A 144,179-nucleotide genomic window follows, 5' to 3' on the forward strand; every position below is an offset into this window, starting at 1 on the left:
AGGTGGGGAGGGGTGAGGCATCATCCAGGAGGTTGAAATTAGCAAAGATACCATTCCAAATACCAAACTGATAATCAACAAGGCCTACACGGTAGCTAAAAGAACTGCACTCAGCACACTCAAGTCACCGGAAAAGAATATATACGACTGGTAAGAATCTGAAAAAGAATTTACTGATGTCTCTCTGTACGTGAATCAAGTGGATGTACAGCAGCAAGAAACAGAGCTTTGAAAATCAGCTGTAACCAATATAGTAACAAATTGAAAAAAATAAACGACAGAGAGACAGAGAAAACCTCTTACAACTTTTCCTCAGGGACGGTGATGCAACATGGATTGAACACATCTAGACCCACAGCAGGCTGAGACATAAGGCTGGAAACTGTTTGCACTAAGAGAAATGTGAGGTTGGGTGAGGAAATGCACACCCTTTAAAGTAATACTACCTGGTACCCATTCAATGGGTCCCAAATCTGCAGGTTCAAGGGATCTTCCTACAGCTAAAACATGCATGGAAAACCCAGAGGACTGTACACCATGTGATCGGGAGATGTGTCTAAAATGCAGCTCATTTATCCTCTCCTGGTGCTCCTGTTCACCATTCCAGCCACGTTACTTAGAATCTCCCCACTTGGAGAATCAGCACATTTCAACTTCTGTTTCACACATTTTGCAAATTGTGAGGAGGATGAACGGGAAGAGGGGGAACCAATGAGAGAATAGTTGTAGGGGTTTGGACGGGCACATATCACTCTAATTTCCCATTAAGAATAAGAATTGAAAAAAGGCTCAGCCCGCCTCGCCGGAGCCAAAATAGGGCCTGAAGCAATCCTGCGGGTTTGAGGCCAGCTCACAAAAGAGCAACTTAAAAAATGGAGCTCAGGGTCACTGCAATTCACAAACCTGCAGAGTTATAAATGAAAACTAACGTCCAAAACTATGTTGAGGTAAGGCAAAGAAGAGGATCTGAATGCAAGACAGAATTGCAAGAAACAGATTTCAAGAGATAGATTGGACTCGTCTTTAAAGCACATGAAAAGCGGCAGAATTTCGACAATGATGCAGTTGGCCCAAAAGGGTGTATGCGTTTTTCCTGATTATATCCAGGAAAAAACGCATACGCACTTTATGGGCAACGAAGCAAGCAAGCAATGCAAATGTGCACAACAAAGAAGTCTCATTTCCCACCGGTCAAAAGGGCCATCCTAAAAAATTGTAAAAACCAGAAATGCAGGACAGGCCATGGAGAACAGGGAACCTTTATACGCTGATGGGCAGTGTGTGAACTGCCGAGAGCCACTCTGGAGAAGTGTATGGTGGTTCCTAAATCATCTAAAAAACAGAGCTACAGAGCATAGGACACTTCCAATCATGGGAATATATCTAGGGAAGTCTAAAAATCAACAAGACACAAGCACACCACAGTTTAGGGCTACTCTGTTTACAAGAACCTCAACTTCAGTACACCTTAAATATCCCAGGAAAGAGAACAATGGATAAAGAAGATGTGGTACTTATGTACAATGGAATATCTCTTCACCATGAAATCAATGTAATAAGGCTAGTAGAAGGATAAAGAGTGGATTTAGGTCCGATAATACTACTTGAAATAAGTCAAACAGAAAAAGAAACATATCATAAGATATCACTTATAGAGGGAGGGTAAATATGGCTGCACAAGAAATGAATTACAGAACAGAACAGTGTCTCACATGTAGAACACACACTTATGTCAGCTTAAGGGGAAAGGAGAGGTGGGGTGATGCATAAAACCAGAGATTGAAATTAGCACAGATACCGTTCAATAAACCAAATAGATATTAGACAAGATCTACACCTTGCTCAATGAACTGGCCTCAACACACCTTATACACCGCAGAGAAATATATCTGAGTAATAAGAATCTTAAAACCCATGTATTGATATATCTCCATAAGGGAATCAAGTGTGTGCAGAGCGGCACAAACACAGCAGTGAAAATGAGCTAAACCCCATTATAGAAATAAATTTTAAAAACAAAACGCAGAAACAATGAAAGAGAGAAAAATTCTTACAAAATTTGCTCAGGGGCTGTGATGCAACCTGGATTGACCACATATAAACCCACAGCTGGATAAGACATAAAGCTGGACACTTGGGGCTGAGAGGATTGGTGAGTTTTGGTGAGCAACTGCCAAAAGTTTAATGCAATACTTCATGCTACTCATTCCAAGGGTCCCAACACTCCAGGTTGAAGGGAATCTTCCTACAGCTAAACCATGCTTGGGAAACCCAGCGACTGGTATACCATATGATCGGGAAAGGTTTCTAAAACGCACCTCATTTTTCCTCTCCTGGGGCTCCAGATCAACATTCCAGCCGCTTTACTAACAATATCCCCACATGGAGAGTCAATGCCTTTAAGTTCTGGTATCGCACAGTCTGCAGTTAGTGCGGAGGATGAATGGGAATAGGGGGAACCAGTGAGAAACTAGCTGTAGCGGTTTAATGGGCACATGTCACTCTAATTTCACATCAGTAAGAAGAATAAACCAAAGGCACAGCAAGATGCCCCAGAAGAAGAATAGGGCCTGAAGGAATCCTGTGGTTATGAGGCAAGATCACAAAAATAAGAGCTGAAAAATGGAGCTAAGGGCCACTGCAATTCAAAAACCTGCAGAGTTATAAAGGCCAACTATTTTCAAAAAATATATTGAGGTAAGGCTATGAAGAGGCATTGAAAGCAAGGCACAATTGCAGGAAACCAATTTCAGGAGGTAGACTGGAATTGCATTTAAAGCATAGGAAAAGAGGCAGAACGTCGACAATGATGCACTTGGCCAAAAAAAGCGTATGCCTTTTTTCCTGAATATATTCAGGAAAAAACGCATACGCCCTTTTTGGCCAACCAAGCAAGCTTGCAAAGGAAATCTGCACTACAATGAAGTCTGACTTCCCCCCGGTCCAAAGGGCCATCTGAAAAAAGTGTAAAATCCAGAAAGGCAGGACAGGCCATGGAGAACTGGGAGCCTTGTTATGCTGATGGGCGGGATGTAAATTGCCAAGAGGCACTGGGGAGAAGTGTATGGTATTTCCTGAAACATCTAAAAAACAAAGCAACAGAGCCTAGTGCACTTCACTTATGGTCCTATAGCTTAGGGAAATTAAAATCAAAAAGACACAGCCACCCCAAAGTTTGGGACGGCTCTGTTTATAAGAACCTCGTTTACGGTACAAGTTCAATATCGCAGAAAGTGAAAAATGGATAAAGAAGTTGTGGTACTTACGTACAATGCAATATCACTCAGCAATGACATCTATGTCATCAGGCCCATAGCAGCATAATGAGTGGATTCAGGTATGATGATTCTAACTGAAATAAGTCACACAGAAAAAGAAACATCATAAGATATCACTAATACATGGAATGTAAACTTGGCTACACAGGAACTGGATTACAAAACAGAACAGGGTCTCAAACTTACAAAACCAACTTATGCTTGCTTAAGGAGAAAGGTGAGTTGGGGTGCTGCATAAAACCAGAGATTGAAATCAGCACAGATAAAGTTCCTTAAGCCAAATATGGAATACACAAGAGCTACTCCTTGCTCAACGAAATGGACTCAACACCCCATATTAAACGCCTAAGAATGTACCTGACTAGTAAGTATCTTAAAACCTATGGATTGATATGTCTCCGAAAGATAATCAAGCATGTGTACAGGGGCATAAACGAAGCAGTGATAGGATTGGAGAGGTTCGGTGAGCAAATGAAGACCCTTTGAAGTCATATTGCATGGTACCCATTCCACGGGTCTCAACTCTCCAGGTTTAAGGGTTTATTCCTTCAGCTAAAACATGCATGTGGAACCCAGAGTATGATCAACCATGTGATTGGGAGACGTGTTCAAATATGTCTCCGTTCTCGTCCCCTGGTACTCGGGTGCAATATTCCAGACGCTTTACTAACACTCTCCCGACTTGGAGAGTCAGTGCCTTTAACCTCCTGTTTGGCCCAGTTTGCAATTTCTGCGGAAGATGAACAGGAATAGCGAGAACAAATGAGAGACTAGCTGGAGGTGTCTGGACGGGCAAATTTAACTCTCATTTCCCACCAGGAAGAGGAATTAACCAAAGGCTCAGCGTGCCGTGCCAGAACCAGATTAGGGCCTGAAGCAATCCTGCGGTGTTGCGGCCAGCTCACAAGAAAGCGAGTTAAAGAAAGGAGCTCAGGGGCACTGTAATTCACAAACCTGCAGAGTTATAAATGACAGCCATCGTCCAAAAATATACTGAAGTAAGGCTGCCAAGAGGACTTGAAAGCGGGGCAGAATTGCAAGAAACCGATTTCAGGAGGTAGACTGGAATTGCATTTAAAGCATAGGAAAAGAGGCAGAACGTCGACAATGATGCACTTGGCCAAAAAGGGCGTATGCGTTTTTTCCTGAATATATTCAGGAGAAAACGCATACGCCCTTTTTGGCCAACCAAGCAAGCTTGCAAAGGAAATCTGCACTACAATGAAGTCTCACTTCCCCCCGGTCAAAAGGGCCATCTGAAAAAAGTGTAAAATTCAGAAAGGCAGGACAGGCCATGGAGAACTGGGAGCCTTGTCATGCTGATGGGCAGGATGGAAATTTCCAACAGCCGCTCAGGAGAAGTGTATGGTGTTTCCTGAAACATCTAAAAAACAAAGCAACAGAGCCTAGGACACTTCCACTTATGGTCCTATAGCTTAGGGAAATTAAAATCAAAAAGACACAGCCACCCCAAAGTTTGGGACGGCTCTGTTTACAAGAACCTCGTTTACGGTACAAGTTCAGTATTGCAGAAAGTGAAAAATGGATAAAGAAGTTCTGCTACTTACGTACAATGCAATATCACTCAGCAATGAAATCTATGCCATCAGGCCCGTAGCAGCATAATGAGTGGATTCAGGTATGATGATTCTAACTGACATAAGTCACACAGAAAAAGAAACATCATAAGATATTACTAATACACGGAATGTAAACTTGGCTACACAGGAACTCAATTACAAAATAGAACAGGGTCTGAAATTTAGGAAACCAACTTATGCTTGCTTAAGGGGAAAGGTGAGTTGGGGTGCTGCATAAAACCAGAGATTGAAATGAGCACAGATAAAGTTCCTTAAGCCAAATATGGAATAGACAAGAGCTACTCCTTGCTCAACGAAATGGACTCAACACCCCATATTAAATGCCTAAGAATGTATCTGACTAGTAAGTATCTTAAAACCTATGGATTGCTATGTCTCCGAAAGAGAATCAAGCATGTGTACAGGGGCATAAACGCAGCAGTGATAGGATTGGAGAGGTTCGGTGAGCAAACAAAGACCCTTTGAAATCATATTGTATGGTACCCATTCCACGGGTCTCAAGTCTCCAGGTTTAAGGGATTCTTCCTTCAGCTAAAACATGCATGTGGAACCCAGAGTATGATCAACCGTGTGATCGGGAGACGTGTTCCAATATATCTCAGTTTTCATCCCCTGGTACTCGGGTGCAACATTCCAGATGCTTTACTAACACTCTCCCGACTTGGAGAGTCAGTGCCTTTAACCTCCTGTTTGGCCCAGATTGCAATTTCTGTGGAAGATGAACAGGAATAGGGAGAACTAATGAGAGACTAGCTGGAGGTGTCTGGACGGGCAAATTTAACTCTCATTTCCCACCAGGAAGAGGAATTAACCAAAGGCTCAGCCTGCCGTGCCGGAACCAGATTAGGGCCTGAAGCAATCCTGAGGTGTTGCGGCCAGCTCACAAGAACGCGAGTTGAAGAAAGGAGCTCAGGGGCACTGTAATTCACAAACCTGCAGAGTTATAAATGACAGCTATCGTCCAAAAATATACTGAAGTAAGACTGCCAAGAGGACTTGAAAGCGGGGCAGAATTACAGGAAACCGATTTCAGGAGGTAGACTCGAATTGCAATTAAAGCATAGGAAAAGAGGCAGAACATCGACAATGATGCACTTGGCCAAAAAGGGCGTATGAGTTTTTTCCGGAAAAAACGCATACATCCTTTTTGGCCAACCAAGCAAGCTTGCAAAGGAAATCTGCACTACAATGAAGTCTCACTTCCCCCCGGTCAAAAGGGCCATCTGAAAAAAGTGTAAAATCCAAAAAGGCAGGGTAGGCCATGGCGAACTGGGAGCCTTGTTATGCTGATGGGCGGGATGTATATTGCCAACAGCCACTCTGGAGAAGTGTATGGTGTTTCCTGAAACATCTAAAAAACAAAGCAACAGAGCCTAGGGCACATCCACTTATGGTCCTATAGCTTAGGGAAATTAAAATCAAAAAGACACAGCCACCCCAAAGTTTGGGACGGCTCTGTTTACAAGAAACTCTATTATGGGACAGGTTCAATATCGCAGAAAGTGAAAAATGGATAAAGAAGTTGTGGAACTTACGTACAATGCAGTATCACTCAGCAATGAAATCTATGTCATCAGGCCCGTAGCAGCATAATGAGTGGATTCAGGTATGATGATTCTAACTGAAATAAGTCACAAGAAAAAGAAACATCATAAGATATCACTAATACACGGAATGTAAACTTGGCTACACAGGAACTGGATTACAAATCAGAAGAGGGTCTCAAATTTAGAAAACCAAATTATGCTTGCTTAAGGGGAAAGGTGAGTTGGGGTGCTGCATAAAACCAGAGATTGAAATGAGCACAGATAAAGTTCCTTAAGCCAAATATGAAATAGACAAGAGCTACTCCTTGCTCAACGAAATGGACTCAACATCCATTAAACGCCTAAGAATGTACCTGACTAGTAAGTATCTTAAAACCTATGGATCACTATGTCTCCGATAGAGAATCAAGCGTGTGTACAGGGGCATAAATGCAGCAGTGATAGGATTGGAGAGGTTCGGTGAGCAAATGAAGACCCTTTGAAGTCATATTGCATGGTACCCATTCCACGTGTCTCAACTCTCCAGGTTTAAGGGATTCTTCCTTCAGCTGAAACATGCATGTGGAACCCAGAGTATGATCAACCGTGTGATCGGGAGTCATGTTCAAATATTTCTCAGTTCTCATACCCTGGTACTTGGGTGCAACATTCTAGACCCTTTACTAACACTCTCCCGACTTGGAGAGGCAGTGCCTTTAACCTCCTGTTTGACCCAGTTTGCAAATTCCGCGGAAGATTTACAGGAATAGTGAGAACCAATGAGAGACTAGCTGGAGGTGTCCTGGACGGGCAAATTTAACTCTCATTTCCCACCAGGAAGAGGAATTATCCAAAGGCTCAGCGTGCCATGCCAGAACCAGACTAGGGCCTGAAGCAATCCTGCGGTGTTGTGGCCAGCTCACAAGAAAGCGAGTTGAAGAAACGAGCTCAGGGGCACTGTAATTCACAAACCTGCAGAGTTATAAATGACAGCTATCGTCCAAAAATATACTGAAGTAAGGCTGCCAAGAGGACTTGAAAGCGGGCCAGAATTGCAGGAAACCGATTTCAGGAGGTAGACAGGAATTACATTTAAAGCATAGGAAAAGAGGCAGAACGTCAACAATGATGCACTTGGCCAAAAAGGGCGTATGCGTTTTTTCCTGAATATATTCAGGAAAAAACGCATACGCACTTTTTGACCAACCAAGCAAGCTTGCAAAGGATATCTGCACTACAATGAAGTCTCACTTCCCCCCGGTCAAAAGGGCCATCTGAAAAAAGTGTAAAATCCAGAAAGGCAGGACAGGCCATGGAGAACTGGGAGCCTTGTTAGGCTGATGGGCGAGATGTAAATTGCCAACAGCCACTCGGGAGAAGTGTATGGTGTTTCCTGAAACATCTAAGAAACAAAGCAACAGAGCCTAGGGCACTTCCACTTATGGTCCTATAGCTTAGGGAAATTAAAATCAAAAAGACACAGCCACCCCAAAGTTTGGGACGGCTCTGTTTACAAGAACCTTGTTTACGGTACAAGTACAATATCGCAGAAAGTGAAAAATGGATAAAGAAGTTGTGGTACTTACGTACAATGCAATATCACTCAGCAATGAAATCTATGTCATCAGGCCCATAGCAGCATAATGAGTGGATTCAGGTATGATGATTCTAACTGAAATAAGTCACACAGAAAAAGAAACATCATAAGATATCACTAATACACGGAATGTAAACTTGGCTACACAGGAACTGGATTACAAAACAGAACAGGGTCTCAAATTTAGAAAACCAACTTATGCTTGTTTAAGGGGAAAGATGAGTTGGGGTGCTGCATAAAACCAGAGATTGAAATGAGCACAGATAAAGTTCCTTAAGCCAAATATGTAATAGACAAGAGCTACTCCTTGCTCAACGAAATGGACTCAACACCCCATATTAAACGCCTAAGAATGTACCTGACTAGTAAGTATCTTAAAACCTATGGATCACTATGTCTCCGATAGAGAATCAAGCGTGTGTACAGGGGCATAAACGCAGCAGTGATAGGATTGGAGAGGTTCGGTGAGCAAATGAAGACCCTTTGAAGTCATATTGCATGGTACCCATTCCACGTGTCTCAACTCTCCAGGTTTAAGGGATTCTTCCTTCAGCTGAAAACATGCATGTGGAACCCAGAGTATGATCAACCGTGTGATCGGGAGTCATGTTCAAATATTTCTCAGTTCTCATACCCTGGTACTCGGGTGCAACATTCTAGACGCTTTACTAACACTCTCCCGACTTGGAGAGGCAGTGCCTTTAACCTCCTGTTTGACCCAGTTTGCAAATTCCGCGGAAGATGTACAGGAATAGTGAGAACCAATGAGAGACTAGCTGGAGGTGTCTGGACGGGCAAATTTAACTCTCATTTCCCACCAGGATGAGGAATTATCCAAAGGCTCAGCGTGCCATGCCAGAACCAGACTAGGGCCTGAAGCAATCCTGCGGTGTTGTGGCCAGCTCACAAGAAAGCGAGTTGAAGAAACGAGCTCAGGGGCACTGTAATTCACAAACCTGCAGAGTTATAAATGACAGCTATCGTCCAAAAATATACTGAAGTAAGGCTGCCAAGAGGACTTGAAAGCGGGCCAGAATTGCAGGAAACCGATTTCAGGAGGTAGACTGGAATTGCATTTAAAGCATAGGAAAAGAGGCAGAACGTCAACAATGATGCACTTGGCCAAAAAGGGCGTATGCGTTTTTTCCTGAATATATTCAGGAAAAAACGCATACGCACTTTTTGACCAACCAAGCAAGCTTGCAAAGGATATCTGCACTACAATGAAGTCTCACTTCCCCCCGGTCAAAAGGGCCATCTGAAAAAAGTGTAAAATCCAGAAAGGCAGGACAGGCCATGGAGAACTGGGAGCCTTGTTAGGCTGATGGGCGGGATGTAAATTGCCAACAGCCACTCTGGAGAAGTGTATGGTGTTTCCTGAAACATCTAAGAAACAAAGCAACAGAGCCTAGGGCACTTCCACTTATGGTCCTATAGCTTAGGGAAATTAAAATCAAGAAGACACAGCCACCCCAAAGTTTGGGACGGCTCTGTTTACAAGAACCTCGTTTACGGTACAAGTTCAATATCGCAGAAAGCGAAAAATGCATAAAGAAGTTGTGGTACTTATGTACAATGCAATATCACTCAGCAATGAAATCTATGTCATCAGGCCCGTAGCAGCATAATGAGTGGATTCAGGTATGATGATTCTAACTGAAATAAGTCACACAGAAAAAGAAACATCATAAGATATCACTAATACACGGAATGTAAACTTGGCTACACAGGAACTGGATTACAAAACAGAACAGGGTCTCAAATTAAGAAAACCAACTTATGCTTGCTTAAGGGGAAAGGTGAGTTGGGGTGCTGCATAAAACCAGAGAATGAAATGAGCACAGATAAAGTTCCTTAAGCCAAATATGTAATAGACAAGAGCTACTCCTTGCTCAACGAAATGGACTCAACACCCCATATTAAAAGCCTAAGAATGTACCTGACTAGTAAGTATCTTAAAACCTATGGATCGCTATGTCTCTGAAAGAGAATCAAGCGTGTGTACAGGGGCATAAACGCAGCAGTGATAGGATTGGAGAGGTTTGGTGAGCAAATGAAGACCCTTTGAAGTCATATTGCATGGTACCCATTCCACGGGTCTCAACTCTCCAGGTTTAAGGGATTCTTCCTTCAGCTAAATCATGCATGTGGAACCCAGAGTATGATCAACCATGTGATCGGGAGACGTGTTCCAATATGTCTCAGTTCTCATCCCCTGGTATTCGGGTGCAACATTCCAGATGCTTTACTAACACTCTCCTGACTTGGAGAGTCAGTGCCTTTAACCTCCTGTTTGGCCCAGTTTGCAATTTCTGCGGAAGATGAACAGGAATAGCGAGAAACAATGAGAGACTAGCTAGAGGTGTCTGGACGGGCAAATTTAACTCTCATTTCCCACCAGGAAGAGGAATTAAACAAAGGCTCAGTGTGCCGTGCCGGCACCAGATTAGGGCCTGAAGCAATCCTGCGGTGTTGCGGCCAGCTCCCATGAAAGCGAGTTGAAGAAAGGAGCTCAGGGACACTGTAATTCACAAACCTGCAGAGTTATAAATGACAGCTATCGTCCAAAAATATACTGAAGTAAGGCTGCCAAGAGGACTTGAAAGCGGGGCAGAATTGCAGGAAACCGATTTCAGGAGGTAGACTGGAATTGCATTTAAAGCATAGGAAAAGAGGCAGAACGTCGACAATGATGCATTTGGCCAAAATGTGCGTATGTGTTTTTTCCTGAATATATTCAGGAAAAAACGCATACGCCCTTTTTGGCCAACCAAGCAAGCTTGCAAAGGAAATCTGCACTACAATGAAGTCTCACTTCCCCCCGTTCAAAAGGGCCATCTGAAAAAAGTGTAAAATCTAGAAAGGCAGGACAGGCCATGGAGAACTGGGAGCCTTGTTATGCTGATGGGCGGGATGTAAATTGCCAACAGCCACTCGGGAGAAGTGTATGGTGTTTCCTGAAACATCTAAAAAACAAAGCAACAGAGCCTAGGACACTTCCACATATGGTCCTATAGCTTAGGGAAATTAAAATAAAAAAGACACAGCCACCCCTAAGTTTGGGAAGGCTCTGTTTACAAGAAACTCGTTTATGGGACAAGTTCAATATCACAGAAAGTGAAAAATGGATAAAGCAGTTGTGGTACTTACGTACAATGCAATATCACTCAGCAATGAAATCTATGTCATCAGGCCCATAGCAGCATAATGAGTGGATTCAGGTATGATGATTCTAACTGAAATAAGTCACACAGAAAAAGAAACATCATAAAATATCACTACTAAACGGAATGTATACTTGGCTACACAGAACTGAATTACAAAAGAGAACAGGGTCTCAAATTTAGAAAACCAACTTATGCTTGCTTAAGGGGAAAGGTGAGTTGGGGTGCTGCATAAAACCAGAGATTGAAATGAGCACAGATAAAGTTCCTTAAGCCAAATATGGAATAGACAAGAGCTACTCCTTGCTCAACGAAATGGACTCAAAACCCCATATTAAATGCCTAAGAATGTGCCTGACTAGTAAGTATCTTAAAACCTATGGATTGCTATGTCTCCGAAAGAGAATCAAGCATGTGTACAGGGGCATAAACGCAGCAGTGATAGGATTGGAGAGGTTCGGTGAGCAAATGAAGACCCTTTGAAGTCATATTGCATGGTACCCATTCCACGGGTCTCAACTCTCCAGGTTTAAGGGATTCTTCCTTCAGCTGAAACATGCAGGTGGAACCCAGAGTATGATCAACCGTGTGATCGGGAGACGTGTTCTAATATGTCTCAGTTTTCGTCCCCTGGTACTCGGGTGTAACATTCCAGACACTTTACTAACACTCTCCCGACTTGGAGAGTCAGTATCTTTAACCTCCTGTATGGCCCAGTTTGCAATTTCTGCAGAAGATGAACAGGGATAGGGAGGACCAATGAGAGACTAGCTGGAGGTGTCTGGACGGGCAAATTTAACTCTCATTTCCCACCAGGAAGAGGAATTAACCAAAGGCTCAGCGTGCCATGCCGGAACCAGATTAGGGCCTGAAGCAATCCTGCGGTGTTGCGGCCAGCTCACGAGAAAGCGAGTTGAAGAAAGGATCTCAGGTGCACTGTAATTCACAAACCTGCAGAGTTATAAATGACAGCTATCGTCCAAAAATATACTGAAGTAAGGCTGCCAAGAGGACTTGAAAGTGGGGCAGAATTGCACGAAACCGATTTCAAGAGGTAGACTGGAATTGCATTTAAAGCATAGGAAAATTGGCAGAACGTCCACAATGATGCACTTGGCCAAAAAGGGCGTATGCGTTTTTTCCTGAATATATTCAGGAAAAAACGCATACGCCCTTTTTGGCCAACCAAGCAAGCTTGCAAAGGAAATCTGCACTACAATGAAGTCTCACTTCCCCCCGGTCAAAAGGGCCATCTGAAAAAAGTGTAAAATCCAGAAAGGCAGGATAGGCCATGGAGAACTGGGAGCCTTGTTTTGCAGATGGGCGGGATGTATATTGCCAACAGCCACTCGGGAGAAGTGTATGGTGTTTCCTGAAATATCTAAAAAACAAAGCAGCAGAGCCTAGGGCACTTCCACTTATGGCCCTATAGCTTAGGGAAATTAAAATAAAAAAGACACAGACACCCCTAAATTTGGGACGGCTCTGTTCAGAAGAAACTCGTTTACGGGACTAGTTCAATATCGCAGAAAGTGAAAAATGGATAAAGAAGTTTTGGTACTTACGTACAATGCAATATCACTCAGCAATGAAATCTATGTCATCAGGCCCATAGCAGCATAATGAGTGGATTCAGGTATGATGATTCTAACTGAAATAAGTCACAAGAAAAAGAAACATCATAAGATATCATTAATACACGGAATGTAAACTTGGCTACACAGGAACTGGATTACAAAACAGAACAGGGTCTCAAATTTAGAAAACCAACTTATGCTTGCTTAAGGGGAAAGGTGATTTGGGGTGCTGCATAAAACCAGAGATTGAAATGAGCACAGATAAAGTTCCTTAAGCCAAATATGTAATAGACAAGAGCTACTCCTTGCTCAACGAAATGGACTCAACACCCCATATTAAACACCTAAGAATGTACCTGACTAGTAAGTATCTTAAAACCTATGGATCACTATGTCTCCGATAGAGAATCAAGCGTGTGTACAGGGGCATAAATGCAGCAGTGATAGGATTGGAGAGGTTCGGTGAGCAAATGAAGACCCTTTGAAGTCATATTGCATGGTACCCATTCCACGTGTCTCAACTCTCCAGGTTTAAGGGATTCTTCCTTCAGCTGAAACATGCATGTGGAACCCAGAGTATGATCAACCGTGTGATCGGGAGTCATGTTCAAATATTTCTCAGTTCTCATACCCTGGTACTTGGGTGCAACATTCTAGACGCTTTACTAACACTCTCCCGACTTGGAGAGGCAGTGCCTTTAACCTCCTGTTTGACCCAGTTTGCAAATTCCGCGGAAGATTTACAGGAATAGTGAGAACCAATGAGAGACTAGCTGGAGGTGTCTGGACGGGCAAATTTAACTCTCATTTCCCACCAGGAAGAGGAATTATCCAAAGGCTCAGCGTGCCATGCCAGAACCAGACTAGGGCCTGAAGCAATCCTGCGGTGTTGTGGCCAGCTCACAAGAAAGCGAGTTGAAGAAACGAGCTCAGGGGCACTGTAATTCACAAACCTGCAGAGTTATAAATGACAGCTATCGTCCAAATATATACTGAAGTAAGGCTGCCAAGAGGACTTGAAAGCGGGCCAGAATTGCAGGAAACCGATTTCAGGAGTTAGACAGGAATTACATTTAAAGCATAGGAAAAGAGGCAGAACGTCAACAATGATGCACTTGGCCAAAAAGGGCGTATGCGTTTTTTCCTGAATATATTCAGGAAGAAACGCATACGCACTTTTTGACCAACCAAGCAAGCTTGCAAAGGATATCTGCACTACAATGAAGTCTCACTTCCCCCCGGTCAAAAGGGCCATCTGAAAAAAGTGTAAAATCCAGAAAGGCAGGACAGGCCATGGAGAACTGGGAGCCTTGTTAGGCTGATGGGCGAGATGTAAATTGCCAACAGCCACTCGGGAGAAGTGTATGGTGTTTCCTGAAACATCTAAGAAACAAAGCAACAGAGCCTAGGGCACTTCCACTTATGGTCCTATAGCTTAGGGAAATTAAAATCAAAAAGACACAGCCACCCCAAAGTTTGGGACGGCTCTGTTTACAAGAACCTTGTTTACGGTACAAGTACAATATCGCAGAAAGTGAAAAATGGATAAAGAAGTTGTGGTACTTACGTACAATGCAATATCACTCAGCAATGAAATCTATGTCATCAGGCCCATAGCAGCATAATGAGTGGATTCAGGTATGATGATTCTAACTGAAATAAGTCACACAGAAAAAGAAACATCATAAGATATCACTAATACACGGAATGTAAACTTGGCTACACAGGAACTGGATTACAAAACAGAACAGGGTCTCAAATTTAGAAAACCAACTTATGCTTGTTTAAGGGGAAAGATGAGTTGGGGTGCTGCATAAAACCAGAGATTGAAATGAGCACAGATAAAATTCCTTAAGCCAAATATGTAATAGACAAGAGCTACTCCTTGCTCAATGAAATGGACTCAACACCCCATATTAAACGCCTAAGAATGTACCTGACTAGTAAGTATCTTAAAACCTATGGATCACTATGTCTCCGATAGAGAATCAAGCGTGTGTACAGGGGCATAAACACAGCAGTGATAGGATTGGAGAGGTTCGGTGAGCAAATGAAGACCCTTTGAAGTCATATTGCATGGTACCCATTCCACGTGTCTCAACTCTCCAGGTTTAAGGGATTCTTCCTTCAGCTGAAACATGCATGTGGAACCCAGAGTATGATCAACCGTGTGATCGGGAGTCATGTTCAAATATTTCTCAGTTCTCATACCCTGGTACTCGGGTGCAACATTCTAGACGCTTTACTATCACTCTCCCGACTTGGAGAGGCAGTGCCTTTAACCTCCTGTTTGACCCAGTTTGCAAATTCCGCGGAAGATGTACAGGAATAGTGAGAACCAATGAGAGACTAGCTGGAGGTGTCTGGACGGGCAAATTTAACTCTCATTTCCCACCAGGATGAGGAATTATCCAAAGGCTCAGCGTGCCATGCCAGAACCAGACTAGGGCCTGAAGCAATCCTGCGGTGTTGTGGCCAGCTCACAAGAAAGCGAGTTGAAGAAACGAGCTCAGGGGCACTGTAATTCACAAACCTGCAGAGTTATAAATGACAGCTATCATCCAAAAATATACTGAAGTAAGGCTGCCAAGAGGACTTGAAAGCTGGCCAGAATTGCAGGAAACCGATTTCAGGAGGTAGACTGGAATTGCATTTAAAGCATAGGAAAAGAGGCAGAACGTCGACAATGATGCACTTGGCCAAAAAGGGCGTATGCGTTTTTTCCTGAATATATTCAGGAAAAAACGCATACGCCCTTTTTGACCAACCAAGCAAGCTTGCAAAGGAAATCTGCACTACAATGAAGTCTCACTTCCCCCCGGTCAAAAGGGCCATCTGAAAAAAGTGTAAAATCCAGAAAGGCAGGACAGGCCATGGAGAACTGGGAGCCTTGTTATGCTGATGGGCGGGATGTAAATTGCCAACAGCCACTCTGGAGAAGTGTATGGTGTTTCCTGAAACATCTAAGAAACAAAGCAACAGAGCCTAGGGCACTTCCACTTATGGTCCTATAGCTTAGGGAAATTAAAATCAAGAAGACACAGCCACCCCAAAGTTTGGGACGGCTCTGTTTACAAGAACCTCGTTTACGGTACAAGTTCAATATCGCAGAAAGCGAAAAATGCATAAAGAAGTTGTGGTACTTACGTACAATGCAATATCACTCAGCAATGAAATCTATGTCATCAGGCCCATAGCAGCATAATGAGTGGATTCAGGTATGATGATTCTAACTGAAATAAGTCACACAGAAAAAGAAACATCATAAAATATCACTACTAAACGGAATGTATACTTGGCTACACAGAACTGAATTACAAAAGAGAACAGGGTCTCAAATTTAGAAAACCAACTTATGCTTGCTTAAGGGGAAAGGTGAGTTGGGGTGCTGCATAAAACCAGAGATTGAAATGAGCACAGATAAAGTTCCTTAAGCCAAATATGGAATAGACAAGAGCTACTCCTTGCTCAACGAAATGGACTCAAAACCCCATATTAAATGCCTAAGAATGTGCCTGACTAGTAAGTATCTTAAAACCTATGGATTGCGATGTCTCCGAAAGAGAATCAAGCGTGTGTACAGGGGCATAAACGCAGCAGTGATAGGATTGGAGAGGTTCGGTGAGCAAATGAAGACCCTTTGAAGTCATATTGCATGGTACCCATTCCACGGGTCTCAACTCTCCAGGTTTAAGGGATTCTTCCTTCAGCTGAAACATGCAGGTGGAACCCAGAGTATGATCAACCGTGTGATCGGGAGACGTGTTCCAATATGTCTCAGTTTTCGTCCCCTGGTACTCAGGTGCAACATTCCAGACACTTTACTAACACTCTCCCGACTTGGAGAGTCAGTACCTTTAACCTCCTGTATGGCCCAGTTTGCAATTTCTGCAGAAGATGAACAGGGATAGGGAGGACCAATGAGAGACTAGCTGGAGGTGTCTGGACGGGCAAATTTAACTCTCATTTCCCACCAGGAAGAGGAATTAACCAAAGGCTCAGCGTGCCATGCCGGAACCAGATTAGGGCCTGAAGCAATCCTGCGGTGTTGCGGCCAGCTCACAAGAAAGCGAGTTGAAGAAAGGAGCTCAGGTGCACTGTAATTCACAAACATGCAGAGTTATAAATGACAGCTATCGTCCAAAAATATACTGAAGTAAGGCTGCCAAGAGGACTTGAAAGTGGGGCAGAATTGCACGAAACCGATTTCAAGAGGTAGACTGGAATTGCATTTAAAGCATAGGAAAAGAGGCAGAACGTCCACAATGATGCACTTGGCCAAAAAGGGCGTATGCGTTTTTTCCTGAATATATTCAGGAAAAAACGCATACGCCCTTTTTGGCCAACCAGGCAAGCTTGCAAAGGAAATCTGCACTACAATGAAGTCTCACTTCCCCCCGGTCAAAAGGGCCATCTGAAAAAAGTGTAAAATCCAGAAAGGCAGGATAGGCCATGGAGAACTGGGAGCCTTGTTTTGCAGATGGGCGGGATGTATATTGCCAACAGCCACTCTGGAGAAGTGTATGGTGTTTCCTGAAACATCTAAAAAACAAAGCAGCAGAGCCTAGGGCACTTCCACTTATGGCCCTATAGCTTAGGGAAATTAAAATAAAAAAGACACAGACACCCCTAAATTTGGGACGGCTCTGTTCAGAAGAAACTCGTTTACGGGACTAGTTCAATATCGCAGAAAGTGAAAAATGGATAAAGAAGTTTTGGTACTTACGTACAATGCAATATCACTCAGCAATGAAATCTATGTCATCAGGCCCATAGCAGCATAATGAGTGGATTCAGGTATGATGATTCTAACTGAAATAAGTCACAAGAAAAAGAAACATCATAAGATATCATTAATACACGGAATGTAAACTTGGCTACACAGGAACTGGATTACAAAACAGAACAGGGTCTCAAATTTAGAAAACCAACTTATGCTTGCTTAAGGGGAAAGGTGATTTGGGGTGCTGCATAAAACCAGAGATTGAAATGAGCACAGATAAAATTCCTTATGCCAAATATGTAATACACAAAAGCTACTCCTTGCTCAACGAAATGGACTCAACACCCCATATTAAACGCCTAAGAATGTACCTGACTATTAAGTATCTTAAAACCTATGGATCGCTATGTCTCCGAAAGAGAATCAAGCGTGTGTACAGGGGCATAAACGCAGCAGTGATAGGATTTCAGAGGTTTGGTGAGCAAATGAAGACCCTTTGAAGTCATATTGCATGGTACCCATTCCACGGGTCTCAACTCTCCAGGTTTAAGTGATTCTTCCTTCAGCTAAAGCATGCATGTGGAACCCAGAGTATGATCAACCGTGTGGTCGGGAGGCGTGTTCCAATATGTCTCAGTTCTTGTCCCCTTGTACTCGGGTGCAACATTCCAGATGCTTTACTAACACTCTCCCGACTTGGAGAGTCAGTGCCTTTAACCTCCTGTTGGGCTAGTTTGCAATTTCTGCGGAAGATGAACAGGAATAGGGAGAACCAATGAGAGACTAGCTGGAGGTGTCTGGACGTGCAAATTTAACTCTCATTTCCCACCAGAAAGAGGAATTAACCAAAGGCTCAGCATGCCGTGCCGGAACCAGATTAGGGCCTGAAGCAATCCTGCGGTGTTGCGGCCAGCTCACAAGAAAGCGAGTTGAAGAAAGGAGCTAAGGGGCACTGTAATTCACAAACCTGCAGAGTTATAAATGACAGCTATCGTCCAAAAATATACTGAAATAAGGCTGCCAAGAGGACTTGAAAGCGGGGCAGAATTGCAGGAAACCGATTTCAGGAAGTAGACTGGAATTGCACTTAAAGCATAGGAAAAGAGTCAGAACGTCCACAATGATGCACTTGGCCAAAAAGGGCGTATACGTTTTTTCCTGAATATATTCAGGAAAAAACGCATACGCCCTTTTTGGCCAACCAAGCAAGCTTGCAAAGGAAATCTGCACTACAATGAAGTTTCACTTCCCCCAGGTCAAAAGGGCCATCTGAAAAAAGTGTAAAATCCAGAAAGGCAGGACAGGCCATGGAGAACTGGGAGCCTTGTTATGTTGATGGGCGGGATGTAAATTGCCAGCAGCCACTTGGGAGAAGTGTATGGTGTTTCCTGAAACGTCTAAGAAACAAAGCAACAGAGCCTAGGGCACTTCCACTTATGGTCCTATAGCTTAGGGAAATTAAAATCAAAAAGACACAGCCACCCCAAAGTTTGGGACGGCTCTGTTTACAAGAAACTCGTTTACGGGACAAGTTCAATATCGCAGAAAGTGAAAAATGGATAAAGAAATTGTGGAACTTACGTACAAGGCAATATCACTCAGCAATGAAATCTATGTCATCAGGCTCGTAGCAGAATAATGAGTGGATTCAGGTATGATGATTCTAACTGAAATAAGTCACACAGAAAAAGAAACATCATAAGATATCACTAATACACAGAATGTAAACTTGGCTACACAGGAACTGGATTACAAAACACAACAGGGTCTCAAATTTAGAAAACCAACTTATGCTTGCTTAAGGGGAAAGGTGAGTTGGGGTGCTGCATAAAACCAGAGATTGAAATGAGCACAGATAAAATTCCTTATGCCAAATATGTAATACACAAAAGCTACTCCTTGCTCAACGAAATGGACTCAACACCCCATATTAAACGCCTAAGAATGTACCTGACTAGTAAGTATCTTAAAACCTATGGATCGCTATGTCTCTGAAAGAGAATCAAGCGTGTGTACAGGGACATAAACGCAGCAGTGATAGCATTGGAGAGGTTCGGTGAGCAAATGAAGACCCTTTGAAGTCATATTGCATGGTACCCATTCCACGGGTCTCAACTCTCCAGGTTTAAGTGATTCTTCCTTCAGCTAAAGCATGCATGTGGAACCCAGAGTATGATCAACCGTGTGGTCGGGAGGCGTGTTCCAATATGTCTCAGTTCTTGTCCCCTGGTACTCGGGTGCAACATTCCAGACGCTTTACTAACACTCTCCCGACTTGGAGAGTCAGTGCCTTTAACCTCCTATTGGGCTAGTTTGCAATTTCTGCGGAAGATGAACAGGAATAGGGAGAACCAATGAGAGACTAGCTGGAGGTGTCTGGACGTGCAAATTTAACTCTCATTTCCCACCAGAAAGAGGAATTAACCAAAGGTCAGCGGGCCATGCCGGAAACAGATTAGGGCCTGAAGCAATCCTGCGGTGCTGCGGCCAGCTCACAAGAAAGCGAGTTGAAGAACGAGCTCAGGGGCACTGTAATTCACAAACCTGCAGAGTTATAAAAGACAGCTATCGTCCAAAAATATACTGAAGTAAGGCTGCCAAGAGGACTTCAATGTGGGGCAGAATTGCAGGAAACCGATTTCAGGAGGTAGACTGGAATTGCATTTAAAGCATAGGAAAAGAGGCAGAACGTCCAAAATGATGCACTTGGCCAAAAAGGGCGTATGCGTTTTTTCCTGAATATATTCAGGAAAAAACGCATACGCCCTTTTTGGCCAACCAAGCAAGCTTCAAAAGGAAATCTGCACTACAATGAAGTCTCACTTCCCCCCAGTCAAAAGGGCCATCTGAAAAAAGTGTAAAATCCAGAAAGGCAGGACAGGCCATGGAGAACTGGGAGCCTTGTTGTGCTGATGGGCGGGATGTAAATTGCCAACAGCCACTCAGGAGAAGGGTATGGTGTTTCCTGAAACATCTAAGAAACAAAGCAACAGAGCCTAGGGCACTTCCACTTATGGTCCTATAGCTTAGGGAAATTAAAATCAAAAAGACACAGCCACCCCAAAGTTTGGGACGGCTCTGTTTACAAGAACCTCGTTTTCGGGACAAGTTCAATATCGCAGAAAGTAAAAAATGGATAAAGAAGTTTTGGTACTTACGTACAATGCAATATCACTCAGCAATGAAATCTATGTCATCAGGCCCGTAGCAGCATAATGAGTGGATTCAGGTATGATGATTCTAACTGAAATAAGTCACACAGAAAAAGAAACATCATAAGATATCACTAATACACAGAATGTAAACTTGGCTACACAGGAACTGGATTACAAAACAGAACAGGGTCTCAAATTTAGACAACCAACTTATGCTTCCTTAAGGGGAAAGGTGAGTTGGGGTGCTGCATAAAACCAGAGATTGAAATGAGCACAGATAAAGTTCCTTAAGCCAAACATGTAATAGAAAAGAGCTACTCCTTGCTCAACGAAATGGACTCAACACCCCATATTAAACGCCTAAGAATGTACCTGACTAGTAAGTATCTTAAAACCTATGGATTGCTATGTCTCTGAAAGAGAATCAAGCGTGTGTACAGGGGCATAAACGCAGCAGTGAGAGGACTGGAAAAGTTTGGTGAGCAAATGAAGACCCTTTGAAGTCGTATTGCATGGTACCCATTCCATGGGTCTCAACTCTCCAGGTTGAAGGGATTCTTCCTTCAGCTAAAACATGCATGTGGAACCCAGAGTATGATCAACCGTGTGATTGGGAGATGTGTTCAAATATGTCTCAGTTTTCGTCCCCTGGTACTCGGGTGCAACATTCCAGATGCTTTACTAACACTCTCCCGACTTGGAGAGTCAGTGCCTTTAACCTCCTGTTTGGCCAAGTTTGCAATTTCTGCGGAAGATGAACAGGAATAGGGAGAACCAATGAGAGAATAGCTGGAGGTGTCTGGACGTGCAAATTTAACTCTCATTTCCCACCAGGAAGAGGAATTAACCAAAGGCTCAGCGTGCCGTGCCGGAACCAGATTAGGGCCTGAAGCAATCCTGCGGTGTTGTGGCCAGCTCACAAGAAAGCGAGTTGAAGAAAGGAGCTCAGGGGCACTGTAATTCACAAACCTGCAGAGTTATAAATGACAGCTATCGTCCAAAAATATACTGAAGTAAGGCTGCCAAGAGGACTTGAAAGCGGGGCAGAATTGCAGGAAACTGATTTCAGGAGGTACACTGGAATTGCATTTAAAGCATAGGAAAAGAGGCAGAACGTCGACAATGATGCACTTGGCCAAAAAGGGCGTATGCGTTCTTTCCTGAGTATATTCAGGAAAAAACGCATACGCCCTTTTTGGCCAACCAAGCAAGCTTGCAAAGGATATCTGCACTACAATGAAGTCTCACTTCCCCCCCGTTCATAAGGGCCATCTGAAAAAAGTGTAAAATCCAGAAAGGCAGGACAGGCCATGGAGAACTGGGAGCCTTGTTGTGCTGATGGGCGGGATGTATATTGCCAACACCCACTCGGGAGAAGTGTATGGTGTTTCCTGAAACATCTAAAAAACAAAGCAACAGAGCCTAGGGCACTGCCACTTATGGCCCTATAGCTTAGGGAAATTAAAATAAAAAAGACACAGCCACCCCAAAGTTTGCGACGGCTCGGTTTACAAGAAACTCGTTTACGGGACAAGTTCAATATCACAGAAAGTGAAAAATGGATAAAGAAGTTGTGGTACTTATGTACAATGCAATATCACTCAGCAATGAAATCTATGTCATCAGGCCCGTAGCAGCATAATGAGTGGATTCAGGTATGATGATTCTAACTGAAATAAGTCACACAGAAAAAGAAACATCATAAGATATCACTAATACACGGAATGTAAACTTGGCTACACCGGAACTGGATTACAAAAGAGAACAGGGTCTCAAATTTAGAAAACCAACTTATGCTTGCTTAAGGGGAAAGGTGAGTTGGGGTGCTGCATAAAACCAGAGATTGAAATGAGCACAGATAAATTTCCTTAAGCCAAATATGTAATAGACAAGAGCTACTCCTTGCTCAACGAAATGGACTCAACACCCCATATTAAACGCCTAAGAATGTACCTGACTAGTAAGTATCTTAAAACCTATGGATCGCTATGTCTCCGAAAGAGAATCAAGCGTGTGTACAGGGGCATAAACGCAGCAGTGATAGCATTGGAGAGGTTCGGTGAGCAAATGAAGACCCTTTGAAGTCATATTGCATGGTACCCATTCCACGGGTCTCAACTCTCCAGGTTTAAGGGATTCTTCCTTCAGCTAAATCATGCATGTGGAACCCAGAGTATGATCAACCGTGTGATCGGGAGACGTGTTCCAATATGTCTCAGTTCTCGTCCCCTGGTACTCGGGTGCAACATTCCAGACGCTTTACTAACACTCTCCCGACTTGGAGAGTCAGTGCCTTTAACCTCCTGTTTGGCCCAGTTTGCAATTTCTGCGGAAGATGAACAGGAATAGGAAGAAACAATGAGAGACTAGCTGGAGGTGTCTGGACGGGCAAATTTAACTCTCATTTCCCACCAGGAAGAGGAATTAACCAAAGGCTCATCGTGCCATGCCGGAAACAGATTAGGGCCTGAAGCAATCCTGCGGTGCTGCGGCCAGCTCACAAGAAAGCGAGTTGAAGAACGAGCTCAGGGGCACTGTAATTCACACACCTGCAGAGTTATAAAAGACAGCTATCGTCCAAAAATATACTGAAGTAAGGCTGCCAAGAGGACTTGAATGCGGGGCAGAATTGCAGGAAACCGATTTCAGGAGGTAGACTGGAATTGCATTTAAAGCATAGGAAAAGAGGCAGAACGTCCAAAATGATGCACTTGGCCAAAAAGGGCGTATGCATTTTTTCCTGAATATATTCAAGAAAAAACGCATACGCCCTTTTTGGCCAACCAAGCAAGCTTGCAAAGTAAATCTGCACTACAATGAAGTCTCACTTCCCCTGGGTCAAAAGGGCCATCTGTAAAAAGTGTAAAATCCAGAAAGGCAGGACAGGCCATGGAGAACTGGGAGCCTTGTTATGCTGATGGGCGGGATGTAAATTGCCAACAGCCACTGGGGAGAAGTGTATGGTGTTTCCTGAAACATCTAAAAAGCAAAGCAACAGAGCCTAGGGCACTTCCACTTATGGTCCTATAGCTTAGGGAAATTAAAATAAAAAAGACACAGCCACCCCTAAGTTTGGGAAGGCTCTGTTTACAAGAAACTCGTTTACGGGACAAGTTCAATATCACAGAAAGTGAAAAATGGATAAAGCAGTTGCGGTACTTATGTACAATGCAATATCACTCAGCAATGAAATCTATGTCATCAGGCCCGTAGCAGCATAATGAGTGGATTCAGGTATGATGATTCTATCTGAAATAAGTCACACAGAAAAAGAAACATCATGAGATATCACTAATACACGGAATGTAAACATGGCTACACAGGAACTGGATTACAAAAAGGAACAGGGTCTCAAATTTAGACAACCAACTTATGCTTGCTTAAGGGGAAAGGTGAGTTGGGGTGCTGCATAAAACTAGAGATTGAAATGAGCACAGATAAAGTTCCTTAAGCCAAATATGGAATAGACAAGAGCTACTCCTTGCTCAACGAAATGGACTCAACACCCCATATTAAACGCCTAAGAATGTAGCTGACTAGTAAGTATCTTAAAACCTATGGATTGCTATGTCTCCAAAAGAGAATCAAGCATGTGTACAGGGGCATAAACGCAACAGTGATAGGATTGGAGAGGTTCGGTGAGCAAATGAAGACCCTTTGAAGTCACATTGCATTGTACCCATTCCACGGTTCTCAACTCTCCAGGTTTAAGGGATTCTTCCTTCAGCTAAAGCATGCATGTGGAACCCAGAGTATGATCAACCGTGTGATCGGGAGACGTGTTCCAATATGTCTCAGTTCTCGTCCCCTGGTACTCGGGTGCAACATTCCAGACGCTTTACTAACACTCTCCCGACTTGGAGAGTCAGTGCCTTTAACCTCCTGTTGGGCTAGTTTGCAATTTCTGCGGAAGATGAACAGGAATAGGGAGAACCAATGAGAGACTAGCTGGAGGTGTCTGGACGGGCAAATTTAACTCTCATTTCCCACCAGGAAGAGGAATTAACCAAAGGCTCAGCCTGCCGTACCGGAACCAGATTAGGGCCTGAAGCAATCCTGCGGTGTTGCGGCCAGCTCACAAGAAAGCGAGTTGAAGAAAGGAGCTAAGGGGCACTGTAATTCACAAACCTGCAGAGTTATAAATGACAGCTATCGTCCAAAAATATACTGAAGTAAGGCTGCCAAGAGGACTTGAAAGCGGGGCAGAATTGCAGGAAACCGATTTCAGGAGGTAGACTGGAATTGCACTTAAAGCATAGGAAAAGAGTCACAACGTCGTCAATGATGCACTTGACCAGAAAGGGCGTATGCGTTTTTTCCTGAATATATTCAGGAAAAAACGCATACGCCCTTTTTGGCCAACTAAGCAAGCTTGAAAAGGAAATCTGCACTACAAAGAAGTCTCACTTCCCCCCAGTCAAAAGGGCCATCTGAAAAAAGTGTAAAATCCAGAAAGGCAGGACAGGCCATGGAGAACTGGGAGCCTTGTTGTGCTGATGGGCGGGATGTAAATTGCCAACAGCCACTCAGGAGAAGGGTATGGTGTTTCCTGAAACATCTAAGAAATAAAGCAACAGAGCCTAGGGCACTTCCACTTATGGTCCTATAGCTTAGGGAAATTAAAATCAAAAAGACACAGCCACCCCAAAGTTTGGGATGGCTCTGTTTACAAGAACCTCGTTTTCGGGACAAGTTCAATATTGCAGAAAGTGAAAAATGGATAAAGAAGTTGTGGTACTTACGTACAATGCAATATCACTCAGCAATGAAATCTATGTCATCAGGCCCGTAGCAGCATAATGAGTGGATTCAGGTATGATGATTCTAACTGAAATAAGTCACACAGAAAAAGAAACATCATAAGATATCACTAATACACAGAATGTAAACTTGGCTACACAGGAACTGGATTACAAAACAGAACAGGGTCTCAAATTTAGACAACCAACTTATGCTTGCTTAAGGGGAAAGGTGAGTTGGGGTGCTGCATAAAACCAGAGATTGAAATGAGCACAGATAAAGTTCCTTAAGCCAAATATGTAATAGACAAGAGCTACTCCTTGCTCAACGAAATGGACTCAACACCCCATATTAAACGCCTAAGAATGTACCTGACTAGTAAGTATCTTAAAACCTATGGATCGCTATGTCTCCGAAAGAGAATCAAGAGTGTGTACAGGGGCATAAACGCAGCAGTGATAGGATTGGAGATGTTCGGTGAGCAAATGAAGACCCTTTGAAGTCATATTGCATGGTACCCATTCCACGGGTCTCAACTCTCCAGGTTTAAGGGATTCTTCCTTCAGCTAAAGCATGCATGTGGAACCCAGAGTATGATCAACCGTGTGATCGGGAGACGTGTTCCAATATGTCTCAGTTCTCGTCCCCTGGTACTCGGGTGCAACATTCCAGACGCTTTACTAACACTCTCCCGACTTGGAGAGTCAGTGCCTTTAACCTCCTGTTTGGGCCAGTTTGCAATTTCTGCGGAAAATGAACAGGAATAGGGAGAACGAATGAGAGACTAGCTGGAGGTGTCTGGACGGGCAAATTTAACTCTCATTTCCCACCAGGAAGAGGAATTAAACAAAGGATCAGCATGCTGTGCCGGAACTAGATTAGGGCCTGAAGCAATCCTGTGGTGTTGCGGCCAGCTCACAAGAGGGCGAGTTGAAAAAAGGAGCTCAGGGTCACTGTAATTCACAAACCTGCAGAGTTATAAATGACAGCTATCGTCCAAAAATATACTGAAGTAAGGCTGCCAAGAGGACTTGAAAGCGGGGCAGAATTGCAAGAAACCGATTTCAGGAGGTACACTGGAATTGCATTTAAAGCATAGGAAAAGAGGAAAAACGTCGACAATGATGCACTTGGCCAAAAAGGGCGTATGCGTTTTTTCCTGAATATATTCAGGAAAAAACGCATACGCCCTTTTTGGCCAACCAAGCAAGCTTGCAAAGGAAATCTGCACTACAATGAAGTCTCACTTCCCCCCGGTCAAAAGGGCCATCTGAAAAAAGTGTAAAATCCAGAAAGGCAGGACAGGCCATGGAGAACTGGGAGCCTTGTTTTGCTGATGGGTGGGATGTATATTGCCAACAGCCACTCGGGAGAAGTGTATGGTGTTTCCTGAAACATCTAAAAAACAAAGCAACAGAGCCTAGGGCATTTCCACTTATGGTCCTATAGCTTAGGGAAATTAAAATCAAAAAGACACAGCCACCCCTAATTTTGGGACGGCTCTGTTTAGAAGAAACTCGTTTACGGGACTAGTTCAATATCGCAGAAAGTGAAAAATGGATAAACAAGTTGTGGTACTTACGTACAATGCAATATCACTCAGCAATGAAATCTATGTCATCAGGCCCATAGCAGCATAATGAGTGGATTCAGGTATGATGATTCTAACTGAAATAAGTCACACAGAGAAAGAAACATCATAAGATATCACTAATACACGGAATGTAAGCTTGGCTACACAGGAACTGGATTACAAACCAAAACAGGGTCTGAAATTTAGAAAACCAACTTATGCTTGCTTAAGGGGAAAGGTGAGTTGGGGTGCTGCATAAAACTAGAGATTGAAATGAGCACAGATAAAGTTCCTTAAGCCAAATATGGAATAGACAAGAGCTACTCCTTGCTCAACGAAATGGACTCAACACCCCATATTAAACGCCTAAGAATGTAGCTGACTAGTAAGTATCTTAAAACCTATGGATTGCTATGTCTCCAAAAGAGAATCAAGCGTGTGTACAGGGGCATAAACACAACAGTGATAGGATTGGAGAGGTTCGGTGAGCAAATGAAGACCCTTTGAAGTCACATTGCATGGTACCCATTCCACGGGTCTCAACTCTCCACGTTTAAGGGATTCTTCCTTCAGCTAAAGCATGCATGTGGAACCCAGAGTATGATCAACCGTGTGATCTGGAGACGTGTTCCAATATGTCTCACTTCTCGTCCCCTGGTACTCGGGTGCAACATTACAGACGCTTTACTAACACTCTCCCGACTTGGAGAGTCAGTGCCTTTAACCTCCTGTTGGGCTAGTTTGCAATTTCTGCGGAAGATGAACAGGAATAGGGAGAACCAATGAGAGACTAGCTGGAGGTGTCTGGACGGGCAAATTTAACTCTCATTTCCCACCAGGAAGAGGAATTAACCAAAGGCTCAGCCTGCCGTGCCGGAACCAGATTAGGGCCTGAAGCAATCCTGCGGTGTTGTGGCCAGCTCACAAGAAAGCGAGTTGAAGAAAGGAGCTAAGGGGCACTGTAATTCACAAACCTGCAGAGTTATAAATGACAGCTATCGTCCAAAAATATACTGAAGTAAGGCTGCCAAGAGGACTTGAAAGCGGGGCAGAATTGGAGGAAACCGATTTCAGGAGGTACACTGGAATTGCATTTAAAGCATAGGAAAAGAGGCAGAACGTCGACAATGATGCACTTGGCCAAAAAGGGCGTATGCGTTCTTTCCTGAGTATATTCAGGAAAAAACGCATACGCCCTTTTTGGCCAACCAAGCAAGCTTGCAAAGGATATCTGCACTACAATGAAGTCTCACTTCCCCCCCGTTCATAAGGGCCATCTGAAAAAAGTGTAAAATCCAGAAAGGCAGGACAGGCCATGGAGAACTGGGAGCCTTGTTGTGCTGATGGGCGGGATGTATATTGCCAACACCCACTCGGGAGAAGTGTATGGTGTTTCCTGAAACATCTAAAAAACAAAGCAACAGAGGCTAGGGCACTGCCACTTATGGCCCTATAGCTTAGGGAAATTAAAATAAAAAAGACACAGCCACCCCAAAGTTTGGGACGGCTCGGTTTACAAGAAACTCGTTTACGGGACAAGTTCAATATCACAGAAAGTGAAAAATGGATAAAGAAGTTGTGGTACTTACGTACAATGCAATATCACTCAGCAATGAAATCTATGTCATCAGGCCCATAGCAGCATAATGAGTGGATTCAGGTATGATGATTCTAACTGAAATAAGTCACACAGAAAAAGAAACATCATAAGATATCACTAATACACGGAATGTAAACTTGGCTACACAGGAACTGGATTACAAAAGAGAACAGGGTCTCAAATTTAGAAAACCAACTTATGCTTGCTTAAGGGGAAAGGTGAGTTGGGGTGCTGCATAAAACCAGAGATTGAAATGAGCACAGATAAATTTCCTTAAGCCAAATATGTAATAGACAAGAGCTACTCCTTGCTCAACGAAATGGACTCAACACCCCATATTAAACGCCTAAGAATGTACCTGACTAGTAAGTATCTTAAAACCTATGGATCGCTATGTCTCCGAAAGAGAATCAAGCGTGTGTACAGGGGCATAAACGCAGCAGTGATAGGATTGGAGAGGTTCGGTGAGCAAATGAAGACCCTTTGAAGTCATATTGCATGGTACCCATTCCACGGGTCTCAACTCTCCAGGTTTAAGGGATTCTTCCTTCAGCTAAATCATGCATGTGGAACCCAGAGTATGATCAACCGTGTGATCGGGAGACGTGTTCCAATATGTCTCAGTTCTCGTCCCCTGGTACTCAGGTGCAACATTCCAGACGCTTTACTAACACTCTCCCGACTTGGAGAGTCAGTGCCTTTAACCTCCTGTTTGGCCCAGTTTGCAATTTCTGCGGAAGATGAACAGGAATAGGAAGAAACAATGAGAGACTAGCTGGAGGTGTCTGGACGGGCAAATTTAACTCTCATTTCCCACCAGGAAGAGGAATTAACCAAAGGCTCAGCGTGCCATGCCGGAACCAGATTAGGGCCTGAAGCAATCCTGCGGGGCTGCGGCCAGCTCACAAGAAAGCGAGTTGAAGAACGAGCTCAGGGGCACTGTAACTCACAAACCTGCAGAGTTATAAAAGACAGCTATCGTCCAAAAATATACTGAAGTAAGGCTGCCAAGAGGACTTGAAAGCGGGGCAGAATTGCAGGAAACCGATTTCAGGAGGTAGACTGGAATTGCATTTAAAGCATAGGAAAAGAGGCAGAACGTCCAAAATGATGCACTTGGCCAAAAAGGGCGTATGCATTTTTTCCTGCATATATTCAGGAAAAAACGCATACGCCCTTTTTTGCCAACCAAGCAAGCTTGCAAAGTAAATCTGCACTACAATGAAGTCTCACTTCCCCTGGGTCAAAAGGGCCATCTGTAAAAAGTGTAAAATCCAGAAAGGCAGAACAGGCCATGGAGAACTGGGAGCCTTGTTATGCTGATGGGCGGGATGTAAATTGCCAACAGCCACTGGGGAGAAGTGTATGGTGTTTCCTGAAACATCTAAAAAACAAAGCAACAGAGCCTAGGGCACTTCCACTTATGGTCCTATAGCTTAGGGAAATTAAAATAAAAAAGTCACAGCCACCCCTAAGTTTGGGAAGGCTCTGTTTACAAGAAACTCGTTTACGGGACAAGTTCAATATCACAGAAAGTGAAAAATGGATAAAGCAGTAGCGGTACTTATGTACAATGCAATATCACTCAGCAATGAAATCTATGTCATCAGGCCCGTAGCAGCATAATGAGTGGATTCAGGTATGATGATTCTATCTGAAATAAGTCACACAGAAAAAGAAACATCATGAGATATCACTAATACACGGAATGTAAACTTGGCTACACAGGAACTGGATTACAAAAGAGAACAGGGTCTCAAATTTAGAAAACCAACTTATGCTTGCTTAAGGGGAAAGGTGAGTTGGGGTGCTGCATAAAACTAGAGATTGAAATGAGCACAGATAAATTTCCTTAAGCCAAATATGGAATAGACAAGAGCTACTCCTTGCTCAACGAAATGGACTCAACACCCCATATTAAACGCCTAAGAATGTAGCTGACTAGTAAGTATCTTAAAACCTATGGATCGCTATGTCTCTGAAAGAGAATCAAGCATGTGTACAGGGGCATAAACGCAACAGTGATAGGATTGGAGAGTTTCGGTGAGCAAATGAAGACCCTTTGAAGTCACATTGCATGGTACCCATTCCACGGTTCTCAACTCTCCAGGTTTAAGGGATTCTTCCTTCAGCTAAAGCATGCATGTGGAACCCAGAGTATGATCAACCGTGTGATCGGGAGACGTGTTCCAATATGTCTCAGTTCTCGTCCCCTGGTACTCGGGTGCAACATTCCAGACGCTTTACTAACACTCTCCCGACTTGGAGAGTCAGTGCCTTTAACCTCCTGTTGGGCTAGTTTGCAATTTCTGCGGAAGATGAACAGGAATAGGGAGAACCAATGAGAGACTACCTGGAGGTGTCTGGACGGGCAAATTTAACTCTCATTTCCCACCAGGAAGAGGAATTAAACAAAGGCTCAGTGTGCCGTGCCGGAACCAGATTAGGGCCTGAAGCAATCCTGCGGTGTTGCGGTCAGCTCACAAGAAAGCGAGTTGAAGAAAGCAGCTAAGGGGCACTGTAATTCACAAACCGGTAGAGTTATAAATGACAGCTATCGTCCAAAAATATACTGAAGTAAGGCTGCCAAGAGGACTTGAAAGCGGGGCAGAATTGCAGGAAACCGATTTCAGGAGGTACACTGGAATTGCATTTAAAGCATAGGAAAAGAGGAAAAACGTCGACAATGATGCACTTCGCCAAAAAGGGCGTATGCGTTTTTTCCTGAATATATTCAGGAAAAAACGCATACGCCCTTTTTGGCCAACCAAGCAAGCTTGCAAAGGAAATCTGCACTACAATGAAGTCTCACTTCCCCCCGGTCAAAAAGGCCATCTGAAAAAAGTGTAAAATCCAGAAAGGCAGGACAGGCCATGGAGAACTGGGAGCCTTGTTATGCTGATGGGCGGGATGTAAATTGCCAACAGCCACTCGGGAGAAGTGTATGGTGTTTCCTGAAACATCTAAAAAACAAAGCAACAGAGCCTAGGGCACTTCCACTTATGGTCCTATAGCTTAGGGAAATTAAAATCAAAAAGACACAGCCACCCCTAATTTTGGGACGGCTCTGTTTAGAAGAAACTCGTTTACGGGACTAGTTCAATATCGCAGAAAGTGAAAAATGGATAAAGAAGTTGTGGTACTTACGTACAATGCAATATCACTCAGCAATGAAATCTATGTCATCAGGCCCATAGCAGCATAATGAGTGGATTCAGGTATGATGATTCTAACTGAAATAAGTCACACAGAAAAAGAAACATCATAAGATATCACTAATACACGGAATGTAAACTTGGCTACACAGGAACTGGATTACAAACCAGAACAGGGTCTCAAATTTAGAAAACCAACTTATGCTTGCTTAAGGGGAAAGGTGAGTTGGGGTGCTGCATAAAACTAGAGATTGAAATGAGCACAGATAAAGTTCCTTAAGCCAAATATGGAATAGACAAGAGCTACTCCTTGCTCAACGAAATGGACTCACCACCCCATATTAAACGCCTAAGAATGTAGCTGACTAGTAAGTATCTTAAAACCTATGGATTGCTATGTCTCCAAAAGAGAATCAAGCATGTGTACAGGGGCATAAACGCAACAGTGATAGGATTGGAGACGTTCGGTGAGCAAATGAAGACCCTTTGAAGTCCTATTGCATGGTACCCTTTCCAAGGGTCTCAAATCTCCAGGTTTAAGGGATTCTTCCTTCAGCTAAAACATGCATGTGGAACCCAGAGTATGATCAACCGTGTGATTAGGAGACATGTTCGAATATATCTCAGTTTTCGACCCCTGGTACTCGGGTACAACATTCCAGACACTTTACTAACATTCTCCCGACTTGGAGAGTCAGTGCTTTTAACTTCCTGTTTGGCCCAGTTTTCAATTTCTGCGGAAGATGAACAGGAATAGGGAGGACCAATGAGAGACTAGCTGGAGGTATATGGACGGGCAAATTTAACTCTCATTTCCCACCAGGAAGAGGAATTAACCAAAGGCTCAGTGTGCCGTGCCGGAACCAGATTAGGGCCTGAAGCAATCTTGCGGTGTTGCGGCCATCTCACAAGAAAGCGAGTTGAAGAAAGGAGCTCAGGGGCACTGTAATTCACAAACCTGCAGAGTTATAAATGACAGCTATCGTCCAAAAATATACTGAAGTAAGGCTGCCAAGAGGACTGGAAAGCGGGACAGAATTGCAGGAAACCGATTTCAGGAGGTAGACTGGAATTGCATTTAAAGCATAGGAAAAGAGGCAGAACGTCAACAATGATGCACTTGGCCAAAAAGGGCGTATGCGTTTTTTCCTGAATATATTCAGGAAAAAACGCATACGCCCTTTTTGGCCAACCAAGCAAGCTTGCAAAGGATATCTGCACTACAATGAAGTCTCACTTCCCCCCCGGTGAAAAGGGCCATCTGAAAAAAGTGTAAAATCCAGAAAGGCAGGACAGGCCATGGAGAACTGGGAGCCTTGTTATGCTGATGGGCGGGATGTAAATTGCCAACAGCCACTCGGGAGAAGTGTATGGTGTTTCCTGAAATATCTAAAAAACAAAGCAACAGAGACTAGGGCACTTCCACTTATGGTCCTATAGCTTAGGGAAATTAAAATCAAAAAGACACAGCCACCCCAAAGTTTGGGACGGCTCTGTTTACAAGAACCTTGTTTACGGTACAAGTACAATATCGCAGAAAGTGAAAAATGGATAAAGAAGTTGTGGTACTTACCTACAATGCAATATCACTCAGCAATGAAATCTATGTCATCAGGCCCGTAGCAGCATAATGAGTGGATTCAGGTATGATGATTCTAACTGAAATAAGTCACACAGAAAAAGAAACATCATAAGATATCACTAATACACGGAATGTAAACTTGGCTACACAGGAACTGGATTACAAAACAGAACAGGGTCTCAAATTTAGAAAACCAACTTATGCTTGCTTAAGGGGAAAGGTGAGTTGGGGTGCTGCATAAAACCAGAGATTGAAATGAGCACAGATAAAGTTCCTTAAGCCAAATATGTAATAGACAATAGCTACTCCTTGCTCAACGAAATGGACTCAACACCCCATATTAAACACCTAAGAATGTACCTGACTAGTAAGTATCTTAAAAGCTATGGATTGCTATGTCTCCAAAAGAGAATCAAGCGTGTGTACAGGGGCATAAATGCAGCAATGATATGATTGGAGACATTCGGTGAGCAAATGAAGACACTTTGAAGTCATATTGCATGGTACCCATTCCAGGGGTCTCAACTCTCCAGGTTTAAGGGATTCTTCCTTCAGCTAAATCATGCATGTGGAACCCAGAGTATGATCAACCGTGTGATCGGGAGACGTGTTCCAATATGTCTCAGTTCTTGTCCCCTGGTACTCGGGTGCAACATTCCAGATGCTTTACTAACACTCTCCTGACTTGGAGAGTCACTGCCTTTAACTTCCTGTTTGGCCCAGTTTGCAATTTCTGCAGAAGATGAACAGGAATAGGGAGTACCAATGAGAGACTAGCTGGAGGTGTCTGGACGGGCAAATTTAACTCTCATTTCCCACCAGGAAGAGGAATTAACCAAAGGCTCAGCGTGCCGTGCCGGAACCATATTAGTGCCTGAAGCAAACCTGTGCTGTTGTGGCCAGCTCACAAGAAAGCGAGTTGAAGAAAGGAGCTCAGGGGCACTGTAATTCACAAACCTGCAGTTACAATTGACAGCTATCGTCAAAAAATATACTGAAGGAAGGCTGTCAAGAGGACTTGAAATCGGTGCAGAATTGCAGGAAACCGATTTCAGGAGGTAGACTGGAATTGCATTTAAAGCATAGGAAAAGAGGCAGAACGTCCACAATGATGCACTTGGCCAAAAAGGGCGTATGCGTTTTTTCCTGAATATATTCAGGAAAAAACGCATACGCCCTTTTTGGTCAACCAAGCAAGCTTGCAAAGGAAATCTGCACTACAATGAAGTCTCACTTCCCCCTCGTCAAAAGGGCGATCTGAAAAAAGTGTACAATCGAGAAAGGCAGGACAGGCCATGGAGAACTGGGAGCCTTGTTATGCTGATGGGCGGGATGTAAATTGCCAACAGCCACTCGGGAGAAGTGTATGGTGTTTCCTGAAACATATAAAAAACAAAGCAACAGAGCCTAGGGCACTTCCACTTATGGTCCTATAGCTTAGGGAAATTGAAATCAAAAAGACACAGCCACCCCAAAGTTTGGGACGGCTCTGTTTACAAGAACTTCATTTACGGTACAAGTTCAATATCGCAGAAAGTGAAAAATGGATAAAGAACTTGTGCTACTTACGTACAATGCAATATCACTCAGCCATGAAATCTATGTCATCCGGCCGGTAGCAGCATAATGAGTGGATTCAGGTATGATGATTCTAACTGAAATAAGTCACACAGAAAAAGAAACATCATAAGATATCACTAATACACGGAATGTAAACTTAGCTACACAGGAACTGAATTACAAAACAGAAAAGAGTCTCAAATTTAGAAAACCAACTTATGCTTGCTTAAGGGGAAAGGTGAGTTGGGGTGCTGCATAAAACCAGAGATTGAAATGAGCACAGATAAAGTTCCTTAAGCCAAATATGTAATAGATAAGAGCTACTCCTTGCTCAACGAAATGCGCTCAAAACCCCATGTTAAACGCCTAAGAATGTATCTGACTAGTAAGAAACTAAAACCTATGGATTGCTATGTCTGCGAAACAGAATCAAGCGTGTGTACAGGGGCATAAACGCAGCAGTGATAGGATTGGAGACGTTCGGTGAGCAAATGAAGACCCTTTGAAGTCCTATTGCATGGTACCCTTTCCAAGGGTCTCAAATCTCCAGGTTTAAGGGATTCTTCCTTCAGCTAAAACATGCATGTGGAACCCAGAGTATGATCAACCGTGTGATTAGGAGACATGTTCGAATATATCTCAGTTTTCGACCCCTGGTACTCGGGTACAACATTCCAGACACTTTACTAACATTCTCCCAACTTGGAGAGTCAGTACTTTTAACTTCCTGTTTGGCCCAGTTTTCAATTTCTGCGGAAGATGAACAGGAATAGGGAGGACCAATGAGAGACTAGCTGGAGGTATATGGACGGGCAAATTTAACTCTCATTTCCCACCAGGAAGAGGAATTAACCAAAGGCTCAGTGTGCCGTGCCGGAACCAGATTAGGGCCTGAAGCAATCTTGCGGTGTTGCGGCCATCTCACAAGAAAGCGAGTTGAAGAAAGGAGCTCAGGGGCACTGTAATTCACAAACCTGCAGAGTTATAAATGACAGCTATCGTCCAAAAATATACTGAAGTAAGGCTGCCAAGAGGACTGGAAAGCGGGACAGAATTGCAGGAAACCGATTTCAGGAGGTAGACTGGAATTGCATTTAAAGCATAGGAAAAGAGGCAGAACGTCAACAATGATGCACTTGGCCAAAAAGGGCGTATGCGTTTTTTCCTGAATATATTCAGGAAAAAACGCATACGCCCTTTTTGGCCAACCAAGCAAGCTTGCAAAGGATATCTGCACTACAATGAAGTCTCACTTCCCCCCCGGTGAAAAGGGCCATCTGAAAAAAGTGTAAAATCCAGAAAGGCAGGACAGGCCATGGAGAACTGGGAGCCTTGTTATGCTGATGGGCGGGATGTAAATTGCCAACAGCCACTGGGGAGAAGTGTATGGTGTTTCCTGAAATATCTAAAAAACAAAGCAACAGAGACTAGGGCACTTCCACTTATGGTCCTATAGCTTAGGGAAATTAAAATCAAAAAGACACAGCCACCCCAAAGTTTGGGACAGCTCTGTTTACAAGAACCTTGTTTACGGTACAAGTACAATATCGCAGAAAGTGAAAAATGGATAAAGAAGTTGTGGTACTTACCTACAATGCAATATCACTCAGCAATGAAATCTATGTCATCAGGCCCGTAGCAGCATAATGAGTGGATTCAGGTATGATGATTCTAACTGAAATAAGTCACACAGAAAAAGAAACATCATAAGATATCACTAATACACGGAATGTAAACTTGGCTACACAGGAACTGGATTACAAAACAGAACAGGGTCTCAAATTTAGAAAACCAACATATGCTTGCTTAAGGGGAAAGGTGAGTTGGGGTGCTGCATAAAACCAGAGATTGAAATGAGCACAGATAAAGTTCCTTAAGCCAAATATGTAATGGACAATAGCTACTCCTTGCTCAACGAAATGGACTCAACACCCCATATTAAACACCTAAGAATGTACCTGACTAGTAAGTATCTTAAAAGCTATGGATTGCTATGTCTCCAAAAGAGAATCAAGCGTGTGTACAGGGGCATAAATGCAGCAATGATATGATTGGAGACATTCGGTGAGCAAATGAAGACACTTTGAAGTCATATTGCATGGTACCCATTCCAGGGGTCTCAACTCTCCAGGTTTAAGGGATTCTTCCTTCAGCTAAATCATGCATGTGGAACCCAGAGTATGATCAACCGTGTGATCGGGAGACGTGTTCCAATATGTCTCAGTTCTTGTCCCCTGGTACTCGGGTGCAACATTCCAGATGCTTTACTAACACTCTCCTGACTTGGAGAGTCACTGCCTTTAACTTCCTGTTTGGCTCAGTTTGCAATTTCTGCGGAAGATGAACAGGAATAGGGAGAACCAATGAGAGACTAGCTGGAGGTGTCTGGATGGGCAAATTTAACTCTCATTTCCCACCAGGAAGAGGAATTAACCAAAGGCTCAGCGTGCCGTGCCGGAACCAGATTAGGGCCTGAAGCAATCCTGCGGTGTTGCGGCCAGCGCACAAGAAAGCGAGTTGAAGAAAGGAACTCAGGGACACTGTAATTCACAAACCTGCAGAGTTATAAATGACAGCTATCGTCCAAAAATATACTGAAGTAAGGCTGCCAAGAGGACTTAAAAGCGGGGCAGAATTGCAGGAAACCGATTTCAGGAGGTAGACTGGAATTGCATTTAAAGCATAGGAAAAGAGGCAGAACGTCGACAATGATGCACTTGGCCAAAAAGGGCGTATGCGTTTTTTCCTGAATATATTCAGGAAAAAACGCATACGCCCTTTTTGGCCAACCAAGCAAGCTTGCAAAGGAAATCTGCACTACAATGAAGTCTCACTTCCCCCCGGTGAAAAGGGCCATCTGAAAAAAGTGTAAAATCCAGAAAGGCAGGAGAGGCCATGGAGAAATGGGAGCCTTGTTATGCTGATGGGCGGGATGTAAATTGCCAACAGCCACTTGGGAGAAGTGTATGGTTTTTCCTGAAACATCTAAAAAACAAAGCAACAGAGCCTAGGGCACTTCCACTTATGGTCCTATAGCTTAGGGAAATTAAAATCAAAAAGACACAGCCACCCCAAAGTTTGGGACGGCTCTGTTTATAAGAACCTTGTTTACGGTACAAGTACAATATCGCAGAAAGTGAAAAATGGATAAAGAAGTTGTGGTACTTACGTACAATGCAATATCACTCAGCAATGAAATCTATGTCATCAGGCCCATAGCAGCATAATGAGTGGATTCAGGTATGATGATTCTAACTGAAATAAGTCACACAGAGAAAGAAACATCATAAGATATCACTAATACACGGAATGTAAACTTGGCTACACAGGAACTGGATTACAAACCAAAACAGGGTCTCAAATTTAGAAAACCAACTTATGCTTGCTTAAGGGGAAAGGTGAGTTGGGGTGCTGCATAAAACTAGAGATTGAAATGAGCACAGATAAAGTTCCTTAAGCCAAATATGGAATAGACAAGAGCTACTCCTTGCTCAACGAAATGGAGTCAACACCCCATATTAAACGCCTAAGAATGTAGCTGACTAGTAAGTATCTTAAAACCTATGGATTGCTATGTCTCCAAAAGAGAATCAAGCGTGTGTACAGGGGCATAAACACAACAGTGATAGGATTGGAGAGGTTCGGTGAGCAAATGAAGACCCTTTGAAGTCACATTGCATGGTACCCATTCCACGGGTCTCAACTCTCCACGTTTAAGGGATTCTTCCTTCAGCTAAAGCATGCATGTGGAACCCAGAGTATGATCAACCGTGTGATCTGGAGACGTGTTCCAATATGTCTCACTTCTCGTCCCCTGGTACTCGGGTGCAACATTACAGACGCTTTACTAACACTCTCCCGACTTGGAGAGTCAGTGCCTTAACCTCCTGTTGGGCTAGTTTGCAATTTCTGCGGAAGATGAACAGGAATAGGGAGAACCAATGAGAGACTAGCTGGAGGTGTCTGGACGGGCAAATTTAACTCTCATTTCCCACCAGGAAGAGGAATTAACCAAAGGCTCAGCCTGCCGTGCCGGAACCAGATTAGGGCCTGAAGCAATCCTGCGGTGTTGTGGCCAGCTCACAAGAAAGCGAGTTGAAGAAAGGAGCTAAGGGGCACTGTAATTCACAAACCTGCAGAGTTATAAATGACAGCTATCGTCCAAAAATATACTGAAGTAAGGCTGCCAAGAGGACTTGAAAGCGGGGCAGAATTGGAGGAAACCGATTTCAGGAGGTACACTGGAATTGCATTTAAAGCATAGGAAAAGAGGCAGAACGTCGACAATGATGCACTTGGCCAAAAAGGGCGTATGCGTTCTTTCCTGAGTATATTCAGGAAAAAACGCATACGCCCTTTTTGGCCAACCAAGCAAGCTTGCAAAGGATATCTGCACTACAATGAAGTCTCACTTCCCCCCCGTTCATAAGGGCCATCTGAAAAAAGTGTAAAATCCAGAAAGGCAGGACAGGCCATGGAGAACTGGGAGCCTTGTTGTGCTGATGGGCGGGATGTATATTGCCAACACCCACTCGGGAGAAGTGTATGGTGTTTCCTGAAACATCTAAAAAACAAAGCAACAGAGGCTAGGGCACTGCCACTTATGGCCCTATAGCTTAGGGAAATTAAAATCAAAAAGACACAGCCACCCCAAAGTTTTGGACGGCTCGGTTTACAAGAAACTCGTTTACGGGACAAGTTCAATATCACAGAAAGTGAAAAATGGATAAAGAAGTTGTGGTACTTACGTACAATGCAATATCACTCAGCAATGAAATCTATGTCATCAGGCCCGTAGCAGCATAACGAGTGGATTCAGGTATGATGATTCTAACTGAAATAAGTCACACAGAAAAAGAAACATCATAAGATATCACTAATACACGGAATGTAAACTTGGCTACACAGGAACTGGATTACAAAAGAGAACAGGGTCTCAAATTTAGAAAACCAACTTATGCTTGCTTACGGGGAAAGGTGAGTTGGGGTGCTGCATAAAACCAGAGATTGAAATGAGCACAGATAAATTTCCTTAAGCCAAATATGTAATAGACAAGAGCTACTCCTTGCTCAACGAAATGGACTCAACACCCCATATTAAACGCCTAAGAATGTACCTGACTAGTAAGTATCTTAAAACCTATGGATCGCTATGTCTCCGAAAGAGAATCAAGCGTGTGTACAGGGGCATAAACGCAGCAGTGATAGGATTGGAGAGGTTCGGTGAGCAAATGAAGACCCTTTGAAGTCATATTGCATGGTACCCATTCCACGGGTCTCAACTCTCCAGGTTTAAGGGATTCTTCCTTCAGCTAAATCATGCATGTGGAACCCAGAGTATGATCAACCGTGTGATCGGGAGACGTGTTCCAATATGTCTCAGTTCTCGTCCCCTGGTACTCAGGTGCAACATTCCAGACGCTTTACTAACACTCTCCCGACTTGGAGAGTCAGTGCCTTTAACCTCCTGTTTGGCCCAGTTTGCAATTTCTGCGGAAGATGAACAGGAATAGGAAGAAACAATGAGAGACTAGCTGGAGGTGTCTGGACGGGCAAATTTAACTCTCATTTCCCACCAGGAAGAGGAATTAACCAAAGGCTCAGCGTGCCATGCCGGAACCAGATTAGGGCCTGAAGCAATCCTGCGGTGCTGCGGCCAGCTCACAAGAAAGCGAGTTGAAGAACGAGCTCAGGGGCACTGTAATTCACAAACCTGCAGAGTTATAAAAGACAGCTATCGTCCAAAAATATACTGAAGTAAGGCTGCCAAGAGGACTTGAAAGCGGGGCAGAATTGCAGGAAACCGATTTCAGGAGGTAGACTGGAATTGCATTTAAAGCATAGGAAAAGAGGCAGAACGTCCAAAATGATGCACTTGGCCAAAAAGGGCGTATGCATTTTTTCCTGCATATATTCAGGAAAAAACGCATACGCACTTTTTTGCCAACCAAGCAAGCTTGCAAAGTAAATCTGCACTACAATGAAGTCTCACTTCCCCTGGGTCAAAAGGGCCATCTGTAAAAAGTGTAAAATCCAGAAAGGCAGAACAAGCCATGGAGAACTGGGAGCCTTGTTATGCTGATGGGCGGGATGTAAATTGCCAACAGCCACTGGGGAGAAGTGTATGGTGTTTCCTGAAACATCTAAAAAACAAAGCAACAGAGCCTAGGGCACTTCCACTTATGGTCCTATAGCTTAGGTAAATTAAAATAAAAAAGTCACAGCCACCCCTAAGTTTGGGAAGGCTCTGTTTACAAGAAACTCGTTTACGGGACAAGTTCAATATCACAGAAAGTGAAAAATGGATAAAGCAGTTGCGGTACTTATGTACAATGCAATATCACTCAGCAATGAAATCTATGTCATCAGGCCCGTAGCAGCATAATGAGTGGATTCAGGTATGATGATTCTATCTGAAATAAGTCACACAGAAAAAGAAACATCATGAGATATCACTAATACACGGAATGTAAACTTGGCTACACAGGAACTGGATTACAAAAGAGAACAGGGTCTCAAATTTAGAAAACCAACTTATGCTTGCTTAAGGGGAAAGGTGAGTTGGGGTGCTGCATAAAACTAGAGATTGAAATGAGCACAGATAAAGTTCCTTAAGCCAAATATGGAATAGACAAGAGCTACTCCTTGCTCAACGAAATGGACTCAACACCCCATATTAAACGCCTAAGAATGTAGCTGACTAGTAAGTATCTTAAAACCTATGGATCGCTATGTCTCTGAAAGAGAATCAAGCATGTGTACAGGGGCATAAACGCAACAGTGATAGGATTGGAGAGTTTCGGTGAGCAAATGAAGACCCTTTGAAGTCACATTGCATGGTACCCATTCCACGGTTCTCAACTCTCCAGGTTTAAGGGATTCTTCCTTCAGCTAAAGCATGCATGTGGAACCCAGAGTATGATCAACCGTGTGATCGGGAGACGTGTTCCAATATGTCTCAGTTCTCGTCCCCTGGTACTCGGGTGCAACATTCCAGACGCTTTACTAACACTCTCCCGACTTGGAGAGTCAGTGCCTTTAACCTCCTGTTGGGCTAGTTTGCAATTTCTGCGGAAGATGAACAGGAATAGGGAGAACCAATGAGAGACTACCTGGAGGTGTCTGGACGGGCAAATTTAACTCTCATTTCCCACCAGGAAGAGGAATTAACCAAAGGCTCAGTGTGCCGTGCCGGAACCAGATTAGGGCCTGAAGCAATCCTGCGGTGTTGCGGCCAGCTCACAAGAAAGCGAGTTGAAGAAAGGAGCTAAGGGGCACTGTAATTCACAAACCTGCAGAGTTATAAATGACAGCTATCGTCCAAAAATATACTGAAGTAAGGCTGCCAAGAGGACTTGAAAGCGGGGCAGAATTGCAGGAAACCGATTTCAGGAGGTACACTGGAATTGCATTTAAAGCATAGGAAAAGAGGAAAAACGTCGACAATGATGCACTTGGCCAAAAAGGGCGTATGCGTTTTTTCCTGAATATATTCAGGAAAAAACGCATACGCCCTTTTTGGCCAACCAAGCAAGCTTGCAAAGGAAATCTGCACTACAATGAAGTCTCACTTCCCCCCGGTCGAAAGGGCCATCTGAAAAAAGTGTAAAATCCAGAAAGGCAGGACAGGCCATGGAGAACTGGGAGCCTTGTTTTGCTGATGGGTGGGATGTATATTGCCAACAGCCACTCGGGAGAAGTGTATGGTGTTTCCTGAAACATCTAAAAAACAAAGCAACAGAGCCTAGGGCACTTCCACTTATGGTCCTATAGCTTAGGGAAATTAAAATCAAAAAGACACAGCCACCCCTAATTTTGGGACGGCTCTGTTTAGAAGAAACTCGTTTACGGGACTAGTTCAATATCGCAGAAAGTGAAAAATGGATAAAGAAGTTGTGGTACTTACGTACAATGCAATATCACTCAGCAATGAAATCTATGTCATCAGGCCCATAGCAGCATAATGAGTGGATTCAGGTATGATGATTCTAACTGAAATAAGTCACACAGAAAAAGAAACATCATAAGATATCACTAATACACGGAATGTAAACTTGGCTACACAGGAACTGGATTACAAACCAGAACAGGGTCTCAAATTTAGAAAACCAACTTATGCTTGCTTAAGGGGAAAGGTGAGTTGGGGTGCTGCATAAAACTAGAGACTGAAATGAGCACAGATAAAGTTCCTTAAGCCAAATATGTAATAGACAAGAGCTACTCCTTGCTCAACGAAATGGACTCAACACCCCATATTAAACGCCTAAGAATGTAGCTGACTAGTAAGTATCTTAAAACCTATGGATCGCTATGTCTCTGAAAGAGAATCAAGCATGTGTACAGGGGCATAAACGCAACAGTGATAGGATTGGAGAGTTTCGGTGAGCAAATGAAGACCCTTTGAAGTCACATTGCATGGTACCCATTCCACGGTTCTCAACTCTCCAGGTTTAAGGGATTCTTCCTTCAGCTAAAGCATGCATGTGGAACCCAGAGTATGATCAACCGTGTGATCGGGAGACGTGTTCCAATATGTCTCAGTTCTCGTCCCCTGGTACTCGGGTGCAACATTCCAGACGCTTTACTAACACTCTCCCGACTTGGAGAGTCAGTGCCTTTAACCTCCTGTTGGGCTAGTTTGCAATTTCTGCGGAAGATGAACAGGAATAGGGAGAACCAATGAGAGACTACCTGGAGATGTCTGGACGGGCAAATTTAACTCTCATTTCCCACCAGGAAGAGGAATTAACCAAAGGCTCAGTGTGCCGTGCCGGAACCAGATTAGGGCCTGAAGCAATCCTGCGGTGTTGCGGCCAGCTCACATGAAAGCGAGTTGAAGAAAGGAGCTAAGGGGCACTGTAATTCACAAACCTGCAGAGTTATAAATGACAGCTATCGTCCAAAAATATACTGAAGTAAGGCTGCCAAGAGGACTTGAAAGCGGGGCAGAATTGCAGGAAACCGATTTCAGGAGGTACACTGGAATTGCATTTAAAGCATAGGAAAAGAGGAAAAACGTCGACATTGATGCACTTGGCCAAAAAGGGCGTATGCGTTTTTTCCTGAATATATTCAGGAAAAAACGCATACGCCCTTTTTGGCCAACCAAGCAAGCTTGCAAAGGAAATCTGCACTACAATGAAGTCTCACTTCCCCCCGGTCAAAAAGGTCATCTGAAAAAAGTGTAAAATCCAGAAAGGCAGGACAGGCCATGGAGAACTGGGAGCCTTGTTTTGCTGATGGGCGGGATGTATATTGCCAACAGCCACTCGGGAGAAGTGTATGGTGTTTCCTGAAACATCTAAAAAACAAAGCAACAGAGCCTAGGGCACTTCCACTTATGGTCCTATAGCTTAGGGAAATTAAAATCAAAAAGACACAGCCACCCCTAATTTTGGGACGGCTCTGTTTAGAAGAAACTCGTTTACAGGACTAGTTCAATATCGTAGAAAGTGAAAAATGGATAAAGAAGTTGTGGTACTTACGTACAATGCAATATCACTCAGCAATGAAATCTATGTCATCAGGCCCATAGCAGCATAATGAGTGGATTCAGGTATGATGATTCTAACTGAAATAAGTCACACAGAAAAAGAAACATCATAAGATATCACTAATACACGGAATGTAAACTTGGCTACACAGGAACTGGATTACAAACCAGAACAGGGTCTCAAATTTAGAAAACCAACTTATGCTTGCTTAAGGGGAAAGGTGAGTTGGGGTGCTGCATAAAACTAGAGATTGAAATGAGCACAGATAAAGTTCCTTAAGCCAAATATGGAATAGACAAGAGCTACTCCTTGCTCAACGAAATGGACTCACCACCCCATATTAAACGCCTAAGAATGTAGCTGACTAGTAAGTATCTTAAAACCTATGGATTGCTATGTCTCCAAAAGAGAATCAAGCATGTGTACAGGGGCATAAACGCAACAGTGATAGAATTGGTGAGGTTCGGGGAGCAAATGAAGACCCTTTGAAGTCATATTGCATGGTACCCATTCCACGGGTCTCAACTCTCCAGGTTTAAGGGATTCTTCCTTCAGCTAAACATGCATGTGGAACCCAGAGTATGATCAACCGTCTGATCGGGAAACGTGCTCAAATATGTCTCAGTTCTCGTAACCTAGTACTAGGATGCAACATTCCAGACGCTTTACTAACACTCTCCCGACTTGGAGAGCCAGTGCCTCTAACCATCTGTTTGGCTCAGTTTGCAATTTCTGCAGAAGATGAACAGGAATAGGGAGTACCAATGAGAGACTAGCTGGAGGTGTCTGGACGGGCAAATTTAACTCTCATTTCCCACCAGGAAGAGGAATTAACCAAAGGCTCAGCGTGCCGTGCCGGAACCATATTAGTGCCTGAAGCAAACCTGTGCTGTTGTGGCCAGCTCACAAGAAAGCGAGTTGAAGAAAGGAGCTCAGGGGCACTGTAATTCACAAACCTGCAGTTACAATTGACAGCGATCGTCAAAAAATATACTGAAGGAAGGCTGTCAAGAGGACTTGAAATCGGTGCAGAATTGCAGGAAACCGATTTCAGGAGGTAGACTGGAATTGCATTTAAAGCATAGGAAAAGAGGCAGAACGTCCACAATGATGCACTTGGCCAAAAAGGGCGTATGCGTTTTTTCCTGAATATATTCAGGAAAAAACGCATACGCCCTTTTTGGTCAACCAAGCAAGCTTGCAAAGGAAATCTGCACTACAATGAAGTCTCACTTCCCCCTCGTCAAAAGGGCGATCTGAAAAAAGTGTACAATCGAGAAAGGCAGGACAGGCCATGGAGAACTGGGAGCCTTGTTATGCTGATGGGCGGGATGTAAATTGCCAACAGCCACTCGGGAGAAGTGTATGGTGTTTCCTGAAACATATAAAAAACAAAGCAACAGAGCATAGGGCACTTCCACTTATGGTCCTATAGCTTAGGGAAATTGAAATCAAAAAGACACAGCCACCCCAAAGTTTGGGACGGCTCTGTTTACAAGAACTTCATTTACGGTACAAGTTCAATATCGCAGAAAGTGAAAAATGGATAAAGAACTTGTGCTACTTACGTACAATGCAATATCACTCAGCAATGAAATCTATGTCATCCGGCCGGTAGCAGCATAATGAGTGGATTCAGGTATGATGATTCTAACTGAAATAAGTCACACAGAAAAAGAAACATCATAAGATATCACTAATACACGGAATGTAAACCTAGCTACACAGGAACTGAATTACAAAACAGAAAAGAGTCTCAAATTTAGAAAACCAACTTATGCTTGCTTAAGGGGAAAGGTGAGTTGGGGTGCTGCATAAAACCAGAGATTGAAATGAGCACAGATAAAGTTCCTTAAGCCAAATATGTAATAGATAAGAGCTACTCCTTGCTCAACGAAATGCGCTCAAAACCCCATGTTAAACGCCTAAGAATGTATCTGACTAGTAAGAAACTAAAACCTATGGATTGCTATGTCTGCGAAACAGAATCAAGCGTGTGTACAGGGGCATAAACGCAGCAGTGATAGGATTGGAGACGTTCGGTGAGCAAATGAAGACCCTTTGAAGTCCTATTGCATGGTACCCTTTCCAAGGGTCTCAAATCTCCAGGTTTAAGGGATTCTTCCTTCAGCTAAAACATGCATGTGGAACCCAGAGTATGATCAACCGTGTGATTAGGAGACATGTTCGAATATATCTCAGTTTTCGACCCCTGGTACTCGGGTACAACATTCCAGACACTTTACTAACATTCTCCCGACTTGGAGAGTCAGTGCTTTTAACTTCCTGTTTGGCCCAGTTTTCAATTTCTGCGGAAGATGAACAGGAATAGGGAGGACCAATGAGAGACTAGCTGGAGGTATATGGACGGGCAAATTTAACTCTCATTTCCCACCAGGAAGAGGAATTAACCAAAGGCTCAGTGTGCCGTGCCGGAACCAGATTAGGGCCTGAAGCAATCTTGCGGTGTTGCGGCCATCTCACAAGAAAGCGAGTTGAAGAAAGGAGCTCAGGGGCACTGTAATTCACAAACCTGCAGAGTTATAAATGACAGCTATCGTCCAAAAATATACTGAAGTAAGGCTGCCAAGAGGACTGGAAAGCGGGACAGAATTGCAGGAAACCGATTTCAGGAGGTAGACTGGAATTGCATTTAAAGCATAGGAAAAGAGGCAGAACGTCAACAATGATGCACTTGGCCAAAAAGGGCGTATGCGTTTTTTCCTGAATATATTCAGGAAAAAACGCATACGCCCTTTTTGGCCAACCAAGCAAGCTTGCAAAGGATATCTGCACTACAATGAAGTCTCACTTCCCCCCCGGTGAAAAGGGCCATCTGAAAAAAGTGTAAAATCCAGAAAGGCAGGACAGGCCATGGAGAACTGGGAGCCTTGTTATGCTGATGGGCGGGATGTAAATTGCCAACAGCCACTCGGGAGAAGTGTATGGTGTTTCCTGAAATATCTAAAAAACAAAGCAACAGAGACTAGGGCACTTCCACTTATGGTCCTATAGCTTAGGGAAATTAAAATCAAAAAGACACAGCCACCCCAAAGTTTGGGACGGCTCTGTTTACAAGAACCTTGTTTACGGTACAAGTACAATATCGCAGAAAGTGAAAAATGGATAAAGAAGTTGTGGTACTTACGTACAATGCAATATCACTCAGCAATGAAATCTATGTCATCAGGCCCGTAGCAGCATAATGAGTGGATTCAGGTATGATGATTCTAACTGAAATAAGTCACACAGAAAAAGAAACATCATAAGATATCACTAATACACGGAATGTAAACTTGGCTACACAGGAACTGGATTACAAAACAGAACAGGGTCTCAAATTTAGAAAACCAACTTATGCTTGCTTAAGGGGAAAGGTGAGTTGGGGTGCTGCATAAAACCAGAGATTGAAATGAGCACAGATAAAGTTCCTTAAGCCAAATATGTAATAGACAATAGCTACTCCTTGCTCAACGAAATGGACTCAACACCCCATATTAAACACCTAAGAATGTACCTGACTAGTAAGTATCTTAAAAGCTATGGATTGCTATGTCTCCAAAAGAGAATCAAGCGTGTGTACAGGGGCATAAATGCAGCAATGATATGATTGGAGACATTCGGTGAGCAAATGAAGACACTTTGAAGTCATATTGCATGGTACCCATTCCAGGGGTCTCAACTCTCCAGGTTTAAGGGATTCTTCCTTCAGCTAAATCATGCATGTGGAACCCAGAGTATGATCAACCGTGTGATCGGGAGACGTGTTCCAATATGTCTCAGTTCTTGTCCCCTGGTACTCGGGTGCAACATTCCAGATGCTTTACTAACACTCTCCTGACTTGGAGAGTCACTGCCTTTAACTTCCTGTTTGGCCCAGTTTGCAATTTCTGCGGAAGATGAACAGGAATAGGGAGAACCAATGAGAGACTAGCTGGAGGTGTCTGGATGGGCAAATTTAACTCTCATTTCCCACCAGGAAGAGGAATTAACCAAAGGCTCAGCGTGCCGTGCCGGAACCAGATTAGGGCCTGAAGCAATCCTGCGGTGTTGCGGCCAGCGCACAAGAAAGCGAGTTGAAGAAAGGAACTCAGGGACACTGTAATTCACAAACCTGCAGAGTTATAAATGACAGCTATCGTCCAAAAATATACTGAAGTAAGGCTGCCAAGAGGACTTGAAAGCGGGGCAGAATTGCAGGAAACCGATTTCAGGAGGTAGACTGGAATTGCATTTAAAGCATAGGAAAAGAGGCAGAACGTCGACAATGATGCACTTGGCCAAAAAGGGCGTATGCGTTTTTTCCTGAATATATTCAGGAAAAAACGCATACGCCCTTTTTGGCCAACCAAGCAAGCTTGCAAAGGAAATCTGCACTACAATGAAGTCTCACTTCCCCCCGGTGAAAAGGGCCATCTGAAAAAAGTGTAAAATCCAGAAAGGCAGGAGAGGCCATGGAGAAATGGGAGCCTTGTTATGCTGATGGGCGGGATGTAAATTGCCAACAGCCACTTGGGAGAAGTGTATGGTTTTTCCTGAAACATCTAAAAAACAAAGCAACAGAGCCTAGGGCACTTCCACTTATGGTCCTATAGCTTAGGGAAATTAAAATAAAAAAGACACAGCCACCCCAAAGTTTGGGACGGCTCTGTTTACAAGAACCTTGTTTACGGTACAAGTACAATATCGCAGAAAGTGAAAAATGGATAAAGAAGTTGTGGTACTTACGTACAATGCAATATCACTCAGCAATGAAATCTATGTCATCAGGCCCGTAGCAGCATAATGAGTGGATTCAGGTATGATGATTCTAACTGAAAAAAGTCACACAGAAAAAGAAACATCATAAGATATCACTAATACACGGAATGTAAACTTGGCTACACAGGAACTGGATTACAAAAGAGAACAGGGTCTCAAATTTAGAAAACCAACATATGCTTGCTTAACGGGAAAGGTGAGTTGGTGTGCTGCATAAAACCAGAGATTGAAATGAGCACAGATAAAGTTCCTTAAGCCAAATATGTAATAGACAAGAGCTACTCCTTGCTCAACGAAATGGACTCAACACCCCATATTAAACGCCTAAGAATGTACCTGACTAGTAAGTATCTTAAAAGCTATGGATTGCTATGTCTCCGAAAGAGAATCAAGCATGTGTACAGGGGCATAAACGCAGCAGTGACAGGATTGGAGAGGTTCGGTGAGCAAATGAAGACCCTTTGAAGTCATATTGCATGGTACCCATTCCACGGGTCTCAACTCTCCAGGTTTAAGGGATTCTTCCTTCAGCTAAAACATGCATGTGGAACCCAGAGTATGATCAACCGTGTGATCGGGAGACGTGTTCCAATATGTCTCAGTTCTCATCCCCTGGTACTCGGGTGCAACATTCCAGACGCTTTACTAACACTCTCCCGACTTGGAGAGTCAGTGCCTTTAACCTCCTGTTTGGCCCAGTTTGCAATTTCTGCGGAAGATGAACAGGAATAGGGAGAACCAATGAGAGACTAGCTGGAGGTGTCTGGACAGGCAAATTTAACTCTCACTTCCCACCAGGAAGAGGAATTAACCAAAGGCTCAGCGTGCCGTTCTGGAACCAGATTAGGGCCTGAAGCAATCTTGCAGTGTTGCGGCCAGCTCACAAGAAAGCGAGTTTAAGAAAGGAGCTCAGGGGCACTGTAATTCACAAACCTGCAGAGTTATAAATGACAGCTATCGTCCAAAAATATACTGAAGTAAGGCTGCCAAGAGGACTTGAAAGCGGGGCAGAATTGCAGGAAACCGATTTCAGGAGGTAGACTGGAATTGCATTTAAAGCATAGGAAAAGAGGCAGAACGTCCACAATGATGCACTTGGCCAAAAAGTGCGTATGCGTTTTTTCCTGAATATATTCAGGAAAAAACACATACGCCCTTTTTGGCCAACCAAGCAAGCTTGCAAAGGAAATCTGCACTACAATGAAGTCTCACTTCCCCCCCGGTCGAAAGGGCCATCTGAAAAAAGTGTAAAATCCAGAAAGGCAGGACAGGCCATGGAGAACTGGGAGCCTTGTTATGCTGATGGGCGGGATGTAAATTGCCAACAGCCACTTGGGAGAAGTGTATGGTGTTTCCTGAAACATCTAAACAACAAAGCAACAGAGCCTAGGGCACTTCCACTTATGGTCCTATAGCTTAGGGAAATGAAAATCAAAAAGACAGAGCCACCCAAAAGTTTGGGACGGCTGTGTTTACAAGAACCTCATTAACGGTACAAGTTCAATATCGCAGAAAGTGAAAAATGGATAAAGAACTTGTGCTACTTACGTACAATGCAATATCACTCAGCAATGAAATCTATGTCATCAGGCCCGTAGCAGCATAATGAGAGGATTCAGGTATGATGATTCTAACTGAAATAAGTCACACAGAAAAAGAAACATCATAAGATATCACTAGTACACGGAAAGTAAACTTGGCTACACAGGAACTGAATTACAAAACAGAACAGGGTCTCAAATTTAGAAAACCAACTTATGCTTGCTTAAGGGGAAAGGTGAGTTGGGGTGCTGCATAAAACCAGAGATTGAAATGAGCACAGATAAAGTTCCTTAAGGCAAATATGTAATAGACAAGAGCTACTCCTTGCTCAAAGAAATGGACTCAACACCCCATATTAAACGCCTAAGAATGTACCTGACTAGTAAGTATCTTAAAACCTATGGATTGCTATGTCTCCGAAAGAGAATCAAGCGTGTGTACAGGGGCATAAACGCAGCAGTGATAGGATTGGAGAGGTTCGGTGAGCAAATGAAGACCCTTTGAAGTCATATTGCATGGAACCCATTCCACGGGTCTCAACTCTCCAGGTTTCAGGGATTCTCCCTTCAGCTAAAACATGCATGTGGAACCCAGAGTATGATCAACCATGTGATCAGGAGACATGTTCGAATATGTCTCAGTTTTCGACCCCTGGTACTCGGGTGCAACATTCCAGACACTTTACTAACATTCTCCCGACTTGGAGAGTCAGTGCCTTTAACCTCCTGTGTGTCCCAGTTTTCAATTTCTGCGGAAGATGAACAGGAATAGGGAGGACCAATGAGAGAGTAGCTGGAGGTGTCTGGACGGGCAAATTTAACTCTCATTTCCCACCAGGAAGAGGAATTAACCAAAGGCTCAGCGTGCCGTGCCGGAACGAGATTAGGGCCTGAAGCAATCCTGCGGTGTTGCGGCCAGCTCACAAGAAAGCGAGTTGAAGAAAGGAGCTCAGGGGCACTGTAATTCACAAACCTGCAGAGTTATAAATGACAGCTATCGTCCAAAAATATACTGAAGTAAGGATGTCAAGAGGACTTGAAAGCGGGGCAGAATTGCAGGAAACCGATTTCAGGAGGTAGACTGGAATTGCATTTAAAGCATAGGAAAAGAGGCAGAACATCCACAATGATGCACTTGGCCAAAAAGGGCGTATGCGTTTTTTCCTGAATATATTCAGGAAAAAACGCATACGCCCTTTTTGGCCAACCAAACAACTTGCAAAGGAAATCTGCACTACAATGAAGTCTCACTTCCCCAGGTCAAAAGGGCCATCTGAAAAAAGTGTAAAATCCAGAAAGGCAGGACAGGCCAAGGAGAATTGGGAGCCTTGTTATGCTGATTGGCAGGATGTAAATTGCCAACAGCCACTGGGGCGAAGTGTATGGTGTTTCCTGAAACATATAAAAAACAAAGCAACAGAGCCTAGGGCACTTCCACTTATGGTCCTATAGCTTAGGGAAATTAAAATCAAAAAGACACAGTCACCCCAAAGTTTGGTATGGCTCTGTTTACAAAAACCTCATTTACGGTACAAATTCAATATCGCAGAAAGTGAAAAATCGATAAAGAAGTTTTGCTACTTACGAACAATGCAACATCACTCAGCAATGAAATCTATGTCATCAGGCCCGTAGCAGCATAATGAGTGGATTCAGGTATGATGATTCTAACTGAAATAAGTCACACAGAAAAAGAAACATCATAAGATATCACTAATACACGGAATGTAAACTTGGCTACACGGGAACTGAATTACAAAACAGAACAGGATCTCAAATTTAGAAAACCAACTTATGCTTGCTTAAGGGGAAAGGTGAGTTGGGGTGCTGCATAAAACCAGAGATTGAAATGAGCACAGATAAAGTTCCTTAAGCCAAATATGTAATAGACAAGAGCTACTCCTTGCTCAACGAAATGGTCTCAACACCCCATATTAAACGCCTAACAATGTACCTGACTAGTAAGTATCTTAAAACCTATGGATTGCTATGTCTCCGAAAGAGAATCAAGCATGTGTACAGGGACATGAATGCAGCAGTGATAGGATTGGCGAGGTTCGGGGAGCAAATGAAGACCCTTTGAAGTCATATTGCATGGTACCCATTCCACGGGTCTCAACTCTCCAGGTTTAAGGGATTCTTCCTTCAGCTAAACATGCATGTGGAACCCAGAGTATGATCAACCGTCTGATCCGGAGACGTGCTCAAATATGTCTCAGTTCTCGTAACCTAGTACTAGGATGCAACATTCCAGACGCTTTACTAACACTCTCCCGACTTGGAGAGTCAGTGCCTCTAACCTCCTGTTTGGCTCAGTTTGCAATTTCTGCAGAAGATGAACAGGAATAGGGAGTACCAATGAGAGACTAGCTGGAGGTGTCTGGACGGGCAAATTTAACTCTCATTTCCCACCAGGAAGAGGAATTAACCAAAGGCTCAGCGTGCCGTGCCGGAACCATATTAGGGCCTGAAGCAAACCTGTGCTGTTGTGGCCAGCTCACAAGAAAGCGAGTTGAAGAAAGGAGCTCAGGGGCACTGTAATTCACAAACCTGCAGTTACAATTGACAGCGATCGTCAAAAAATATACTGAAGGAAGGCTGTCAAGAGGACTTGAAATCGGTGCAGAATTGCAGGAAACCGATTTCAGGAGGTAGACTGGAATTGCATTTAAAGCATAGGAAAAGAGGCAGAACGTCGACAATGATGCACTTGGACAAAAAGGGCGTATGCGTTTTTTCCTGAATATATTCAGGAGAAAATGCATACGCCCTTTTTGGCCAACCAAGCAAGCTTGCAAAGGAAATCTGCACTACAATGAAGTCTCACTTCCCCCTGGTCAAAAGGGCGATCTGAAAAAAGTGTAAAATCGAGAAAGGCAGGACAGGCCATGGAGAACTGGGAGCCTTGTTATGCTGATGGGCGGGATGTAAATTGCCAAAAGCCACTTGGGAGAAGTGTATGGTGTTTCCTGAAACATATAAAAAACAAAGCAACAGAGCCTAGGGCACTTCCACTTATGGTCCTATAGCTTAGGGAAATTGAAATCAAAAAGACACAGCCACCCCAAAGTTTGGGACGGCTCTGTTTACAAGAACTTCATTTACGGTACAAGTTCAATATCGCAGAAAGTGAAAAATGGATAAAGAAGTTTTGGTACTTACCTACAATGCAATATCACTCAGCAATGAAATCTATGTCATCAGGCCCGTAGCAGCATAATGAGTGGATTCAGGTATGATGATTCTAACTGAAATAAGTCACACAGAAAAAGAAACATCATAAGATATCACTAATACATGGAATGTAAACTTGGCTACACAGGTACTGGATTACAAAACAGAACAGGGTCTCAAATTTAGAAAACCAACTTATGCTTGCTTAAGGGGAAAGGTGAGTTGGGGTGCTGCATAAAACCAGAGATTGAAATGAGCACAGATAAAGTTCCTGAAGCCAAATATGTAACAGACAAGAGCTACTCCTTGCTCAACGAAATGGACTCAACACCCCATATTAAACGCCTAAGAATGTAGCTGACTAGAAAGTATCTTAAAACCTATGGATTGCTATGTCTCCAAAAGAGAATCAAGCGTGTGTACAGGGGCATAAACGTAGCAGTGATAGGATTGGAGAGGTTCGGTGAGCAAATGAAGACCCTTTGAAGTCATATTGCATGGTACCCATTCCATGGGTCTCAACTCTCCACGTGTAAGGGATTCTTCCTTCAGCTAAAGCATGCATGTGGAACCCAGAGTATGATCAACCGTGTGATCGGGAGACGTGTTCCAATATGTGTCAGTTCTCGCCCCCTGGTACTCGGGTGCAACATTCCAGACGCTTTACTAACACTCTCCCGACTTGGAGAGTCAGTGCCTTTAACCTCCTGTTTGGCCCAGTTTGCAATTTCTGCGGAAGATGAACAGGAATAGAGAGAACCAATGAGAGACTAGCTGGAGGTGTCTGGATGGGCAAATTTAACTCTCATTTCCCACCAGGAAGAGGAATTAACCAAAGGCTCAGCGTGCTGTGCCGGAAACAGATTAGGGCCTGAAGCAATCCTGCGGTGTTGCGGCCAGCGCACAAGAAAGCGAGTTGAAGAAAGGAACTCAGGGACACTGTAATTCACAAACCTGCAGAGTTATAAATGACAGCTATCGTCCAAAAATATACTGAAGTAAGGCTGCCAAGAGGACTTGAAAGCGGGGCAGAATTGCAGGAAACCGATTTCAGGAGGTAGACTGGAATTGCATTTAAAGCATAGGAAAAGAGGCAGAACGTCGACAATGATGCACTTGGCCAAAAAGGGCGTATGCGTTTTTTCCTGAATATATTCAGGAAAAAACGCATACGCCCTTTTTGGCCAACCAAGCAAGCTTGCAAAGGAAATCTGCACTACAATGAAGTCGCACTTCCCCCCGGTGAAAAGGGCCATCTGAAAAAAGTGTAAAATCCAGAAAGGCAGGAGAGGCCATGGAGAAATGGGAGCCTTGTTATGCTGATGGGCGGGATGTAAATTGCCAACAGCCACTTGGGAGAAGTGTATGGTTTTTCCTGAAACATCTAAAAAACAAAGCAACAGAGCCTAGGGCACTTCCACTTATGGTCCTATAGCTTAGGGAAATTAAAATAAAAAAGACACAGCCACCCCAAAGTTTGGGACGGCTCTGTTTACAAGAACCTTGTTTACGGTACAAGTACAATATCGCAGAAAGTGAAAAATGGATAAAGAAGTTGTGGTACTTACGTACAATGCAATATCACTCAGCAATGAAATCTATGTCATCAGGCCCGTAGCAGCATAATGAGTGGATTCAGGTATGATGATTCTAACTGAAAAAAGTCACACAGAAAAAGAAACATCATAAGATATCACTAATACACGGAATGTAAACTTGGCTACACAGGAACTGGATTACAAAAGAGAACAGGGTCTCAAATTTAGAAAACCAACATATGCTTGCTTAACGGGAAAGGTGAGTTGGTGTGCTGCATAAAACCAGAGATTGAAATGAGCACAGATAAAGTTCCTTAAGCCAAATATGTAATAGACAAGAGCTACTCCTTGCTCAACGAAATGGACTCAACACCCCATATTAAACGCCTAAGAATGTACCTGACTAGTAAGTATCTTAAAAGCTATGGATCGCTATGTCTCCGAAAGAGAATCAAGCATGTGTACAGGGGCATAAACGCAGCAGTGACAGGATTGGAGAGGTTCGGTGAGCAAATGAAGACCCTTTGAAGTCATATTGCATGGTACCCATTCCACGGGTCTCAACTCTCCAGGTTTAAGGGATTCTTCCTTCAGCTAAAACATGCATGTGGAACCCAGAGTATGATCAACCGTGTGATCGGGAGACGTGTTCCAATATGTCTCAGTTCTCATCCCCTGGTACTCGGGTGCAACATTCCAGACGCTTTACTAACACTCTCCCGACTTGGAGAGTCAGTGCCTTTAACCTCCTGTTTGGCCCAGTTTGCAATTTCTGCGGAAGATGAACAGGAATAGGGAGAACCAATGAGAGACTAGCTGGAGGTGTCTGGACAGGCAAATTTAACTCTCACTTCCCACCAGGAAGAGGAATTAACCAAAGGCTCAGCGTGCCGTTCTGGAACCAGATTAGGGCCTGAAGCAATCTTGCAGTGTTGCGGCCAGCTCACAAGAAAGCGAGTTTAAGAAAGGAGCTCAGGGGCACTGTAATTCACAAACCTGCAGAGTTATAAATGACAGCTATCGTCCAAAAATATACTGAAGTAAGGCTGCCAAGAGGACTTGAAAGCGGGGCAGAATTGCAGGAAACCGATTTCAGGAGGTAGACTGGAATTGCATTTAAAGCATAGGAAAAGAGGCAGAACGTCCTCAATGATGCACTTGGCCAAAAAGTGCGTATGCGTTTTTTCCTGAATATATTCAGGAAAAAACACATACGCCCTTTTTGGCCAACCAAGCAAGCTTGCAAAGGAAATCTGCACTACAATGAAGTCTCACTTCCCCCCCGGTCGAAAGGGCCATCTGAAAAAAGTGTAAAATCCAGAAAGGCAGGACAGGCCATGGAGAACTGGGAGCCTTGTTATGCTGATGGGCGGGATGTAAATTGCCAACAGCCACTTGGGAGAAGTGTATGGTGTTTCCTGAAACATCTAAACAACAAAGCAACAGAGCCTAGGGCACTTCCACTTATGGTCCTATAGCTTAGGGAAATGAAAATCAAAAAGACAGAGCCACCCAAAAGTTTCGGACGGCTGTGTTTACAAGAACCTCATTAACGGTACAAGTTCAATATCGCAGAAAGTGAAAAATGGATAAAGAACTTGTGCTACTTACGTACAATGCAATATCACTCAGCAATGAAATCTATGTCATCAGGCCCGTAGCAGCATAATGAGAGGATTCAGGTATGATGATTCTAACTGAAATAAGTCACACAGAAAAAGAAACATCATAAGATATCACTAGTACACGGAAAGTAAACTTGGCTACACAGGAACTGAATTACAAAACAGAACAGGGTCTCAAATTTAGAAAACCAACTTATGCTTGCTTAAGGGGAAAGGTGAGTTGGGGTGCTGCATAAAACCAGAGATTGAAATGAGCACAGATAAAGTTCCTTAAGGCAAATATGTAATAGACAAGAGCTACTCCTTGCTCAAAGAAATGGACTCAACACCCCATATTAAACGCCTAAGAATGTACCTGACTAGTAAGTATCTTAAAACCTATGGATTGCTATGTCTCCGAAAGAGAATCAAGCGTGTGTACAGGGGCATAAACGCAGCAGTGATAGGATTGGAGAGGTTCGGTGAGCAAATGAAGACCCTTTGAAGTCATATTGCATGGAACCCATTCCACGGGTCTCAACTCTCCAGGTTTCAGGGATTCTCCCTTCAGCTAAAACATGCATGTGGAACCCAGAGTATGATCAACCATGTGATCAGGAGACATGTTCGAATATGTCTCAGTTTTCGACCCCTGGTACTCGGGTGCAACATTCCAGACACTTTACTAACATTCTCCCGACTTGGAGAGTCAGTGCCTTTAACCTCCTGTGTGTCCCAGTTTTCAATTTCTGCGGAAGATGAACAGGAATAGGGAGGACCAATGAGAGAGTAGCTGGAGGTGTCTGGACGGGCAAATTTAACTCTCATTTCCCACCAGGAAGAGGAATTAACCAAAGGCTCAGCGTGCCGTGCCGGAACCAGATTAGGGCCTGAAGCAATCCTGCGGTGTTGCGGCCAGCTCACAAGAAAGCGAGTTGAAGAAAGGAGCTCAGGGGCACTGTAATTCACAAACCTGCAGAGTTATAAATGACAGCTATCGTCCAAAAATATACTGAAGTAAGGATGTCAAGAGGACTTGAAAGCGGGGCAGAATTGCAGGAAACCGATTTCAGGAGGTAGACTGGAATTGCATTTAAAGCATAGGAAAAGAGGCAGAACATCCACAATGATGCACTTGGCCAAAAAGGGCGTATGCGTTTTTTCCTGAATATATTCAGGAAAAAACGCATACGCCCTTTTTGGCCAACCAAACAACTTGCAAAGGAAATCTGCACTACAATGAAGTCTCACTTCCCCAGGTCAAAAGGGCCATCTGAAAAAAGTGTAAAATCCAGAAAGGCAGGACAGGCCAAGGAGAATTGGGAGCCTTGTTATGCTGATTGGCAGGATGTAAATTGCCAACAGCCACTGGGGCGAAGTGTATGGTGTTTCCTGAAACATATAAAAAACAAAGCAACAGAGCCTAGGGCACTTCCACTTATGGTCCTATAGCTTAGGGAAATTAAAATCAAAAAGACACAGTCACCCCAAAGTTTGGTATGGCTCTGTTTACAAAAACCTCATTTACGGTACAAATTCAATATCGCAGAAAGTGAAAAATCGATAAAGAAGTTTTGCTACTTACGAACAATGCAACATCACTCAGCAATGAAATCTATGTCATCAGGCCCGTAGCAGCATAATGAGTGGATTCAGGTATGATGATTCTAACTGAAATAAGTCACACAGAAAAAGAAACATCATAAGATATCACTAATACACGGAATGTAAACTTGGCTACACGGGAACTGAATTACAAAACAGAACAGGATCTCAAATTTAGAAAACCAACTTATGCTTGCTTAAGGGGAAAGGTGAGTTGGGGTGCTGCATAAAACCAGAGATTGAAATGAGCACAGATAAAGTTCCTTAAGCCAAATATGTAATAGACAAGAGCTACTCCTTGCTCAACGAAATGGTCTCAACACCCCATATTAAACGCCTAACAATGTACCTGACTAGTAAGTATCTTAAAACCTATGGATTGCTATGTCTCCGAAAGAGAATCAAGCATGTGTACAGGGACATGAATGCAGCAGTGATAGGATTGGCGAGGTTCGGGGAGCAAATGAAGACCCTTTGAAGTCATATTGCATGGTACCCATTCCACGGGTCTCAACTCTCCAGGTTTAAGGGATTCTTCCTTCAGCTAAACATGCATGTGGAACCCAGAGTATGATCAACCGTCTGATCCGGAGACGTGCTCAAATATGTCTCAGTTCTCGTAACCTAGTACTAGGATGCAACATTCCAGACGCTTTACTAACACTCTCCCGACTTGGAGAGTCAGTGCCTCTAACCTCCTGTTTGGCTCAGTTTGCAATTTCTGCAGAAGATGAACAGGAATAGGGAGTACCAATGAGAGACTAGCTGGAGGTGTCTGGACGGGCAAATTTAACTCTCATTTCCCACCAGGAAGAGGAATTAACCAAAGGCTCAGCGTGCCGTGCCGGAACCATATTAGGGCCTGAAGCAAACCTGTGCTGTTGTGGCCAGCTCACAAGAAAGCGAGTTGAAGAAAGGAGCTCAGGGGCACTGTAATTCACAAACCTGCAGTTACAATTGACAGCGATCGTCAAAAAATATACTGAAGGAAGGCTGTCAAGAGGACTTGAAATCGGTGCAGAATTGCAGGAAACCGATTTCAGGAGGTAGACTGGAATTGCATTTAAAGCATAGGAAAAGAGGCAGAACGTCGACAATGATGCACTTGGACAAAAAGGGCGTATGCGTTTTTTCCTGAATATATTCAGGAGAAAATGCATACGCCCTTTTTGGCCAACCAAGCAAGCTTGCAAAGGAAATCTGCACTACAATGAAGTCTCACTTCCCCCTGGTCAAAAGGGCGATCTGAAAAAAGTGTAAAATCGAGAAAGGCAGGACAGGCCATGGAGAACTGGGAGCCTTGTTATGCTGATGGGCGGGATGTAAATTGCCAAAAGCCACTTGGGAGAAGTGTATGGTGTTTCCTGAAACATATAAAAAACAAAGCAACAGAGCCTAGGGCACTTCCACTTATGGTCCTATAGCTTAGGGAAATTGAAATCAAAAAGACACAGCCACCCCAAAGTTTGGGACGGCTCTGTTTACAAGAACTTCATTTACGGTACAAGTTCAATATCGCAGAAAGTGAAAAATGGATAAAGAAGTTTTGGTACTTACCTACAATGCAATATCACTCAGCAATGAAATCTATGTCATCAGGCCCGTAGCAGCATAATGAGTGGATTCAGGTATGATGATTCTAACTGAAATAAGTCACACAGAAAAAGAAACATCATAAGATATCACTAATACATGGAATGTAAACTTGGCTACACAGGTACTGGATTACAAAACAGAACAGGGTCTCAAATTTAGAAAACCAACTTATGCTTGCTTAAGGGGAAAGGTGAGTTGGGGTGCTGCATAAAACCAGAGATTGAAATGAGCACAGATAAAGTTCCTGAAGCCAAATATGTAACAGACAAGAGCTACTCCTTGCTCAACGAAATGGACTCAACACCCCATATTAAACGCCTAAGAATGTAGCTGACTAGAAAGTATCTTAAAACCTATGGATTGCTATGTCTCCAAAAGAGAATCAAGCGTGTGTACAGGGGCATAAACGTAGCAGTGATAGGATTGGAGAGGTTCGGTGAGCAAATGAAGACCCTTTGAAGTCATATTGCATGGTACCCATTCCATGGGTCTCAACTCTCCACGTGTAAGGGATTCTTCCTTCAGCTAAAGCATGCATGTGGAACCCAGAGTATGATCAACCGTGTGATCGGGAGACGTGTTCCAATATGTGTCAGTTCTCGCCCCCTGGTACTCGGGTGCAACATTCCAGACGCTTTACTAACACTCTCCCGACTTGGAGAGTCAGTGCCTTTAACCTCCTGTTTGGCCCAGTTTGCAATTTCTGCGGAAGATGAACAGGAATAGAGAGAACCAATGAGAGACTAGCTGGAGGTGTCTGGATGGGCAAATTTAACTCTCATTTCCCACCAGGAAGAGGAATTAACCAAAGGCTCAGCGTGCTGTGCCGGAAACAGATTAGGGCCTGAAGCAATCCTGCGGTGTTGCGGCCAGCGCACAAGAAAGCGAGTTGAAGAAAGGAACTCAGGGACACTGTAATTCACAAACCTGCAGAGTTATAAATGACAGCTATCGTCCAAAAATATACTGAAGTAAGGCTGCCAAGAGGACTTGAAAGCGGGGCAGAATTGCAGGAAACCGATTTCAGGAGGTAGACTGGAATTGCATTTAAAGCATAGGAAAAGAGGCAGAACGTCCAAAATGATGCACTTGGCCAAAAAGGGCGTATGCGTTTTTTCCTGAATATATTCAGGAAAAAACGCATACGCCCTTTTTGGCCAACCAAGCAAGCTTGCAAAGGAAATCTGCACTACAATGAAGTCGCACTTCCCCCCGGTGAAAAGGGCCATCTGAAAAAAGTGTAAAATCCAGAAAGGCAGGAGAGGCCATGGAGAACTGGGAGCCTTGTTATGCTGATGGGCGGGATGTAAATTGCCAACAGCCACTCGGGAGAAGTGTATGGTTTTTCCTGAAACATCTAAAAAACAAAGCAACAGAGCCTAGGGCACTTCCACTTATGGTCCTATAGCTTAGGAAAATTAAAATAAAAAAGACACAGCCACCCCAAAGTTTGGGACGGCTCTGTTTACAAGAACCTTGTTTACGGTACAAGTACAATATCGCAGAAAGTGAAAAATGGATAAAGAAGTTGTGGTACTTACGTACAATGCAATATCACTCAGCAATGAAATCTATGTCATCAGGCCCGTAGCAGCATAATGAGTGGATTCAGGTATGATGATTCTAACTGAAATAAGTCACACAGAAAAAGAAACATCATAAGATATCACTAATACACGGAATGTAAACTTGGCTACACAGGAACTGGATTACAAAAGAGAACAGGGTCTCAAATTTAGAAAACCAACTTATGCTTGCTTAAGGGGAAAGGTGAGTTGGGGTGCTGCATAAAACCAGAGATTGAAATGAGCACAGATAAAATTCCTTAAGCCAAGTATGGAATAGACAAGAGATACTCCTTGCTCAACGAAATGGACTCAACACCCCATATTAAACGCCTAAGAATGTACCTGACTAGTAAGTATCTTAAAAGCTATGGATCGCTATGTCTCCGAAAGAGAATCAAGCGTGTGTGCAGGGGCATAAACGCAGCAGTGATAGGATTGGAGAGGTACGGTGAGCAAATGAAGACCCTTTGAAGTCATATTGCATGGTACCCATTCCACGGGTCTCAACTCTCCAGGTTTAAGGGATTCTTCCTTCAGCTAAATCATGCATGTGGAACCCAGAGTATGATCAACCGTGTGATCGGGAGACGTGTTCCAATATGTCTCAGTTCTCGTCCCCTGGTACTCGGGTGCAACATTCCAGACGCTTTACTAACACTCTCCCGACTTGGAGAGTCAGTGCCTTTAACCTCCTGTATGGCCCAGTTTGCAATTTCTGTGGAAGATGAACAGGAATAGGGAGAACCAATGAGAGACTAGCTGGAGGTGTCTGGACGGCAAATTTATCTCTCATTTGCCACCAGGAAGAGGAATTAACCAAAGGCTCAGCGTGCCGTGCCACAACCAGATTAGGGCCTGAAGCAATCCTGTGGTGTTGCGGCCACCTCACAAGAAAGCGAGTTGAAGAAAGGAGCTCAGGGGCACTGTAATTCACAAACCTGCAGAGTTATAAATGACAGCTATCGTCCAAAAATATACTGAAGTAAGGCTGCCAAGAGGACTTGAAAGCGGGGCAGAATTGCAGGAAACCGATTTCAGGAGGTAGACTGGAATTGCATTTAAAGCATAGGAAAAGAGGCAGAACGTCGACAATGATGCACTTGGCCAAAAAGGGCGTATGCGTTTTTTTCCTGAATATATTCAGGAAAAAACGCATACGCCCTTTTTGGCCAACCAAGCAAGCTTGCAAAGGATATCTGCACTACAATGAAGTCTCACTTCCCCCTGGTCAAAAGGGCCATCTGAAAAAAGTGTAAATTCCAGAAAGGCAGGACAGGCCATGGAGAACTGGGAGCCTTGTTATGCTGATGGGCGGGATGTAAATTGCCAACAGCCACTTGGGAGAAGTGTATGGTGTTTCCTGAAACACCTAAGAAACAAAGCAACAGAGCCTAGGGCACTTCCACTTACGGTCCTATAGCTTAGGGAAATTAAAATCAAAAAGACACAGCCACCCCAAAATTTGGGATGGCTCTGTTTACAAGAACCTTGTTTACGGTAGAAGTACAGTATCGCAGAAAGTGAGAAATGAATAAAGAAGTTGTGGTACTTACGTACAATGCAATATCACTCAGCAATGAAATCTATGTCATCAGGCCCGTAGCAGCATAATGAGTGTACTCAGGTATGATGATTCTAACTGAAATAAGTCACACAGAAAAAGAAACATCATAAGATATCACTAATACACGGAATGTAAACTTGGCTACACAGGAACTGGATTACAAATCAGAAGAGGGTCTCAAATTTAGAAAACCAACTTATGCTTGCTTAAGGGGAAAGGTGAGTTAGGGTGCTGCATAAAACCAGAGATTGAAATGAGCACAGATAAAGTTCCTGAAGCCAAATATGTAACAGACAAGAGCTACTCCTTGCTCAACGAAATGGACTCAACACCCCATATTAAACGCCTAAAAATATACGTGACTAGTAAGTATCTTAAAACCTATGGAGCGCTATGTCTCCGAAAGAGAATCAAGCGTGTGTACAGGGCCATAAATGCAGCAGTGATAGGATTAGAGAGTTTCGGTGAGCAAATGAAGACCCTTTGAAGTCATATTGCATGGTACCCATTCCACGGGTCTCAACTCTCCAGGTTTAAGGGATTCTTCCTTCAGCTAAATCATGCATGTGGAACCCAGAGTATGATCAACCGTGTGATCGGGAGACGTGTTCAAATATGTCTCTGTTCTCGTCCCCTGGTACTCGGGTGCAACATTCCAGACGCTTTACTAAAACTCTCCCGACTTGGAGAGTCAGTGCGTTTAACCTCCTGTTTGGCCCAGTTTACAATTTCTGTGGAAGATGAACAGGAATAGGGAGAACCAATGAGAGACTAGCTGGAGGTGTCTGGACGGGCAAATTTAACTCTCATTTCCCACCAGGAAGAGGAATTAACCGAAGGCTCAGCGTGCCGTGCCGGAACCAGATTAGGGCCTGAAGCAATCCTGCGGTGTTGCGGTCAGCTCACAAGAAAGCGAGTTGAAGAAACGAGCTCAGGGGCACTGTAATTCACAAACCTGCAGAGTTATAAATGACAGCTATCGTCCAAAAATATTGTGAAGTAAGGCTGCCAAGAGGACTTGAAAGCGGGCAGAATTGCAGGAAACCGATTTCAGGAGGTAGACTGGAATTGCATTTAAAGCATAGGAAAAGAGGCAGAACGTCGAAAATGATGCACTTGGCCAAAAAGGGCGTATGCGTTTTTTCCTGAATATATTCAGGAAAAAACGCATACGCCCTTTTTGGCCAACCAAGCAAGCTTGCAAAGGAAATCTGCACTACAATGAAGTCTCACTTCCCCGCCGTTCAAAAGGGCCATCTGAAAAAAGTGTAAAATTCAGAAAGGCAGGACAGGCCATGGAGAACTGGGAGCCTTGTTATGCTGATGGGTGGGATGTAAATTGCCAACAGCCCCTGGGGAGAAGTGTATGGTGTTTCCTGAAACATCTAAAAAACAAAGCAACAGAGCCTAGGGCATTTCCACTTATGGTCCTATAGCTTAGGGAAATTAAAATCAAAAAGACACAGCCACCCCAAAATTTGGGACGGCTCTGTTTACAGGAACCTTGTTTACGGTACAAGTACAATATCGCAGAAAGTGAAAAATGGATAAAGAAGTTGTGGTACTTACGTACAATGCAATATCACTCAGCAATGAAATCTATGTCATCAGGCCCGTAGCAGCATAATGAGTGGATTCAGGTATGATGATTCTAACTGAAATAAGTCACACAGAAAAAGAAACATCATAAGATATCACTAATACACGGAATGTAAACTTGGCTACACAGGAACTGGATTACAAATCAGAAGAGGGTCTCAAATTTAGAAAACCAACTTATGCTTGCTTAAGGGGAAAGGTGAGTTGGGGTGCTGCATAAAACCAGAGATTGAAATGAGCACAGATAAAGTTCCTTAAGCAAAATATGTAACAGACAAGAGCTACTCCTTGCTCAACGAAATGGACTCCACACCCCATATTAAATGCCTAAAAATGTACGTGACTAGTAAGTATCTTAAAACCTATGGAGCGCTATGTCTCCGAAAGAGAATCAAGCGTGTGTACAGGGCCATAAATGCAGCAGTGATAGGATTAGAGAGTTTCGGTGAGCAAATGAAGACCCTTTGAAGTCATATTGCATGGTACCCATTCCACGGGTCTCAACTCTCCAGGTTTAAGGGATTCTTCCTTCAGCTAAATCATGCATGTGGAACCCAGAGTATGATCAACCGTGTGATCGGGAGACGTGTTCCAATATGTCTCAGTTCCAGTCCCCTGGTACTCGGGTGCAACATTCCAGACGCTTTACTAACACTCTCCCGACTTGGACAGTCAGTGCTTTTAACCTCCTGTTTGGCCCAGTTTACAATTTCTGTGGAAGATGAACAGGATTAGGGAGAAACAATGAGAGACTAGCTGGAGGTGTCTGGGCGGGCAAATTTAACTCTCATTTCCCACCAGGAAGAGGAATTAACCAAAGGCTCAGCGTGCCGTGCCGGAACCAGATTAGGGCCTGAAGCAATCTTGCGGTGTTGCGGCCAGCTCACAAGAAAGCGAGTTGAAGAAATGAGCTCAGGGGCACTGTAATTCACAAACCTGCAGAGTTATAAATGACAGCTATCGTCCAAAAATATACTGAAATAAGGCTGCCAAGAGGACTGGAAAGCGGGGCAGAATTGCAGGAAACCGATTTCAGGAGGTAGACTGGAATTGCATTTAAAGCATAGGAAAAGAGGCAGAACGTCGACAATGATGCACTTGGCCAAAAAGGGCGTATGCGTTTTTTCCTGAATATATTCAGGAAAAAACGCATACGCACTTTTTGGCCAACCAAGCAAGCTTGCAAAGGAAATCTGCACTACAATGAAGTCTCACTTCCCCCCGGTCAAAAGGGCCATCTGAAAAAAGTGTAAAATCCAGAAAGGCAGGACAGGCCATGGAGAACTGGGAGCCTTGTTATGCTCATGGGCGGGATGTATATTGCCTTCAGCCACTCGGGAGAAGTTTATGGTGATTCCTGAAACATCTAAACAACAAAGCAACAGAGCCTAGGGCCGTTCCACTTATGACCCTATAGCTTAGAGAAATTAAAATCAAAAAGACACAGCCACCCCTAAGTTTGGGACAGCTCTGTTTACAAGAAACTCGTTTATGGGACTAGTTCAATATCGCAGAAAGTGAAAAATGGATAAAGCAGTTGTGGTACTTACATACAATGCAATATCACTCAGCAATGAAATCTATGTCATCAGGCCCGTAGCAGCATAATGAGTGGATTCAGGTATGATGATTCTAACTGAAATAAGTCACACAGAAAAAGAAACATCATAAGATATCACTAATACACGGAATATAAACTTGGCTACACAGGAACTGGATTACAAAAGAGAACAGGGTCTCAAATTTAGAAAACCAACTTATGCTTGCTTAAGGGGAAATGTGAGTTGGGGTGCTGCATAAAACCAGAGATTGAAATGAGCACAGATAAAGTTCCTTAAGCCAAACATGTAACAGACAAGAGCTACTCCTTGCTCAACGAAATGGACTCAACACCCCATATTAAACGCCTAAGAATGTACCTGACTAGTAAGTATCTTAAAACCTATGGATCGCTATGTCTCCGAAAGAGAATCAAGCGTGTGTACAGGGGCATAAACGCAGCAGTGATAGGACTGGAGAGGTTCGGTGAGCAAATGAAGACCCTTTGAAGTCATATTGCATGGTACCCATTCCACGGGTCTCAACTCTCCAGGTTTAAGGGATTCTTCCTTCAGCTAAAACATGCATGTGGAACCCAGAGTATAATCAACCGTGTGATCGGGAGACGTGTTCCAATATGTCTCAATTCTCATCCCCTGGTCCTCGGGTGCAGTATTCCAGATGCTTTACTAACACTCTCCCGACTTGGAGAGTTAGTGCCTTTAACCTCCTGTTTGGCCCAGTTTGCAATTTCTGTGGAAGATGAACAGGAATAGGGAGAACGAATGAGAGACTAGCTGGAGGTGTCTGGACGGGCAAATTTAACTGTCATTTCCCACCAGGAAGAGGAATTAACCAAAGGCTCAGCGTGCCGTGCCAGAACCAGATTAGGGCCTGAAGCAATCCTGCGGTGTTGCGGCCAGCTCACAAGAAAGCGAGTTGAAGAAAGGAGCTCAGGGGCACTGTAATTCACAAACCTGCAGAGTTATAAATGACAGCTATCGTCCAAAAATATACTGAAGTAAGGCTGCCAAGAGGACTTGAAAGCGGGGCAGAATCGCAGGAAACCGATTTCAGGAGGTAGACTGGAATTGCATTTAAAGCATAGGAAAAGAGGCAGAACGTGCACAATGATGCACTTGGCCAAAAAGGGCATATGCGTTTTTTCCTGAATATATTCAGGAAAAAACGCATACGCCATTTTTGGCCAACCAAGCAAGCTTGCAAAGGAAATCTGCACTACAATGAAGTCTCACTTCCCCCCGGTCAAAAGGGCCATCTGAAAAAAGTGTAAAATCCAGAAAGGCAGGACAGGCCATGGAGAACTGGGAGCCTTGTTATGCTGATGGGCAGGATGTAAATTGCCAACAGCCACTTGGGAGAAGTGTATGGTGTTTCCTGAAACACCTAAGAAACAAAGCAACAGAGCCTAGGGCACTTCCACTTACGGTCCTATAGCTTAGGGAAATTAAAATCAAAAAGACACAGCCACCCAAAAATTTGGGACGGCTCTGTTTACAAGAACCTTGTTTACGGTAGAAGTACAGTATCGCAGAAAGTGAAAAATGAATAAAGAAGTTGTGGTACTTACGTACAATGCAATATCACTCAGCAATGAAATCTATGTCATCAGGCCCGTAGCAGCATAATGAGTGTACTCAGGTATGATGATTCTAACTGAAATAAGTCACACAGAAAAAGAAACATCATAAGATATCACTAATACACGGAATGTAAACTTGGCTACACAGGAACTGGATTACAAATCAGAAGAGGGTCTCAAATTTAGAAAACCAACTTATGCTTGCTTAAGGGGAAAGGTGAGTTGGGGTGCTGCATAAAACCAGAGATTGAAATGAGCACAGATAAAGTTCCTTAAGCAAAATATGTAACAGACAAGAGCTACTCCTTGCTCAACGAAATGGACTCAACACCCCATATTAAACGCCTAAAAATATACGTGACTAGTAAGTATCTTAAAACCTATGGAGCGCTATGTCTCCGAAAGAGAATCAAGCGTGTGTACAGGGCCATAAATGCAGCAGTGATAGGATTAGAGAGTTTCGGTGAGCAAATGAAGACCCTTTGAAGTCATATTGCATGGTACCCATTCCACGGGTCTCAACTCTCCAGGTTTAAGGGATTCTTCCTTCAGCTAAATCATGCATGTGGAACCCAGAGTATGATCAACCGTGTGATCGGGAGACGTGTTCCAATATGTCTCAGTTCTGGTCCCCTGGTACTCGGGTGCAACATTCCAGATGCTTTACTAACACTCTCCCGACTTGGAGAGTCAGTGCCTTTAACCTCCTGTTTGGCCCAGTTTGCAATTTCTGCGGATGATGAACAGGAATAGGGAGAACCAATGAGAGACTAGCTGGAGGTGTCTCGTCGGGAAATTTAACTCTCATTTCCCACCAGGAAGAGGAATTAACCGAAGGTTCAGCGTGCCGTGCCGGAACCAGATTAGGGCCTGAAGCAATCCTGCGGTGTTGCGGTCAGCTCACAAGAAAGCGAGTTGAAGAAACGAGCTCAGGGGCACTGTAATTCACAAACCTGCAGAGTTATAAATGACAGCTATCGTCCAAAAATATTGTGAAGTAAGGCTGCCAAGAGGACTTGAAAGCGGGCAGAATTGCAGGAAACCGATTTCAGGAGGTAGACTGGAATTGCATTTAAAGCATAGGAAAAGAGGCAGAACGTCGAAAATGATGCACTTGGCCAAAAAGGGCGTATGCGTTTTTTCCTGAATATATTCAGGAAAAAACGCATACGCCCTTTTTGGCCAACCAAGCAAGCTTGCAAAGGAAATCTGCACTACAATGAAGTCTCACTTCCCCCCCGTTCAAAAGGGCCATCTGAAAAAAGTGAAAAATCCAGAAAGGCAGGACAGGCCATGGAGAACTGGGAGCATTGTTATGCTGATGGGCGGGATGTATATTGCCAACAGACACTCGGGAGAAGTGTATGGTGTTTCCTGAAACATCTAAACAACAAAGCAACAGAGCCTAGGGCACTTCCACTTATGGCCCTATAGCTTAGGGAAATTAAAATCAAAAAGACACAGCCCCCCCTAAGTTTGGGACGGCTCTGTTTACAAGAAACTCTTTTACGGGACTAGTTCAATATCGCAGAAAGTGAAAAATGGATAAAGAAGTTGTGGTACTTACGTACAATGCAATATCACTCAGCAATGAAATCTATGTCATCAGGCCCGTAGCAGCATAATGAGTGTACTCAGGTATGATGATTCTAACTGAAATAAGTCACACAGAAAAAGAAACATCATAAGATATCACTAATACACGGAATGTAAACTTGGCTACACAGGAACTGGATTACAAATCAGAAGAGGGTCTCAAATTTAGAAAACCAACTTATGCTTGCTTAAGGGGAAAGTTGAGTTGGGGTGCTGCATAAAACAAGAGATTGAAATGAGCACAGATAAAGTTTCTTAAGCCAAATATGTAATAGACAAGAGCTACTCCTTGCTCAACGAAATGGACTCAACACCCCATATTAAACGCCTAAGAATGTACCTGACTAGTAAGTATCTTAAAACCTATGGATCGCTATGTCTCCGAAAGAGAATCAAGCGTGTGTACAGGGCCATAAATGCAGCAGTGATAGGATTGGAGAGTTTCCGTGAGCAAATGAAGACCCTTTGAAGTCATATTGCATGGTACCCATTCCACGGGTCTCAACTCTCCACGTTTATGGGATTCTTCCTTCAGCTAAAGCATCCATGTGGAACCCAGAATATGATCAACCGTGTGATTGGGAGACGTGTTCCAATATGTCTCAGTTCTCGTCCCCTGGTACTCGGGTGCAACATTCCAGACGCTTTACTAACACTCTCCCGACTTGGAGAGTCAGTGCCTTTAACCTCCTGTTTGGTCCAGTTTGCAATTTCTGCGGAAGATGAACAGGAATAGGGAGAACCAATGAGAGACTAGCTGGAGGTGTCTGGACGGGCAAATTGAACTCTCATTTCCCACCAGGAAGAGGAATTAACCAAAGGCTCAGCGTGCCGTGCCGGAACCAGATTAGGGCCTGAAGCAATCCTGCGGTGTTGCGGCCAGCTCACAAGAAAGCGAGTTGAAGAAAGGAGCTCAGGTGCACTGTAATTCACAAACCTGCATAGTTATAAATGACAGCTATCGTCCAAAAATATACTGAAGTAAGGCTGCCAAGAGGACTTGAAAGCGGGGCAGAATTGCAGGAAACCGATTTCAGGAGGTACACTGGAATTGCATTTAAAGCATAGGAAAAGAGGCAGAACATCGACAATGATGCACTTGGCCAAAAAGGGCATATGTGTTTTGTCCTGAATATATTCAGGAAAAAACGCATACGCCCTTTTTGGCCAACCAAGCAAGCTTGCAAAGGAAATCTGCACTACAATGAAGTCTCACTTGCCCCCGGTCAAAAGGGCCATCTGAAAAAAGTGTAAAATCCAGAAAGGCAGGACAGTCCATGGAGAACTGGGAGCCTTGTTATGCTGGTGGGCGGGATGTAAATTCCCAACAGCCAATCGGGAGAAGTGTATGGTGTTTCCTGAAACATCTAAAAAACAAAGCAACAGAGCCTAGGGCACTTCCACTTATGGTCCTATAGCTTAAGGAAATTAAAATCAAAAAGACACAGCCACCCCAAAGTTTGTGATGGCTCTGTTTACAAGAACCTCGTTTACGGTACAACTTCAATATCGCAGAAAGTGAAAAATGGATAAAGAAGTTGTGGTACTTACGTACAATGCAATATCACTCAGCAATGAAATCTATGTCATCAGGCCCATAGCAGCATAATGAGTGGATTCAGGTATGATGATTCTAACTGAAATAAGTCACAAGAAAAAGAAACATCATAAGATTTCACTAATACACGGAATGTAAACTTGCTACACAGGAACTGAATTACAAAACAGAATAAGGTCTCAAATTTAGAAAACCAACTTATGCTTCCTTAAGCGGAAAGGTGAGTTGGGGTGCTGCACAAAAACACAGATTGAAATGAGCACAGAAAAAGTTCCTTAAGCCAAATATGTATTAGACAAGAGCTACTCCTTGATCAACGAGATGGACTCAACACCCCATATTAAACGCCTAAGAATGTACCTGACTAGTAAGCATCTTAAAACCTATGGATTGCTATGTCTCCGATAGAGAATCAAGCGTGTGTACAGGGGCATAAACGCAGCAGTGATAGGATTGGAGAGGTTCGCTGAGCAAACGAAGACCCTTTGAAGTCATATTGCATGGTACCCATTCCACGGGTCTCAACTCTCCAGGTTTAAGGGATTCTTCCTTCAGCTAAAAATGCAAGTGGAACCCAGAGTATGATCAACCGTGTGATTGGGAGATGTGTTCCAATATGTCTCAGTTCTGGTCCCCTGGTACTCGGGTGCAACATTCCAGACGCTTAACTAACACTCTCCCGACTTGGAGAGTCAGTGCCTTTAACCTCCTGTTTGGCCCAGTTTGCAATTTCTGCAGAAGATGAACAGGAATAGGGAGAACCAATGAGAGACTAGCTGGAGGTGTCTGGACAGGCAAATTTAACTCTCATTTCCCACCAGGAAGAGGAATTAACCAAAGGCTCAGCGTGCTGTGCCGGAACCAGATTAGGGCCTGAAGCAATCATGTGGTGTTGCGGCCAGCTCACAAGAAAGTGAGTTGAAGAAAGGAGCTCAGGGGCACTGTAATTCACAAACCTGCAGAGTCATAAATGACAGCTATCGTCCAAAAATATACTGAAGTAAGGCTGCCAAGAGGACTTGAAAGCGGGGCAGAATTGCAGGAAACCGATTTCAGGAGGTAGACTGGAATTGCATTTAAAGCATAGGAAAAGAGGCAGAACGTCGACAATGATGAACTTGGCCAAAAAGGGCGTATTCGTTTTTTCCTGAATATATTCAGGAAAACACGTATACGCCCTTTTTGGCCAACCAAGCAAGCTTGCAAAGGAAATCTGCACTACAATGAAGTCTCACTTCCCCCCGGTCAAAAGGGCCATCTGAAAAAAGTGTAAAATCCAGAAAGGCAGGACAGGCCATGGAGAACTGGGAGCCTTGTTATGCTAATGGGCGGGATGTAAATTGCCAACAGGCACTTGGGAGAAGTGTATGGTGTTTCCTGAAACATCTAAAAAACAAAGCAACAGAGCCTAGGGCACTTCCACTTATGGCCCTATAGCTTAGGGAAAATAAATTCAAAAAGACACAGCCACCCCTAAGTTTGGGACAGCTCTGTTTACAAGAAACTCGTTTACGGGACTAGTTCAATATCGCAGAAAGTGAAAAATGGATAAAGAAGTTGTGGTACTTACGTACAATGCAATATCACTCAGCAATGAAATCTATGTCATCAGGCCCGTAGCAGCATAATGAGTGGATTCAGGTATGATGATTCTAACTGAAATAAGTCACACAGAAAAAGAAACATCATAAGATATCACTAATACACGGAATGTAAACTTGGCTACACAGGAACTGGATTACAAAAGAGAACAGGGTCTCAAATTTAGAAAACCAACTTATGCTTGCTTAAGGGGAAAGGTGAGTTGGGGTGCTGCATAAAACCAGAGATTGAAATGAGCACAGATAAAGTTCCTTAAGCCAAATATGTAACAGACGAGAGCTACTCCATGCTCAACGAAATGGACTTAACACCCCATATTAAACGCCTAAGAATGTACCCTACTAGTAAGTATCTTAAAACCTATGGATCACTATGGCTCCGAAAGAGAATCAAGCGTGTGTACAGGGGCATAAACACAGCAGTGATAGGATTGGAGAGGTTCGGTGAGCAAATGAAGACCCTTTGAATTCATATTGCATGGTACCCCTTCCACGGGTCTCAACTCTCCAGGTTTAAGGGATTCTTCCTTCAGCTAAATCATGTATGTGGAACCCAGAGTATGATCAACCGTGTGATCGGGAGACGTGTTCCAATATGTCTCAGTTCTGGTCCCCTGGTACTCGGGTGCAACATTCCAGACGCTTTACTAACACTCTCCCGACTTGGAGAGTCAGTGCCTTTAACCTCCTGTTTGGCCCAGTTTGCAATTTCTGCGGAAGATGAACAGGAATAGGGAGAACCAAGGAGAGACTAGCTGGAGGTGTCTGGACGGGCAAATTTAACTCTCATTTCCCACCAGGAAGAGGAATTAACCGAAGGCTCAGCGTGCCGTGCTGGAACCAGATTAGGGCCTGAAGCAATCCTGCGGTGTTGCGGCCAGCTCACAAGAAAGTGAGTTGAAGAAAGGAGCTCAGGGGCACTGTAATTCACAAACCTGCAGAGTTATAAATGACAGCTATCGTCCAAAAATATAGTGAAGTAAGGCTGCCAAGAGGACTTGAAAGCGGGGCAGAATTGCAGGAAACCGATTTCAGGAGGTAGACTGGAATTTCATTTAAAGCATAGGAAAAGAGGCAGAACGTCAACAATGATGCACTTGGCCAAAAAGGGTGTATGAGTTTTTTCCTGAATATATTCAGGAAAAAACGCATACGCCAATTTTGGCCAACCAAGCAAGCTTGCAAAGGAAATCTGCACTACAATGAAGTCTCAATTCCCCCGGGTCAAACGGGCCATCTGAAAAAAGTGTAAAATCCAGAAAGGCAGGACAGGCCATGGAGAACTGGGAGCCTTGTTATGCTGATGGGCAGGATGTAAATTGCCAACAGCTACTCGGGAGAAGTGTATGGTGCTTCCTGAAACATCTAAAAAACAGAGGAATAGAGCCTAGGGAACTTCCGCTTATGGTCTTATAGCTTAGGGAAATTAAAATCAAAAAGACACAGCCACCCCAAAGTTTGGGACGGCTCTGTTTAAAAGAACCTCGTTTACGGTACAAGTTCAGTATCGCAGAAAGTGAAAAATGGATAAAGAAGTTCTGCTACTTACGTACAATTCAATATCACTCAGCAATGAAATCTATGCCATCAGGCCCGTAGCAGCATAATGAGTGGATTCAGGTATGATGATTCTAACTGACATAAGTCACACAGAAAAAGAAACATCATAAGATATTACTAATACACGGAATGTAAACTTGGCTACACAGGAACTCAATTACAAAATAGAACAGGGTCTGAAATTTAGGAAACCAACTTATGCTTGCTTAAGGGGAAAGGTGAGTTGGGGTGCTGCATAAAACCAGAGATTGAAATGAGCACAGATAAAGTTCCTTAAGCCAAATATGGAATAGACAAGAGCTACTCCTTGCTCAACGAAATGGACTCAACACCCCATATTAAATGCCTAAGAATGTATCTGACTAGTAAGTATCTTAAAACCTATGGATTGCTATGTCTCCGAAAGAGAATCAAGCATGTGTACAGGGGCATAAACGCAGCAGTGATAGGATTGGAGAGGTTCGGTGAGCAAACAAAGACCCTTTGAAATCATATTGTATGGTACCCATTCCACGGGTCTCAAGTCTCCAGGTTTAAGGGATTCTTCCTTCAGCTAAAACATGCATGTGGAACCCAGAGTATGATCAACCGTGTGATCGGGAGACGTGTTCCAATATATCTCAGTTTTCATCCCCTGGTACTCGGGTGCAACATTCCAGATGCTTTACTAACACTCTCCCGACTTGGAGAGTCAGTGCCTTTAACCTCCTGTTTGGCCCAGATTGCAATTTCTGTGGAAGATGAACAGGAATAGGGAGAACCAATGAGAGACTAGCTGGAGGTGTCTGGACGGGCAAATTTAACTCTCATTTCCCACCAGGAAGAGGAATTAACCAAAGGCTCAGCCTGCCGTGCCGGAACCAGATTAGGGCCTGAAGCAATCCTGAGGTGTTGCGGCCAGCTCACAAGAACGCGAGTTGAAGAAAGGAGCTCAGGGGCACTGTAATTAACAAACCTGCAGAGTTATAAATGACAGCTATCGTCCAAAAATATACTGAAGTAAGACTGGCAAGAGGACTTGAAAGCGGGGCAGAATTACAGGAAACCGATTTCAGGAGGTAGACTCGAATTGCAATTAAAGCATAGGAAAAGAGGCAGAACATCGACAATGATGCACTTGGCCAAAAAGTGCGTATGAGTTTTTTCCGGAAAAAACGCATACATCCTTTTTGGCCAACCAAGCAAGCTTGCAAAGGAAATCTGCACTACAATGAAGTCTCACTTCCCCCTGGTCAAAAGGGCCATCTGAAAAAAGTGTAAAATCCAAAAAGGCAGGGTAGGCCATGGCGAACTGGGAGCCTTGTTATGCTGATGGGCGGGATGTATATTGCCAACAGCCACTCTGGAGAAGTGTATGGTGTTTCCTGAAACATCTAAAAAACAAAGCAACAGAGCCTAGGGCACATCCACTTATGGTCCTATAGCTTAGGGAAATTAAAATCAAAAAGACACAGCCACCCCAAAGTTTGGGACGGCTCGGTTTACAAGAAACTCTATTATGGGACAGGTGCAATATCGCAGAAAGTGAAAAATGGATAAAGAAGTTGTGGAACTTACGTACAATGCAGTATCACTCAGCAATGAAATCTATGTCATCAGGCCCGTAGCAGCATAATGAGTGGATTCAGGTATGATGATTCTAACTGAAATAAGTCACACAGAAAAAGAAACATCATAAGATATCACTAATACACGGAATGTAAACTTGGCTACACAGGAACTGGATTACAAAACAGAACAGGGTCTCAAATTAAGAAAACCAACTTATGCTTGCTTAAGGGGAAAGGTGAGTTGGGGTGCTGCATAAAACCAGAGAATGAAATGAGCACAGATAAAGTTCCTTAAGCCAAATATGTAATAGACAAGAGCTACTCCTTGCTCAACGAAATGGACTCAACACCCCATATTAAAAGCCTAAGAATGTACCTGACTAGTAAGTATCTTAAAACCTATGGATCGCTATGTCTCTGAAAGAGAATCAAGCGTGTGTACAGGGGCATAAACGCAGCAGTGATAGGATTGGAGAGGTTTGGTGAGCAAATGAAGACCCTTTGAAGTCATATTGCATGGTACCCATTCCACGGGTCTCAACTCTCCAGGTTTAAGGGATTCTTCCTTCAGCTAAATCATGCATGTGGAACCCAGAGTATGATCAACCATGTGATCGGGAGACGTGTTCCAATATGTCTCAGTTCTCGTCCCCTGGTATTCGGGTGCAACATTCCAGACGCTTTACTAACACTCTCCCGACTTGGAGAGTCAGTGCCTTTAACCTCCTGTTTGGCCCAGTTTGCAATTTCTGCGGAAGATGAACAGGAATAGCGAGAAACAATGAGAGACTAGCTAGAGGTGTCTGGACGGGCAAATTTAACTCTCATTTCCCACCAGGAAGAGGAATTAAACAAAGGCTCAGTGTGCCGTGCCGGAACCAGATTAGGGCCTGAAGCAATCCTGCGGTGTTGCGGCCAGCTCCCATGAAAGCGAGTTGAAGAAAGGAGCTCAGGGGCACTGTAATTCACAAACCTGCAGAGTTATAAATGACAGCTATCGTCCAAAAATATACTGAAGTAAAGCTGCCAAGAGGACTTGAAAGCGGGGCAGAATTGCAGGAAACCGATTTCAGGAGGTAGACTGGAATTGCATTTAAAGCATAGGAAAAGAGGCAGAACGTCCACAATGATGCACTTGGCCAAAATGTGCGTATGTGTTTTTTCCTGAATATATTCAGGAAAAAACGCATACGCCCTTTTTGGCCAACCAAGCAAGCTTGCAAAGGAAATCTGCTCTACAATGAAGTCTCACTTCCCCCCGTTCAAAAGGGCCATCTGAAAAAAGTGTAAAATCTAGAAAGGCAGGACAGGCCATGGAGAACTGGGAGCCTTGTTATGCTGATGGGCGGGATGTAAATTGCCAACAGCCACTTGGGAGAAGTGTATGGTGTTTCCTGAAACATCTAAAAAACAAAGCAACAGAGCCTAGGACACTTCCACATATGGTCCTATGGCTTAGGGAAATTAAAATAAAAAAGACACAGCCACCCCTAAGTTTGGGAAGGCTCTGTTTACAAGAAACTCGTTTATGGGACAAGTTCAATATCACAGAAAGTGAAAAATGGATAAAGCAGTTGTGGTACTTACGTACAATGCAATATCACTCAGCAATGAAATCTATGTCATCAGGCCCATAGCAGCATAATGAGTGGATTCAGGTATGATGATTCTAACTGAAATAAGTCACACAGAAAAAGAAACATCATAAAATATCACTACTAAACGGAATGTATACTTGGCTACACAGAACTGAATTACAAAAGAGAACAGGGTCTCAAATTTAGAAAACCAACTTATGCTTGCTTAAGGGGAAAGGTGAGTTGGGGTGCTGCATAAAACCAGAGATTGAAATGAGCACAGATAAAGTTCCTTAAGCCAAATATGGAATAGACAAGAGCTACTCCTTGCTCAACGAAATGGACTCAACACCCCATATTAAACGCCTAAGAATGTGCCTGACTAAGAAGTATCTTAAAACCTATGGATTGCTATGTCTCCGAAAGAGAATCAAGCGTGTGTACAGGGGCATAAACGCAGCAGTGATAGGATTGGAGAGGTTCGGTGAGCAAATGAAGACCCTTTGAAGTCATATTGCATGGTACCCATTCCACGGGTCTCAACTCTCCAGGTTTAAGGGATTCTTCCTTCAGCTGAAACATGCAGGTGGAACCCAGAGTATGATCAACCGTGTGATCGGGAGACGTGTTCGAATATGTCTCAGTTTTCGTCCCCTGGTACTCAGGTGCAACATTCCAGACACTTTACTAACACTCTCCCGACTTGGAGAGTCAGTACCTTTAACCTCCTGTATGGCCCAGTTTGCAATTTCTGCAGAAGATGAACAGGGATAGGGAGGACCAATGAGAGACTAGCTGGAGGTGTCTGGACGGGCAAATTTAACTCTCATTTCCCACCAGGAAGAGGAATTATCCAAAGGCTCAGCGTGCCATGCCGGAACCAGATTAGGGCCTGAAGCAATCCTGCGGTGCTGCGGCCAGCTCACAAGAAAGCGAGTTGAAGAAAGGAGCTCAGGGGCACTGTAATTCACAAACCTGCAGATTTATAAATGACAGTTATCGTCCAAAAATATACTGAAGTAAGGCTGCCAAGAGGACTTGAAAGCAGGGCAGAATTGCAGGAAACCAATTTCAGGAGGTATACTGGAATTGCATTTAAAGCATAGGAAAAGAGGCAGAACGTCCACAATGATGCACTTGGCCAAAAACGGTGTATGCGTTTTTTCGTGAATATATTCAGGAAAAAACGCATACGCCCTTTTTGGCCAACCAAGCAAGCTTGCAAAGGAAATCTGCACTACAATGAAGTCTCACTTCCCCCCGGTCAAAAGGGCCATCTGAAAAAAGTGTAAAATCCAGAAAGGCAGGACAGGCCATGGAGAACTGGGAGCCTTGTTATGCTGATGGGCGGGATGTAAATTGCCAACAGCCACTCTGGAGAAGTGTATGGTGTTTCCTGAAACATCTAAGAAACAAAGCAACAGAGCCTAGGGCACTTCCACTTATGGTCCTATAGCTTAGGGAAATTAAAATCAAGAAGACACAGCCACCCCAAAGTTTGGGACGGCTCTGTTTACAAGAAACTCGTTTATGGGACAAGTTCAATATCACAGAAAGTGAAAAATGGATAAAGCAGTTGTGGTACTTACATACAATGCAATATCACTCAGCAATGAAATCTATGTCATCAGGCCCATAGCAGCATAATGAGTGGATTCAGGTATGATGATTCTAACTAAAATAAGTCACACAGAAAAAGAAACATCATTAAATATCACTACTAAACGGAATGTATACTTGGCTACACAGAACTGAATTACAAAAGAGAACAGGGTCTCAAATTTAGAAAACCAACTTATGCTTGCTTAAGGGGAAAGGTGAGTTGGGGTGCTGCATAAAACCAGAGATTGAAATGAGCACAGATAAAGTTCCTTAAGCCAAATATGGAATAGACAAGAGCTACTCCTTGCTCAACGAAATGGACTCAACACCCCATATTAAATGCCTAAGAATGTGCCTGACTAGTAAGTATCTTAAAACCTATGGATTGCTATGTCTCCGAAAGAGAATCAAGCGTGTGTACAGGGGCATAAACGCAGCAGTGATAGGATTGGAGAGGTTCGGTGAGCAAATGAAGACCCTTTGAAGTCATATTGCATGGTACCCATTCCACGGGTCTCAACTCTCCAGGTTTAAGGGATTCTTCCTTCAGCTGAAACATGCAGGTGGAACCCAGAGTATGATCAACCGTGTGATCGGGAGACGTGTTCCAATATGTCTCAGTTTTCGTCCCCTGGTACTCAGGTGCAACATTCCAGACACTTTACTAACACTCTCCCGACTTGGAGAGTCAGTACCTTTAACCTCCTGTATGGCCCAGTTTGCAATTTCTGCAGAAGATGAACAGGGATAGGGAGGACCAATGAGAGACTAGCTGGAGGTGTCTGGACGGGCAAATTTAACTCTCATTTCCTACCAGGAAGAGGAATTAACCAAAGGCTCAGCGTGCCATGCCGGAACCAGATTAGGGCCTGAAGCAATCCTGCGGTGTTGCGGCCAGCTCACAAGAAAGCGAGTTGAAGAAAGGAGCTCAGGTGCACTGTAATTCACAAACCTGCAGAGTTATAAATGACAGCTATCGTCCAAAAATATACTGAAGTAAGGCTGCCAAGAGGACTTGAAAGTGGGGCAGAATTGCACGAAACCGATTTCAAGAGGTAGACTGGAATTGCATTTAAAGCATAGGAAAAGAGGCAGAACGTCCACAATGATGCACTTGGCCAAAAAGGGCGTATGCGTTTTTTCCTGAATATATTCAGGAAAAAACGCATACGCCCTTTTTGGCCAACCAGGCAAGCTTGCAAAGGAAATCTGCACTACAATGAAGTCTCACTTCCCCCCGGTCAAAAGGGCCATCTGAAAAAAGTGTAAAATCCAGAAAGGCAGGATAGGCCATGGAGAACTGGGAGCCTTGTTTTGCAGGTGGGCGGGATGTATATTGCCAACAGCCACTCGGGAGAAGTGTATGGTGTTTCCTGAAACATCTAAAAAACAAAGCAGCAGAGCCTAGGGCACTTCCACTTATGGCCCTATAGCTTAGGGAAATTAAAATCAAAAAGACACAGACACCCCTAAATTTGGGACGGCTCTGTTCAGAAGAAACTCGTTTACGGGACTAGTTCAATATCGCAGAAAGTGAAAAATGGATAAAGAAGTTTTGGTACTTACGTACAATGCAATATCACTCAGCAATGAAATCTATGTCATCAGGCCCATAGCAGCATAATGAGTGGATTCAGGTATGATGATTCTAACTGAAATAAGTCACAAGAAAAAGAAACATCATAAGATATCATTAATACACGGAATGTAAACTTGGCTACACAGGAACTGGATTACAAAACAGAACAGGGTCTCAAATTTAGAAAACCAACTTATGCTTGCTTAAGAGGAAAGGTGATTTGGGGTGCTGCATAAAACCAGAGATTGAAATGAGCACAGATAAAATTCCTTATGCCAAATATGTAATACACAAAAGCTACTCCTTGCTCAACGAAATGGACTCAACACCCCATATTAAACGCCTAAGAATGTACCTGACTAGTAAGTATCTTAAAACCTATGGATCGCTATGTCTCCGAAAGAGAATCAAGCGTGTGTACAGGGGCATAAACGCAGCAGTGATAGGATTGGAGAGGTTTGGTGAGCAAATGAAGACCCTTTGAAGTCATATTGCATGGTACCCATTCCACGGGTCTCAACTCTCCAGGTTTAAGTGATTCTTCCTTCAGCTAAAGCATGCATGTGGAACCCAGAGTATGATCAACCGTGTGGTCGTGAGGCGTGTTCCAATATGTCTCAGTTCTTGTCCCCTTGTACTCGGGTGCAACATTCCAGACGCTTTACTAACACTCTCCCGACTTGGAGAGTCAGTGCCTTTAACCTCCTGTTGGGCTAGTTTGCAATTTCTGCGGAAGATGAACAGGAATAGGGAGAACCAATGAGAGACTAGCTGGAGGTGTCTGGACGTGCAAATTTAACTCTCATTTCCCACCAGAAAGAGGAATTAACCAAAGGCTCAGCATGCCGTGCCGGAACCAGATTAGGGCCTGAAGCAATCCTGCGGTGTTGCGGCCAGCTCACAAGAAAGCGAGTTGAAGAAAGGAGCTAAGGGGCACTGTAATTCACAAACCTGCAGAGTTATAAATGACAGCTATCGTCCAAAAATATACTGAAATAAGGCTGCCAAGAGGACTTGAAAGCGGGGCAGAATTGCAGGAAACCGATTTCAGGAAGTAGACTGGAATTGCAATTAAAGCATAGGAAAAGAGTCAGAACGTCCACAATGATGCACTTGGCCAAAAAGGGCGTATAGGTTTTTTCCTGAATATATTCAGGAAAAAACGCATACGCCCTTTTTGGCCAACCAAGCAAGCTTGCAAAGGAAATCTGCACTACAATGAAGTTTCACTTCCCCCAGGTCAAAAGGGCCATCTGAAAAAAGTGTAAAATCCAGAAAGGCAGGACAGGCCATGGAGAACTGGGAGCCTTGTTATGCTGATGGGCGGGATATAAATTGCCAACAGCCACTTGGGAGAAGTGTATGGTGTTTCCTGAAACGTCTAAGAAACAAAGCAACAGAGCCTAGGGCACTTCCACTTATGGTCCTATAGCTTAGGGAAATTAAAATCAAAAAGACACAGCCACCCCAAAGTTTGGGACGGCTCTGTTTACAAGAAACTCGTTTACGGGACAAGTTCAATATCGCAGAAAGTGAAAAATGGATAAAGAAATTGTGGAACTTACGTACAAGGCAATATCACTCAGCAATGAAATCTATGTCATCAGGCTCGTAGCAGAATAATGAGTGGATTCAGGTATGATGATTCTAACTGAAATAAGTCACACAGAAAAAGAAACATCATAAGATATCACTAATACACAGAATGTAAACTTGGCTACACAGGAACTGGATTACAAAACACAACAGGGTCTCAAATTTAGAAAACCAACTTATGCTTGCTTAAGGGGAAAGGTGAGTTGGGGTGCTGCATAAAACCAGAGATTGAAATGAGCACAGATAAAATTCCTTATGCCAAATATGTAATACACAAAAGCTACTCCTTGCTCAACGAAATGGACTCAACACCCCATATTAAACGCCTAAGAATGTACCTGACTAGTAAGTATCTTAAAACCTATGGATCGCTATGTCTCCGAAAGACAATCAAGCGTGTGTACAGGGGCATAAACGCAGCAGTGATAGGATTGGAGAGGTTTGGTGAGCAAATGAAGACCCTTTGAAGTCATATTGCATGGTACCCATTCCACGGGTCTCAACTCTCCAGTTTTAAGTGATTCTTCCTTCAGCTAAAGCATGCATGTGGAACCCAGAGTATGATCAACCGTGTGGTCGGGAGGCGTGTTCCAATATGTCTCAGTTCTTGTCCCCTGGTACTCGGGTGCAACATTCCAGACGCTTTACTAACACTCTCCCGACTTGGAGAGTCAGTGCCTTTAACCTCCTGTTGGGCTAGTTTGCAATTTCTGCGGAAGATGAACAGGAATAGGGAGAACCAATGAGAGACTAGCTGGAGGTGTCTGGACGTGCAAATTTAACTCTCATTTCCCACCAGAAAGAGGAATTAACCAAAGGCTCAGCATGCCGTGCCGGAACCAGATTAGGGCCTGAAGCAATCCTGCGGTGTTGCGGCCAGCTCACAAGAAAGCGAGTTGAAGAAAGGAGCTAAGGGGCACTGTAATTCACAAACCTGCAGAGTTATAAATGACAGCTATCGTCCAAAAATATACTGAAATAAGGCTGTCAAGAGGACTTGAAAGCGGGGCAGAATTGCAGGAAACCGATTTCAGGAAGTAGACTGGAATTGCACTTAAAGCATAGGAAAAGAGTCAGAACGTCCACAATGAAGAACTTGGCCAAAAAGGGCGTATACGTTTTTTCCTGAATATATTCAGGAAAAAACGCATACGCCCTTTTTGGCCAACCAAGCAAGCTTGCAAAGGAAATCTGCACTACAATGAAGTTTCACTTCCCCCAGGTCAAAAGGGCCATCTGAAAAAAGTGTAAAATCCAGAAAGGCAGGACAGGCCATGGAGAACTGGGAGCCATGTTATGCTGATGGGCGGGATGTAAATTGCCAACAGCCACTTGGGAGAAGTGTATGGTGTTTCCTGAAATGTCTAAGAAACAAAGCAACAGAGCCTAGGGCATTTCCACTTATGGTCCTATAGCTTAGGGAAATTAAAATCAAAAAGACACAGCCACCCCAAAGTTTGGGCCGGCTCTGTTTACAAGAAACTCGTTTACGGGACAAGTTCAATATCGCAGAAAGTGAAAAATGGATAAAGAAATTGTGGAACTTACGTACAAGGCAATATCACTCAGCAATGAAATCTATGTCATCAGGCTCGTAGCAGAATAATGAGTGGATTCAGGTATGATGATTCTAACTGAAATAAGTCACACAGAAAAAGAAACATCATAAGATATCACTAATACACAGAATGTAAACTTGGCTACACAGGAACTGGATTACAAAACACAACAGGGTCTCAAATTAAGAAAACCAACTTATGCTTGCTTAATTGGAAAGGTGAGTTGGGGTGCTGCATAAAACCAGAGATTGAAATGAGCACAGATAAAGTTCCTTAAGCCAAATATGTAATAGACAAGAGCTACTCCTTGCTCAATGAAATGGACTCAACACCCCATATTAAACGCCTAAGAATGTACCTGACTAGTAAGTATCTTAAAAGCTATGGATCGCTATGTCTCCGAAAGAGAATAAAGCATGTGTACAGGGGCATAAACGCAGCAGTGACAGGATTGGAGAGGTTTGGTGAGCAAATGAAGACCCTTTGAAGTCATATTGCATGGTACCCATTCCACGGGTCTCAACTCTCCAGGTTTAAGGGATTCTTCCTTCAGCTAAAACATGCATGTGGAACCCAGAGTATGATCAACCATGTGATCGGGAGACGTGTTCCAATATGTCTCAGTTCTCGTCCCCTGGTACTCGGGTGCAGTATTCCACATGCTTTACTAACACTCTCCCGACTTGGAGAGTCAGTGCCTTTAATCTCCTGTTTGGCCCCGTTTGCAATTTCTGCGGAAGATGAACAGGAATAGGGAGAACAAATGAGAGACTAGCTGGAGGTGTCTGGACGGGCAAATTTAACTCTCATTTCCCACCAGGAAGAGGAATTAACCAAAGGCTCAGCGTGCTGTGCCGGAACCAGATTAGGGCCTGAAGCAATCGTGCGGTGTTGCGGCCAGCTCACAAGAAAGCGAGTTGAAGAAAGGAACTCAGGGGCACTGTAATTCACAAACCTGCAGAGTTATAAATGACAGCTATCATCCAAAAATATACTGAAGTAAGGCTGCCAAGAGGACTTGAAAGTGGGCCAGAATTGCAGGAAACCGATTTCAGGAGGTAGACTGGAATTGCATTTAAAGCATAGGAAAAGAGGCAGAACGTCCACAATGATGCACTTGGCCAAAAAGGGCGTATGCGTTTTTTCCTGAATATATTCAGGAAGAAACGCATACGCCCTCTTTGGCCAACCAAGAAAGCTTGCAAAGGAAATCTGTCACTACAATGAAGTCTCACTTCCCCCCGGTCAAAAGGGCCATCTGAAAAAAGTGTAAAATTCAGAAAGGCAGGACAGGCCATGGAGAACTGGGAGACTTGTTATGCTGATGGGCAGGATGTATATTGCCAACAGCCACTCGGGAGAAGTGTATGGTGTTTCCTGAAACATCTAAGAAACAAAGCAACAGAGCCTAGGGCACGTCGTCTTATAGCCCTATAGCTTAGGGAAATTAAAATCAAAAAGACACAGCCACCCCAAAGTTTGGGACGGTTCTGTTTACAAGAACCTCGTTTACGGTACAAGTTCAATATCGCAGAAAGTGAAAAATGGATAAAGAAGTTGTGGTACTTACGTACAATGCAATATCACTCAGCAATGAAATCTATGTCATCAGGCCCATAGCAGCATAATGAGTGGATTCAGGTATGATGATTCTAACTGAAATAAGTCACACAGAAAAAGAAACATCATAAGATATCACTAATACACGGAATGTAAACTTGGCTACACAGGAACTGGATTACAAAACAGAACAGGGTCTCAAAGTTAGAAAACCAACTTATGCTTGTTTAAGGGGAAAGATGAGTTGGGGTGCTGCATAAAACCAGAGATTGAAATGAGCACAGATAAAGTTCCTTAAGCCAAATATGTAATAGACAAGAGCTACTCCTTGCTCAACGAAATGGACTCAACACCCCATATTAAACGCCTAAGAATGTACCTGACTAGTAAGTATCTTAAAACCTATGGATCACTATGTCTCCGATAGAGAATGAAGCATGTGTACAGGGGCATAAACGCAGCAGTGATAGGATTGGAGAGGTTCGGTGAGCAAATGAAGACCCTTTGAAGTCATATTGCATGGTACCCATTCCACGTGTCTCAACTCTCCAGGTTTAAGGGATTCTTCCTTCAGCTGAAACATGCATGTGTTACCCAGAGTATGATCAACCGTGTAATCGGGAGTCATGTTCAAATATTTCTCAGTTCTCATACCCTGGTACTCGGGTGCAACATTCTAGACGCTTTACTAACACTCTCCCGACTTGGAGAGGCAGTGCCTTTAACCTCCTGTTTGACCCAGTTTGCAAATTCCGCGGAAGATGTACAGGAATAGTGAGAACCAATGAGAGACTAGCTGGAGGTGTCTGGACGGGCAAATTTAACTCTCATTTCCCACCAGGAAGAGGAATTATCCAAAGGCTCAGCGTGCCATGCCAGAACCAGACTAGGGCCTGAAGCAATCCTGCGGTGTTGTGGCCAGCTCACAAGAAAGCGAGTTGAAGAAACGAGCTCAGGGGCACTGGAATTCACAAACCTGCAGAGTTATAAATGACAGCTATCGTCCAAAAATATACTGAAGTAAGGCTGCCAAGAGGACTTGAAAGCGGGCCAGAATTGCAGGAAACCGATTTCAGGAGGTAGACTGGAATTGCATTTAAAGCATAGGAAAAGAGGCAGAACGTCAACAATGATGCACTTGGCCAAAAAGGGCGTATGCGTTTTTTCCTGAATATATTCAGGAAAAAACGCATACGCACTTTTTGACCAACCAAGCAAGCTTGCAAAGGATATCTGCTCTACAATGAAGTCTCACTTCCCCCCGGTCAAAAGGGCCATCTGAAAAAAGTGTAAAATCCAGAAAGGCAGGACAGGCCATGGAGAACTGGGAGCCTTGTTAGACTGATGGGCGAGATGTAAATTGCCAACAGCCACTCGGGAGAAGTGTATGGTGTTTCCTGAAACATCTAAGAAACAAAGCAACAGAGCCTAGGGCACTTCCACTTATGGTCCTATAGCTTAGGGAAATTAAAATCAAAAAGACACAGCCACCCCAAAGTTTGGGACGGCTCTGTTTACAAGAACCTTGTTTACGGTACAAGTACAATATGGCAGAAAGTGAAAAATGGATAAAGAAGTTGTGGTACTTACGTACAATGCAATATCACTCAGCAATGAAATCTATGTCATCAGGCCCATAGCAGCATAATGAGTGGATTCAGGTATGATGATTCTAACTGAAATAAGTCACACAGAAAAAGAAACATCATAAGATATCACTAATACACGGAATGTAAACTTGGCTACACAGGAACTGGATTACAAAACTGAACAGGGTCTCAAATTTAGAAAACCAACTTATGCTTGTTTAAGGGGAAAGATGAGTTGGGGTGCTGCATAAAACCAGAGATTGAAATGAGCACAGATAAAGTTCCTTAAGCCAAATATGTAATAGACAAGAGCTACTCCTTGCTCAACGAAATGGACTCAACACCCCATATTAAACGCCTAAGAATGTACCTGACTAGTAAGTATCTTAAAACCTATGGATCACTATGTCTCCGATAGAGAATCAAGCGTGTGTACAGGGGCATAAACGCAGCAGTGATAGGATTGAAGAGGTTCGGTGAGCAAATGAAGACCCTTTGAAGTCATATTGCATGGTACCCATTCCACGTGTCTCAACTCTCCAGGTTTAAGGGATTCTTCCTTCAGCTGAAACATGCATGTGGAACCCAGAGTATGATCAACCGTGTGATCGGGACTCATGTTCAAATATTTCTCAGTTCTCATACCCTGGTACTCGGGTGCAACATTCTAGACGCTTTACTTACACTCTCCCGACTTGGAGAGGCAGTGCCTTTAACCTCCTGTTTGACCCAGTTTGCAAATTCCGCGGAAGATGTACAGGAATAGTTAGAACCAATGAGAGACTAGCTGGAGGTGTCTGGACGGGCAAATTTAACTCTCATTTCCCACCAGGAAGAGGAATTATCCAAAGGCTCAGCGTGCCATGCCAGAACCAGACTAGGGCCTGAAGCAATCCTGCGGTGTTGTGGCCAGCTCACAAGAAAGCGAGTTGAAGAAACGAGCTCAGGGGCACTGGAATTCACAAACCTGCAGAGTTATAAATGACAGCTATCGTCCAAAAATATACTGAAGTAAGGCTGCCAAGAGGACTTGAAAGTGGGGCAGAATTGCACGAAACCGATTTCAAGAAGTACACTGGAATTGCATTTAAAGCATAGGAAAAGAGGCAGAACGTCCACAATGATGCACTTGGCCAAAAAGGGCGTATGCGTTTTTTCCTGAATATATTCAGGAAAAAACGCATACGCCCTTTTTGGCCAACCAGGCAAGCTTGCAAAGGAAATCTGCACTACAATGAAGTCTCACTTCCCCCCGGTCAAAAGGGCCATCTGAAAAAAGTGTAAAATCCAGAAAGGCAGGATAGGCCATGGAGAACTGGGAGCCTTGTTTTGCAGGTGGGCGGGATGTATATTGCCAACAGCCACTCGGGAGATGTGTATGGTGTTTCCTGAAACATCTAAAAAACAAAGCAGCAGAGCCTAGGGCACTTCCACTTATGGCCCTATAGCTTAGGGAAATTAAAATCAAAAAGACACAGACACCCCTAAATTTGGGACGGCTCTGTTCAGAAGAAACTCGTTTACGGGACTAGTTCAATATCGCAGAAAGTGAAAAATGGATAAAGAAGTTTTGGTACTTACGTACAATGCAATATCACTCAGCAATGAAATCTATGTCATCAGGCCCATAGCAGCATAATGAGTGGATTCAGGTATGATGATTCTAACTGAAATAAGTCACAAGAAAAAGAAACATCATAAGATATCATTAATACACGGAATGTAAACTTGGCTACACAGGAACTGGATTACAAAACAGAACAGGGTCTCAAATTTAGAAAACCAACTTATGCTTGCTTAAGAGGAAAGGTGATTTGGGGTGCTGCATAAAACCAGAGATTGAAATGAGCACAGATAAAATTCCTTATGCCAAATATGTAATACACAAAAGCTACGCCTTGCTCAACGAAATGGACTCAACACCCCATATTAAACGCCTAAGAATGTACCTGACTAGTAAGTATCTTAAAACCTATGGATCGCTATGTCTCCGAAAGAGAATCAAGCGTGTGTACAGGGGCATAAACGCAGCAGTGATAAGATTGCAGAGGTTTGGTGAGCAAATGAAGACCCTTTGAAGTCATATTGCATGGTACCCATTCCACGGGTCTCAACTCTCCAGGTTTAAGTGATTCTTCCTTCAGCTAAAGCATGCATGTGGAAACCAGAGTATGATCAACCGTGTGGTCGGGAGGCGTGTTCCAATATGTCTCAGTTCTTATCCCCTTGTACTCGGGTGCAACATTCCAGACGCTTTACTAACACTCTCCCGACTTGGAGAGTCAGTGCCTTTAACCTCCTGTTGGGCTAGTTTGCAATTTCTGCGGAAGATGAACAGGAATAGGGAGAACCAATGAGAGACTAGCTGGAGGTGTCTGGACGTGCAAATTTAACTCTCATTTCCCACCAGAAAGAGGAATTAACCAAAGGCTCAGCATGCCGTGCCGGAACCAGATTAGGGCCTGAAGCAATCCTGCGGTGTTGCGGCCAGCTCACAAGAAAGCGAGTTGAAGAAAGGAGCTAAGGGGCACTGTAATTCACAAACCTGCAGAGTTATAAATGACAGCTATCGTCCAAAAATATACTGAAATAAGGCTGCCAAGAGGACTTGAAAGCGGGACAGAATTGCAGGAAACCGATTTCAGGAAGTAGACTGGAATTGCACTTAAAGCATAGGAAAAGAGTCAGAACGTCCACAATGATGCACTTGGCCATAAAGGGCGTATACGTTTTTTCCTGAATATATTCAGGAAAAAACGCATACGCCCTTTTTGGCCAACCAAGCAAGCTTGCAAAGGAAATCTGCACTACAATGAAGTTTCACTTCCCCCAGGTCAAAAGGGCCATCTGAAAAAAGTGTAAAATCCAGAAAGGCAGGACAGGCCATGGAGAACTGGGAGCCTTGTTATGCTGATGGGCGGGATGTAAATCGCCAACAGCCACTTGGGAGAAGTGTATGGTGTTTCCTGAAACATCTAAGAAACAAAGCAACAGAGCCTAGGGCACTTCCACTTATGGTCCTATAGCTTAGGGAAATTAAAATCAAAAAGACACAGCCACCCCAAAGTTTGGGACGGCTCTGTTTACAAGAAACTCGTTTACGGGACAAGTTCAATATCGCAGAAAGTGAAAAATGGATAAAGAAATTGTGGAACTTACGTACAAGGCAATATCACTCAGCAATGAAATCTATGTCATCAGGCTCGTAGCAGAATAATGAGTGGATTCAGGTATGATGATTCTAACTGAAATAAGTCACACAGAAAAAGAAACATCATAAGATATCACTAATACACAGAATGTAAACTTGGCTACACAGGAACTGGATTACAAAACACAACAGGGTCTCAAATTTAGAAAACCAACTTATGCTTGCTTAAGGGGAAAGGTGAGTTGGGGTGCTGCATAAAACCAGAGATTGAAATGAGCACAGATAAAATTCCTTATGCCAAATATGTAATACACAAAAGCTACTCCTTGCTCAACGAAATGGACTCAACACCCCATATTAAACGCCTAAGAATGTACCTGACTAGTAAGTATCTTAAAACCTATGGATCGCTATGTCTCCGAAAGAGAATAAAGCATGTGTACAGGGGCATAAAAGCAGCAGTGATAGGATTGGAGAGGTTTGGTGAGCAAATGAAGACCCTTTGAAGTCATATTGCATGGTACCCATTCCACGGGTCTCAACTCTCCAGGTTTAAGGGATTCTTCCTTCAGCTAAAACATGCATGTGGAAACCAGAGTATGATCAACCATGTGATCGGGAGACGTGTTCCAATATGTCTCAGTTCTCGTCCCCTGGTACTCGGGTGCAGTATTCCACATGCTTTACTAACACTCTCCCGACTTGGAGAGTCAGTGCCTTTAATCTCCTGTTTGGCCCCGTTTGCAATTTCTGCAGAAGATGAACAGGAATAGGGAGAACCAATGAGAGACTAACTGGAGGTGTCTGGACGGGCAAATTTAACTCTCATTTCCCACCAGGAAGAGGAATTAACCAAAGGCTCAGCGTGCTGTGCCGGAACCAGATTAGGGCCTGAAGCAATCGTGCGGTGTTGCGGCCAGCTCACAAGAAAGCGAGTTTAAGAAAGGAACTCAGGGGCACTGTAATTCACAAACCTGCAGAGTCATAAATGACAGCTATCGTCCAAAAATATACTGAAGTAAGGCTGCCAAGAGGACTTGAAAGTGGGCCAGAATTGCAGGAAACCGATTTCAGGAGGTAGACTGGAATTGCATTTAAAGCATAGGAAAAGAGGCAGAACGTCCACAATGATGCACTTGGCCAAAAAGGGCGTATGCGTTTTTTCCTGAATATATTCAGGAAGAAACGCATACGCCCTCCTTGGCCAACCAAGAAAGCTTGCAAAGGAAATCTGTCACTACAATGAAGTCTCACTTCCCCCCGGTCAAAAGGGCCATCTGAAAAAAGTGTAAAATTCAGAAAGGCAGGACAGGCCATGGAGAACTGGGAGACTTGTTATGCTGATGGGCAGGATGTATATTGCCAACAGCCACTCGGGAGAAGTGTATGGTGTTTCCTGAAACATCTAAGAAACAAAGCAACAGAGCCTAGGGCACGTCGTCTTATAGCCCTATAGCTTAGGGAAATTAAAATCAAAAAGACACAGCCACCCCAAAGTTTGGGACGGTTCTGTTTACAAGAACCTCGTTTACGGTACAAGTTCAATATCGCAGAAAGTGAAAAATGGATAAAGAAGTTGTGGTACTTACGTACAATGCAATATCACTCAGCAATGAAATCTATGTCATCAGGCCCATAGCAGCATAATGAGTGGATTCAGGTATGATGATTCTAACTGAAATAAGTCACACAGAAAAAGAAACATCATAAGATATCACTAATACACGGAATGTAAACTTGGCTACACAGGAACTGGATAACAAAAGAGAACAGGGTCTCAAATTTAGAAAACCAACTTATGCTTGCTTAAGGGGAAAGGTGAGTTGGGGTGCTGCATAAAACCAGAGATTGAAATGAGCACAGATAAAGTTCCTTAAGCCAAATATGTAATAGACAAGAGCTACTCCTTGCTCAACGAAATGGACTCAACACCCCATATTAAACGCCTAAGAATGTACCTGACTAGTAAGTATCTTAAAACCTATGGATCGCTATGTCTCCGAAAGAGAATCAAGCGTGTGTACAGGGGCATAAACGCAGCAGTGATAGGATTGGAGAGGTTCGGTGAGCAAATGAAGACCCTTTGAAGTCATATTGCATGGTACCCATTCCACGGGTCTCAACTCTCCAGGTTTAAGGGATTCTTCCTTCAGCTAAAACATGCATGTGGAAACCAGAGTATGATCAACCATGTGATCGGGAGACGTGTTCCAATATGTCTCAGTTCTCGTCCCCTGGTACTCGGGTGCAGTATTCCACATGCTTTACTAACACTCTCCCGACTTGGAGAGTCAGTGCCTTTAATCTCCTGTTTGGCCCCGTTTGCAATTTCTGCAGAAGATGAACAGGAATAGGGAGAACCAATGAGAGACTAGCTGGAGGTGTCTGGACGGGCAAATTTAACTCTCATTTCCCACCAGGAAGAGGAATTAACCAAAGGCTCAGCGTGCTGTGCCGGAACCAGATTAGGGCCTGAAGCAATCGTGCGGTGTTGCGGCCAGCTCACAAGAAAGCGAGTTTAAGAAAGGAACTCAGGGGCACTGTAATTCACAAACCTGCAGAGTCATAAATGACAGCTATCGTCCAAAAATATACTGAAGTAAGGCTGCCAAGAGGACTTGAAAGTGGGCCAGAATTGCAGGAAACCGATTTCAGGAGGTAGACAGGAATTGCATTTAAAGCATAGGAAAAGAGGCAGAACGTCCACAATGATGCACTTGGCCAAAAAGGGCGTATGCGTTTTTTCCTGAATATATTCAGGAAGAAACGCATACGCCCTCCTTGGCCAACCAAGAAAGCTTGCAAAGGAAATCTGTCACTACAATGAAGTCTCACTTCCCCCCGGTCAAAAGGGCCATCTGAAAAAAGTGTAAAATTCAGAAAGGCAGGACAGGCCATGGAGAACTGGGAGACTTGTTATGCTGATGGGCAGGATGTATATTGCCAACAGCCACTCGGGAGAAGTGTATGGTGTTTCCTGAAACATCTAAGAAACAAAGCAACAGAGCCTAGGGCACGTCGTCTTATAGCCCTATAGCTTAGGGAAATTAAAATCAAAAAGACACAGCCACCCCAAAGTTTGGGACGGTTCTGTTTACAAGAACCTCGTTTACGGTACAAGTTCAATATCGCAGAAAGTGAAAAATGGATAAAGAAGTTGTGGTACTTACGTACAATGCAATATCACTCAGCAATGAAATCTATGTCATCAGGCCCATAGCAGCATAATGAGTGGATTCAGGTATGATGATTCTAACTGAAATAAGTCACACAGAAAAAGAAACATCATAAGATATCACTAATACACGGAATGTAAACTTGGCTACACAGGAACTGGATTACAAAACAGAACAGGGTCTCAAAGTTAGAAAACCAACTTATGCTTGTTTAAGGGGAAAGATGAGTTGGGGTGCTGCATAAAACCAGAGATTGAAATGAGCACAGATAAAGTTCCTTAAGCCAAATATGTAATAGACAAGAGCTACTCCTTGCTCAACGAAATGGACTCAACACCCCATATTAAACGCCTAAGAATGTACCTGACTAGTAAGTATCTTAAAACCTATGGATCACTATGTCTCCGATAGAGAATGAAGCATGTGTACAGGGGCATAAACGCAGCAGTGATAGGATTGGAGAGGTTCGGTGAGCAAATGAAGACCCTTTGAAGTCATATTGCATGGTACCCATTCCACGTGTCTCAACTCTCCAGGTTTAAGGGATTCTTCCTTCAGCTGAAACATGCATGTGGAACCCAGAGTATGATCAACCGTGTAATCGGGAGTCATGTTCAAATATTTCTCAGTTCTCATACCCTGGTACTCGGGTGCAACATTCTAGACGCTTTACTAACACTCTCCCGACTTGGAGAGGCAGTGCCTTTAACCTCCTGTTTGACCCAGTTTGCAAATTCCGCGGAAGATGTACAGGAATAGTTAGAACCAATGAGAGACTAGCTGGAGGTGTCTGGACGGGCAAATTTAACTCTCATTTCCCACCAGGAAGAGGAATTATCCAAAGGCTCAGCGTGCCATGCCAGAACCAGACTAGGGCCTGAAGCAATCCTGCGGTGTTGTGGCCAGCTCACAAGAAAGCGAGTTGAAGAAACGAGCTCAGGGGCACTGGAATTCACAAACCTGCAGAGTTATAAATGACAGCTATCGTCCAAAAATATACTGAAGTAAGGCTGCCAAGAGGACTTGAAAGCGGGCCAGAATTGCAGGAAACCGATTTCAGGAGGTAGACTGGAATTGCATTTAAAGCATAGGAAAAGAGGCAGAACGTCAACAATGATGCACTTGGCCAAAAAGGGCGTATGCGTTTTTTCCTGAATATATTCAGGAAAAAACGCATACGCACTTTTTGACCAACCAAGCAAGCTTGCAAAGGATATCTGCACTACAATGAAGTCTCACTTCCCCCCAGTCAAAAGGGCCATCTGAAAAAAGTGTAAAATCCAGAAAGGCAGGACAGGCCATGGAGAACTGGGAGCCTTGTTAGGCTGATGGGCGGGATGTAAATTGCCAACAGCCACTCGGGAGAAGTGTATGGTGTTTCCTGAAACATCTAAGAAACAAAGCAACAGAGCCTAGGGCACTTCCACTTATGGTCCTATAGCTTAGGGAAATTAAAATCAAAAAGACACAGCCACCCCAAAGTTTGGGACGGCTCTGTTTACAAGAACCTTGTTTACGGTACAAGTACAATATCGCAGAAAGTGAAAAATGGATAAAGAAGTTGTGGTACTTACGTACAATGCAATATCACTCAGCAATGAAATCTATGTCATCAGGCCCGTAGCAGCATAATGAGTGGATTCAGGTATGATGATTCTAACTGAAATAAGTCACACAGAAAAAGAAACATCATAAGATATCACTAATACACGGAATGTAAACTTGGCTACACAGGAACTGGATTACAAAAGAGAACAGGGTCTCAAATTTAGAAAACCAACTTATGCTTGCTTAAGGGGAAAGGTGAGTTGGGGTGCTGCATAAAACCAGAGATTGAAATGAGCACAGATAAAGTTCCTTAAGCCAAATATGTAACAGACAAGAGCTACTCCTTGCTCAGCGAAATGGACTCAACACCCCATATTAAACGCCTAAGAATGTACCTGACTAGTAAGTATCTTAAAACCTATGGATCGTTATGTCTCCGAAAGAGAATCAAGCGTGTGTACAGGGGCATAAACGCAGCAGTGATAGGATTGGAGAGGTTCGGTGAGCAAATGAAGACCCTTTGAAGTCATATTGCATGGTACCCATTCCACGGGTCTCAACTCTCCAGGTTTAAGGGATTCTTCCTTCAGCTAAAACATGCATGTGGAACCCAGAGTATGATCAACCGTGTGATCGGGAGACGTGTTCCAATATGTCTCAGTTCTCATCCCCGGTACTCGGGTGCAACATTCCAGATGCTTTACTAACACTCTCCCGACTTGGAGAGTCAGTGCCTTTAACCTCCTGTTTGGCCCAGTTTGCAATTTCTGCGGAAGATGAACAGGAATAGGGAGAACCAATGAGAGACTAGCTGGAGGTGTCTGGACGGGCAAATTTAACTCTCATTTCCAACCAGGAAGAGGAATTAACCAAAGGCTCAGTGGGCCGTGCCGGAACCAGATTAGGGCCTGAAGCAATCCTGCGGTGTTGCGGACAGCTCACAAGAAAGCGAGTTGAAGAAAGGAACTCAGGGGCACTGTAATTCACAAACATGCAGAGTTATAAATGACAGCTATCGTCCAAAAATATACTGAAGTAAGGCTGCCAAGAGGACTTGAAAGCGGGGCAGAATTGCAGGAAACCGATTTCAGGAGGTACACTGGAATTGCATTTAAAGCATAGGAAAACAGGCAGAACGTCAACAATGATGAAATGGCCAAAAAGGGCGTATGCGTTTTTTCCTGAATATATTCAGGAAAAAACGCATACGCCCTTTTTGGCCAACCAAGCAAGCTTGCAAAGGATATCTGCACTACAATGAAGTCTCACTTCTCCCCCAGTCAAAAGGGCCATCTGAAAAAAGTGTAAAATCCAGAAAGGCAGGACAAGCCATGGAGAACTGGGAGCCTTGTTATGCTGATGGGCGGGATGTAAATTGCCAACAGCCACTTGGGAGAATTGTATGGTGTTTCCTGAAACATCTAAAAGACAAAGCAACAGAGCCTAGGGCACTTCCACTTATGGTCCTATAGCTTAGGTAAATTAAAATCAAAAAGACACAGCCACCCCAAAATTTGGGACGGCTGTGTTTACAAGAACCTTGTTTACGGTACAAGTACAATATCGCAGAAAGTGAAAAATGGATAAAGAAGTTGTGGTACTTACGTACAATGCAATATCACTCAGCAATGAAATCTATGTCATCAGGCCCGTAGCAGCATAATGAGTGGATTCAGGTATGATGATTCTAACTGAAATAAGTCACACAGAAAAAGAAACATCATAAGATATCACTAATACACGGAATGTAAACTTGGCTACACAGGAACTGGATTACAAAACAGAACAGGGTCTCAAATTTAGAAAACCAACTTATGCTTGCTTAAGGGTAAAGGTGAGTTGGGGTGCTGCATAAAACCAGAGATTGAAATGAGCACAGATAAAGTTCCTTAAGCCAAATATGTAATAGACAAGAGCTACTCCTTGCTCAATGAAATGGACTCAACACCCCATATTAAACGCCTAAGAATGTACCTGACTAGTAAGTATCTTAAAACCTATGGATTGCTATGTCTCCGAAAGAGAATCAAGCGTGTGTACAGGGGCATAAATGCAGCAATGATAGGATGGGAGACATTCGGTGAGCAAATGAAGACCCTTTGAAGTCATATTGCATGGTACCCATTCCACGGGTCTCAACTCTCCAGGTTTAAGGGATTCTTCCTTCAGCTAAATCATGCATGCGGAACCAAGAGTATGATCAACCGTGTGATCGGGAGACGTGTTCCAATATGTCTCAGTTCTCGTCCCCTGGTACTCGGGTGCAACATTCCAGACGCTTTACTAACACTCTCCCGACTTGGAGAGTCAGTGCCTTTAACCTCCTGTTTGGCCCAGTTTGCAATTTCTGCGGAAGATGAACAGGAATAGGGAGAACCAATGAGAGACTAGCTGGAGGTGTCTGGACGGGCAAATTTAACTCTCATTTCCCACCAGGAAGAGGAATTAACCAAAGGCTCAGCGTGCCGTGCCGGATCCAGATTAGGGCCTGAAGCAATCCTGCGGTGTTGCGGCCAGCTCACAAGAAAGCGAGTTAAAGAAAGGAGCTCAGGGGCACTGTAATTCACAAACCTGCAGAGTTATAAATGACAGCTATCGTCCAAAAATATACTGAAGTAAGGCTGCCAAGAGGACTTGAAAACGGGGCAGAATTGCAGGAAACCGATTTCAGGAGGTACACTGGAATTGCATTTAAAGCATAGGAAAAGAGGCAGAACGTCAACAATGATGCACTTGGCCAAAAAGGGCGTATGCGTTTTTTCCTGAATATAATCAGGAAAAAACGCATACGCCCTTTTTGGCCAACCAAGCAAGCTTGCAAAGGAAATCTGCACTACAATGAAGTCTCACTTCCCCCCGGTCAAAAGCGCCATCTGAAAAAAGTGTAAAATCCAGAAAGGCAGGACAGGCCATGGAGAACTGGGAGCCTTGTTATGCTCATGGGTGGGATGTAAATTGCCAACAGCCACTTGGGAGAAGTGTATGGTGTTTCCTGAAACATCTAAGAAACAAAGCAACAGAGCCTAGGGCACTTCCACTTATGGTCCTATAGCTTAGGGAAATTAAAATCAAAAAGACACAGCCACCCCAAAGTTTGGGACGGCTCTGCATACAAGACCCTCGTTTACGGGACAAGTTCAATAACGCAGAAAGTGAAAAATGGATAAAGAAGTTTTGGTAGTTACGTACAATGCAATATCACTCAGCAATGAAATCTATGTCATCAGGCCCGTAGCAGCATAATGAGTGGATTCAGGTATGATGATTCTAACTGAAATAAGTCACAAGAAAAAGAAACATCATAAGATATCATTAATACACGGAATGTAAACTTGGCTACACAGGAACTGGATTACAAAACAGAACAGGGTCTCAAATTTAGAAAACCAACTTATGCTTGCTTAAGGGGAAAGGTGAGTTGGGGAGCTGCATAAAACCAGAGATTGAAATGAGCACAGATAAAGTTCCTGAAGCCAAATATGGAATAGACAAGAGCTACTCCTTGCTCAACGAAATGGACTCAACACCCCATATTAAAGGCCTAAGAATGTACCTGACTAATAAGTATCTTAAATCCTATGGATTGCTATGTCTCCGAAAGAGAATCAAGCGTGAGTACAGGGGCATAAACGCAGCAGTGTTAGGATTGGAGAGGTTCGGTGAGCAAATGAAGACCCTTTGAAGTCATATTGCATGGTACCCATTCCACGGGTCTCAACTCTCCAGGTTTAAGGGATTCTTCCTTCAGCTAAAGCATGCATGTGGAACCCAGAGTATGATCAACCGTGTGATCGGGAGACGTGTTCCAATGTCTCAGTTCTCGTCCCCTGGTACTCGGGTGCAACATTCCAGACACTTTACTAACACTCTACCGACTTGGAGAGTCAGTGCCTTTAACCTCCTGTTTGGCCCAGTTTGCAATTTCTGCGGAAGATGAACAGGAATAGGGAGAACCAATGAGAGACTAGCTGGAGGTGTCTGGACGGGCAAATTTAACTCTCATTTCCCTCCTGGAAGAGGAATTAACCAAAGGCTCAGCCTGCCGTGCCGGAAGCAGATTAGGAGCTGAAGCAGTCCTGCGGTGATGCGGCCAGCTCACAAGAAAGCGAGTTAAAGAAAGGAGCTCAGGGGCACTGTAATTCACAAACCTGCACAGTTATAAATGACAGCTATCGTCCAAAAATATACTGAAGTAAGGCTGCCAAGAGGACTTGAAAGCGGGGCAGAATTGCAGGATACCGATTTCAGGAGGTAGACTGGAATTGCACTTAAAGCATAGGAATAGAGGCAGAACGTCGACAATGATGCACTTGGCCAAAAAGGGCGTATACGTTTCTTCCTGAATATATTCAGGAAAAAACGCATACGCCCTTTTTGGCCAACCAAGCAAGCTTGCAAAGGAAATCTGCACTACAATGAAGTCTCACTTCCCCCTGGTCAAAAGGGCCATCTGAAAAAAGTGTAAAATCCAGAAAGGCAGGACAGGCCATGGAGAACTGGGAGCCTTGTTATGCTCATGGGCGGGATGTAAATTGCCAACAGCCACTCGGGAGAAGTGTATGGTGTTTCCTGAAACATCTAAAAAACAAAGCAACAGAGCCTAGGGCACTTCCACATATGGTCCTATAGCTTAGGGAAATTAAAATCAAAAAGACACAGCCACCCCTAAGTTTGGGACGGCTCTGTTTACAAGAACCTCGTTTACGGGACAAGTTCAGTATCGCAGAAAGTGAAAAATGGATAAAGCAGTTTTGGTACTTACGTACAATGCAATATCACTCAGCAATGAAATCTATGTCATCAGGCCCGTAGCAGCATAATGAGTGGATTCAGGTATGATGATTCTATCTGAAATAAGTCACACAGAAAAAGAAACATCATAAGATATCACTAATACACGGAATGTAAACTTGGCTACACAGGAACTAGATTACAAAAGAGAACAGGGTCTCAAATTCAGAAAACCAACTTATGCTTGCTTAAGGGGAAAGGTGAGTTGGGGTGCTGGATAAAACCAGAGATTGAAATGAGCACAGATAAAGTTCCTTAAGCCAAATATGTAATAGACAAGAGCTACTCCTTGCTCAACGAAATGGACTCAACACCCCATATTAAACGCCTAAGAATGTACCTGACTAGAAAGTATCTTAAAACCTAAGGATCGCTATGTCTCCAAAAGAGAATCAAGCGTGTGTACAGGGGCATAAACGCAGCAGTGATAGGATTGCAGAGGTACGGTGAGCAAATGAAGACCCTTTGAAGTCATACTGCATGGTACCCATTCCACGGGTCTCAACTCTCCACGTTTAAGGGATTCTTCCTTCAGCTAAAGCATGCATGTGGAGCCCAGAGTATGATCAACCGTGTGATCGGGAGACGTGTTCCAATATGTGTCAGTTTTCGTCCCCTGGTACTCGGGTGCAACATTCCAGACGCTTTACTAACACTCTCCCGACTTGGAGAGTCAGTGCCTTTAACCTCCTGTTTGGCCCAGTTTGCAATTTCTGCGGAAGATGAACAGGAATAGGGAGAACCAATGAGAGACTAGCTGGAGGTGTCTGGACGGGCAAATTTAACTCTCATTTCCCACCAGGAAGAGGAATTAACCAAAGGTCAGCGGGCCGTGCCGGAACAAGATTAGGGCCTGAGGCAATCCTGCGGTGTTGCGGCCAGCTCACAAGAAAGCGAGTTGAAGAAAGTAGCTCAGGGGCACTGTAATTCACAAACCTGCAGAGTTATAAATGACAGCTATCGTCCAAAAATATACTGAAGTAAGGCTGTCAAGAGGACTTGAAAGCGGGGCAGAATTGCAGGAAACCGATTTCAGGAGGTACACTGGAATTGCATTTAAAGCATAGGAAAAGAGGCAGAACGTAGACAATGATGCACTTGGCCAAAAAGTGCATATGCGTTTTTTCCTGAATATATTTAGAAAAAAACGCATACGCCCTTTTTGGCCAACCAAGCAAGCTTGCAAAGGAAATCTGCACTACAATGAAGTCTCACTTCCCCGCGGTCAAAAGGGCCATCTGAAAAAGTGTAAAATCCAGAAAGGCAGGACATTCCATGGAGAACTAGGAGCCTTGTTATGCTGATGGGCTGGATGTAAATTGCCAACAGCCACTCGGGAGAAGTGTATGGTGTTTCCTGAAACATCTAAAAAACAAAGCAACAGAGCCTAGGGCACTGCCACTTATGGCCCTATAGCTTTGGGAAATTAAAATAAAAAAGACACAGCCACCCCAAAGTTTGGGACGGCTCTGTTTACAAGAACCTGGTTTACAGTACAAGTGCAATATCGCAGAAAGTGAAAAATGGATAAAGAAGTTGTGGTACTTACGTACAATGCAATATCACTCAGCAATGAAATCTATGTCATCAGGCCCGTAGCAGCATAATGAGTGGATTCAGGTATGATGATTCTAACTGAAATAAGTCACACAGAAAAAGAAACATCATAAGATATCACTAATACACGGAATGTAAACTTGGCTACACAGGAACTGGATAACAAAAGAGAACAGGGTCTCAAATTTAGAAAACCAACTTATGCTTGCTTAAGGGGAAAGGTGAGTTGGGGTGCTGCATAAAACCAGAGATTGAAATGAGCACAGATAAAGTTCCTTAAGCCAAATATGTAATAGACAAGAGCTACTCCTTGCTCAACGAAATGGACTCAACACCCCATATTAAACGCCTCAGAATGTACCTGACTAGTAAGTATCTTAAAACCTATGGATCGCTATGTCTCCGAAAGAGAATCAAGCGTGTGTACAGGGGCATAAACGCAGCAGTGATAGGATTGGAGAGGTTCGGTGAGCAAATGAAGACCCTTTGAAGTCATATTGCATGGTACCCATTCCACGGGTCTCAACTCTCCAGGTTTAAGGGATTCTTCCTTCAGCTAAATCATGCATGTGGGACCCAGAGTATGATCAACCGTGTGATCGGGAGACGTGTTCCAATATGTCTCAGTTCTCGTCCCCTGGTACTCGCGTGCAACATTCCAGACGCTTTACTAACACTCTCCCGACTTGGAGAGTAAGTGCCTTTAACCTCCTGTTTGGCCCAGTTTGCAATTTCTGCGGAAGATGAACAGGAATAGGGAGAACCAATGAGAGACTAGCTGGAGGTGTCTGGACGGGCAAATTTAACTCTCATTTCCCACCAGGAAGAGGAATTAACCAAAGGCTCAGCATGCCGTCCCGGAACCAGATTAGGGCCTGAAGCAATCCAGCGGTGTTGCGGCCAGCTCACAAGAAAGCGAGTTGAAGAAAGGAGCTCAGGGGCACTGTAATTCACAAACCTGCAGAGTTATAAATGACAGCTATCGTCCAAAAATATACTGAAGTAAGGCTGCCAAGAGGACTTGAAAGCGGGGCAGAATTGCAGGAAACCGATTTCAGGAGGTAGACTGGAATTGCATTTAAAGCATAGGAAATGAGGCAGAACGTCCACAATGATGCACTTGGCCAGAAAGGGCATATGCGTTCTTTCCTGAGTATATTCAGGAAAAAACGCATACTCCCTTTTTGGGCAACCAAGCAAGCTTGCAAAGGATATCTGCACTAAAATGAAGTCTCACTTCCCCCCCGGTCAAAAGGGCCACCTGAAAAAAGTGTAAAATCCAGAAAGGCAGGACAGGCCATGGAGAACTGGGAGCCTTGTTATGCTGATGGGCGGGATGTAAATTGCCAACAGCCACTGGGGAGAAGTGTATGGTGTTTCCTGAAACATCTAAAAAACAAAGCAACAGAGCCTAGAGCACTTCCACTTATGATCCTATAGTTTAGGGAAATTAAAATCAAAAAGACACAGCCACCCCAAAGTTTGGGACGGCTCTGTTTACAAGAACCTTGTTTACGGTACAAGTACAATATCGCAGAAAGTGAAAAATGGATAAAGAAGTTGTGGTACTTACGTACAATGCAATATCACTCAGCAATGAAATCTATGTCATCAGGCCCGTAGCAGCATAATGAGTGGATTCAGGTATGATGATTCTAACTGAAATAAGTCACACAGAAAAAGAAACATCATAAGATATCACTAATACACGGAATATAAACTTGGCTACACAGGAACAGGATTACAAAACAGAACAGGGTCTCAAATTTAGAAAACCAACTTATGCTTGCTTAAGGGTAAAGGTGAGTTGGGGTGCTGCATAAAACCAGAGATTGAAATGAGCACAGATAAAGTTCCTTATGCTAAACATGTAATAGACAAGAGCTACTCCTTGCTCAATGAAATGGACTCAACACCGCATATTAAACGCCTAAGAATGTACCTGACTAGTAAGTATCTTAAAACCTATGGATCGCTATGTCTCCGAAAGAGAATCAAGCGTGTGTACAGGGGCATAAACGCAGCAGTGATAGGATTGGAGAGGTACGGTGAGCAAATGAAGACCCTTTGAAGTCATATTGCATGGTACCCATTCCACGGGTCTCAACTCTCCAGGTTTAAGGGATTCTTCCTTCAGCTAAATCATGCATGTGGAACCCAGAGTATGATCAACCGTGTGATCGGGAGACGTGTTCCAATATGTCTCAGTTCTCGTCCCCTGGTACTCGGGTGCAACATTCCAGATGCTTTACTAACACTCTCCCGACTTGGAGAGTCAGTGCCTTTAACCTCCTGTTTGGCCCAGTTTGCAATTTCTGCGGAAGATGAACAGCAATAGGGAGAACCAATGAGAGACTAGCTGGAGGTGTCTGGACGGGCAAATTTAACTCTCATTTCCCACCAGGAACAGGAATTAACCAAAGGCTCAGCGTGCCGTGCCGGAACCAGATTAGGGCCTGAAGCAATCCTGCGGTGTTGCGGCCAGCTCACAAGAAAGCGAGTTGAAGAAAGGAGCTCAATGGCACTGTAATTCACAAACCTGCAGAGTTATAAATGACAGCTATCGGCCAAAAATATACTGAAGTAAGGCTGCCAAGAGGACTTGAAAGCGGGCCAGAATTGCAGGAAACCGATTTCAGGAGGTAGACTGGAATTGCATTTAAAGCATAGGAAAAGAGGCAGAACGTCCACAATGATGCACTTGGCCAAAAAGGGCGTATGCGTTTTTTCCTGAATATATTCAGGAAAAAACGCATACGCCCTTTTTGGCCAACCAAGCAAGCTCGCAAAGGATATCTGCACTACAATGAAGTCTCACTTCCCTCCGGTCAAAAGGGCCATCTGAAAAAAGTGTAAAATCCAGAAAGGCAGGACAGGCCATGGAGAACTGGGAGCCTTGTTATGCTGATGGTCGGGATGTAAATTGCCAACAGCCACTGGGGAGAAGTGTATGGTGTTTCCTGAAACATCTAAAAAACAAAGCAACAGAGCCTAGGGCACTTCCACTTATGGTCCTATAGTTTAGGGAAATTAAAATCAAAAAGACACAGCCACCCCAAAGTTTGGGACGGCTCTGTTTACAAGAACCTTGTTTACGGTACAAGTACAATATCGCAGAAAGTGAAAAATGGATAAAGATGTTGTGGTACTTACGTACAATGCAATATCACTCAGCAATGAAATCTATGTCATCAGGCCCGTAGCAGCATAATGAGTGGATTCAGGTATGATGATTCTAACTGAAATAAGTCACACAGAAAAAGAAACATCATAAGATATCACTAATACACGGAATGTAAACTTGGCTACACAGGAACTGGATAACAAAAGAGAACAGGGTCTCAAATTTAGAAAACCAACTTATGCTTGCTTAAGGGGAAAGGTGAGTTGGGGTGCTGCATAAAACCAGAGATTGAAATGAGCACAGATAAAGTTCCTTAAGCCAAATATGTAATAGACAAGAGCTAGTCCTTGCTCAACGAAATTGACTCAACACCCCATATTAAACGCCTAAGAATGTACCTGACTAGTAAGTATCTTAAAACCTATGGATCGCTATGTCTCCGAAAGAGAATCAAGCGTGTGTACAGGGGCATAAACGCAGCAGTGATAGGATTGGAGAGGTTCGGTGAGCAAATGAAGACCCTTTGAAGTCATATTGCATGGTACCCATTCCACGGGTCTCAACTCTCCAGGTTTAAGGGATTCTTCCTTCAGCTAAATCATGCATGTGGGACCCAGAGTATGATCAACCGTGTGATCGGGAGACGTGTTCCAATATGTCTCAGTTCTCGTCCCCTGGTACTCGCGTGCAACATTCCAGACGCTTTACTAACACTCTCCCGACTTGGAGAGTCAGTGCCTTTAACCTCCTGTTTGGCCCAGTTTGCAATTTCTGCGGAAGATGAACAGCAATAGGGAGAACCAATGAGAGACTAGCTGGAGGTGTCTGGACGGGCAAATTTAACTCTCATTTCCCACCAGGAAGAGGAATTAACCAAAGGCTCAGCGTGCCGTGCCGGAACCAGATTAGGGCCTGAAGCAATCCTGCGGTGTTGCGGCCAGCTCACAAGAAAGCGAGTTGAAGAAAGGATCTCAGGTGCACTGTAATTCACAAACCTGCAGAGTTATAAATGACAGCTATCGTCCAAAAATATACTGAAGTAAGGCTGCCAAGAGGACTTGAAAGCGGGGCAGAATTGCAGGAAACCAATTTCAGGAGGTACACTGGAATTGCATTTAAAGCATAGGAAAAGAGGCAGAACGTCGACAATGATGCACTTGGCCAAAATGTGCGTATGTGTTTTTTCCTGAATATATTCAGGAAAAAACGCATACGCCCTTTTTGGCCAACAAAGCAAGCTTGCAAAGGAAATCTGCACTACAATGAAGTCTCACTTCCCCCCGGTCAAAAGGGCCATCTGAAAAAAGTGTAAAATCCAGAAAGGCAGGACAGGCCATGCAGAACTGGGAGCCTTGTTATGCTGATGGGCAGGATGTAAATTGCCAACAGCCACTTGGGAGAAGTGTATGGTGTTTCCTGAAACACCTAACAAACAAAGCAACAGAGCCTAGGGCACTTCCACTTATGGTCCTATAGCTTAGGGAAATTAAAATAAAAAAGACACAGCCACCTCAAAGTTTGGGACAGCTCTGTTTACATGAACCTCGTTTATGGGACAAGTTCAATATCGCAGAAAGTGAAAAATGGATAAAGAAGGTGTGGTACTTACGTACACTGCAATATCACTCAGCAATGAAATCTATGTCATCAGGCCCGTAGCAGCATAATGAGTGGATTCAGGTATGATGATTCTAACTGAAATAAGTCACACAGAAAAAGAAACATCATAAGATATCACTAATACACGGAATGTAAACTTGGCTACACAGGAACTGGATTACAAAACAGAACAGGGTCTCAAATTTAGAAAACCAACTTATGCTTGCTTAAGGGGAAAGGTGAGTTGGGGTGCTGCATAAAACCAGAGATTGAAATGAGCACAGATAAAGTTCCTTAAGCCAAATATGGAATAGACAAGAGCTACTCCTTGCTCAAAGAAATGGACTCAACACCCCATATTAAACGCCTAAGAATGTACCTGACTAGTAAGTATCTTAAAACCTATGGATTGCTATGTCTCCGAAAGAGAATCAAGCATGTGTACAAGGGCATAAACGCAGCAGTGATAGGATTGGAGAGGTACGGTGAGCAAATGAAGACCCTTTGAAGTCATATTGCATGGTACCCATTCCACGGGTCTCAACTCTCCAGGTTTAAGGGATTCTTCCTTCAGCTAAATCATGCATGTGGAACCCAGAGTATGATCAACCGTGTGATCGGGAGACGTGTTCCAATATGTCTCAGTTCTCGTCCCCTGGTACTCGGGTGCAACATTCCAGACGCTTTACTAACACTCTCCCGACTTGGAGAGTCAGTGCCTTTAACCTCCTGTTTGGCCCAGTTTGCAATTTCTGCGTAAGATGAACAGGAATAGGGAGAACCAATGAGAGACTAGCTGGAGGTGTCTGGATGGCCAAATTTAACTCTCATTTCCCAAAAGGAAGAGGAATTAACCAAAGGCTCAGCATGCCGTGCCGGAACCAGATTAGGGCCTGAAGCAATCCTGCGGTGTTGCGGCCAGCTCACAAGAAAGCGAGTTGAAGAAAGGAGCTCAGGGACACTGTAATTCACAAACCTGCAGAGTTATAAATGACAGCTATTGTCCAAAAATATACTGAAGTAAGGCTGCCAAGAGGACTTGAAAGCGGGGCAGTATTACAGGAAACCGATTTCAGGAGGTAGACTGGAATTGCATTTAAAGCATAGGAAAAGAGGCAGAACGTCTAAAATGATGCACTTGGCCAAAAAGGGCGTATGCGTTTTTTCCTGAATATATTCAGGAAAAAACGCATACGCCCTTTTTGGCCAACCAAGCAAGCTTGCAAAGGATATCTGCACTACAATGAAGTCTCACTTCCCCCCAGTCAAAAGGGCCATCTGAAAAAAGTGTAAAATCCAGAAAGGCAGGACAGGCCATGGAGAACTGGGAACCTTGTTATGCTGATGGGCGGGATGTAAATTGCCAACAGCCACTCGGGAGAAGTGTATGGTGTTTCCTGAAACATCTAAAAAACAAAGCAACAGAGCCTAGGGCACTTCCACTTATGGTCCTATAGCTTAGGGAAATTAAAATCAAAAAGACACAGCCACCCCAAAGTTTGGGACGCCTCTGTTTACAAGAACCTTGTTTATGGTACAAGTACAATATCGTAGAAAGTGAAAAATGGATAAAGAAGTTGTGGTACTTACGTACAATGCAATATCACTCAGCAATGAAATCTCTGTCATCAGGCCCGTAGCAGCATAATGAGTGGATTCAGGTATGATGATTCTAACTGAAATAAGTCACACAGAGAAAGAAACATCATAAGATATCACTAATACACGGAATGTAAACTTGGCTACACAGGAACTGGATTACAAAAGAGAACAGGGTCTCAAATTTAGAAAACCAACTTATGCTTGCTTAAGGCTAAAGGTGAGTTGGGGTGCTGCATAAAACCAGAGATTGAAATGAGCACAGATAAAGTTCCTTAAGCCAAATATGTAATAGACAAGAGCTACTCCTTGCTCAATGAAATGGACTCAACACCCCATATTAAACGCCTAAGAATGTACCTGACTAGTAAGTATCTTAAAAGCTATGGATTGCTATGTCTCCGAAAGAGAATCAAGCGTGTGTACAGGGGCATAAATGCAGCAGTGATAGGATTGGAGAGGTTCGGTGAGCAAATGAAGACCCTTTGAAGTCATATTGCATGGTACCCATTCCACGGGTCTCAACTCTCCAGGTTTAAGGGATTCTTCCTTCAGCTAAAACATGGATGTGGAACCCAGAGTATGATCAACCATGTGATAGGGAGACGTGTTCCAATATGTCTCAGTTCTCATCCCCTGGTACTCGGGTGCAACATTCCAGATGCTTTACTAACACTCTCCCGACTTGGAGAGTCAGTGCCTTTAACCTCCTGTTTGGCCCAGTTTGCAATTTCTGCGGAAGATGAACAGGAATAGGGAGAACCAATGAGAGACTAGCTGGAGGTGTCTGGACGGGCAAATTTAACTCTCATTTCCCACCAGGAAGAGGAATTAACCAAAGGCTCAGCGTGCCGTGCCGGAACCAGATTAGGGCCTGAAGCAATCCTGCGGTGTTGCGGCCAGATCACAAGAAAGCGAGTTGAAGAAAGGAACTCAGGGGCACTGTAATTCACAAACATGAAGAGTAATAAATGACAGCTATCGTCCAAAAATATACTGAAGTAAGGCTGCCAAGAGGACTTGAAAGCGGGGCAGAATTGCAGGAAACCGATTTCAGGAGGTAGACTGGAATTGCATTTAAAGCATAGGAAAAGAGGCAGAACGTCCACAATGATGCACTTGGCCAAAAAGGGCGTATGCGTTTTTTCCTGAATATATTCAGGAAAAAACGCATACGCCCTTTTTGGCCAACCAAGCAAGCTTGCAAAGAAATCTGCACTACAATGAAGTCTCACTTCCCCCCGGTCAAAAGGGCCATCTGAAAAAAGTGTAAAATCCAGAAAGGCAGGACAGGCCATGGAGAACTGGGAGCCTTGTTATGCTGATGGGCGGGATGTAAATTGCCAACAGCCAATTGGGAGAAGTGTATGGTGTTTCCTGAAACACCTAAGAAACAAAGCAACAGAGCCTAGGGCACTTCCACTTACGGTCCTATAGCTTAGGGAAATTAAAATCAAAAAGACACAGCCACCTCAAAGTTTGGGACGGCTCTGTTTACAAGAACCTCGTTTATGGGACAAGTTCAATATCGCAGAAAGTGAAAAATGGATAAAGAAGTTGTGGTACATACGTACAATGCAATATCACTCAGGAAAGAAATCTATGTCATCAGGCCCGTAGCAGCATAATGATTGGATTCAGGTATGATGATTCTAACTGAAATAAGTCACACAGAAAAAGAAACATCATAAGATATCACTAATACATGGAATGTAAACTTGGCTACACAGGAACTGGATTACCAAAGAGAACAGGGTCTCAAATTTAGAAAACCAACTTATGCTTGCTTAAGGGGAAAGGTGAGTTGGGGTGCTGCATAAAACCAGAGATTGAAATGAGCACAGATAAAGTTCCTTAAGCCAAATATGAAATAGACAAGAGCTACTCCTTGCTCAACGAAATGGACTCAACACCCCATATTAAACGCCTAAGAATGTACCTGACTAGTAAGTATCTTAAAACCTATGGATCGCTATGTCTCCGAAAGAGAATCAAGCATGTGTACAGGGGCATAAACGCAGCAGTGATAGGATTGGAGAGGTTCGGTGAGCAAATGAAGACCCTTTGAAGTCATATTGCATGGTACCCATTCCACGGGTCTCAACTCTCCAGGTTTAAGGGATTCTTCCTTCAGCTAAAGCATGCATGCGGAACCCAGAGTATGATCAACCGTGTGATCGGGAGACGTGTTCCAATATGTCTCAGTTCTCGTCCCCTGGTACTCGGGTGCAACATTCCAGACGCTTTACTAACACTCTCCCGACTTGGAGAGTCAGTGCCTTTAACCTCCTGTTGGGCTAGTTTGCAATTTCTGCGGAAGATGAACAGGAATAGGGAGAACCAATGAGAGACTAGCTGCAGGTGTCTGGATGGGCAAATTTAACTCTCATTTCCCACCAGAAAGAGGAATTAACCAAAGGCACAGCGTGCCGTGCCGGAACCAGATTAGGGCCTGAAGCAATCCTGCGGTGTTGTGGCCAGCTCACAAGAAAGCGAGTTAAAGAAAGGAGCTCAGGGGCACTGTAATTCACAACCCTGCAGAGTTATAAATGACAGCTATCGTCCAAAAATATACTGAAGTAAGGCTGCCAAGAGGACTTGAAAGCGGGGCAGAATTGCAGGAAACCGATTTCAGGAAGTAGACTGGAATTGCACTTAAAGCATAGGAAAAGAGGCAGAACGTCAACAATGATGCACTTGGCCAAAAAGGGCGTATGCGTTTTTTCCTGAATATATTCAGGAAAAAACGCATACCCTCTTTTTGGCCAACCAAGCGAGCTTGCAAAGGAAATCTGCACTACAATGAAGTCTCACTTCCCCCCGGTCAAAAGGGCCATCTGAAAAAAGTGTAAAATCCAGAAAGGCAGGACAGGCCATGGAGAACTGGGAGCCTTGTTATGCTGATGGGCGGGATGTATATTGCCAACAGCCACTCGGGAGTAGTGTATGGTGTTTCCTGAAACATCTAAAAAACAAAGCAACAGAGCCTAGGGCACTTCCACTTATGGCCCTATAGCTTAGGGAAATTAAAATCAAAAAGACACAGCCACCCCAAAGTTTGGGACGGCTCTGTTTACAAGAAACTCGTGTACGGGACAAGTTCAATATCGCTGAAAGTGAAAAATGGATAAAGAAGTTGTGGTACTTACGTACAAAGTAATATCACTCAGCAATGAAATCTATGTCATCAGGCCCGTAGCAGCATAATGAGTGGATTCAGGTATGATGATTCTAACTGAAATAAGTCACACAGAAAAAGAAACATCATAAGATATCACTAATACACGGAATATAAACTTGGCTACACAGGAACAGGATTACAAAACAGAACAGGGTCTCAAATTTAGAAAACCAACTTATGCTTGCTTAAGGGGAAAGGTGAGTTGGGGTGCTGCATAAAACCAGAGATTGAAATGAGCACAGATATAGTTCCTTAAGCCAAATATGTAATAGACAAGAGCTACTCCTTGCTCAAAGAAAAGGACTCAACACCCCATATTAAACGCCTAAGAATGTACCTGACTAGTAAGTATCTTAAAACCTATGGATCGCTTTGTTTCCGAAAGAGAATCAAGCATGTGTACAGGGGCATAAACACAGCAGTGATAGGATTGGAGAGGTACGGTGAGCAAATGAAGACCCTTTGAAGTCATATTGCATGGTACCCATTCCACGGGTCTCAACTCTCCAGGTTTAAGGGATTCTTCCGTCAGCTAAATCATGCATGTGGAACCCAGAGTATGATCAACCGTGTGATCAGGAGACGTGTTCCAATATGTCTCAGTTCTCGTCCCCTGGTACTCGGGTGCAACATTCCAGACGCTTTACTAACACTCTCCCGACTTGGAGAGTCAGTGCCTTTAACCTCCTGTTGGGCTAGTTTGCAATTTCTGCGGAAGATGAACAGGAATAGGGAGAACCAATGAGAGACTAGCTGGAGGTGTCTGGATGGGCAAATTTAACTCTCATTTCCCACCAGAAAGAGGAATTAACCAAAGGCTCAGCATGCCGTGCCGGAACCAGATTAGGGCCTGAAGCAATCTTGCGGTGTTGCGGGCAGCTCACAAGAAAGCGAGTTGAAGAAACGAGCTCTGGGGCACTGGAATTCACAAACATGCAGAGTTATAAATGACAGCTATCGTCCAAAAATATACTGAAGTAAGGCTGCCAAGAGGACTTGAAAGCGGGGCAGAATTGCAGGAAACCGATTTCAGGAAGTAGACAGGAATTGCACTTAAAGCATAGGAAAAGAGTCAGAACGTCGACAATGATGCACTTGGCCAAAAAGGGCGTATGCGTTTTTTCCTGAATATATTCAGGAAAAAACGCATACGCTCTTTTTGGCCAACCAAGCGAGCTTGCAAAGGAAATCTGCACTACAATGAAGTCTCACTTCCCCCCGGTCAAAAGGGCCATCTGAAAAAAGTGTAAAATCCAGAAAGGCAGGACAGGCCATGGAGAACTGGGAGCCTTGTTATGCTGATGGGCGGGATGTATATTGCCAACAGCCCCTCGGGAGAAGTGTATGGTGTTTCCTGAAACATCTAAAAAACAAAGCAACAGAGCCTAGGGCACTTCCACTTATGGCCCTATAGCTTAGGGAAATTAAAATAAAAAAGACACAGCCACCCCAAAGTTTGGGACGGCTCTGTTTACAAGAAACTCGTGTACGGGACAAGTTCAATATCGCTGAAAGTGAAAAATGGATAAAGAAGTTGTGGTACTTACGTACAAAGTAATATCACTCAGCAATGAAATCTATGTCATCAGGCCCGTAGCAGCATAATGATTGGATTCAGGTATGATGATTCTAACTGAAATAAGTCACACAGAAAAAGAAACATCATAAGATATCACTAATACATGGAATGTAAACTTGGCTACACAGGAACTGGATTACAAAAGAGAACAGGGTCTCAAACTTAGAAAACAACTTATGCTTGCTTAAGGGGAAAGGTGAGTTGGGGTGCTGCATAAAACCAGAGATTGAAATGAGCACAGATAAAGTTCCTTAAGCGTAATATATAATAGACAAGAGCTACTCCTTGCTCAACGAACTGGACTCAACACCCCATATTAAACGCCTAAGAATGTACCTGACTAGTAAGTATCTTAAAACCTATGGATCGCTATGTCTCTGAAAGAGAATCAAGCATGTGTACAGGGGCATAAACGCAGCAGTGATAGGATTGGAGACATTCGGTGAGCAAATGAAGACCCTTTGAAGTCATATTGCATGGTACCCATTCCACGGGTCTCAACTCTCCAGGTTTATGGGATTCTTCCTTCAGCTAAAGCATGCATGTGGAACCCAGAGTATGATCAACCGTGTGATCAGGAGACATGTTCCAATATGTCTCAGTTCTTGTCCCCTGGTATTCGGGTGCAACATTCCAGACGCTTTACTAACACTCTCCCGACTTGGAGAGTCAGTGCCTTTAACCTCCTGTTTGGCCCAGTTTGCAATTTCTGCGGAAGATGAACAGGAATAGGGAGAACCAATGAGAGACTAGCTGGAGGTGTCTGGACGGGCAAATTTAACTCTCATTTCCCACCAGTTAGAGGAATTAACCAAAGGCTCAGCGTGCCGTGCCGGAACCAGATTAGGGCCTGAAGCAATCCTGCGGTGTTGTGGCCAGCTCACAAGAAAGCGAGTTAAAGAAAGGAGCTCAGGGGCACTGTAATTCACAACCCTGCAGAGTTATAAATGACAGCTATCGTCCAAAAATATACTGAAGTAAGGCTGCCAAGAGGACTTGAAAGCGGGGCAGAATTGCAGGAAACCGATTTCAGGAGGTAGACTGGAATTGCATTTAAAGCATAGGAAAAGAGGCAGAACCTCGACAATGATGCACTTGGCCAAAAAGGGCGTATGCGTTTTTTCATGAATATATTCAGGAAAAAACGCATACGCCCTTTTTGGCCAACCAAGCAAGCTTGCAAAGGAAATCTGCACTACAATGAAGTCTCACTTCCCCCCGGTCAAAAGGGCCATCTGAAAAAAGTGTAAAATCCAGAAAGGCAGGACAGGCCATGGAGAACTGGGAGCCTTGTTATGCTGATGGGCGGGATGTAAATTGCCAACAGCCACTGGGGAGAAGTGTATGGTGTTTCCTGAAACATCTAAGAAACAAAGCAACAGAGCCTAGGGCACTTCCACTTATGGTCCTATAGCTTAGGGAAATTAAAATAAAAAAGTCACAGCCACCCCTAAGTTTGGGAAGGCTCTGTTTACAAGAAACTCGTTTACGGGACAAGTTCAATATCACAGAAAGTGAAAAATGGATAAAGCAGTTGCGGTACTTATGTACAATGCAATATCACTCAGCAATGAAATCTATGTCATCAGGCCCGTAGCAGCATAATGAGTGGATTCAGGTATGATGATTCTAACTGAAATAAGTCACACAGAAAAAGAAACATCATGAGATATCACTAATACACGGAATGTAAACTTGGCTACACAGGAACTGGATTACAAAACAGAACAGGGTCTCAAATTTAGAAAACCAACTTATGCTTGCTTAAGGGGAAAGGTGAGTTGGGGTGCTGCATAGAACCAGAGATTGAAATGAGCACAGATAAAGTTCCTTAAGCCAAATATGTAATAGACAAGAGCTACTCCTTGTTCAACGAAATGGACTCAACACCCCATATTAAACGCCTAATAATGTACCTGACTAGTAAGTATCTTAAAAGCTATGGATCGCTATGTCTCCGAAAGAGAATCAAGCGTGTGTACAGGGGCATAAACGCAGCAGTGATAGGATTGGAGAGTTTCGGTGAGCAAATGAAGACCATTTGAAGTCATATTGCATGGTACCCATTCCACGGGCCTCAACTCTCCAGGTTTAAGGGATTCTTCCTTCAACTAAAGCATGCATGTGGAACCCAGAGTATGATCAACCGTGTGATCGGGAGACGTGTTCCAATATGTCTCAGTTCTCATCCCCTGGTACTCGGGTGCAACATTCCAGACACTTCATTAACACTCTCCCGACTTGGAGAGTCAGTGCCTTTAACCTCCTGTTTGGTCCAGTTTGCAATTTCTGCGGAACAAGAACAGGAATAGTGAGAACCAATGAGAGACTAGCTGGAGGTGTCTGGACGGGCAAATTTAACTCTCATTTCCCACCAGGAAGAGGAATTAACCAAAGGCTCAGCGTGCCGTGCCGGAACCAGATTAGGGCCTGAAGCAATCCTGCGGTGTTGCGGCCAGCTCACAAGAAAGCGAGTTGAAGAAAGGAGCTCAGGGGCACTGTAATTCACAAACCTGCAGAGTTATAAATGACAGCTATCGTCCAAAAATATACTGAAGTAAGGCTGCCAAGAGGACTTGAAAGTGGGGCAGAATTGCAGGAAACCGATTTCAGGAGGTAAACAGGATTTGCATTTAAACATAGGAAAAGAGGAAAAACTTCGACAATGATGCACTTGGCCAAAAAGGGCGTATGCGTTTTTTCCTGAATATATTCAGGAAAAAACTCATACGCCCTTTTTGGCCAACCAAGCAAGCTTGCAAAGGAAATCTGCACTACAATGAAGTCTCACTTCCCCCCGGTCAAAAGGGCCATCTAAAAAAAGTGTAAAATCCAGAAAGGCAGGACAGGCCATGGAGAACTGGGAGCCTTGTTATGCTGATGGGCGGGATGTAAATTGCCAACAGCCACTCTGGAGAAGTGTATGGTGTTTCCTGAAACATCTAAAAAACAAAGCAACAGAGCCTAGGGCACTTCCACTTATGGTCCTATAGCTTAGGGAAATTAAAATCAAATAGACACGGCCACCCCAAAATTTGGGACGGCTCTGTTTACAAGAACCTTGTTTACGGTACAAGTACAATATCGCCGAAAGTGAAAAATGGATAAAGAAGTTGTGGTACTTACGTACAATGCAATATCACTCAGCAATGAAATCTATCTCATCAGGCCCGTAGCAGCATAACGAGTGGATTCAGGTATGATGATTCTAACTGAAATAAGTCACACAGAAAAAGAAACATCATAAGATATCACTAATACACGGAATGTAAACTTGGCTACACAGGAACTGGATTACAAAAGAGAACAGGGTCTCAAATTTAGAAAACCAACTTATGCTTGCTTAAGGGGAAAGGTGAGTTGGGGTGCTGCATAAAACCAGAGATTGAAATGAGCACAGATAAAGTTCCTTAAGCCAAATATGTAACAGACAAGAGCTACTCCTTGCTCAGCGAAATGGACTCAACACCCCATATTAAATGCCTAAGAATGTACCTGACTAGTAAGTATCTTAAAACCTATGGATCGTTATGTCTCCAAAAGAGAATCAAGCGTGTGCACAGGGGCATAAACGCAGCAGTGATAGGATTGGAGAGGTTCAGTGAGCAAATGAAGACCCTTTGAAGTCATATTGCATGGTACCCATTCCACGGGTCTCAACTCTCCAGGTTTAAGGGATTCTTCCTTCAGCTAAATCATGCATGCGGAACCAAGAGTATGATCAACCGTGTGATCGGGAGACGTGTTCCAATATGTCTCAGTTCTCGTCCCCTGGTACTCGGGTGCAACATTCCAGACGCTTTACTAACACTCTCCCGACTTGGAGAGTCAGTGCCTTTAACCTCCTGTTTGGCCCAGTTTGCAATTTCTGCGGAAGATGAACAGGAATAGGGAGAACCAATGAGAGACTAGCTGGAGGTGTCTGGACGGGCAAATTTAACTCTCATTTCCAACCAGGAAGAGGAATTAACCAAAGGCTCAGCGTGCCGTGCCGGATCCAGATTAGGGCCTGAAGCAATCCTGCGGTGTTGCGGCCAGCTCACAAGAAAGCGAGTTAAAGAAAGGAGCTCAGGGGCACTGTAATTCACAAACCTGCAGAGTTATAAATGACAGCTATCGTCCAAAAATATACTGAAGTAAGGCTGCCAAGAGGACTTGAAAACGGGGCAGAATTGCAGGAAACCGATTTCAGGAGGTACACTGGAATTGCATTTAAAGCATAGGAAAAGAGGCAGAACGTCAACAATGATGCACTTGGCCAAAAAGGGCGTATGCGTTTTTTCCTGAATATAATCAGGAAAAAACGCATACGCCCTTTTTGGCCAACCAAGCAAGCTTGCAAAGGACATCTGCACTACAATGAAGTCTCACTTCCCCCCCGGTCAAAAGGGCCATCTGAAAAAAGTGTAAAATCCAGAAAGGCAGGACAGGCCATGGAGAACTGGGAGCCTTGTTATGCTGATGGGCGGGATGTAAATTGCCAACAGCCACTCGGGAGAAGTGTATGGTGTTTCCTGAAACATCTAAAAAACAAAGCAACAGAGCGTAGGGCATTTCCACTTATGGTCCTATAGCTTAGGGAAATTAAAATCAAAAAGACACAGCCACCCCAAAGATTGGGACGGCTGTGTTTACAAGAACCTTGTTTACGGTACAAGTACAATATCGCAGAAAGTGAAAAATGGATAAAGAAGTTGTGGTACTTACGTACAAGGCAATATCACTCAGCAATGAAATCTATGTCATCAGGCCCGTAGCAGCATAATGAGTGGATTCAGGTATGATGATTCTAACTGAAATAAGTCACACAGAAAAAGAAACATCATAAGATATCACTAATACACGGAATGTAAACTTGGCTACACAGGAACTGGATTACAAAACAGAACAGGGTCTCAAATTTAGAAAACCAACTTATGCTTGCTTAAGGGGAAAGGTGAGTTGGGGTGCTGCATAAAACCAGAGATTGAAATGAGCACAGATAAAGTTCCTTAAGCCAAATATGTAATACACAAGAGCTACTCCTTGCTCAACGAAATGGACTCAACACCCCATATTAAACGCCTAAGAATGTACCTGACTAGTAAGTATCTTAAAATCTATGGATTGCTATGTCTCCGAAAGAGAATCAAGCGTGTGTACAGGGGCATAAATGCAGCAATGATAGGATGGGAGACATTCGGTGAGCAAATGAAGACCCTTTGAAGTCATATTGCATGGTACCCATTCCACGGGTCTCAACTCTCCAGGTTTAAGGGATTCTTCCTTCAGCTAAATCATGCATGTGGAACCCAGAGTATGATCAACCGTGTGATCGGGAGACGTGTTCCAATATGTCTCAGTTCTCGTCCCCTGGTACTCGGGTGCAACATTCCAGACGCTTTACTAACACTCTCCCGACTTGGAGAGTCAGTGCCTTTAACCTCCTGTTTGGCCCAGTTTGCAATTTCTGCGGAAGATGAACAGGAATAGGGAGAACCAATGAGAGACTAGCTGGAGGTGTCTGGACGGGCAAATTTAACTCTCATTTCCCACCAGGAAGAGGAATTAACCAAAGGCTCAGCGGGCCATGCAAGAACAAGATTAGTGCCTGAAGCAATCCTGCGGTGTTGCGGCCAGCTCACAAGAAAGCGAGTTGAAGAAAGTAGCTCAGGGGCACTGTAATTCACAAACCTGCAGAGTTATAAATGACAGCTATCGTCCAAAAATATACTGAAGTAAGGCTGCCAAGAGGACTTGAAAGCGGGGCAGAATTGCAGGAAACCGATTTCAGGAGGTAGACTGGAATTGCATTTAAAGCATAGGAAAAGAGGCAGAACATCGACAATGATGCACTTGTCCAAAAAGGGCGTATGCGTTTTTTCCTGAATATATTCAGGAAAAAACGCATACGCCGTTTTTGGCCAACCAAGCAAGCTTGCAAAGGAAATCTGCACTACAATGAAGTCTCACTTCCCCCCGGTCAAAAGCGCCATCTGAAAAAAGTGTAAAATCCAGAAAGGCAGGACAGGCCATGGAGAACTGGGAGCCTTGTTATGCTCATGGGTGGGATGTAAATTGCCAACAGCCACTTGGGAGAAGTGTATGGTGTTTCCTGAAACATCTAAGAAACAAAGCAACAGAGCCTAGGGCACTTCCACTTATGGTCCTATAGCTTAGGGAAATTAAAATCAAAAAGACACAGCCACCCCAAAGTTTGGGACGGCTCTGCATACAAGACCCTCGTTTACGGGACAAGTTCAATAACGCAGAAAGTGAAAAATGGATAAAGAAGTTTTGGTAGTTACGTACAATGCAATATCACTCAGCAATGAAATCTATGTCATCAGGCCCGTAGCAGCATAATGAGTGGATTCAGGTATGATGATTCTAACTGAAATAAGTCACAAGAAAAAGAAACATCATAAGATATCATTAATACACGGAATGTAAACTTGGCTACACAGGAACTGGATTACAAAAGAGAACAGGGTCTCAAATTTAGAAAACCAACTTATGCTTGCTTAAGGGGAAAGGTGAGTTGGGGTGCTGCATAAAACCAGAGATTGAAATGAGCACAGATAAAGTTCCTTAAGCCAAATATGTAATACACAAGAGCTACTCTTTGCTCAAGGAAATGGACTCAACACCCCATATTAAACGCCTAAGAATGTACCTGACTAGTATGTATCTTAAAACCTATGGATCGCTATGTCTCCGAAAGAGAATCAAGCGTGTGTACAGGGGCATAAATGCAGCAGTGATAGGATTGGAGAGGTTTGGTGAGCAAATGAAGACCCTTTGAAGTCATATTGCATGGTTCGCATTCCACGGGTCTCAAATCTCCAGGTTTAAGGGATTCTTCCTTCAGCTAATTCATGCATGTGGAACCCAGAGTATGATCAACCGTGTGATCGGGAGACGTGTTCCAATATGTCTCAGTTCTCGTCCCCTGGTATTCGGGTGCAACATTCCAGACGCTTTACTAACACTCTCCCGACTTGGAGAGTCAGTGCTTTTAACCTCCTGTTTGGCCCAGTTTGCAATTTCTGCGGAAGTTGAACAGGAATAGCGAGAACCAATGAGAGACTAGCTGGAGGTGTCTGGACGGGCAAATTTAACTCTCATTTCCCACCAGGAAGAGGAATTAACCAAAGGCTCAGCGTGCCGTGCCGGAACCAGATTAGGGCCTGAAGCAATCCTGCGGTGTTGCGGCCAGCTCACAAGAAAGCGAGTTGAAGAAAGTAGCTCAGGGGCACTGTAATTCACAAACCTGCAGAGTTATAAATGACAGCTATCGTCCAAAAATATACTGAAGTAAGGCTGCCAAGAGGACTTGAAAGCGGGGCAGAATTGCAGGAAACCGATTTCAGGAGGTAGACTGGAATTGCATTTAAAGCATAGGAAAAGAGGCAGAACATCGACAATGATGCACTTGTCCAAAAAGGGCGTATGCGTTTTTTCCTGAATATATTCAGGAAAAAACGCATACGCCGTTTTTGGCCAACCAAGCAAGCTTGCAAAGGAAATCTGCACTACAATGAAGTCTCACTTCCCCCCGGTCAAAAGCGCCATCTGAAAAAAGTGTAAAATCCAGAAAGGCAGGACAGGCCATGGAGAACTGGGAGCCTTGTTATGCTCATGGGTGGGATGTAAATTGCCAACAGCCACTTGGGAGAAGTGTATGGTGTTTCCTGAAACATCTAAGAAACAAAGCAACAGAGCCTAGGGCACTTCCACTTATGGTCCTATAGCTTAGGGAAATTAAAATCAAAAAGACACAGCCACCCCAAAGTTTGGGACGGCTCTGCATACAAGACCCTCGTTTACGGGACAAGTTCAATAACGCAGAAAGTGAAAAATGGATAAAGAAGTTTTGGTAGTTACGTACAATGCAATATCACTCAGCAATGAAATCTATGTCATCAGGCCCGTAGCAGCATAATGAGTGGATTCAGGTATGATGATTCTAACTGAAATAAGTCACAAGAAAAAGAAACATCATAAGATATCATTAATACACGGAATGTAAACTTGGCTACACAGGAACTGGATTACAAAAGAGAACAGGGTCTCAAATTTAGAAAACCAACTTATGCTTGCTTAAGGGGAAAGGTGAGTTGGGGTGCTGCATAAAACCAGAGATTGAAATGAGCACAGATAAAGTTCCTTAAGCCAAATATGTAATACACAAGAGCTACTCTTTGCTCAAGGAAATGGACTCAACACCCCATATTAAACGCCTAAGAATGTACCTGACTAGTATGTATCTTAAAACCTATGGATCGCTATGTCTCCGAAAGAGAATCAAGCGTGTGTACAGGGGCATAAATGCAGCAGTGATAGGATTGGAGAGGTTTGGTGAGCAAATGAAGACCCTTTGAAGTCATATTGCATGGTTCGCATTCCACGGGTCTCAAATCTCCAGGTTTAAGGGATTCTTCCTTCAGCTAATTCATGCATGTGGAACCCAGAGTATGATCAACCGTGTTATCGGGAGACGTGTTCCAATATGTCTCAGTTCTCGTCCCCTGGTATTCGGGTGCAACATTCCAGACGCTTTACTAACACTCTCCCGACTTGGAGAGTCAGTGCTTTTAACCTCCTGTTTGGCCCAGTTTGCAATTTCTGCGGAAGTTGAACAGGAATAGCGAGAACCAATGAGAGACTAGCTGGAGGTGTCTGGACGGGCAAATTTAACTCTCATTTCCCACCAGGAAGAGGAATTAACCAAAGGCTCAGCGTGCCGTGCCGGAACCAGATTAGGGCCTGAAGCAATCCTGCGGTGTTGCGGCCAGCTCACAAGAAAGCGAGTTGAAGAAAGGAGCTCAGGGGCACTGTAATTCACAAACCTGCAGAGTTATAAATGACAGCTATCGTCCAAAAATATACTGAAGTAAGGCTGCCAAGAGGACTTGAAAGCGGGGCAGAATTGCAGGAAACCGATTTCAGGAGGTAGACTGGAATTGCATTTAAAGCATAGGAAAAGAGGCAGAACGTCTACAATGATGCACTTGGCCAAAATGTGCGTATGCGTTTTTTCCTGAATATATTCAGGAAAAAACGCATACGCCCTTTTTGGCCAACCAAGCAAGCTTGCAAAGGATATCTGCACTACAATGAAGTCTCACTTCCCCCCGGTCAAAAGGGCCATCTGAAAAAAGTGTAAAATCCAGAAAGGCAGGACAGGCCATGGAGAACTGGGAGCCTTGTTATGCTGATGGGCGGGTTGTAAATTGCCAACAGACACTTGGGAGAAGTGTATGGTGTTTCCTGAAACATCTGAAAAACAAAGCAACAGAGCATAGGGCACTTTCACATATGGTTCTATAGCTTAGGGAAATTAAAATAAAAAATACACAGCCACCCCTAAGTTTGGGAAGGCTCTGTTTACAAGAAACTCGTTTATGGGACAAGATCAATATCGCAGAAAGTGAAAAATGGATAAAGAAGTTGTGTTACTTACGTACAATGCAATATCACTCAGCAATGAAATCTATGTCATCAGGCCCGTAGCAGCATAATGAGTGGATTCAGGTATGATGATTCTATCTGAAATAAGTCACACAGAAAAAGAAACATCATAAGATATCACTAATACACGGAATGTAAACTTGGCTACACAGGAACTGGATTACAAAACAGAACAGGGTCTCAAATTTAGAAAACCAACTTATGCTTGCTTAAGGGGAAAGGTGAGTTGGGGAGCTGCATAAAACCAGAGATTGAAATGAGCACAGATAAAGTTCCTGAAGCCAAATATGGAATAGACAAGAGCTACTCCTTGCTCAACGAAATGGACTCAACACCCCATATTAAAGGCCTAAGAATGTACCTGACTAATAAGTATCTTAAATCCTATGGATTGCTATGTCTCCGAAAGTGAATCAAGCGTGAGTACAGGGGCATAAACGCAGCAGTGTTAGGATTGGAGAGGTTCGGTGAGCAAATGAAGAACCTTTGAAGTCATATTGCATGGTACCCATTCCACGGGTCTCAACTCTCCAGGTTTAAGGGATTCTTCCTTCAGCTAAAGCATGCATGTGGAACCCAGAGTATGATCAACCGTGTGATCGGGAGACGTGTTCCAATGTCTCAGTTCTCATCCCCTGGTACTCGGGTGCAACATTCCAGACACTTTACTAACACTCTACCGACTTGGAGAGTCAGTGCCTTTAACCTCCTGTTTGGCCCAGTTTGCAATTTCTGCAGAAGATGAACAGGAATAGGGAGAACCAATGAGAGACTAGCTGGAGGTGTCTGGACGGGCAAATTTAACTCTCATTTCCCTCCTGGAAGAGGAATTAACCAAAGGCTCTGCCTGCCGTGCCAGAACCAGATTAGGACCTGAAGCAGTCCTGCGGTGATGCGGCCAGCTCACAAGAAAGCGAGTTAAAGAAAGGAGCTCAGGGGCACTGTAATTCACAAACCTGCAGAGTTATAAATGACAGCTATCGTCCAAAAATATACTGAAGTAAGGCTGCCAAGAGGACTTGAAAGCGGGGCAGAATTGCAGGATACCAATTTCAGGAGGTAGACTGGAATTGCACTTAAAGCATAGGAATAGAGGCAGAACGTCGACAATGATGCACTTGGCCAAAAAGGGCGTATACGTTTCTTCCTGAATATATTCAGGAAAAAACGCATACGCCCTTTTTGGCCAACCAAGCAAGCTTGCAAAGGAAATCTGCACTACAATGAAGTCTCACTTCCCCCTGGTCAAAAGGGCCATCTGAAAAAAGTGTAAAATCCAGAAAGGAAGGACAGGCCATGGAGAACTGGGAGCCTTGTTATGCTCATGGGCGGGATGTAATTTGCCAACAGCCACTCGGGAGAAGTGTACGGTGTTTCCTGAAACATCTAAAAAACAAAGCAACAGAGCCTAGGGCACTTCCACATATGGTCCTATAGCTTAGGGAAATTAAAATCAAAAAGACACAGCCACCCCTAAGTTTGGGACGGCTCTGTTTACAAGAACCTCGTTTATGGGACAAGTTCAGTATCGCAGAAAGTGAAAAATGGATAAAGCAGTTTTGGAACTTACGTACAATGCAATATCACTCAGCAATGAAATCTATGTCATCAGGCCCGTAGCAGCATAATGAGTGGATTCAGGTATGATGATTCTATCTGAAATAAGTCACACAGAAAAAGAAACATCATAAGATATCACTAATACACGGAATGTAAACTTGGCTACACAGGAACTAGATTACAAAAGAGAACAGGGTCTCAAATTCAGGAAACCAACTTATGCTTGCTTAAGGGGAAAGGTGAGTTGGGGTGCTGGATAAAACCAGAGATTGAAATGAGCACAGATAAAGTTCCTTAAGCCAAATATGTAATAGACAAGAGCTACTCCTTGCTCAACGAAATGGACTCAACACCCCATATTAAACGCCTAAGAATGTACCTGACTAGAAAGTATCTTAAAACCTAAGGATCGCTATGTCTCCAAAAGAGAATCAAGCGTGTGTACAGGGGCATAAACGCAGCAGTGATAGGATTGGAGAGGTACGGTGAGCAAATGAAGACCCTTTGAAGTCATATTGCATGGTACCCATTCCACGGGTCTCAACTCTCCACGTTTAAGGGATTCTTCCTTCAGCTAAAGCATGCATGTGGAGCCCAGAGTATGATCAACCGTGTGATCGGGAGACGTGTTCCAATATGTGTCAGTTCTCGTCCCCTGGTACTCTGGTGCAACATTCCAGACGCTTTACAAACACTCTCCCGACTTGGAGAGTCAGTGCCTTTAACCTCCTGTTTGGCCCAGTTTGCAATTTCTGCGGAAGATGAACAGGAATAGGGAGAACCAATGAGAGACTAGCTGGAGGTGTCTGGACGGGCAAATTTAACTCTCATTTCCCACCAGGAAGAGGAATTAACCAAAGGTCAGCGGGCCGTGCCGGAACAAGATTAGGGCCTGAGGCAATCCTGCGGTGTTGCGGCCAGCTCACAAGAAAGCGAGTTGAAGAAAGTAGCTCAGGGGCACTGTAATTCACAAACCTGCAGAGTTATAAATGACAGCTATCGTCCAAAAATATACTGAAGTAAGGCTGTCAAGAGGACTTGAAAGCGGGGCAGAATTGCAGGAAACCGATTTCAGGAGGTAGACTGGAATTGCATTTAAAGCATAGGAAAAGAGGCAGAACGTAGAAAATGATGCACTTGGCCAAAAAGGGCATATGCGTTTTTTCCTGAATATATTTAGAAAAAAACGGATACGCCCTTTTTGGCAAACCAAGCAAGCTTGCAAAGGAAATCTGCACTACAATGAAGTCTCACTTCCCCGCGGTCAAAAGGGCCATCTGAAAAAAGTGTAAAATCCAGAAAGGCAGGACAGGCCATGGAGAACTGGGAGCCTTGTTATGCTGATGGGCTGGATGTAAATTGCCAACAGCCACTCGGGAGAAGTGTATGGTGTTTCCTGAAACATCTAAAAAACAAAGCAACAGAGCCTAGGGCACTGCCACTTATGGCCCTATAGCTTTGGGAAATTAAAATCAAAAAGACACAGCCACCCCAAAGTTTGGGACGGCTCTGTTTACAAGAACCTGGTTTACAGTACAAGTGCAATATCGCAGAAAGTGAAAAATGGATAAAGAAGTTGTGGTACTTACGTACAATGCAATATCACTCAGCAATGAAATCTATGTCATCAGGCCCGTAGCAGCATAATGAGTGGATTCAGGTATGATGATTCTAACTGAAATAAGTCACACAGAAAAAGAAACATCATAAGATATCACTAATACACGGAATGTAAACTTGGCTACACAGGAACTGGATAACAAAAGAGAACAGGGTCTCAAATTTAGAAAACCAACTTATGCTTGCTTAAGGGGAAAGGTGAGTTGGGGTGCTGCATAAAACCAGAGATTGAAATGAGCACAGATAAAGTTCCTTAAGCCAAATATGGAATAGACAAGAGCTACTCCTTGCTCAACGAAATGGACTCAACACCCCATATTAAACGCCTAAGAATGTACCTGACTAGTAAGTATCTTAAAACCTATGGATCGCTATGTCTCCGAAAGAGAATCAAGCGTGTGTACAGGGGCATAAACGCAGCAGTGATAGGATTGGAGAGGTTCGGTGAGCAAATGAAGACCCTTTGAAGTCATATTGCATGGTACCCATTCCACGGGTCTCAGCTCTCCAGGTTTAAGGGATTCTTCCTTCAGCTAAATCATGCATGTGGGACCCAGAGTATGATCAACCGTGTGATCGGGAGACGTGTTCCAATATGTCTCAGTTCTCGTCCCCTGGTACTCGCATGCAACATTCCAGACGCTTTACTAACACTCTCCCGACTTGGAGAGTCAGTGCCTTTAACCTCCTGTTTGGCCCAGTTTGCAATTTCTGCGGAAGATGAACAGGAATAGGGAGAACCAATGAGAGACTAGCTGGAGGTGTCTGGACGGGCAAATTTAACTCTCATTTCCCACCAGGAAGAGGAATTAACCAAAGGCTCAGCGTGCCGTGCCGGAACCAGATTAGGGCCTGAAGCAATCCAGCGGTGTTGCGGCCAGCTCACAAGAAAGCGAGTTGAAGAAAGGAGCTCAGGGGCACTGTAATTCACAAACCTGCAGAGTTATAAATGACAGCTATCGTCCAAAAATATACTGAAGTAAGGCTGCCAAGAGGACTTGAAAGCGGGGCAGAATTGCAGGAAACCGATTTCAGGAGGTAGACTGGAATTGCATTTAAAGCATAGGAAATGAGGCAGAACGTCCACAATGATGCACTTGGCCAGAAAGGGCATTGCGTTCTTTCCTGAGTATATTCAGGAAAAAACGCATACTCCCTTTTTGGGCAACCAAGCAAGCTTGCAAAGGATATCTGCACTAAAATGAAGTCTCACTTCCCCCCGGTCAAAAGGGCCACCTGAAAAAAGTGTAAAATCCAGAAAGGCAGGACAGGCCATGGAGAACTGGGAGCCTTGTTATGCTGATGGGCGGGATGTAAATTGCCAACAGCCACTGGGGAGAAGTGTATGGTGTTTCCTGAAACATCTAAAAAACAAAGCAACAGAGCCTAGAGCACTTCCACTTATGATCCTATAGCTTAGGGAAATTAAAATCAAAAAGACACAGCCACCCCAAAGTTTGGGACGGCTCTGTTTACAAGAACCTTGTTTACGGTACAAGTACAATATCGCAGAAAGTGAAAAATGGATAAAGAAGTTGTGGTACTTACGTACAATGCAATATCACACAGCAATGAAATCTATGTCATCAGGCCCGTAGCAGCATAATGAGTGGATTCAGGTATGATGATTCTAACTGAAATAAGTCACACAGAAAAAGAAACATCATAAGATATCACTAATACACGGAATATAAACTTGGCTACACAGGAACAGGATTACAAAACAGAACAGGGTCTCAAATTTAGAAAACCAACTTATGCTTGCTTAAGGGTAAAGGTGAGTTGGGGTGCTGCATAAAACCAGAGATTGAAATGAGCACAGATAAAGTTCCTTATGCTAAACATGTAATAGACAAGAGCTACTCCTTGCTCAATGAAATGGACTCAACACCCCATATTAAACGCCTAAGAATGTACCTGACTAGTAAGTATCTTAAAACCTATGGATCGCTATGTCTCCGAAAGAGAATCAAGCGTGTGTACAGGGGCATAAACGCAGCAGTGATAGGATTGGAGAGGTACGGTGAGCAAATGAAGACCCTTTGAAGTCATATTGCATGGTACCCATTCCACGGGTCTCAACTCTCCAGGTTTAAGGGATTCTTCCTTCAGCTAAATCATGCATGTGGAACCCAGAGTATGATCAACCGTGTGATCGGGAGACGTGTTCCAATATGTCTCAGTTCTCGTCCCCTGGTACTCGGGTGCAACATTCCAGATGCTTTACTAACACTCTCCCGACTTGGAGAGTCAGTGCCTTTAACCTCCTGTTTGGCCCAGTTTGCAATTTCTGCGGAAGATGAACAGCAATAGGGAGAACCAATGAGAGACTAGCTGGAGGTGTCTGGACGGGCAAATTTAACTCTCATTTCCCACCAGGAAGAGGAATTAACCAAAGGCTCAGCGTGCCGTGCCGGAACCAGATTAGGGCCTGAAGCAATCCTGCGGTGTTGCGGCCAGCTCACAAGAAAGCGAGTTGAAGAAAGGAGCTCAATGGCACTGTAATTCACAAACCTGCAGAGTTATAAATGACAGCTATCGTCCAAAAATATACTGAAGTAAGACTGCCAAGAGGACTTGAAAGCGGGGCAGAATTGCAGGAAACCGATTTCAGGATGTAGACTGGAATTGCATTTAAAGCATAGGAAAAGAGGCAGAACGTCGACAATGATGCACTTGGCCAAAATGTGCGTATGCGTTTTTTCCTGAATATATTCAGGAAAAAACGCATACGCACTTTTTGGCCAACCAAGCAAGCTTGCAAAGGAAATCTGCACGACAATGAAGTCTCACTTCCCCCCTTTCAAAAGGGCCATCTGAAAAAAGTGTAAAATCTAGAAAGGCAGGAAAGGCCATGGAGAACTGGGAGCCTTGTTATGCTGATGGGCGGGATGTAAATTGCCAACAGCCACTGGGGAGAAGTGTATGGTGTTTCCTGAAACATCTGAAAAACAAAGCAACAGAGCCTAGGGCACTTCCACATATGGTCCTATAGCTTAGGGAAATTAAAATAAAAAAGACACAGCCACCCCTAAGTTTGGGAAGGCTCTGATTACAAGAAACTCTTTTACGGGACAAGTTCAATATCACAGAAAGTGAAAAATGGATAAAGCAGTTGTGGTACTTACGTACAATGCAATATCACTCAGCAATGAAATCTATGTCATCAGGCCCGTAGCAGCATAATGAGTGGATTCAGGTATGATGATTCTATCTGAAATAAGTCACACAGAAAAAGAAACATCATAAGATATCACTAATACACGGAATGTAAACTTGGCTACACAGGAACGGGATTACAAAACAGAACAGGGTCTCAAATTGAGAAAACCAACTTATGCTTGCTTAAGGGGAAAGGTGAGTTGGGGTGCTGCATAAAACTAGAGATTGAAATGAGCACAGATAAAGTTCCTTAAGCCAAATATGTAATACACAAGAGCTACTCCTTGCTCCACGAAATGGACTCAACACCCCATATTAAACGCCTAAGAATGTAGCTGACTAGTAAGTATCTTAAAACCTATGGATTGCTATGTCTCCGAAAGAGAATCAAGCGTGTGTACAGGGGCATAAACGCAGCAGTGATAGGATTGTAGAGGTTCGGTGAGCAAATGAAGAGCCTTTGAAGTCATTTTGCATGGTACCCATTCCACGGGTCTCAACTCTCCATGTTTAAGGGATTCTTCCTTCAGCTAAAGCATGCATGTGGAACCCAGAGTATGATCAACCGTGTGATCGGGAGACGTGTTCCAATATGTCTCAGTTCTTGTCCCCTGGTACTTGGGTGCAACATTCCAGACACTTTATTAACACTCTCCCGACTTGGAGAGTCAGTGCCTTTAACCTCCTGTTTGGCCCACTTTGCAATTTCTGCGGAAGATGAACAGGAATAGGGAGAACCAACAAGAGACTAGCTGGAGGTGTCTGGACGGGCAAATTTAACTCTCATTTCCCACCAGTTAGAGGAATTAACCAAAGGCTCAGCGTGCCGTGCCGGAACCAGATTAGGGCCTGAAGCAATCCTGCGGTGTTGCGGCCAGCTCACAAGAAAGAGAGTTGAAGAAAGGAGCTCAGGGGCACTGTAATTCACAAACCTGCAGAGTTATAAATGACAGCTATCGGCCAAAAATATACTGAAGTAAGGCTGCCAAGAGGAGTTGAAAGCGGGCCAGAATTGCAGGAAACCAATTTCAGGAGGTAGACTGGAATTGCATTTAAAGCATAGGAAAAGAGGCAGAACGTCCACAATGATGCACTTGGCCAAAAAGGGCGTATGCGTTTTTTCCTGAATATATTCAGGAAAAAACGCATACGCCCTTTTTGGCCAATCAAGCAAGCTCGCAAAGGATATCTGCACTACAATGAAGTCTCACTTCCCTCCGGTCAAAAGGGCCATCTGAAAAAAGTGTAAAATCCAGAAAGGCAGGACAGGCCATGGAGAACTGGGAGCCTTGTTATGCTGATGGTCGGGATGTAAATTGCCAACAGCCACTGGGGAGAAGTGTATGGTGTTTCCTGAAACATCTAAAAAACAAAGCAACAGAGCCTAGGGCACTTCCACTTATGGTCCTATAGCTTAGGGAAATTAAAATCAAAAAGACACAGCCACCCCAAAGTTTGGGACGGCTCTGTTTACAAGAACCTTGTTTACAGTACAAGTACAATATCGCAGAAAGTGAAAAATGGATAAAGATGTTGTGGTACTTACGTACAATGCAATATCACTCAGCAATGAAATCTATGTCATCAGGCCCGTAGCAGCATAATGAGTGGATTCAGGTATGATGATTCTAACTGAAATAAGTCACACAGAAAAAGAAACATCATAAGATATCACTAATACACGGAATGTAAACTTGGCTACACAGGAACTGGATAACAAAAGAGAACAGGGTCTCAAATTTAGAAAACCAACTTATGCTTGCTTAAGGGGAAAGGTGAGTTGGGGTGCTGCATAAAACCAGAGATTGAAATGAGCACAGATAAAGTTCCTTAAGCCAAATATGTAATAGACAAGAGCTACTCCTTGCTCAACGAAATGGACTCAACACCCCATATTAAACGCCTAAGAATGTACCTGACTAGTAAGTATCTTAAAACCTATGGATCGCTATGTCTCCGAAAGAGAATCAAGCGTGTGTACAGGGGCATAAACGCAGCAGTGATAGGATTGGAGAGGTTCGGTGAGCAAATGAAGACCCTTTGAAGTCATATTGCATGGTACCCATTCCACGGGTCTCAACTCTCCAGGTTTAAGGGATTCTTCCTTCAGCTAAATCATGCATGTGGGACCCAGAGTATGATCAACCGTGTGATCGGGAGACGTGTTCCAATATGTCTCAGTTCTCGTCCCCTGGTACTCACGTGAAACATTCCAGACGCTTTACTAACACTCTCCCGACTTGGAGAGTCAGTGCCTTTAACCTCCTGTTTGGCCCAGTTTGCAATTTCTGCGGAAGATGAACAGGAATAGGGAGAACCAATGAGAGACTAGCTGGAGGTGTCTGGACGGGCAAATTTAACTCTCATTTCCCACCAGGAAGAGGAATTAACCAAAGGCTCAGCGTGCCGTGCCGGAACCAGATTAGGGCCTGAAGCAATCCTGCGGTGTTGCGGCCAGCTCACAAGAAAGCGAGTTGAAGAAAGGAGCTCAGGGGCACTGTAATTCACAAACCTGCAGAGTTATAAATGACAGCTATCGTCCAAAAATATACTGAAGTAAGGCTGCCAAGAGGACTTGAAAGCGGGGCAGAATTGCAGGAAACCGATTTCAGGAGGTAGACTGGAATTGCATTTAAAGCATAGGAAATGAGGCAGAACGTCCACAATGATGCACTTGGCCAGAAAGGGCATATGCGTTCTTTCCTGAGTATATTCAGGAAAAAACGCATACGCCCTTTTTGGCCAACCAAGCAAGCTTGCAAAGGATATCTGCACTACAATGAAGTCTCACTTCCCCCCCGGTCAAAAGGGCCATCTGAAAAAAGTGTAAAATCCAGAAAGGCAGGACAGGCCATGGAGAACTGGGAACCTTGTTATGCTGATGGGCGGGATGTAAATTGCCAACAGCCACTCGGGAGAAGTGTATGGTGTTTCCTGAAACATCTAAAAAACAAAGCAACAGAGCCTAGGGCACTTCCACTTATGGTCCTATAGCTTAGGGAAATTAAAATCAAAAAGACACAGCCACCCCAAAGTTTGGGACGCCTCTGTTTACAAGAACCTTGTTTACGGTACAAGTACAATATCGTAGAAAGTGAAAAATGGATAAAGAAGTTGTGGTACTTACGTACAATGCAATATCACTCAGCAATGAAATCTCTGTCATCAGGCCCGTAGCAGCATAATGAGTGGATTCAGGTATGATGATTCTAACTGAAATAAGTCACACAGAGAAAGAAACATCATAAGATATCACTAATACACGGAATGTAAACTTGGCTACACAGGAAGTGGATTACAAAAGAGAACAGGGTCTCAAATTTAGAAAACCAACTTATGCTTGCTTAAGGCTAAAGGTGAGTTGGGGTGCTGCATAAAACCAGAGATTGAAATGAGCACAGATAAAGTTCCTTAAGCCAAATATGTAATAGACAAGAGCTACTCCTTGCTCAACGAAATGGACTCAACACCCCATATTAAACGCCTAAGAATGTACCTGACTAGTAAGTATCTTAAAAGCTATGGATTGCTATGTCTCCGAAAGAGAATCAAGCGTGCGTACAGGGGCATAAACGCAGCAGTGATAGGATTGGAGAGGTTCGGTGAGCAAATGAAGACCCTTTGAAGTCATATTGCATGGTACCCATTCCACGGGTCTCAACTCTCCAGGTTTAAGGGATTCTTCCTTCAGCTAAAACATGGATGTGGAACCCAGAGTATGATCAACCATGTGATAGGGAGACGTGTTCCAATATGTCTCAGTTCTCATCCCCTGGTACTCGGGTGCAACATTCCAGATGCTTTACTAACACTCTCCCGACTTGGAGAGTCAGTGCCTTTAACCTCCTGTTTGGCCCAGTTTGCAATTTCTGCAGAAGATGAACAGTAATAGGGAGAACCAATGAGAGACTAGCTGGAGGTGTCTGGACGGGCAAATTTAACTCTCATTTCCCACCAGCAAGAAGAATTAACCAAAGGCTCAGCGTGCCGTTCCGGAACCAGATTAGGGCCTGAAGCAATCCTGCGGTGTTGCGGCCAGATCACAAGAAAGCGAGTTGAAGAAAGGAACTCAGGGGCACTGTAATTCACAAACATGAAGAGTAATAAATGACAGCTATCGTCCAAAAATATACTGAAGTAAGGCTGCCAAGAGGACTTGAAAGCGGGGCAGAATTGCAGGAAACCGATTTCAGGAGGTAGACTGGAATTGCATTTAAAGCATAGGAAAAGAGGCAGAACGTCCACAATGATGCACTTGGCCAAAAAGGGCGTATGCGTTTTTTCCTGAATATATTCAGGAAAAAACGCATACGCCCTTTTTGGCCAACCAAGCAAGCTTGCAAAGGATATCTGCACTACAATGAAGTCTCACTTCCCCCCGGTCAAAAGGGCCATCTGAAAAAAGTGTAAAATCCAGAAAGGCAGGACAGGCCATGGAGAACTGGGAGCCTTGTTATGCTGATGGGCGGGATGTAAATTGCCAACAGCCAATTGGGAGAAGTGTATGGTGTTTCCTGAAACACCTAAGAAACAAAGCAACAGAGCCTAGGGCACTTCCACTTACGGTCCTATAGCTTAGGGAAATTAAAATCAAAAAGACACAGCCACCTCAAAGTTTGGGACGGCTCTGTTTACAAGAACCTCGTTTATGGGACAAGTTCAATATCGCAGAAAGTGAAAAATGGATAAAGAAGTTGTGGTACATACGTACAATGCAATATCACTCAGCAAAGAAATCTATGTCATCAGGCCCGTAGCAGCATAATGAGTGTATTCAGGTATGATGATTCTAACTGAAATAAGTCACACAGAAAAAGAAACATCATAAGATATCACTAATACATGGAATGTAAACTTGGCTACACAGGAACTGGATTACCAAAGAGAACAGGGTCTCAAATTTAGAAAACCAACTTATGCTTGCTTAAGGGGAAAGGTGAGTTGGGGTGCTGCATAAAACCAGAGATTGAAATGAGCACAGATAAAGTTCCTTAAGCCAAATATGAAATAGACAAGAGCTACTCCTTGCTCAACGAAATGGACTCAACACCCCATATTAAACGCCTAAGAATGTACCTGACTAGTAAGTATCTTAAAACCTATGGATCGCTATGTCTCCGAAAGAGAATCAAGCATGTGTACAGGGGCATAAACGCAGCAGTGATAGGATTGGAGAGGTTCGGTGAGCAAATGAAGACCCTTTGAAGTCATATTGCATGGTACCCATTCCACGGGTCTCAACTCTCCAGGTTTAAGGGATTCTTCCTTCAGCTAAAGCATGCATGCGGAACCCAGAGTATGATCAACCATGTGATCGGGAGACGTGTTCCAATATGTCTCAGTTCTCGTCCCCTGGTACTCGGGTGCAACATTCCAGACGCTTTACTAACACTCTCCCGACTTGGAGAGTCAGTGCCTTTAACCTCCTGTTGGGCTAGTTTGCAATTTCTGCGGAAGATGAACAGGAATAGGGAGAACCAATGAGAGACTAGCTGGAGGTGTCTGGACGGGCAAATTTAACTCTCATTTCCCACCAGAAAGAGGAATTAACCAAAGGCACAGCGTGCCGTGCCGGAACCAGATTAGGGCCTGAAGCAATCCTGCGGTGTTGCGGCCAGCTCACAAGAAAGCGAGTTAAAGAAAGGAGCTCAGGGGCACTGTAATTCACAACCCTGCAGAGTTATAAATGACAGCTATCGTCCAAAAATATACTGAAGTAAGGCTGCCAAGAGGACTTGAAAGCGGGGCAGAATTGCAGGAAACCGATTTCAGGAAGTAGACTGGAATTGCACTTAAAGCATAGGAAAAGAGGCAGAACGTCGACAATGATGCACTTGGCCAAAAAGGGCGTATGCGTTTTTTCCTGAATATATTCAGGAAAAAACGCATACGCCCTTTTTGGCCAACCAAGCAAGCTTGCAAAGGATATCTGCACTACAATGAAGTCTCACTTCCCCCCGGTCAAAAGGGCCATCTGAAAAAAGTGTAAAATCCAGAAAGGCAGGACAGGCCATGGAGAACTGGGAGCCTTGTTATGCTGATGGGCGGGATGTAAATTGCCAACAGCCACTGGGGAGAAGTGTATGGTGTTTCCTGAAACATCTAAAAAACAAAGCAACAGAGCCTAGGGCACTTCCACTTATGGCCCTATAGCTTAGGGAAATTAAAATCAAAAAGACACAGCCACCCCAAAGTTTGGGACGGCTCTGTTTACAAGAAACTCGTGTACGGGACAAGTTCAATATCGCTGAAAGTGAAAAATGGATAAAGAAGTTGTGGTACTTACGTACAAAGTAATATCACTCAGCAATGAAATCTATGTCATCAGGCCCGTAGCAGCATAATGAGTGGATTCAGGTATGATGATTCTAACTGAAATAAGTCACACAGAAAAAGAAACATCATAAGATATCACTAATACATGGAATGTAAACTTGGCTACACAGGAACTGGATTACAAAAGAGAACAGGGTCTCAAACTTAGAAAACCAACTTATGCTTGCTTAAGGGGAAAGGTGAGTTGGGGTGCTGCATAAAACCAGAGATTGAAATGAGCACAGATAAAGTTCCTTAAGCCTAATATATAATAGACAAGAGCTACTCCTTGCTCAACGAACTGGACTCAACACCCCATATTAAACGACTAAGAATGTACCTGACTAGTAAGTATCTTAAAACCTATGGATCGCTATGTCTCTGAAAGAGAATCAAGCATGTGTACAGGGGCATAAACGCAGCAGTGATAGGATTGGAGACATTCGGTGAGCAAATGAAGACCCTTTGAAGTCATATTGCATGGTACCCATTCCACGGGTCTCAACTCTCCAGGTTTAAGGGATTCTTCCTTCAGCTAAAGCATGCATGTGGAACCCAGAGTATGATCAACCGTCTGATCAGGAGACATGTTCCAATATGTCTCAGTTCTTGTCCCCTGGTATTCGGGTGCAACATTCCAGACGCTTTACTAACACTCTCCCGACTTGGAGAGTCAGTGCCTTTAACCTCCTGTTTGGCCCAGTTTGCAATTTCTGCGGAAGATGAACAGGAATAGGGAGAACCAATGAGAGACTAGCTGGAGGTGTCTGGACGGGCAAATTTAACTCTCATTTCCCACCAGTTAGAGGAATTAACCAAAGGCTCAGCGTGCCGTGCCGGAACCAGATTAGGGCCTGAAGCAATCCTGCGGTGTTGCGGCCAGCTCACAAGAAAGCGAGTTAAAGAAAGGAGCTCAGGGGCACTGTAATTCACAACCCTGCAGAGTTATAAATGACAGCTATCGTCCAAAAATATACTGAAGTAAGGCTGCCAAGAGGACTTGAAAGCGGGGCAGAATTGCAGGAAACCGATTTCAAGAGGTAGACTGGAATTGCATTTAAAGCATAGGAAAAGAGGCAGAACCTCGACAATGATGCACTTGGCCAAAAAGGGCGTATGCGTTTTTTCATGAATATATTCAGGAAAAAACGCATACGCCCTTTTTGGCCAACCAAGCAAGCTTGCAAAGGAAATCTGCACTACAATGAAGTCTCACTTCCCCCCGGTCAAAAGGGCCATCTGAAAAAAGTGTAAAATCCAGAAAGGCAGGACAGGCCATGGAGAACTGGGAGCCTTGTTATGCTGATGGGCGGGATGTAAATTGCCAACAGCCACTCGGGAGAAGTGTATGGTGTTTCCTGAAACATCTAAGAAACAAAGCAACAGAGCCTAGGGCACTTCCACTTATGGTCCTATAGCTTAGGGAAATTAAAATAAAAAAGACACAGCCACCCCAAAGTTTGGGACGGCTCTGTTTAGAAGAAACTCGTTTACGGGACTAGTTCAATATTGCAGAAAGTGAAAAATGGATAAAGAAGTTGTGGTACTTACGTACAATGCAATATCACTCAGCAATGAAATCTATGTCATCAGGCCCGTAGCAGCATAATGAGTGGATTCAGGTATGATGATTCTAACTGAAATAAGTCACACAGAAAAAGAAACATCATAAGATATCACTAATACACGGAATGTAAACTTGGCTACACAGGAACTGGATTACAAAACAGAACAGGGTCTCAAATTTAGAAAACCAACTTATGCTTGCTTAAGGGGAAAGGTGAGTTGGGGTGCTGCATAAAACCAGAGATTGAAATGAGCACAGATAATGTTCCTGAAGCCAAATATGTAATAGACAAGAGCTACTCCTTGCTCAACGAAATGGACTCAACACCCCATATTAAACGCCTAAGAATGTACCTGACTAGTAAGTATCTTAAAAGCTATGGATCGCTATGTCTCCGAAAGAGAATCAAGCGTGTGTACAGGGGCATAAACGCAGCAGTGATAGGATTGGAGAGTTTCGGTGAGCAAATGAAGACCATTTGAAGTCATATTGCATGGTACCCATTCCACGGGCCTCAACTCTCCAGGTTTAAGGGATTCTTCCTTCAACTAAAGCATGCATGTGGAACCCAGAGTATGATCAACCGTGTGATCGGGAGACGTGTTCCAATATGTCTCAGTTCTCATCCCCTGGTACTCGGGTGCAACTTTCCAGACACTTTATTAACACTCTCCCGACTTGGAGAGTCAGTGCCTTTAACCTCCTGTTTGGTCCAGTTTGCAATTTCTGCGGAACAAGAACAGGAATAGTGAGAACCAATGAGAGACTAGCTGGAGGTGTCTGGACGGGCAAATTTAACTCTCATTTCCCACCAGGAAGAGGAATTAACCAAAGGCTCAGCGTGCCGTGCCGGAACCAGATTAGGGCCTGAAGCAATCCTGCGGTGTTGCGGCCAGCTCACAAGAAAGCGAGTTGAAGAAAGGAGCTCAGGGGCACTGTAATTCACAAACCTGCAGAGTTATAAATGACAGCTATCGTCCAAAAATATACTGAAGTAAGGCTGCCAAGAGGACTTGAAAGTGGGGCAGAATTGCAGGAAACCGATTTCAGGAGGTAAACAGGATTTGCATTTAAACATAGGAAAAGAGGAAAAACGTCGACAATGATGCACTTGGCCAAAAAGGGCGTATGCGTTTTTTCCTGAATATATTCAGGAAAAAACTCATACGCACTTTTTGGCCAACCAAGCAAGCTTGCAAAGGAAATCTGCACTACAATGAAGTCTCACTTCCCCCCGGTCAAAAGGGCCATCTGAAAAAAGTGTAAAATCCAGAAAGGCAGGACAGGCCATGGAGAACTGGGAGCCTTGTTATGCTGATGGGCGGGATGTAAATTGCCAACAGCCACTCGGGAGAAGTGTATGGTGTTTCCTGAAACATCTAAAAAACAATGCAACAGAGCCTAGGGCACTTCCACTTATGGTCCTATAGCTTAGGGAAATTAAAATCAAAAAGACACAGCCACCCCAAAGTTTGGGACGGCTCTGTTTACAAGAACCTCGTTTACGGAACAAGTTCAATATCGCAGAAATTGAAAAATGGATAAAGCAGTTGTGGTACTTACGTACAATGCAATATCACTCAGCAATGTAATCTATGTCATCAGGCCCGTAGCAGCATAAAGAGTGGATTCAGGTATGATGATTCTATATGAAATAAGTCACAAGAAAAAGAAACATCATAAGATATCACTAATACACGGAATGTAAACTTGGCTACACAGGAACTGGATTACAAAAGAGAACAGGGTCTCAAATTTAGAAAACCAACTTATGCTTGCTTAAGGGGAAAGGTGAGTTGGGGTGCTGCATAAAACCAGAGATTGAAATGAGCACAGATAAAGTTCCTTAAGCCAAATATGGAATAGACAAGAGCTACTCCTTGCTCAACGAAATGGACTCAACACCCCATATTAAACGCCTAAGAATGTACCTGACTAGTAAGTATCTTAAAAGCTATGGATCGCTATGTCTCCGAAAGAGAATCAAGCGTGTGTACAGGGGCATAAACCCAGCAGTGATAGGATTGGAGAGGTTCGGTGAGCAAATGAAGACCCTTTGAAGTCATATTGCATGGTACCCATTCCACGGGTCTCAACTCTCCAGGTTTAAGGGATTCTTCCTTCAGCTAAATCATGCATGTGGAACCCAGAGTATGATCAACCGTGTGATCGGGAGACGTGTTCCAATATGTCTCAGTTCTCGTCCCCTGGTACTCGCGTGCAACATTCCAGACGCTTTACTAACACTCTCCCGACTTGGAGAGTCAGTGCCTTTACCCTCCTGTTTGGCCCAGTTTGCAATTTCTGCGGAAGATGAACAGGAATAGGGAGAACCAATGAGAGACTAGCTGGAGGTGTCTGGACGGGCAAATTTAACTCTCATTTCCCACCAGGAAGAGGAATTAACCAAAGGCTCAGCGTGCCGTGCCGGAACCAGATTAGGGCCTGAAGCAATCCTGCGGTGTTGCGGCCAGCTCACAAGAAAGCGAGTTGAAGAAAGGAGATCAGGGGCACTGTAATTCACAAACCTGCAGAGTTATAAATGACAGCTATCGTCCAAAAATATACTGAAGTAAGGCTGCCAAGAGGACTTGAAAGCGGGCCAGAATTGCAGGAAACCGATTTCAGGAGGTACACTGAATTGCATTTAAAGCATAGGAAAAGAGGCAGAACGTCCACAATGATGCACTTGGCCAAAAAGGGCGTATGCGTTCTTTCCTGAGTATATTCAGGAAAAAACGCATACGCCCTTTTTGGCCAACCAAGCAAGCTTGCAAAGGATATCTGCACTACAATGAAGTCTCACTTCCCCCCGGTCAAAAGGGCCATCTGAAAAAAGTGTAAAATCCAGAAAGGCAGGACAGGCCATGGAGAACTGGGAGCCTTGTTATGCTGATGGGCGGGATGTAAATTGCCAACAGCCACTGGGGAGAAGTGTATGGTGTTTCCTGAAACAACTAAAAAACAAAGCAACAGAGCCTAGGGCACTTCCACGTATGGCCCTATAGCTTAGGGAAATTAAAATCAAAAAGACACAGCCACCCCTAAGTTTGGGACGGCTCCGTTTACAAGAAACTCGTTTACGGGACTAGTTCAATATCGCAGAAAGTGAAAAATGGATAAAGAAGTTGTGGTACTTACGTACAATGCAATATCACTCAGCAATGAAATGTATGTCATCAGGCCCGTAGCAGCATAATGAGTGGATTCAGGTATGATGATTCTAACTGAAATAAGTCACACAGAAAAAGAAACATCATAAGATATCACTAATACACGGAATGTAAACTTGGCTACACAGGAACTGAATTACAAAACAGAACAGGGTCTCAAATTTAGAAAACCAACTTATGCTTGCTTAAGGGGAAAGGTGAGTTGGGATGCTGCATAAAACCAGAGATTGAAATGAGCACAGATAAAGTTCCTTAAGCCAAATATATAATAGACAAGAGCTACTACTTGCTCAACGAAATGGACTAAACACCCCATATTAAACGCCTAAGAATGTACCTGACTAGTAACTATCTTAAAACCTATGGATCGCTATGTCTCCGAAAGAGAATCAAGCGTGTGTAGAGGGGCATAAACGCAGCAGTGATAGGATTGGAGAGGTTCGGTGAGCAAATGAAGACCCTTTGAAGTCATATTGCATGGTACCCATTCCACGGGTCTCAACTCTCCAGGTTTAAGGGATTCTTCCTTCAGATAAATCATGCATGTGGAACCCAGAGTATGATCAACCGTGTGATTGGGAGACGTGTTCCAATATGTCTCAGTTCGCATCGCCTGGTGCTCGGGTGCAACATTCCAGATGCTTTACTAACACTCTCCCGACTTGGAGAGTCAGTGCCTTTAACCTCCTGTTTGGCCCAGTTTGCAATTTCTGCGGAAGATGAACAGGAATAGGGAGAACCAATGAGAGACTAGCTGGAGGTGTCTGGACGGGCAAATTTAACTCTCATTTCCCACCAGGAAGAGGAATTAACCAAAGGCTCAGCGTGCCGTGCCGGAACCAGATTAGGGCCTGAAGCAATCCTGCGGTGCTGCGGGCAGCTCACAAGAAAGCGAGTTGAAGAAAGGAGCTCAGGGGCACTGTAATTCACAAACCTGCAGAGTTATAAATGACAGCTATCGTCCAAAAATATACTGAAGTAAGGCTGCCAAGAGGACTTGAAAGCGGGGCAGAATTGCAGGAAACCGATTTCAGGAGGTACACTGGAATTGCATTTAAAGCATAGGAAAAGAAGCAGAACATCGACAATGATGCACTTGGCCAAAAAGGGCGTATGCGTTCTTTCCTGAGTATATTCAGGAAAAAACGCATACGCCCTTTTTGGCCAACCAAGCAAGCTTGCAAAGGAAATCTGCACTACAATGAAGTCTCATTTCACCCCAGTCAAAAGAGCCATCTGAAAAAAGTGTAAAATCCAGAAAGGCAGGACAGGCCATGGAGAACTGGGAGCCTTGTTATGCTGATGGGCGGGATGTAAATTGCCAACAGCCACTGGGGAGAAGTGTATGGTGTTACCTGAAACATCTAAAAAACAAAGCAACAGAGCCTAGAGCATTTCCACTTATGGTCCTATAGCTTAGGGAAATTAAAATCAAAAAGACACAGCCACCCCAAAGTTTGGGACGGCTCTGTTTACAAGAACCTTGTTTACGGTACAAGTACAATATCGCAGAAAGTGAAAAATGGATAAAGAAGTTGTGGTACTTACGTACAATACAATATCACTCAGCAATGAAATCTATGTCATCAGGCCCGTAGCAGCATAATGAGTGGATTCAGGTATGATGATTCTAACTGAAATAAGACACACAGAAAAAGAAACATCATAAGATATCACTAATACACGGAATGTAAACTTGGCTACACAGGAACTGGATTACAAAAGAGAACAGGGTCTCAAATTTAGAAAACCAACTTATGCTTGCTTAAGGGGAAAGGTGAGTTGGGGTGCTGCATAAAACCAGAGATTGAAATGAGCACAGATAAAGTTCCTTAAGCCAAATATGTAATAGACAAGAGCTACTCCTTGCTCAACGGAATGGACTCAACACCCCATATTAAACGCCTAAGAATGTACCTGACTAGTAAGTATCTTAAAACCTATGGATCGGTATGTCTCCGAAAGAGAATCAAGCGTGTGTACAGGCGCATAAACGCAGCAGTGATAGGATTGGAGAGGTTCGGTGAGCAAATGAAGACCCTTTGAAGTCATATTGCATGGTACCCATTCCACGGGTCTCAACTCTCCAGGTTTAAGGGATTCTTCCTTCAGCTAAATCATGCATGTGGAACCCAGAGTATGATCAACCGTGTGATCGGGAGACGTGTTCCAATATGTCTCCATTCTCGTCCCCTGGTACTCGGGTGCAACATTCCAGACGCTTTACTAACACTCTCCCGACTTGGAGAGTCAGTGCCTTTAATCTCCTGTTTGGCCCAGTTTGCAATTTCTGCGGAAGATGAACAGGAATAGGGAGGACCAATGAGAGACTAGCTGGAGGTGTCTGGACGGGCAAATTTAACTCTCATTTCCCACCAGGAAGAGGAATTAACCAAAGGCTCAGCGTGCCGTGCTGAAACCAGATTAGGGCCTGAAGCAATCCTGCGGTGTTGCGGCCAGCTCACAAGAAAGTGAGTTGAAGAAAGGAGCTCAGGGGCACTGTAATTCACAAACCTGCAGAGTTATAAATGACAGCTATCGTCCAAAAATATACTGAAGTAAGGCTGCCAAGAGGACTTGAAAGCGGGGCAGAATTGCAGGAAACCGATTTCAGGAGGTACACTGGAATTGCATTTAAAGCATAGGAAAAGAGGCAGAACGTCCACAATGATGCACTTGGCCAAAAAGGGCGTATGCGTTCTTTCCTGAGTATATTCAGGAAAAAACGCATACGCCCTTTTTGGCCAACGAAGCAAGCTTGCAAAGGATATCTGCACTACAATGAAATCTCACTTCCCCCCGGTCAAAAGGGCCATCTGAAAAAAGTGTAAAATCCAGAAAGGCAGGACAGGCCATGGAGAACTGGGAGCCTTGTTATGCTGATGGGCGGGATGTATACTGCCAACAGCCACTCGGGAGAAGTGTATGGTGTTTCCTGAAACATCTAAAAAACAAAGCAGCAGAGCCTAGGGCACTTCCACTTATGGTCCTATAGCTTAGGGAAATTAAAATCCAAAAGACACAGCAACCCCAAAGTTTGGGACGGCTCTGTTTACAAGAACCTTGTTTACAGTACAAGTACAATATCGCAGAAAGTGAAAAATGGATAAAGAAGTTGTGGTACTTATGTACAATGCAATATCACACAGCAATGAAATCTATGTCATCAGGCCCATAGCAGCATAATGAGTGGATTCAGGTATGATGATTCTAACTGAAATAAGTCACACAGAAAAAGAAACATCATAAGATATCACTAATACACGGAATGTAAACTTGGCTACACAGGAACTGGATTACAAAACACAACAGGGTCTCAAATTTAGAAAACCAACTTATGCTTGCTTAAGGGGAAAGGTGAGTTGGGGTGCTGCATAAAACCAGAGATTGAAATGAGCACAGATAAAGTTCCTTAAGCCAAATATGTAATAGACAAGAGCTACTCCTTGCTCAACGAAATGGACTCAACACCCCATATTAAACGCCTAAGAATGTACCTGACCAGTAAGTATCTTAAAACCTATGGATCGCTATGTCTCCGAAAGAGAATCAAGCGTGTGTACAGGCGCATAAACGCAGCAGTGATAGGATTGGAGAGGTTCGGTGAGCAAATGAAGACCCTTTGAAGTCATATTGCATGGTACCCATTCGAAGGGTCTCAAATCTCCAGGTTTAAGGGATTCTTCCTTCAGCTAAATCATGCATGTGGAACCCAGAGTATGATCAACCGTGTGATCGGGAGACGTGTTCCAATATGTCTCAGTTCTGGTCCCCTGGTACTCGGCTGCAACATTCCAGACGCTTTACTAACACTCTTCCGACTTGGAGAGTCAGTGCCTTTAATCTCCTGTTTGGCCCAGTTTGCAATTTCTGCGGAAGATGAACAGGAATAGGGAGAACCAATGAGAGACTAGCTGGAGGTGTCTGGACGGGCAAATTTAACTCTCATTTCCCACCAGGAAGAGGAATTAACCAAAGGCTCAGCGTGCCGTGCCGGAACCAGATTAGGGCCTGAAGCAATCCTGTGGTGTTGCGGCCAGCTCACAAGAAAGCGAGTTGAAGAAAGGAACTCAGAGGCACTCTAATTCACAAACCTGCAGAGTTATAAATGACAGCTATCATCCAAAAATATACTGAAGTAAGGCTGCCAAGAGGACTTGAAAGCGGGGCAGAATTTCAGGAAACCAATTTCAGGAGGTACACTGGAATTGCATTTAAAGCATAGGAAAAGAGGCAGAACGTCGACAATGATGCACTTGGCCAAAAAGGGCGTATGCGTTTTTTCCTGAATATATTCAGGAAAAAACGCATACGCCCTTTTTGGCCAACCAAGCAAGCTTGCAAAGGAAATCTGCACTACAATGAAGTCTCACTTCCCCCCAGTCAAAAGGGCCATCTGAAAAAAGTGTAAAATCCAGAAAAGCAGGACAGGCCATGGAGAACTGGGAGCCTTGTTATGCTGATGGGCGGGATGTAAATTGCCAACAGCCACTTGGGAGAAGTGTATGGTGTTTCCTGAAACACCTACGAAACAAAGCAACAGAGCCTAGGGCACTTCCACTTACAGTCCTATAGCTTAGGGAAATTAAAATCAAAAAGACACAGCCACCTCAAACTTTGGGACGGCTCTGTTTACAAGAACCTCATTCACGGTACAAGTTCAATATCGCAGAAAGTGAAAAATGGATAAAGAAGTTTTGGTACATACGTACAATGAAATATCACTCAGCAATGAAATCTATGTCATCAGGCCAGTAGCAGCATAATGAGTGGATTCAGGTATGATGATTCTAACTGAAATAAGTCACACAGAAAAAGAAACATCATAAGATATCACTAATACACGGAATGTAAACTTGGCTACTCAGGAACTGGATTACAAAAGAGAACAGGGTCTCAAATTTAGAAAACCAATTTATGCTTGCTTAAGGGGAAAGGTGAGTTGGGGTGCTGCATAAAACCAGAGATTGAAATGAGCACAGATAAAGTTCCTTAAGCCAAATATGTAATAGACAAGAGCTACTCCTTGCTCAACGAAATGGACTTAACACCCCATATTAAACGCCTAAGAATGTACCTG

This window comes from Orcinus orca, unplaced genomic scaffold, assembly GCF_937001465.1.
Source record: "Orcinus orca unplaced genomic scaffold, mOrcOrc1.1 scaffold_47, whole genome shotgun sequence".
Classification (NCBI taxonomy): Eukaryota; Metazoa; Chordata; class Mammalia; order Artiodactyla; family Delphinidae; genus Orcinus; species Orcinus orca.